Raw genomic sequence first — 138,833 nt, 5'->3', positions numbered from 1 at the left:
ACAGCAATAACACTCCTATCATGCCCAGGCAGCCAGTGCATGCTAGAGCCTGGCTAGCTGCCCCCCTTGTGTATTGATGCTGCCAGCAGTATGGGGTCTGCACATCACCTGCAGCCTCCCTGTGCCATACCCCCCCACACACGTACACATCCATGTTATCACACACAGACACTCATTCATACACTCATTCATTCCCAGATTCATTCCCTCAATCAAGCATACTTGTTCATAACCCCCCCCCTTTCCTGAACTGCAGATATCTCGCTTGCAGACTTCGGCTGCTGCTTCCCTCTCTCGCTCTCTGTGTGAACAACTTCTCTCGTCCCCCCAGGGGAAGCAGGAACGGAGCAGAGTCATGTGACATAAGATAAATTCATGCGACTCTGCTGGGTTCCTGCTTCCCCTGGCCGGTACAAGAGACGCTGCTCGCACAGGTTTGCCGGGCGGTTATTTTTGGGTGGGATACGCTCTCCGCTCCACAAGCATTGTTACTTTGCAGACACCGTAAAACAAACCTTTCCGTCCGAGCCGCCGGCGTGGGATTAACGTGAAGACAAACCGGTCGGAACCTCAAAGGCATCTTGAATGTCACCGTCGTGGATGGATGGGGTTTTTTTGTTACAGACCTATTTTGGTGTTTTTTTGTGTGTTTTGCGCATTTCCTGCCTTTTTTTTTTCTTTTTAACACCCCTCTGAGTTGCAGCAAACGAGCTGAAAGATTTTTATCGAAGCGTCTCCTGAGGCTTTACTGTTTCTTTACGATCTGCCAGTAAGATAAGGATCGTTATCACGCGTTATTTCCTGAAAAAGACCGCAGATGTGCGTTACACGGAGACCCGAGCAATGCCAACAACTCACAATAGAAATTTAGATGTGATTATGGATGTTTTACCTTGCTGAGAGGGTGGTAAATAAGTGGAACAGCCTCACAGCAGAAGTGGTAGGAGGTAATACAGTGATGGATTTAAACATGCATGGTATAGACATACGGCTATAGACATTTCCCGGAGAAATGGGAGACTAGACGGGCCGAAAGGGGCCGATCTGCCTTGAGATTATTCACTAAAGTGGGTGACGAGGAAATATTTGTGACGATGTGTATGAATGACTGGTGGATAAGCGTGATGCCCCGAGTCCTCATCCTGATCCCCACTTTACTTTCGCCCGCAGGCTACACTTGGAGCCCAACGTCCTTCATCATCGATGACGGCTCATCCTCCGACGGCCTAAACCTGGGGGCAGTGGTGGTGGACGATGAAACAAGAAACATCTTCCTGGTGTACACCCTCTGCGCCCACTACCACTACTGCTCCGTCTCCAGCCTCATGATCACCAACAGCTCCGACGACGGTCTAACCTGGAGCGCCCCGAGAAACCTGTCCCGGGAGGTGGGGACCAGAGTGTTCGCTCCGGGGCCGGGATACGGGATTCAGGTGAGAGAGAGAGAGACGGTAAAAGAATAAAAATGGAGGACCTGCTACATTGTATTTATTTGTATTATTTTTGAGAGCGGGTTCTCTTTAAAGGGCTTTTTCCTCCCCGTTCCTGTTGTTGACGGAATGGGAGAGGCCGCCATGACCTGAACTATTCAGGGTTTCAGTTGAGTGAATGAAGAGCAAACAGAATAAAACAAATAGCCGCACAAAGCAAACGTTACTTAAAGAATACTTAGAATCCTCCTAAACGTGCTATTGTCTGCAAAAAAACCAAACTAAAATAATAATAATAAAATAAAAATGTAAATTAAATAATTAAAAATAAAAATGCCCCTGCGAGGGAAAGGGTTAAATTAACAGACGAAGACCTCAGCAGGCCCACTGTCAGTGTCGTTGCCCCTCGGGGGTCTCGTCGGCTCCAAGCGTTGATCGCAGGGTCTTTGTTTTCTCAGAAGCGGTTCCCCCCCAGGAAGGGGCGTCTGATCGTGTGCGGACACGGGTCTCTGGACGAAGACGGGATCTTCTGCCTGCTGAGCGACGACCACGGAATCAGCTGGAAAAAGGGGGGCAGCTTACAGGGGCTTCCGTTTAATCAGCCCAAAAGGAGCGGGGACTTCAGTCCGGACGAGTGTCAGGTGAGACGGAGCGGGGCGCGTTCACTCGAGTGTGGGAGGCGCTGGGAGTGGTGGACGCAGCGAGTGAGTGCGGCGTTCTTTGACCCCCCTGCTCTCCGCGGTATTACGCGATAACGCGGGGAAGGACCCCTCTTTCATCCTTTCCTTTCTTTCATCCTTTCCATCCCCCCAGCCGTACGAGCTCCCGGACGGCACCGTGATCATCAACGCCCGGAACCAGTATTTCTATCACTGCCGCTGCCGCATTGTGGTGAATTCCACCGACGGCTGCGACTCTCTCCCGCTGGAAAACGTCCGCTTCGACGAGGAGCTTCCGGATCCAGCCGTGGCAGCCGGGGCTTTATACAAGCAAGGAGTGGTGTATTTCACTAACCCGGCGAACAAGATGAACCGTGAGTGTGCACTCCGCTCCGACCTCTCTCCCCGCATCACTTCTCCACCCCGTCCTACCCTTTCCAGTCTCATCTGCGTCTCGTTCTCCATCTCTTAACCTCGCTTTGTCCACTTTTGTCACCAACATTCCAGGCGTCAACCTCACCCTGCGCTGGAGCTTTACCTCCGGAGATTCGTGGGAACAGCAATACACCCAGATCTGGCCGGGTCCCAGCGGCTACTCCTCCATGACCTCGCTCTCCGGTCACGTGGAAGACCACGAAAACATCTATGTCGTCTACGAGAAAGGCAGGAACCAAATTACAGAGTCCATCGCCTTGGTGAAGATAAACGTTTACGGGCGCCTGTGACCGACCCGAGCCTCTGCGACGCGTCTGAGCCCCCGCAGAACTGGAAATGGCCCGATGCCCAAAGCGCCCCCCGCTAGGAGACCTGGCTATACTTTACTCATACTCTCTCTCTTCATAAGAGATTACACTGAGCTGTTACAGCTTACACGCACGCGCACTCACACTCACGCGCACATACCCGCACGCGCATACATACACCCTGTTGTAATTGTCTTTCTGCCGGAGTCCAACCTCTCCCTGATTGATGAACTGATTAAAGGTCTTGGAGGAATAATCTGATTCTGGATATTGTTGCCTAATACGGACCTCGGGTTCTTTCCCACTTTGTTTTCTTTTTTCGTTACCTGTTTAGAGCCCCCCCCATGCACATAAAACTTTACTGAGAGGGTAGTAGATAGGTGGAACAGCCTGCCAGCAGATGTGGTAGGGGCTGATGCAGCAAGGGTATTAAACATGCACGGGATAGACATACGGCTCCTGAATCTAAGACGAGACCAACGACTGATTAAGGTTTGAGACTTTACAGCAGGAGAAACGGGCAGACCAGATGGGGGCCGATCTGCTGGCAGATTCTAGGTTTCTGTTAACACCAGCATACTTTTTTGTTTTTTTTTTTGAAGAAAGTTGTGTTTCTGGGTATTATAAATTTAAATTCAATCGCCTTCTCCCAAACGCCTGCATTTTTTTAGTTCAGTACTCCTTTAAAAAGTTCGTCGACCGGAGCCAGCATCGCTGCTACCAAAGCTGAAGAGGGTTAAAAAAGAAAGGGTTAAAAAAAAGAAAGCACCTCGATGGCGTATTTTTCAAAAAAAGTAAAAGTCTGGCGGTCCCGGCGAGCAATTATTTGCAAATATTATTTGTGCTGAGGGGAACGTTTTATAAATTCGTTCTATCACGTACTTTGTTAAATGGTTTCAAATGAACAGCCTTGATCATGAAGGGGTTAAATACATGTGGATATGGATTTGCACAATTATTCCTCCCCGTTATGCTATTACGTCCTCCCACTAAAATTCGTGATTAGTAACAGATTAAAAGTGACTTTTCAAAAATATCGCTCGCTTTTCTTTTTACAATATTTTATACATTTTATATATTTTATACATTTTATACATTTTATATATTTTATACATTTTATACATTTTATATATTTTATATATATTCAGGCAGCTACGTATCAGCCGTGATCCCCAATCTACTAAACAACCCCCCGGCCTCTTATCATACTGCCTGTGGGGAAAAATAGAATGGCTCCGTCTTAATCATCCGGCTGGACTCTCTGAGTAATTAAGGTCTACAGAGGAGCGGACTTCGTTAGCATTGGCTCTGATGCTGCTGTACAGAGGGTGGCCGGGAAACGACGAGGCTCAGTGACCGAGGGACTACATGATGAGGACGGAGGTGGTGAGGATGGAGGGAGGAGAGAGCTAGCTATCGGTACCCAGTGGAGGAGGTGGTGAGGATAGAGGGAGGAGAGAGCTAGCTATCGGTACCCAGTGGAGGAGGGAGGAGGTGGTGAGGACAGAAGGAGGAGAGAGCTAGCTATCGGTACCCAGTGGAGGAGGTGGTGAGGACAGAAGGAGGAGAGAGCTAGCTATCGGTACCCAGTGGAGGAGGTGGTGAGGATAGAGGGAGGAGAGAGCTAGCTATCGGTACCCAGTGGAGGAGGTGGTGAGGACAGAAGGAGGAGAGAGCTAGCTATCGGTACCCAGTGGAGGAGGTGGTGAGGATAGAGGGAGGAGAGAGCTAGCTATCGGTACCCAGTGGAGGAGGGAGGAGGTGGTGAGGATAGAGGGAGGAGATGGTATTGGTACCCAGATGATGCTGAGGATGCAGGAGGCGTGTGGATAGAGGAGGGTCATACGTGTCTCACTGCAGAAAACGGAGGGACGCAGGCAGCCAGAACAGGACCGGGATAATCGGAGAATCCCCATAACGAGCGCGTTAGTTTCCGCACTGGAATAGCGTCCTGCAGCAGAGCGGAAGGGTTGGAATAAAAGGTTTATTGCGCAGCAGAGGGTTGGTATAGCAGAGAAGGAACACACAAAGGAGCCTATCCACAATAATAAAAAAATGACCAGCCAGTCTCAGGGGATCCAGCAGCTGCTGCAGGCGGAGAAGAGGGCGGCCGAGAGGGTGTCAGAGGCCCGAAAACGTAAGGACGTTTTGTAGCGTGTGTTAGTGTGTACATGGATGTCTGTATGGTACGTGATGTTGTATGATATAGATGTGATCAGATATAGATATGATGTGATATATATGTGTGAAATAGATGTAATGATATGATATAGATGTGATACATATGTGTGAAATAAATGTGATGATGTTAGGGATATTAATGAGACAAAATAGGTAAAACCAATATTTTATCACACACGCAAAATAACGACGCTACCAAAGATTGTAGAACCACATCCACAATATTAATTTAAGGAGATACCCTATATTTTATCTCCGATCCTAAATCCTTTCAGATCGCCGAAAATTATAATTCAAATTAGATAGATATCACAATAATCAATCACTCAAAAATATTATTTATTGTAAACACAATTTATAAAATATATATATATGAGTCATACAGTGCATGATATAAAACAGAAAATTCTTAAAACATGTCAAATTGAATCAGTTCCAATTACAATATATTATCGATATTATCAATATGAATTACTACTTTATGAGTCTAACACACAATTAATTTCCATCTCACTCAGCAACCAGATGATAATCAGGGCGGTAATAAAAAGATCACTGACTCTATTATATTAGTTCAACTAATATGACAGATTAAAATAATGTAATAATGTCTACGAGTATTAGTGAAATTCCTAATAGATGCAAATAATGTCAAACTTCATCTATAGGTAAAAATACCTTTTCATTATTGTTATTATCACGGGTTATAAGCTGCAGTCTCACAAGCCGCCATATACAATAATGCAATATATTATTTATTTCCCAGAAACAGGGAATTCTATACGAAGAAGACAAAATTTATCTCTATTCAGCATAATAAAACAATTATATTTACCACCACTTGTTGCTGTTGTCCTACTGGTCCTTGTAGAAGTTAATCCAGGTTCAGTGGCAAGAAATTAAGTGGAAAGAAATATACTTTCTAAAAGTTATATAGGTTGGGACTCAAAGTAATTCTAAGAGTAAGATTATGGTGCCAGGATCTTGAGATTCCAATTCTCTGGGGTAAATTTAAATGAGTCCGTCAGGGTCTGTCTGTTTCAGGTCCGTTTCTTTTTTTAAGGTCCGACCCTTTAATTATTAAAAACCTAAGCTTTTAAAGACAGGGCTCATTATCATAGCCTCCACCTCCTGATTGGAATTCTCCAATCATAATGGTGGGTTTTACCCATTATAATTAGGACTTCTACTCATATTTACATCGTTGTAATTTCTTAATTTACCTGCGAGAGACGCTCTGGTCTAAGAAATAACTTAAGACCATTACATATGTGTTAGGAATTTATCCTTGGTCACCTTATCTTTAGATGTTACCTCCTAGATAGTAAATCAGGTCTTTGTAGTCACTCATATCTCCAGACGTTGCCTCCTAGGTAGTTTTGGTGGTCTTACGACGTATCCCCCATTCCAATTTACATTCCTAAGGATATGTAGTGTCTACTCCTTAACTTTCTCATGGAAGATAACGTTAATTGTATCATATATACTGAAACATCTATATACATGAATACTTCTTTGTTCTCAATTATAGAGGGAACAAAGATAGAAAGAAATAATCATTATATGATTATGTAAAATAAAATGGCTCTGACTCCATTTTGTGTTCATGTAAAATACAGAATATATAGAATACATGTTTTCTATCATAAAATATCTGACAATGATATGATATAGATGTGATATGATATAGATGTGATGATATGATATAGATGTGATGATATGATATAGATGTGATATGATATAGATGTGATATGATATAGATGTGATGATATGAAATAGATGTAATGGTATGATATAGATGTGATATGATATAGATGTGAAGGTATGATATAGATGTGATGGTATGATATAGATGTGATGGTATGAATGTGATGGTATACTATAGATGTGATTATAGATGTGATGATGTAATATAGATGTGATGATATAGATGTGATATGTAATAGATATAGATGTGATATGTAATAGATATAGATGTGATATGTAATAGATGTGTAACGCTCTCCCTACAGGTAAAGCCCGCAGACTGAAACAAGCCAAGGAGGAGGCGCAGGTTGAGATTGAGCAGTACCGCGTGGAGAGAGAGCGGGAGAGTACCAGAAATCAGCAACGCACGGTATGTATCAACATGTCTGTATAATGTATATCTATATATTATATATCTACCTCTATTTATGATGGGGGTTGTGTGAGACCCCCTAGGACTGCGGTGGCTAGAGCCGGTAGGTGGTGAGGCTCCTATGCATGCGCAAATTGGGAGGGGGGGGTTAATGCATAGAGGGGATTCTGAATTCCTTTGGAACTTGGAATTGGGGTCCCTTTACCAGTGGCGTCGGCAGGGGGGGGCCAGAGGGGGCCATGGCCCCCCCTACATCATGCTGTGCCCCCCGGTGTGCCCCCCCAATTGAAACGCCGGCTTTTTTTTTTTTTTTAATAGACCCGGAGGAGAGAGTGAGAGGCGCCGAGCGGTTGCTGAGGAATAAGTTCTCAGCAACCGTTCGGCGCCTCTCACTCTTCTCCGCGACCGCGAGGCCTCTGCCTGGTTCGCAGTGCCGGCATTTCAAGCCGAGCGCCGGTATATGATGTCATATCCGGCGCCCAGCAGTGAAGCCGGCAGAACCAGGGATACAGAGACCTCGCGATCTCACCGCTGGACAAGCCCAAGGTAAGTGAACTTCAAAGGGGGGGGTTAGAAAGTTAGGAGGGGGTTAGAGAGTCAGAAGAGGTAGGAAGTGAGAAGGGGTAGATAAGGATAGATTGGGAGGGAGAGGGGGTAGATTGGGAGGGAGATGGGGGTGGATGGGATACATTGGGAGGGAGAGGGGATAGTTAGGATTGATTGGGAGGGAGAGGGGATAGATTGGGAGGGAGAGGGGGGTACATAGGATAGATTGGGAGGGAGAGGGGGGTACATAGGATAGATTGGGAGGCAGATGTGGTAGATAGAGAGGCAGATGTGGTAGATAGGGAGGGATATGTGGTAGATAGGATAGATTGGGAGGGAGAGGGGGTAGATAGGATAGATTGGGAGGGAGAGGGGGTAGATAGGATAGATTGGGAGGGAGAGGGGGTAGATAGGATAGATTGGGAGGGAGAGGTCTTTATGGGACAAAAACGGCGTACGTTCAGCTGTTTGGGGACAAAGTTGACATAATGTGTAACTTAGGTGCTGGTCAGGTTCTATGTGGGCAGTGTGGACACCAGGGTTGGCTTTGGGGTGTGTGACCAGTGATCTATGCCTGTAATTTAGGGGGTTTTATCTATACCTTTAATGCAGAGTTTATATGTAATTTCCAATTGATTTATATCTGCAAAGCTGGGTTTTGTGTCATTCTGTTCATCTGTATCGGCTATATTTCCATACATTATTAATGTTTACCTGCAAATATAGGATTTGCATGTCTTATTCAGTTGATCAATACCTGGAGTGCTGTTTCCATGTGTTGATTATTTGATCTAAACCTTCAGTGCTGAGTGTACATGTGATTTCCAGTTGATCTATACCTGCAATGCTGGGTTTGTGTGTTCTGTTGGTTTATACCTGCAATGCTATGTTTCCATACATTATTTATGTATACCTGCAAATACAAGTTTTTTTTTAATCTCATTCAGTTGCATGTGCTGTTTCCATGTGTTGTTTATTTGATCTATACCTGAACTACAGGGTGTAAGTAAAAGAGCGCTATGGTTTAGTGAATGAGGGGACAAAGGGACTCTGGGGATGATTACAGGGGAGAGGACCTCTCAATGTCACGGTGCAGTCAGAAGGATGGAACACTGCACTGACTCTCACTGTCTTCCCCTGATCTGCAGTCAGTGTGGCAAATATATTGGCTGCAGGGGCTAATATTAATATATATCGGAAGCTGGGACTAATGTTTATATATATCGGCAACAGGGGCTAATATTAATATATATTGGCTGCAGGGCCTATTATCAATAAATATTGGCTGCAGGGGCTAATATTTATATATATTGGCTGCAGGGACTAATACTATATATCGGCAGTAGGGGCTAATATTAATATATGTTGGCAGCAGGGTATAATTTCTATGTATATCGGCAGCAGGGTATAATATAAGTATGTATCCGCAGCAGGGGCTAATATTAATATATATCCGCAGCAGGGGTTAATATTAATATATATCGGAAGCAGGATGTAATATTTCTATATATCTGCAGCAGGGTCTAATATTTATATATATTGTCAGCAGGGGCTAATATTAAATAATGAAAAATAACTGTCACTTTAGCTGTTATTTTGAAATCATATTTTAATCACGGTCTTTACTTCAAAGAGATAAGTGCATATTATGTAGTTAAAAATGCACGTCTAACGTGTGTGTGTGTATATATATATATATATATAGTGTATATGTACCGTTTTATAATTGGCCCCCCTACTTTGGTCCCTGGCCCCCCATGTGCCCCCCCTAAATATGAAACCTGGAGACGCCACTGCCCTTTACACATCTGAAGCTGGAAGGCGTTTCCAGTTCCCGCCCCGAAGCTAAGCATGTGTAGGACACGTATGTCGCAATTTGTTACAGGTAACTGGAGACACCTGCTTTTCGAGTATTGAGGGTGAGGGTGACGCGTGAGGGTCCGGTCACCACAGGTAACAGGTGTGGGGAGGAAGAATTACCCCATTATCTGTTTTTATGTGTAGCGGGTATCTCCACTCCTCCCTGCCTGGGAAGGGCCGCTGTTGCAGCAGCAAAGTACAGGCTGCCACTTGTTAGCCCTAATTACGCGCTTTGGCAGAGACATGAAAGCGTGACACAGGGGGAGCCGGCGGTTAACCCTTTCTACCTACCTCCCAGCTTCTACCCCGGCCCCGGCGAGGAGGGGCAGCTTGGGAGCTACAGCGTCACTCAAACTGGCAGAGCTACTGTGCCTAGTCATCATTAAGATGGGTCATTTCTGTGCTCCCTCTACGTACTTTCTAATACAGTCCTATTAGCGAATGCAGGGTCCTGACGTATGATAGGTGGGCCGGTATTTACACTGTCCTCTGTTACAGGCGCTGGGCACTCAGGGGGATCTGTCCTCCGAAATCGAGGCCAGAACCCGCCAGACGTTACACACGGTGCAGAGCTGTCACGGCAAAAACAAGGAGGCCGTTTTGAGGAGACTGCTGAGCCTGGTGTGCGACGTGAAGGCCGAACTTCACCCCAACTATCGCTTCGCTGGCTAACCTTCTCTCTGCCGGAGGGTAAAGCCCCGGCAAGTGTATTTAAAGTGAGAGTGCTCGTTATCTGCTATACAGTGTCTGGAGGGGGGGGGGGTTATTAACGAATTCCGGGCGTCCCGTGTGCATTTTAAGCTGCTTTAACCAATAATCACCATCTGCTTCCCGACACCCGCATGCACGAAATCGCAGCCCTGAAACCTGAATATCCACCATCACGTTAACCAAGGATGTCGGTTAAGATAAAACCTGGCCTTACGCCTCGCGGAGAACTCCAACGGAACGGAAATAAGATAGATGTTACCGTCTTACCCATAATGCTCTCTGTTGTAATGTATAAATAAAATATTTAGGAGAAAAAAAGTACAATTTCTGTCTTTTTTTGTCTATTTTTGTCCCTCTGTTTCCGTGGCAATGGTTTATTTTCTCCTTGTTTGTAGCATCCAGAAGCTCATAGCTCATTCCGGTTTGTGTCCCCACACGCAGCGAAATCAGGTCTTTACAAGCACGTAACACATGTGACGGGGTTAATATGTTACCCGATGAAGGCACTTATAGTCTTCTAGGTCCAGACCGGCAGTGGAAATAGAACTTTATGGCCGGTAAATCGCAGGTAGCCGTCACATGTTATGCTTCTGCCGCCAACGCGTGTTGGACGACCTGGCAGGTTGGGACGTGGCGTTGGGCGCTGCCACCCCGATGCATTTGCCCGCTGTCCTCAACAGCCAGTCCAGGCCCTTCTAACCATCCCAGGTTGGAGAAGACGCCCGGTAGCGATCTCATTGCCTTCTCGTCTTCTCGTAATCCTTCTCTGCCCAATGCAGTTTATGGTATTTCAACCACAGTCGCCCATCCCAGCAGTACTCCGGCGACAGAATCTTTGATGGCAAGCGTTCCAAGGCCAGGTACCTGTTGAGGTGGCTTTCATCGTGCCACAAGGCCTCCAGGTGCCTGTCACGGTCCTCCAAGATGCCCCTCAAGCAGGACGACGTGAGGTTCACCAGATGGGGGACGGTCCCCGCCGTACACGGCAGCGTGGTAGTAATAATGGCTCTTCTCGTGGGGCAGGAAAGCTGCAGATCTAGGGTCTTGCTCGAAGGGGTACCTGTCTCTTCCGTCCAGGTAATAGCCGGAGTGGAGCTGAGCTACAAGGTCTCCCAGGGTCTCAGGACCGTAACGCGCCGTAAAGATCTGCCGAGAAACGTAGGAGGAAAAACAATAAAGAAGGTTCACGGAGGTGAGAGATCTGGGGGGGCGAGAATATATCCAGGGGTCTTGGCTACAGGGACGAGACTGACAAATAAATGGAAGAGATGGATCTGCTGTCTCCATCTCCTATTTCTCTGTAACTCATTGTAATTCCTCCCCATATCCCATCTCTTCCCTGTACTCTTTACCACCCTCACCTGATCCACGTCCATGCAGAACATGTAGTCCACCTGATCTTTAGCGAGCGGGAAAACCAGGTCCTGCAGGTCCTTCATGCGCATCATGGAGATGTCCTGCCAACGCGTTCTGGAGGGGGCTCTCAGGACGGTGAGGGTCATTCCGGGGCGCAGCCGGAGAGCGGGCACGGCGGACGGGCGATCGGTTAAAACGTACACCACGCAGGGTAGTCCGGGCATGAAGTGTCGGTCGGCGGAGAGCAGGAAGGGAAGGAGATACCATGGCAGATAGCTGCAAAGAAACAGAAGCAGGTCAGAATGTCAGGGGAACTTTTACCATCACAGGACAGGGGGCTTCTTCATGCGCAGGGACACCTGGAGGAATAATCTCTCCCGGGAATTCGAGTTTTAGTGAATACGCTTCCCGCGAGGACGAGAGAGACGCAGACACGGAGAATGGGTACATACTCACTTTCCAGTAGCGAACACAGAAAGTCCCACCACCGTCCCTCTCTCATGGTGTAGGCGGTAGTCCTCTTCGGGGTTAAATGCCCCCTCCCACACGATGGGTGCCCCCCAGGAGGTCACGGAGGGCTCCGCGGGGAAGCAGCTACGGTAAAAAAAAGCAAAAACAAGGACGTTTCATGAGGTTACATTATCTTCTCGGCAGAAGGTGTATGGCAATATCCACACATTCCACACATTCCACACATTCCACACATTCCACACATTCCAGCAGTCCCCAGTTTTCAGGCCCCACTGGCCCAAAAATGGATCATCCTCTGATCTCCCCCAATCAGCCAAGGGCTCCAGCCCCACCCACTTTCTGTGATGACCCCACCCCTCTCTGCCTCTTGTCACCTCCCCCCATTACAGGCGTGGCTATTTCGACACCTGTAATGCTGACGGTGTGGCATTTTAGGGGAGCTCCATTATAACAAACATGCTTGAGACTTGCGTGGGTTTCTCCCTTCCATCCTCAGGTGTTGGCCCCACAGTTTAACCCCTTCCTTACCCTATGGATGCACAGGTACATCCTGAAAACGTGTGCCAACATAACCTTTATGTCGTAACTGTACGTCTCACTTTTTTTTTTTTTTTTTTTTGCAGCAGGGACATCTCCTCCATCTACCGCCAGCCGGGACTCCCTCCGTCACCATCACCGGCTTCCTGATGCCAGAGGCGGCCCCTGCTGGCCACCAATAGACTCACTCGCACGGCCCCTTAACTCCTGACGACGCAATTTGGCCTGGAGAGACCATGGCCTCCCCGCTCCAAGAGTTGAAGGTCCGTACAAGCGACTTTATTCAGCTTTATTAAGCGTGTAGAGCGGCGTGACGTACATTTTGTGTTGTTAAAAGCGGGTGCAGCTGTCGTGGTTAGCAGGTACTCACATTAATGACTTCCAGTAGATAAAACCAAAGACATTCACGAGAAAGAGACCGAGGAGGATTCTGCGAGAAAAAAACTGAACAGAAAACGAAAACAAATATGTTTATTCTGTGGGACTCCATTGATCGCATTTCTTAAGTGTTGGGGGTCCGGCAGCTGAGAAGCTCAACATTGAAGGGACCCCCGTTGCTATAACAACGGCGGACTGAGAATAATAAACATTTACTAAAAACAGAAAATATTAATAATCATTTTATTACCTTAAATTATTATCTGTTTATGAGACAGGTGAGGTCGCTTACCTGGGAAAGGATTTTCACCAGTTTTAGCTGATAATTTTGTGTAGGATGCTACGAGAGAGTTTAAAAAATATATATAAAATAATCTCAGGGTAATTAACTTAAAAATAATAATAACAAAAAAAACATTAGAAAACCAGAGAAGGATATGGAGTGAAATGAAAGGGTTAATTGATATAAGGGAGACTGGCGAAGGAAAGAAAATCCGGGAAGAAAGAATGGGCCGCCCTGGACCAATAAGGAAGGGGGATGTAACCGCGCAGGAATGCTTTGTGCCGCTCTCATTCATTGGTCATGTTTATATCTTGGTATCCAGCAGGTATATAAACAGAGGTGGCACTTTTCTTACTCCCTTTTCAACCAGGATCAGGGAGGGAGGAGATCTGGAACTTTCCGTCCCTCCCGCCCGGAATGGATCGCTAAAAAGACCGTGTTGATGCTGTCGGCCTCAACGGTCATGGCAGAAAATAAATTGGTGGTGAATGAGAGGAGAAAAGAAAGATATTGATAGGAAGTTTTATAAAAGAGAGCGCTCACCATGGTGTTATTGGCTCAGTCCTTTCGGCGCGGCTCACCTGTCCAGGTGCGATGCGATCTAAAGCGACCAGAAGTATTCAGCATTCCGGCACTTGGCATTCATTCTTCCGCTCCCCATTCATCCACTCAGAAACAAATGTGAGCATTCAAAAAAACGCCCGGGCTAGTAAAGATTTCTACGGATAAAATAGATCGGGCTTTATGTCCTCTAATAAGATATATGTGCCGCTAAAAAAATAAAATTACAGTGCAGAAAATTACCACAATAACACCGAATTCTACCCGAAATTACCATGACACGGCTGCGTGGTCCAGCTGGCCAGTCGTGTTACTGTTTGAGCCCCTTTTATACGATGTTTTACAAGTGTGCGTATGTGTGTGTTTATATATGTGTGTATGTATGTGTGTGTGTGTGTTTATATATGTGTGTATGTATGTGTGTGTGTGTGTTTATATATGTGTGTATGTATGTGTGTGTGTGTGTTTATATATGTGTGTATGTATGTGTGTTTACATATGTGTATCTGTGTGTATGTATGTGTGTGTGTGTTTATATATGTGTGTATGTATGTGTGTGTGTGTGTGTTTACATATGTGTATCTGTGTGTATGTGTATGTACGTGTATGTGTGTATATATATGTGTATATATGTGTATATGTACGTGTGTGTATGTATGTATGTGTGTGTGTGTGTGTGTGTGTGTTTATATATGTGTATATGTGTGGCACGGTCACAACAAACAGAAATCTACGAATTGAGAAGAAACAGTAACTTGACGGGTTGTGAAAGTGTAACGCTGCGCATGCATACACACACACACACGTATCTCCAGACCATCAACAAGTAAAGGTTTTATATTTTTTGGGGGGATTCTGTGGTTATTTATTCTCCTGCTTTTTGCCACTGGGCGGGGTAAATCTTTTTCAGAAACAACGTAAGGATCTGGCCGATCCCCTGAGACACGAAGCGTTACAGGGACCCCCATTCCGGCACTAAATGCCCCAAAAATAAAGCTTACTGGGAAATAAAAACTCATTCTGTCGCTTTATCTCTTTATATAACCTGCGGCCGTACCGGTGCCTTCACCTACCTTAGACTTGTTGGACGCTGAGGGTGGGAATCAAATAATTCGCAGGTAATAAATTAATGCAGCAAGAAAGGTGTGTGTGTGGGGGGGCAAACGGCGTGAAATGAAAGGGTTAACCCTAAGGAAAAAGAATAAACGATTGAGAACAGATTATATACAGGGTTCAAGAAATGAACTTTGAAAAAAAAAGAAGGCAGCAGGGATTGGCAAACAGACAAGAGAGGACACGTTCGCCCGACGGATGCTTCGGGGAGAAATAAATGGAGAGATCCGCGAGGAAGAGTGAGATAATGATAGGAGGCCCCAAAGAGACGGCTCACCCTCACCTCAGTCCTGCCGGCACGGCTCACCTGTCCAGGTGTGATACTTTCTGAAGTGGGCAGAAGTACTCAGCATTCCGGGATTCGACATTCACGAGCTCCAGCCCTTAATCTCACTCAGCCACTCCCCATTCATCCACCCACAAGCGTGTGAGAATGAGAACAAAAAAAACGCCCGGGTGGGTAAAGAGTTTAAGAGGAATCCTAAGTATCGAATAAATGACATTTCCTGGAATAAAATGTGTGCCGCTAAATAATAAAATACAATTACAGCTCATGAAATTACCAAAATAACACCAAATTATACCAAAAATTACCATAATACCAAAAAATACCCAAATTTACCCTAATACGGTGGCATGGTGCAACAGGCCAGCCGTGTAACTTTTTGAGCCCCTTTTATATGATATTTTACAAAATATATTATAACTTTACATATAATAATTCATGTTTTCGCCCTGCCGTGTTCCCGTGATCCAGGGGCCATTAATCTTCACGCGATCGTTTCTTAGTAATTTCCTCGCTGCACCCAGTGTGTGTATGTTTATGTGTGTGTGTTTACATGTGTATATGTATGTGTATATGTATGTGTGTGTGTATGTTTATGTGTGTGTGTTTACATGTGTGTATGTATGTGTGTATGTGTGTGTGTATGTATGTGTGTGTGTGTATGTTTATGTGTGTGTATGTTTACGTGTGTATGTGTATGTGTGCATGCAGCGGCGTCACAACAGACAGCAAAGTCTAATCATTTAACAATTATCCAAAAATTCAGAGGAAACTGTAATTCGGCAGCTTCCATGTGATCGTCACCCACTGGGTCCGCGTTAATAACATTAGGTGGCCGTTGGATAGACATGCGTCCCCGGTGGGTTCCCGGTAGAGGTATAGAGGCGCCCGTCCCCGGTGCTGCTCCAGCGGTTCCCGTTAGAGGTATAGAGGCGCCCGTCCCCAGTGCTGCTCCAGCGGCTCCCGTTAGAGGTATAGAGGCGCCCGTCCCCAGTGCTGCTCCAGCGGCTCCCGTTAGCGGTATAGAGGCGCCCGTCCCCGGTGCTGCTCCAGCGGTTCCCGTTAGAGGTATAGAGGCGCCCGTCCCCGGTGCTGCTCCAGCGGTTCCCGGTAGAGGTATAGAGGCGCCCGTCCCCGGTGCTGCTCCAGCGGTTCCCGTTAGAGGTATAGAGGCGCCCGTCCCCGGTGCTGCTCCAGCGGTTCCCGTTAGAGGTATAGAGGCGCCCGTCCCCGGTGCTGCTCCAGCGGTTCCCGGTAGAGGTATAGAGGCGCCCGTCCCCGGTGCTGCTCCAGCGGTTCCCGTTAGAGGTATAGAGGCGCCCGTCCCCGGTGCTGCTCCAGCGGTTCCCGGTAGAGGTATAGAGGCGCCCGTCCCCGGTGCTGCTCCAGCGGTTCCCGGTAGAGGTATAGAGGCGCCCGTCCCCGGTGCTGCTCCAGCGGTTCCCGTTAGAGGTATAGAGGCGCCCGTCCCCGGTGCTGCTCCAGCGGTTCCCGTTAGAGGTATAGAGGCGCCCGTCCCTGGTGCTGCTCCAGCGGTTCCCGGTAGAGGTATAGAGGCGCCCGTCCCCGGTGCTGCTCCAGCGGTTCCCGGTAGAGGTATAGAGGCGCCCGTCCCCGGTGCTGCTCCAGCGGCTCCCGGTAGAGGTATAGAGGCGCCCGTCCCCGGTGCTGCTCCAGCGGTTCCCGGTAGAGGTATAGAGGCGCCCGTCCCCGGTGCTGCTCCAGCGGTTCCCGGTAGAGGTATAGAGGCGCCCGTCCCCGGTGCTGCTCCAGCGGTTCCCGGTAGAGGTATAGAGGCGCCCGTCCCCGGTGCTGCTCCAGCGGCTCCCGGTAGAGGTATAGAGGCGCCCGTCCCCGGTGCTGCTCCAGCGGTTCCCGGTAGAGGTATAGAGGCGCCCGTCCCCAGTGCTGCTCCAGCGGTTCCCGTTAGCGGTATAGAGGCGCCTGTCCCCGGTGCTGCTCCAGCGGTTCCCGTTAGCGGTATAGAGGCGCCCGTCCCCAGTGCTGCTCCAGCGGTTCCCGTTAGCGGTATAGAGGCGCCTGTCCCCGGTGCTGCTCCAGCGGTTCCCGGTAGAGATATAGAGGCGCCCGTCCCCGGTGCTGCTCCAGCGGTTCCCGGTAGAGTTATAGAGATCTATAGAGACCATCTAGGTCTCATCAGACACGTTCTTCGTATTAAATGCCTGAAGGAGAGACCCAGATAGCCTTGAAAGCTTGCAATCCATTATACATCAGTTAGCCAATCATTCATCATCTTTACCAAGTTTGGTGTCCAGCCCGGTTGCGCAGGCACACATCTATCTCTGAACAATCAACTTGTAGTGGGAGCGAACATCATTAAGGCATTTCGCCCCAGGTTCTCCTACCGGGCGGTGGAACGATTAGGAAGACCCAGATTGTGGTTCTAGGGGAATTAGCGTAATTGCAGTCTAGTCTCACCCACCCTATTAGGCTGCATAATAGGGCGACCTCTAAACAGCATGGAAGTTACAAGAGCAACAATTGACTTAAGTGGGCAGTATTGGGGAGGTAACGTGACATTCCCTTCTCCCCCGGTTGGCCTCAGACATCATATGCATGTTACATCATAACCCACCTTTCTCACTAAAAACTTTATTCACCACCAGATTGTTGAAAGTGAAATTGTATTTTATTTTAGTGCATTGTTACTTTATAAAACCACACGTGCAGTTACACACAATGACCAGGAGATGTCACTAGAGGACCCGTGTTTTACCTTTTAGAAACGCATTACTCTATGGGGACATCAAGTGGACACATTTGGTAACTGCACCTTAATTACTATGTTTTTTTTTCACTTGTTGCATAATATTACATCTTAATTAACTATCATTGTTAGGAAAAGTGTGAAAGAGTTATTATTTATAATGAAAAGGTGGAAGGGGACAATTATCACTACCTGTTTACCTGCAGCAATATTAAAACAATGGACACAGAAGAACATATTTTTACAAGGGATGAAGGTAAAACAAAGACACTATTATACCCTGGAGTAGCAGGAGTATCTATCTATCTATCTATCTATCTATCTATCTATCTGAGTAAGCTTGGACTAACAAGGTCAAGGTACATGGGCATCTGGAGGGGGCATTAGGGGGGCAACTGCCCCACCCTGGAAATTCAAAGAGGCACATTGGAGCAGCAGCACGGAAGGGAGAAACAGTAGGTTGTTTAAAATAGGTTAACTAGACACAAAGAATAGAAAAAAACACCAAATGAGGCAATCAGTCAGAGGAGTTTTATTCTCTACACTGCCAGAGTGGTTTGGTCTGCTTTCTTCTTCCCCCTTTACTCTTGCAGCAGCTTCTTCACAGAGGCACAGAGTCCTTACCTGGGCAGAGACGCAGTTTGCATGCTGCAGACACAAGATGGTTTATTATGAACGTGTATTCAGGGTTACTTAACATTGCAGCTGTTGAGACTATATTTCCCATGACTCTCAGCCAGTCTTGTATGTCATCACAAGGTGCTAATGGTTGTCTTGTGTCTGATGTTAGGTGCAGGTATACAGAAGGTAGACACTGCCTTAGGGTTTTGCCATACCTTATTCTGTAGGGGCTATGTGTGCATAGGAGTGCTGCTAGCTTCAAAAGGCCTTTAATGGGAGGACAGCTGGATAGAAAGCAGGGGAAGTGCGTTGGGGAGGCAGAATGTGGGTGTAGGGGTAGGAATGGCCACAGAATGGCTTCCCTGCCCAGAGAAAAAAGAAACCAACCCAGACAACCCGGAAAGCAGGACTTCACTCTTACCAACAGAATAACAGGTAATACATGACATGTGACCACCAGAACCGGCAAATTTCAAATCAAACGTCACCTCATTATCCCACGGGGTGGACACCTGGAGGGTAGGTACCCCTTCATGCACACCTGAGTTAGTGTCTGGGGCAGGACCCGAGGCCCCAGCCCGGATCCCATACCGGCTCAGAAAAGGAGGTAAATAGGGCGCTTCTAGGGGGTGGTTCTAGTATTGAAAATAACACAACATCAGATGCCTGAAGAAAGAAATGATGAGCCAAATAAAAGTACCAAACGCAGAAGGAATTAATTCAATTTATTGATGTTTGCTGTTTCCAATAAATTGCACTAAAATGATTTAAAAAGCTCACATTTGATCTCTTAGTGCTGTGGAGATGCGGTGAGTTACCTTGTAGCAATGAAAATGTCACCCGGTAGCCGGTGTAGAAGTCCTCGTCATCCAGCCTCACAAGGAGATCCAGGAGAGGGACTGTCTGCGAGAACCTTTATACGATGAATGGAATCCGGCCGCCGGTGACGAGGGCTTCATCGTAGAGAAATACCGTGTGGGGGATGGGAGATCTTTCTGTGTTACCCCTCAGTCTGTAGGACTGGGACGTCCGAGTCGTCCCCGTTGCCCCCAAGCAGTTTGGCGATCCGGGAGGTTCAGTCGGGAAGGTAGACGAGTTCGTCTTTGGCTATCTCCTTTATCCAGGGCAACGCGTAGAAAAGACTGACGTGAAAGTCCCGAGAGTTCTCTGGAACCGGCGTTCTCAGCCTCGTAGATTTATCACAGTGGTTCACTGTGCCCCAGCTAATAATTCCCACCTAACGAGAGAGACGAGACGACGGTAATTCCCCGACCGGCGCGTTTCACACCATGACAGACCCCGCCGCCGGCGCATCCAACGCTGTGGGTTTTCGAAAGGGACATAAAAAAAAAAGGAAATATACGTACCTGAATATATCGATTCTTATATTCAATCATCAGGGGTCCTCCAGAGTCTCCTGTACAAAACCAAACCCAAGGAACGTGTTAAAAAAAACTGCAAAGGGCAAAATAATCAGCGAAAAGCGTGTGATATTGGGCTAGTCCCATGAAAAATGTATAGAAACATAGAATCTGCCGCCACATCAGACCCGTTAAGCCCATTAGGTTCCAGATCGTGCCTTAGATTCAGGAGCCATGTGTCGATCCCAAGCCTCTACCGCTTCTGCTGGGAGGCTGTTCCATTTATCTACTACCATCTCAGTAAAGTAAAACCTATATTACATTTCTGCCTCCGACCCTGTAGTTTTAGTTCTCACATTTCTCTTCCTTTGCTCTAATGCCTCCCACAAGGAAGAGAGATACAATACTGGTTACAATAATGCGTATTAAACTACTTTATGAGCACTTTAATATCAATTCTTCCAAAAGGTAGAAATAAAGCACTTTCCGGACACAGACGAGGCTGCTCTGCGGCAGCAGCGGCTCTTCTCCTCCGCGACTGATTGGCTGCTTGGATCAGTTAATCGGGGATAGGAAAGTGTTCTCATTGAAATCAGCCCTTTCCACGCATGTGCACAGGGGTCTGAACAGGGCAGTTAGCAGTTAGGTGTGGAAAGGGGCAAATGGATATGGGGGATCCTGCAGAGAACTCCAAAATTTAAAGGGGGGGGCCATGCAGCTAGCATATGCAATAACGTTCAGCAATACTACTAATAAATTATGTATAGGAGCCCCATAGATGCTGATTTACCTTTACAGGTTGGGGGATCCACAACCGGCTCCGTTCCCCCTGTGCAGAGGAATTGGTCGGTGACGGCATCGCGGATATCCGCCACATTCTCAAATTCCTTAATTTTCGCAGACGCTGCAAGACAATCCTCCCTCTGTGGGGAAAATAAAAAAGAGAAGAGGAAAAGGTCACAAAAGCTGAGAAGGCGAGGGTGAACAGGGCCAAGTGGGCCAGCCAAGTTCTTCCAACCATGTCTTTGTGGCCCCTGCTTGTGTCATCTGATATAGAAAAGGGTCTTCCCCACAAAGTTGGAAGCAGAGCATTGTCCAGAAAGCAAGCCCCATAAAGACATGGTTGGAGGAGTTTGGGGAGGAAGAACTTGACCGGCCCGCACAGAGCCCTGACCTTTAACCCCATCCAACACCTTTGGGATGAACTGGAATGGAGATTGTGAGCCGGGCGTCTCGTCCGACATCAGCGCCTGACCTCACAAACGCTCTACTGGAGGAACGGGCAAAAAAATCCCACATAAACTCCCCAAAATCTTGTGGAAATCCTTCCCAGAAGGGGGGGCCGACTTCATAGTAATGTCTGTGTATTGAGAATGTGATGTCATCAAAGTCCCTGCTGGTGTAATGGTCAGGTGTCCCAATACTTTTGGTCATATAGTGTGTGTGTGGATAGGAGCGTGCGTTCCACACATTAGTACCTTTTTCCCCATCTTTATTCTCACGTCCTTCTGCTCCATGTCTTTCTTGTCTTCCTGTGCAATGAACAGAGCTTTGACCAGTTCTTCAGAAAACAGTAATTTCTCTGAGAAGGAAAGATATTATTAGTTATGCCGTATATTATCCTTCATCCTCCCATATTCACTCTGTCTGCTGTCAGGAGACATCCTTCACACAGACACCAAGATCTCCTCTCCACACCGGTTTAAAACCCATTCTCTCTTCCCTCCACGCTGCATCTCACCGCCCTCTCCCCCAACTCACCATGGTCTACGCACTTTGTCTCCGGATCTTTCTTCCTTAAGGCCCACGCTGAGCTTTTGGTGCAGGGAATACAGATGGGTCTGCAACGACAAACATTCCTTTAAGCCTCGTTCACAGACACAAAGCTGCTCTTTTTTTCCAGATTATAAGGCAGCTGCCCTTCATTGGTTAATGCCAGAGGAGCTCCCTGCCGGCGACCAATAGAGTCGCTCTTATGGACCTTTAACTCCTGATCCGAAGCCATTGGTTTCCCCAGGCCAAGTTGCTCAAATGGTCGGTTTTCATGTTCTTTTAAATATGAATTGACAGTCGCCCGTTCAGGTGCACACATATTCCTTTGTGCTTTTGCTGAGTATAAAGGCGATCTTACCTAACCCGGCTGGAATAGCTGATTTTATTTTTGAGTTCAAGAAGAGCCACGTCATAGTCAAATGATTTTGGGACGTTTTTGTCTTTCTTCCCTTCTGGCTTATAAAGGGGGTGCCGGTAAAAGTCTTTTACTTTCAGCAGTCTTGTACCTGCAATGTATAGGAGATCAGTAATAAAAGGGGAGGTAGACATAGAGAGCAAGGAGGAAAGGAGGGTTAAGGAACGAAGACAGAGGGCAAGGAAGAAAGGGGAGTTAAGGAACGAAGACAGAGGGCAAGGAAGAAAGGAGGGTTAAGGAACGAAGACAGAGGGCAAGGAAGAAAGGAGGGTTAAGGAACGAAGACAGAAGCCAGAGTGAGTAGAAGTTTGGGTACCAAATTAAAGGGTGAAGAAAAGAGGAGCAAATCTATATGGAAACAATATACATTCTGTACTCTACCAACGCCACGCACATTCTGCAATCGGCAGCAGACAGTGAAATATAAGTAATATGATATAAATCTGTATTATTTTTTGTGTTATGTGAGTGATTTCTTTAGATTAGGAAGTGCCGGGGGGCATTCATGTTACCGTGTGCTGCGGTATCTGGAGTGAGGAGGAGGCAATGGTTATAAGAGAGAAAGGAAACGCTCACTTCCACCGATTTCCACTTGAATATTTTCTACGTCTTCGTCGAAGTGAAAGCAGTGAGCCGCCGTCAGGATGAAGTATTCGGACAGAATGGATCCTTTGCAAACCTCTCGTGAATCAGGGCGCTGGATGGGAGATAAAGGGTAAAAACGATATTTAGCTGTCAGAGGTTACTCAGTAACGCCGATCAACAACTGAACAATAGGAGAGAGATAACTTCATGGGGGGGAATAATGATGGAGAACAGGAGTTAAGGTGGATCATGGCTGTCTGTGAGTGAGTGCCGGGTGCTCTGGGCTCTCTCTCTGTAATGAGTGACAGTAATAACTCTCGGCAGTACTCACAACAATTATGATTTTAGCGATCCATGGAAACTTCTCATTTTCATCATCCGATTCGGCTTTGTTGAGTCCACACATGTCCATAGCGTCTGTTTCATCTTAGAGCGTGGGAAACAAGACGAGTGTGAGTGGATATACATAGACTTCCATTCTTTGCAATGTGTGTAAGCTCGGTATATTTACCAGGCAGGGGGTAAGGAGGAAGGGTCAGAGCGTGTATGGGGAGATACAAGCACTGGCTGGCCTGGCGGGCAGGGGGGGCACCATGCCAGTCCAAAAGTCTTCTTCACAAAGAATTTTGGACCAGCCCTGAGAGGCAGGAAAGCAGCAGTCGCACCTAACATGAGGTTATGAAAGCTGCAGGTTAGGTGAACGGATGAGGGACTGAGTATGTTACAGTGACAGTGTATGTATAAGTGTGTTCGTGTAAGCATGGATGTGTAAGTGTGTGAGAAGGAGTGTGTGTGAGCATGAATGTGCATGTGTAAGTGCTTCTGTGTGTGAGCATAAAAGTGCGTGTGAGAATGAATGTGTATGTTTGTGTGTGAACATGAATTAGTATGTGTAATTGTGTGCGAGTATGAGTTTGTATGTTTGCGTGTTAGGGTGTATGTGTAAGTGGGTGTGAGCACTGACCATTAATTTGTTTGTATGTTAGCATGAGTGTGTAAGCGTGTTTTAGAATGTAAAGTGTGAGTATGTGTTAGTGTAAGTATGTGTGTGTGTAAGTGTATATGTGTGCTAACATGAGTGTGTAAATAGGTGTGCAGGTGAGTATGTCAGTAACCGAGGGGGGATGTTGGATGGGGTCACTTACTTGCCCCTGAGCCAGAAGGGGGGGGGTAACTAGCACTAATAGGGCTCACACAAGGAGAGCGGTGTACATACCAACTGGGAGAACATGTTGGATGGAGAGAAAGAGAGAACAGATTGAGAAAAGAATGAAAACAGAAGAAAGGAATGATGAAGTCCCTTGAAGGAGATGAAGGTTGGATGGTCACAGCGCCATAAGCCACTTCTACCTATCATTTTTTCGAAGGCTTGCTTCATGCTGACTATGTCCTGCAGGAGGAACGTGTGCTCCTCGTTGGGTTTTTTTGATGCAATATCATTCATCTCGTTCAGGCTGACATCATCGCCCAGTCCAAAGACATAAACATCTGCAAATGAGTACAGCGTATAGTAACCGGTGTGACTGATTCACTGTGTTACAAAAACATTGGTTAGAGCTGAACGGTGCAATGCCGCTTATCATAAGGCATTGGTTAGTATTATACGGTACGTTGCCGTTCAGTAGCCGGTACATTCTATATAATACACAGTGTTGGCATTGGTTAGTATTATACGGTACGTTGCCGGTACATTCGATATAATACACAGCGTTGGCATTGGTTAGTAACGCATGCATGGAGCATTGCCGGTCTGTAGCCAGGATGGTTTCCGTACCCAAATAGTCTTCTCTTGGGTTCTCTCTTTTTCCGATGTCCAGTAGCTCTCGGATCTTCTTCATCTCCACACGGGGATCGCCACCCATATTGTATTTTCCTACAAAGAAAGAACTGGTTGATGGAACCTGGAGTCTGTAAAAACATAGGCATGCGCTGCTTTCAATAATAGCTCTCTAAAATAAAAACTAAAACAAGTAAATAGGCATTATCAAACTGTGGCTACATGTGGAACGGCTGTAGAGTTTAGGACCAATCTTTCTAAGGCGCATGGGGTAAAGTCCCGAAAGAGGCAAGGAACCACTCAGTACAGTAAACAGGAGTCTGCTTTAGATAGTAGAGACTCAGACTTTCTGGAATAAGATTAGCCACACATACACATCATGCTAAAATCATACATTCACCTATGCACACACACACTCTCTCCCTCTCCCTGGGACCACTAACCCTAGTCTCACCCCTGACACCATACACTGACACACACACTCACACTTAAGACCATTCACTAACACAGATGCTCACACACACTAACACCATGCACTCACACACACTTACTCCAACACCATACTCTTATACATACACACATTAACTCTGCATACTAACACACAGCCTCTCCTTCTCTCTGACTGACTCCTTTAAATAGTAAGTAGAAAAGTATAATTTCAGGGCCATCAAAATATAGGATAACCATGTGATCGGTTGTATAGAAAGCCGACACTGGGATAAATATCGGGTGTTTAGACGCTGGAAGCTTTTTATTACCGTCCGTCATAAGCACGATGACATTTCGAATCTTCAGAAAATTCTGGTTGTCTTTTAGCTCCTGAGCAACCAGCATCTCATTGACCAGAGCCAGAGCCGCCCGCGTGTTCGTTCCTCGCTTATCTTCGTGGCCTGAAATAAATCACACGTAATAAACCTCACACGCCTGACGATGCATTTCCACTATCCTCACGCTAGTAATGAGTTAGGCGGCTCCACGACCGGCGATGTGACACGGACTGGAAACCTTAGCGCTGAGTTGGAAGTTGGTCTTCTTCACAAACAGCTTGACAAATTCCAAAAGCGAGGAGCCACCGGCTCATGAAATGCTTCATCTGGATGCTTTTTTAAATTAAAAATCCCGTTGAACGCCTTGGATACATCACTTCCAGCTTCTAAATCCTACAAATATTTGCATCCCTAGAAAGTATTTGCCCTGGATGTGGGTAGAACGACCGATTCCAGTTCATCTCTGCCCACCGTCCCATCCGGTTCCATTAACGTCCAAGCCGGTAACCACACCGTCTTTAAGGTTGCCACTCCCACAGCACAGATAGCCCCACCTCCTCAAATGTGGGCTCCTCCCCCTACATAACGCCTTTACTGTGATGAATAGGGAGCCTATGGGCAGGTGCCCTTGAGAAGTTGCGTCTCTCCTTGGTCAACGCTGGACCACTTGCCCCAGGGTGTATATATATATATATATATATATATATGTGTGTGTGTGTAAAGAATATTAACCCCCTCTAGTGCTCGGGGCAAATGGAGGAGGTTACAGGTAACTACGCTGTGTTTTAGGAATTATCCCAACGTAAGCCACACAGCTCTTACTCGAATAACGGAATTCTTCCAGCCTTTCTGCCACCGCGTCAGGATCCAGGCATTCCTCTTCCGAGAGACGCACAATCGAGATGCCCTCCGAGGCGTAGGAGATGACAGCGTACCGAGGTTCTATGTCATAGCTGGAAATCTTCAGGAAGGAAGTATAGATTTATAGACATACGCAAGACAAGTCAAAAAACAGCAAACACAAGCAATCAGGGTTATTATTTATTACAATTCTACCTTTTGAATTTATTTTATTTTATTTTATGTCTTCCGGATAAACAGACATCTATACATGGAATGATTCAACCCAAATAACCATAGAAAGAATATATATATATATATATATATATATATATGAAAAAGACCCTTAAAAGAAAATAATAAAATGGCAAATATGTTAAGGTTTATTTTCTTAACATAGTAAATATTGCAATTGAAGGCTGAGTGGAACAGCATCTTTAATTACTGTTAATAAGCCTCTCTCAATGTCTTATAGTAGATGCTATCATACCTTTTCTATAAATGTTATACTACTTTCTTTAGCAGTATTAAAGTTTTTTGGTCCAACGCTCTTTGAGGCATCCAGGATGATAAATATGTTCATTGGGTCTCCGTGTTTTATGCGCACTTTGCGATCGACGTCACCTAGAGGGATAACCAGAAACATTTACAGGAGAGGATACATAAAACAAACAAAGTAACAAAGTTAAGGACGATAAAGAGAAACATAAAAAGGGGATGGGATTTAGAATGAGGTTTGTGGAGAAGGAGCTACCTTGATCAAGAGAGAATTGCATCACTTTTATTTATATAGCGCCAGCAGATTCCGTAGCGCTGCCGTAGAACGTTCCCGTACCTGTCGTTATCTTATCCGGGTCGGCGACTTCGATGCTCGCCGACAGAGTGGAGGAGAACATTTCAGCCACTTCCTCCGGGGTGTCGAACACGTACCAGTCTGCGGGAGAGAGAATACCCCATGTGAGATCGCCAAGATGCCTCCTTTAACTTAAAACCTGCTCTGCCTCCGTGGGGCTACTTAGTCGAAGATGCCCCTTCAATCAAAGAAGGGCGCGGAGTTTCGTCTTCGGTAATATATGTAATATGCATGTTACATACTCTCGCCTATCTGATAGATGCTGCCCTCCTTAATACCCCGATGACCTCCAGCGATGTCATCACCAAGTCCAGACTAAAGCTATATCCTCGCATAGTAAATCTGGAAAAGTGACTAAAGAACCCAAGAGTTGGCCACAAACCCAACAGATAAGGCGCCGCCATTTGGGGGGATTTTCTATATAGAATAACATGATGGAGCTATAGTATAAATCAATAGATAATGATAATAGTGGAACGTATGAGCCGACAGATGCTTTAATACAGATCTATGTAATCACTACATCTGTCTAGTGACCTTAGGGTTGGTGATTTAAGACAAACTGTTTTTGTGTAAACAAGGAGTAAAAAACATCACGGGTTCCCAAATCAAAGGGTCTCCTTCCCCATTGCGTTGACCTGGAAGCCCGTAGTCCGTTCCTACTTTCCTACAGGTGAGCGATAGAGACGTTTCTCGCACCTCTGCATGAAGGTTCGGCGCCCGACCATCGTTTGTTCTCCTGGCATTCCCTCACTTTCGATCCGAACATCTCGAGCCCGTTCTTGCACTCGTAAATGACTTTGTCTTCAACTCCGTAAGAACTTCCAACTTTAGTTGTGCCGATAGGGATTCCGGGGTTGGGGCAGTGACCTCCTGTGCCGAGAGACGCCATACAAACAAATAAAACATCATAACAAAAGACTCCTTGCTCATTGAGTGCGAGTGAGAGTGCAATTCTAGCTCGCATGTATAGAGAGATGTTTTGAGGGACACACGACCGGCATGTTCCTTGCTTTTGCGAGGATGGCTTCTTCTTTCTTCTTCGGAATTATATTTTGGGTTTTGCTTCTCTTTCTAGTGATTTGCGGGGGATATGGACATGGTCCTGGTCTTTTAGGTGTGCGCCACAACGTGAATCACCTTCCCCTTCTATAAAGCCTCTGATGTAACCTCACCAAAGTCTTCGCACACCGTCGTCTTCCCGCTCCACTTTCCATTCTCTTGGCACGTCCGGTTCTCCGGTCCCTTCATTTCGAATCCTCCCCAGCATTCAAAGGACAGAACGTCGCCGATGTGGTACGCAGCTTTCCTCGGGTAATATTCTCCATTCTCGAACATCATAGGACTGGGGCACCGAATGTCTAAAGGGGAAAAGAAGCAGGCGACTCGTTGGATGGGTGCCAACCTCTGATTACAGTAGGAGACGCGGCTGATGGTGAGAGAAAGTTACCTCGGCAGACAGCCTTTGAAGTTGCCATTGTCCATTGCCCATTGTGTAGGCACTCGCGTCTGGATACCGGGTAGGGGTACTTTCCCTCCGCACAGGTGTAGCGCACCTGGTCTGTTTTTTCATCCACAGTGTAGTTTCCACCAGAAATGTCCACTTTGCCGAGGTCACATTTTGAGACAGGGGCAGCAATAGAAACTAGGAGAGGAACGGAACACAGTAAGCGAGAGAGAGACAGAGACAGAGAGAGAGAGAAAGGTCCCTTTTTGCATTGGGGTAACTACAGGTGTCGCATGAGGGCCTGCAACGGTTCAAATTTTTTGGGAAAGGGCCCTTCTGACCTGGACTGATGTAGGTGTTTGTGCATGAGTGTGTGAGTGGGGTGAGATGGAGTGTGTGTTAGAATGAATGTGTATGTGTTAGCGATGAGTTAGTGTGTGCCAGAGTGTATGTTGGAAGGGGGGAAAAGGGGCAAAGAAGGTACAGACAAGTTATTTGGGGGCGATGCTGGCACAGACCAGCTGTTGACGTTGGGGGCCCCGGGGCAATTTTCATAACAGGGTGGTTTCTAGTTACGCCTCTGCTCGTTAAAAGACTCCAGCGGTCCTTCTTTTTGGATAGAGACCAATAAGATCCAGTCTTTCTCCAGGTCTTGGGGCCAGGGAGGGAAGGAATGGGGCTTAAAAAAAATAAATTGGGCTATATGTACAAAGAGCAATGCTGGAATGAACACTGATAACATTATATCCATTTCCATGGCGATTGTGACATATTTAAGATTTTGTCTATTATAATATTCTGTTACTCACCTGCTAACTGGCTGAGAAGGACCAAACAGAGCATTCTGGATCACGGATCGTCCCTCGAATATCTAACGAGAAATCGGAGTCCCCCCCGAGAATCTTCTCCAGGAATTGCTGAAAATGAAGTCCTCTGGAGTGCCGCTTTTCTTTTTTTAAAGTCCTATCGAGGTCCACGTTCTCTGGCGCCGCTGCCAAATCGCTGTTAAGCAGGAGGGTAGGAACTGAGGAGTAAACTTTGGGAAGTTAGAATAAGGTGAACGCTCGTTAATATTAAATGAAATCTCAGTTTCACAACAGGTATTTAAGCAGCGGAGGAGGGGTGCGTTACGCAAACCAGAAGCAAACACACAGGAGGGGGAAATTCAGGTAAACGTACCAAAAAAGAGTTGAGAAATAATATAACAGGGTAAGCCAATGAAACCCATGGTAACCGATAATTACAATAAACCGGATTGGGTTAAATTGGGTCGATTTGTTACCAAATATTTATGTATTGGAAACCCAACTCCATGTGTGTATAACGGGACCAATTGGGCCTGGCACTTTAAGGCCAACGGCCACCAAATGATGTCCGTGCAGCTGCCGGCTGAATGTTTTCATGCTTCAGCCACATGTATTCAGCTGGTGGCCATGCGCTCCAGGAGCCGACGGGCCGCCAGTACACAAGATGGCCGGTCCTGACACGATGGGATCGTCTTTACTTCCTTTTCTCAGGATCTGGATGATTATTCTTACAGTTTAATGTATACGTTGTAACACAGTAATTGTCAGGTTGAAAAAAAAGACGCAAGACCACCAAGTTCAACCTCGTTGTTGATGCAGAAGAAGACAAAAAAAACCACATTGAAGCAAATTTCCAGTTGTACCAAAACTGCCCAAAACGGCATCTGATTTCTCACTGTATAAACTCATGCTGCTTTAAGTAAAATGTATTTTCTTGAACTTTGTTATATTAATGAACAGCTCATCAGAGATCGGCTGGTATTGTCCCCGTATATTTATATGTATAATTATTAATTATATCCCATTCCCCCTCAGATGCCTTTCTTCTAATGTAACCGAATTCTATTTCTCTTCTTTCTTCATAAATAAGGTGTTATATCTCTATTATTATACTTTGCAGTTGCCTCTGTAATTTTTGAAGCTCCATAAAGTCCTTTTTCCCGCGCCTTTTTATATTTCACAATATCTGAGCGGCCCTTGAAGCTGCTGCCCGGCATCGATCTCTGCTGCCAAGTTTGTTGTCTACAATTATTCTCAAGTCATTTTTAACGATTGTCCCACAATCTCAAAGTATAATTTAGACATTTATTTATTTTTCCAAAATGCATAACTTTGCATTCGTCAACGTTAAATCTCATCTGCCACTTTGCCGCCCTGTTCTTGGATTAGACCAAATCTCCTTGCAGGGAAGTAACGTCGAGTTCAGACTGCATTAGTACAACTGTATCAGAAATGAAATACCCTGCTCTTTATTTTTTTGCAATTAAATTAGACTGACACCATCTGCCCCCCCCCCATAAAACCATGTTTACTCTTACTAATAATGCTAGTGGATAAGATGTACTCCAGAATATTATCCCTTAAGACGCTTTCAAATTGATTGCCCCGTCACGGCTGTCGGGCTCACTGGTCTGTAATGACCTGGCTGAGATTTTGATACCCCATCTGATATAGCCCCCCCCCCCCGAAACACATTGGAACTTGTGCCAGACCGGTCTTTAAATACCATCGAGGACATGGTGGGATTCCACATCTCACACATCTGTGCTGCTAAACAAAATATTCTTCTTTCGTCTTTTAACATTGATTTGTTGGGGGGTTTTTTTTGGGGGGTGGGGTGGAAAAAAACCCCTTGTGTATTTCTTTCAATCACATACACATTTATCTCTTTATTTTCCTTCTCGACCTCACCTTTAAAGGATCCTTGTGTCTCTTTTACAGTTTTGAACCAACAATTTATTTTGTCTGCAGGCTCCCGTTTTAAATTACGTACATTTCATACAATCAAGGAGCAATTATTCAACATATATTTATATTTTTTCTCATTGATAAATGATTCTTTCAGTATCCCTGAGACATGTTTAACCTCTTAGTTTTTTCAGCCTAGATATTTCCGACTATATATATATTTCTATATATATATTTCTATATAAATATATATATTATATATATATATATATATTTATATTTATATATATATATTTATATATATATATATTTATTTATTTATTTTTATATATATATATATATATATTTATATATATATATATATATATATATATATATATATATATATATATATGATATTATTCAGGGTATCCATAACATCTCAGTGTGCAGGAAAGCCCACATGAGCTAAAAAAACAAACTCTAAGCCCTGCCACAAGTCCCCAAAATTTTTTGTACATCAAGAACAATTCAATTTAAAGTGCAAAGGAATCAGAGTCATGGGCAAATTTGTAAATGGAGATTTCGCCAGACAACTCTCCCACCTGGCGCAACAAAGCGACTGAGCTTCTGAAGTCAACAGGCGAGGGTGCCGAGCTGAACAACGGGTGAATCCACATCTTCCAAAACTGCATAAAAATGAAAACGGGGAGACAGCAACAGTAAGACTTAACAATTAAAATCATGTGCATATAAAATGTACGTATTCATCATTCAAGCAGGGAAAAAACAATCCCCTACGCAGCATCAGCGGCACGCACAGCAGCAGCGCCATAGCCAGCCACACACACAGAAAATGTGTTACTTACTGTCGGCCGGGTTGTAATCAGGTTTTTTTCCTGAAATAAAGCAAAAAAAAAAGTACAAACTTCACACTGTTCAGTGGATATTGTATCTGCACTGTGATCGCTGTTTAAGAATAAGGACATTCTGATCCTTACCTGTGACACAACCAAGCCGACGGCAGGCAGAATGGCTGCAGCTATTACTATTATTTATTGTTTTATATAGCGCCATCATATTCCGCAGCGCTAAAGCAAGGTTGTCTATAAACCATGCACTGGCTGGGCTTCTAGGGATGGGGCTGGAGAATGCTGGTTTATCAGAGCATCCCCTAGGCTGTCTCTTACCTGAATTCTTCTTCCATATTACAAATCCAACAGCAGAAATGGTGATTGCGGCAATAACGCCAATGATAATGTACACGGTGCTGCTGCCGCGGGCCTTCCGGGGAGCTGAGTGACACGGAAACACAAAATAATGAGAGATGGTGAGACCACAAGTGATGGCGCCCATCAGAAATCCAGTAAAATGACGCAATGTAGGACTACAGCAGAGAGAGATCCAGGACAAGTTAGCCTTTTTCACATCCTACCCTAATTTTAACTCCTCTCCTCAATTACCAGTTATGATTCTTAACACCATTTCACAATCTCCGAACCAACGCTGTACTGGTTTTTCTCCATGGTTGTTGTTGCTTTTATGTACTATGTAAATGTAGGGTTGACTGTTGGCGTTGTGCCAAAGCAGTATATTCACCGACTTCCCCAAGGGTTTTGGGCTCATAGCCCCTGTGTTCCCTTAGTGCTTGTTGGACTCCCTTTCTTCGCTGCCCGGTGCCTGACCGGGACCTAACTGCAAATCCATGGAACTGTGTGGCGGCTAGGAACCATACGGACGTCCGCTGCCCTACCGTGTCGCTCTTTTGGGGTTATACTGTGCTTGTCGTGGGTCACAATCAGAGGTGGTTGGTGAGAGGGAAACCTGGTTTTATCGCCCATCCTTAGAACTGAGGTTTAATGGAGCTCTGGCCTGGCTACTGTCGCTCAGGGTGTTATAATTTGATACCTGTATCCCATCCACGTATCCGACTTCGGTGTTCTCCGGCAGCCCGTGTCCCGGAGCCGAGAGTGCAGTGAGATAGTACCGGAGAGAGTGACCTGAGACAGACAGACATGTGTCAAGAGACAGACTAACCTGAGACAGGCAGATACACATCAGTGACATGTCAGGGACAGAGCCCGCCACAGAGCTTACACTCTATACACATTCTATATGTTAGGGATCACCTCCTCCCCATTATACTCACCAGAATACACCCCGGACACCCCTAAAATGAGCAGCAGGGGCAGAGGCCACATCTTTACCCCCCTGTATGGGAACAGATTGGGGACATTGAGGAGGAATCCACAGAGCAGTCAGTCAGCAACACCCTGTGAGTCAGGAGCTCTGCAGTGATTGGATGCAGCTGGATCCTCTGACCAATGGGAAAATTAGTACAGGGTGCATTCGCAGTCACCAGGGAGAAGGCTGTGACAGAAAGTGAAATGTTTGGCCGATATCCTGTCGGGCTTTTAGTTAATATTTTTTAATTATCATTTACTGATCTTCTGGGCTCCGGCTATCCGGAGCCGACCCTTGCAGGATTCAAGCCCATTAAAGGGGGGAAAGCAGGGCCTGTCAAGACCCCGCTCCCATGACCCGGAAGATTCTGGTGTTGACCCCGAGAACCGTTAAGAGTTCTCCGGGTCAAACCTGGAGAGTTCCTAGGTATGTCCATAGTCACGAATTAGGCCGCAGGTTGCCAGCTGCGGAGGGGGAGAAAAGCTTGGTCCCATAATTACCTTGGTACGTCATCCAGTCTGATGTGGGCCTAAATCAAGCCGGAGGAAAAGTAGATACCTTCAGCGCTATAAAACCCCCACAGCCTTCTTCTTCCACGTTGACCCAGTGTTCCCGAGCTTTGGTCCCTGCGTACAGGACGAGGCGGGTACCCAGGGTGCACGTTGCCCACCAGCGGGCACCGACCGCTCGGCCCTATCTCGGCGCGGCCCTGACTGCACTGATGGGAGAACGAGGCTTCTGGCCCCCTGCTCGGTCGCGGCGCCGGCTCTTGATGCTCAGAACCGATGGGCGCCAATAGGCCAGCCTGGGAAATCAGTCTGTGAACATTACCAACAAAACGCACTGGGGTACGGATGACAAACGAGCAGGAGAGCAGTCACAAGCGGCAGGAAACGAGGCTCTGGAATTTAGAGTCGTGAAACCCACGATTCAAGTAATATACGAGACTCGCTATGTGTCCTAATGACGGTTGGTCTCGTCCAGCTTGGCTGGTTTTTCTTCGATAGTCTATCCTCAGGAGGGTGTAGCAGTCGGATTTATTGCCCGTTACTTCAATAAAAGTGAGTTGTGCCTGATCTGGCCCCTGGTTCTACTCTGCAAGTATATTACATAGGCGACGAGGATAAAGCAGAGCAAACATTAGTAGCCTCCAATGGCACTCGTACAACGCGTGAAGTAAATTAACAGCAGGCTTTCCTTACGGTTATTGGACCTCTGTTTCGGTTTCGTTTGTTTGATTAAGAACCCCTCCTTGATTTTGGTCATTCATACAAATTGACAAATTTAACAAAATTCGTTAAAACTTGTACGAATCGAAAAAAGTCTAATATGAAGAGTGGTTCCGTTGCCATGGTGAGTTTCACAATGTCGCTACAGCTCATTGGATGCAAAATGTTCCAAGTGTACCAAACATGGCCATATTAAGAAGATCCGTCATCCCGATGCAAAAAAAGGTCATTTAATGTAAGTCATCGCGTAAGAAAAGGGTTTTTGTTCCAAATAAAGTACCAAACGCAGAATTAAAAGACATGACAGGCTTTATGGTCATTTATTTTATACATGTACTCTACTTTCCAATAAATTGCTTTAAAAAACATTAAGAAAATACTTTATATATAAAAAAATATTTGATTCAATGTCTCAGCGCTGTTGAGCTGCGGCAGAACAGAGTTACCTTGCCGCAATGAAACTGCCACTTGTTAGCTGCCGAGGGAACCTTTGTCATGAAGGGAGAGACTCTCTGGCCATTTCTGTATGTGCGTCTATGGTCTAGATGTACTAAGGTGAGAGAAACATCTCCATTGATGTTATAGAGAATTTTCCATGTCGTTCTTTCCTCCTACTTCTCCATACTGCAGACGTGTGTGTATGTTGGGGTGGTTGAGGGGGTTAGAGCCAGAGGCATGGGCAGCGGGGCAAGTTGCAGAGAGGTGTGAGTAGATACAAGCAGGCGGGACAATATATTTCAGATATCCAGGAGAGGGACTGTCTGCGAGAAAAGAAGCATTTAAATGTTGAATGGAATCCGTCCGCCGGTGACGAGGGCTTCATCGTAGAGAAAAACCGTGTGGGGGATGGGAGATCTTTCTGTGTTACCCCTCAGTCTGTAGGACTGGGACGTCCGAGTCGTCCCCGTTGCCCCCAAGCAGTTTGGCGATCCGGGAGGTTCAGTCGGGAAGGTAGACGAGTTCGTCTTTGGCTATCTCCTTTATCCAGGGCAACGCGTAGAAAAGACTGACGTGAAAGTCCCGAGAGTTCTCTGGAACCGGCGTTCTCAGCCTCGTAGATTTATCACAGTGGTTCACTGTGCCCCAGCTAATAATTCCCACCTAACGAGAGAGACGAGACGACGGTAATTACAGACGCGGCCTCTTCATTTACACTGAGAACTTTATCTCAAGACAGAAAAACCCAACGTCAGCTACAACCTCCATGATTCCCAGTCAACCGTTGGCAGTTGAAGAGATACTTTAGTAGTTTTCCCATCAGGCACATATACGTAGGGTGAGGGTATAACGTCTGACACCACCCGAGGGTCGTAATTAAAACATCCATCTGACCTGGTTTATAGGACACTGCCGATCAGCGATGTGTTACTCCGAGAACCGGAATGGCTACCAACCTATAGCCGGCTCAGACAACGGCCAGGGACCCTCCGGTCTACGCGTTGCTCTTTTACTGCACTTTTCCCCCAAAATGTCTACCCACTGTTTTGTTTAAAGGTCAAACCCCTTTAAATGATACAAAAACAGAATCCTATCTCTATTACTTGTGTAGAAATAGGAAGAACTACGTTATGTTCTTTTTCCCCTCTTACAACGCTGAGAGGGAGAGAAAAAGGACGCTACCAATCGTGCTTACATACCTGAATGTACCGATTCTTATAGTTAATGATCAGGGGGCCTCCAGAGTCTCCTGTACAAAATGAAACCCAAGGACCATGTTAAAACTGCGAAGGACAAGATAATCAGAGGGATGCGGGTGACATTGGGATAGTGACGAAAAAAGAAATAATGCGAAAATTGGATACGTTAATCAATTTTATCACAAGGAAAGGAGATAAGACAGAAAAGGAATGTAAGCTACAAAGTATCGATGTAACGTAAATGCTGAGTAAGAGATGATGATTTACCTTTACAGGTTGGGGGATCCACAAACGGCTTCGTTCCCCCCGTGCAGAGGAATTGGTCGGTTACGGCATCACGGATATCCGCCACATCCTTAAATTCCTTAATTTTCGTAGACGCTGAGAGGCAGCCCTCCCTCTGTTGGGGGGAAAATGCAAAAGAGAAGAGGAAAAGGTCACAAAGGATGAGAAGCACACCTGGGAATTCTCCGGGTTTGACCTGGAGATTGCCGGGTGAAGCACCCCTTCTCCGGGTCGAGGGGTCTTGACACGCCCCGCTCCTCGTCCAGTTTCCCTTTAAATTGTGGTGTTTCCCGCTGCCGGACCTTCCACCGACGTCAGTGTGCAGTGCTGGCCGGAACCCAGAAGTTCCCAGGTATGATGAGAAGGCGATGGTGCACAGGGCTGGGAGCTTAGCTAAGGCACATTACATTACAAGTACACTATATGACCAAAAGTGGACGCCCCTCCTAATTATTGAGTTTAGGGGTCTCAGCTGCACCCATTGGTAACCGGTGTATAAAATCAAACACATATGCACACATTGGCAGTTGAATGGGTTGTACTGAAGAGCTCAGTGACGATAAACATGGCAGTCACTGATGCCACCTTTGCCAACAGTCTGCCCTGCATGATCTGCCCCGGAGTTTGGTGCGGAGGACCTCGAGTGACCGCACAGAGCCCTGACCTATGAGATGGGAATTGTAACGATGGTTGCGAGACAGACCTTCTCGCTCAGCACCAGTGCGTGTCCTCACTAATGCTCTTTTGGCTGAAAGGGCACAAATTCCCACAGAGGCTCCAAAACCTTGTAGAAAGGAGTTTCCAGAAGAGTGCAGACTATTATAGCCACAAAGGGGACGATTAACTGCATATTAATGCCAATGGTTTAGGAATGGAATGTCCAACAAGGTCATGTAGGTGTGATGGTCATGTAGGTGTGATGGGATGGTCATGTAGGTGTGATGGGATAGTGCAGTCTCCCAATACTTTTGGTCATATAGTGTGTGTGTGGATAGGAGCGTGCGTTCCACACATTAGTACCTTTTTCCCCATCTTTATTCTCACGTCCTTCTGCTCCATGTCTTTCTTGTCTTCCTGTGCAATGAACAGAGCTTTGACCAGTTCTTCAGAAAACAGTAATTTCTCTAAGAAGGAAAGATATTATTAGTTATGCCGTATATTATCCTTCATCCTCCCATATTCACTCTGTCTGCTGTCAGGAGACATCCTTCACACAGACACCAAGATCTCCTCTCCACACCGGTTTAAAACCCATTCTCTCTTCCCTCCACGCTGCATCTCACTGCCCTCTCCCCAAACTCACCATGGTCTACGCACTTTGTCTCCGGATCTTTCTTCCTTAAGGCCCACGCTGAGCTTTTGGTGCAGGGAATACAGATGGGTCTGCAACGACACACAAAGTCCATTACAGCTTTCTGAGCATCATAACGCATATGATGTAAGTTCCCAGCTTTCAGCATAACGAAGTCCACTAATTAACTTGTGAGCTGGGATCGTTGGCAGCCTGTGGCAGAGCCAGCATTATCTACTCAATTTCATGTCCTGAAATCCTCCAACATTTTACCCAACTGCAAAATGTAGGATTTGGACTCAAAGATGGTGCCGTACTTTATTGCTGTCCTTTTCTATTTTAAAGGTCTACGTTTTAACATATTACCGAACTCTGAATATTCTTATATATCCTCGGTTTCATACAAAACAGGCTTTTGGGTAATACAGGGCCCGGTGTATCTTGTATTCAGATTCCTAAGGTCCTGAACGACCAGGGGCAACTATTGGGACGTGTGAATAACAGGGACGAGCGTGTGTAATAACAGACCATGAAAGACCCGGAGATATTAGCAAGCCAAATGTTTCAATCCAACAAAATGAATTTGTTAATATACCCCCTTTCTACACACATACTTTATCATCTTTACTTGTATGTCTATAAAGTATGTATATAAAGTTTGTAAAGACACCGTGGGAGCAGCCATATTACGCCGTGTTCTCAGGATTATTATTCCTCCTCATTATCTCTCTCCTGCTCCTATGTTGCTGATTGTTGATGATTGCTTTTGGGCAGCAGAAGGGAGATAGAAAGTGATGGAATAACGTTGGCTCTGCTGCTCCGAGACACCATGTGGGTCGCATGAATTTAGTTATTCTATAAGGTGTGACAGTCGCCCGTTCAGGTGCACACATATTCCTTTGTGCTTTTGCCGAGTATCAAGGCGATCTTACCTAACCCGGCTGGAATAGCTGATTTTCCTTTTGAGTTTAAGAAGAGCCACGTCATAGTCAAAGGATTTTGGGACGTTTTTGTCTTTCTTCCCTTCTGGCTTATAAAGGGGGTGCCGGTAAAACTCCTGCACACTCAGCAGTCTTGTACCTGCAATGTATAGGAAATCAGTAATGAAAAGGGGAGGTAGACATAGAGAGCAAGGAGGAAAGAAGGGTCAAGGAACGGAGACAGAGAGCAAGGAGAAAAAGGAGGGTTCAGGAACAGAGACAGAGGGCAAGGAACGAAGACAGAGAGCAAGGAGGAAAGGAGGATTAAAGAACGGAGACAGAGAGCAAGGAGGAAAGGAGGATTAAAGAACGGAGACAGACAGCAAGGAAGAAAGGAGGGTTAAGGAATGGAGACTGAGAGCACGGAGGAAAGGAGGGTTCAGGAACAGAGACAGAGGGCAAGGAGGGTTAAGGAACGAAGACAGAGAGCAAGGAGGAAAGGAGGATTAAAGAACGGAGACTGAGAGCAAGGAGGAAAAGAGGGTTAAAGAACAGAAGCAGGGAGCAAGGAGGAAAGGAGAGTTAAGGGGACAGAGAGGAAGGAGGAAAGGAGAGGTAAGGAAAATGAGCAAAGATTTGGGTACTGAATTAAAGGGACAGTACCGGATTTGTTTAAAGCATCATCTATTCCTTCTCTCTAAAACTTACAGAAACCCAAAGCAGAAGTTTGACGAGTGGACTTCTCCATTCTATACAATATTATATAGAAACCTGGGCATGCATGCTTCTTTTTGTTACAATTTCACACTTCATTTTTCCAAAGAATTAAATATAATTATATGAAAGATATACTTTTTATCCTACCAAAGCAGCCCATGTAGGGCAAGAGAACGGTGTCGTCTCTTACTGTGCATGAGGGGGACGGACAGTGAATTTAAGACTTGACATCCGACATTAATCTGGAATATTTTTGCTTGTTGTGCCGGGGTGTATTCACGTTACCATGTACTACGGCAATGGAGTAATCAATGGTTGGAGAAAGAGGGAGTAAATGGAGAAAGAAATGAGAAAGCCCAGGAAGCACTCACTGTCACCGATTTCCACTTTAATATTTTCTACGTCTTCGTCGAAGTGAAAGCAGTGAGCCGCCGTCAGAATGAAGTATTCGGACAGAATGGATCCTTTGCAAACCTCTTGTGTACCAGCGCGCTGGATGGGTGATAAAGGGTAAAAACGATATTTAGCTGTCAGCAATGCCGATCTATCGATATTCGCGTAATCATCATTCTTGTCTGCATGCTTTGTGGCTCGTAGGGGCTCCTGGTGAGATACCGGCCGGGTCGCTGAATGACTTATCTCCTGAGACATATTTGTTGAATTAGATAAATGATGTACTTTAACTTTACTGTGAACCAAGGAACGGCCACCTTCGCAGCCTTTAGGACACGCCGATTATTTTATTATACTACCATTAGCTTGTCCTTTTTAGGGGTGTTCTCTCCCTTCACCTCCGACGATCCTTACAAAGGCTGCCTAACCCAATCCTGCAACAATCAGCAGATTAACAATAGGGGAGAGATAACTTAATGGAGAGGGGGGAGGGGTCTTCTTTTGGATCAATGGCAGGAAGGATCGATGTAGGGACTTACATATTTTTTTCAACCTAAACTAAGTTACTATCTAACCTAATAAGTTAATAAGTTAACAGATTCCCCTAAACTGAACGCCAAGGTCACTGTCGGGGAGTGCTTAGCGCTCATGTCTTTCTTTCAGTGAGGCTGAGTGCTCATGGCTATCTGGCAGAGAGCGCTGGGTGTTCATGGCTGTCGGTGAGTGCTTATGACTATCGGTGAGGTTGAGGGCTTAGTGTTCATGGCTGTCGGTGAGTGCTTATGACTATCTATAGGTGAGGCTGAGTGCTTAGTGTTCATGGCTGTCGGTGAGTGCTTATGACTATCTATCGGTGAGGTTGAGTGCTTAGTGTTCACGGCTGTCGGTGAGTGCTTAAGACTATCTGTCGGTGAGGTTGAGTGCTTAGTGTTCATGGCTATATTGTCAGGGAATGCTGGCAATACTCACAACAATCGTGATTTTAGCGATCCAAGGAAACTTCTCATTTTCATCAGCCGAGTCAGCTTTGTTGAGTCCGCACATGTCCATAGCGTCTGTTTCATCTTAGAGCGTGAAAAACCAAAGACAGACAGGGAAATGATGATGGAGGAAATAATGAAAGAAGGAAAGGAATGAAAAAAAGAATGAGAAAGCCTGAATGAACAGAACAGAAGAAAGGAATGATTAGATGATCCTTGAAGGCGGTGGAAGGTAGGATGATCGCCAAGCAAGTAGCCGTTCTACCTATCATTTTCTCGAAGGCTTGCTTCATGGTGTCTGCGTTCTCCATTACGAACGTGTGCTCCTCGTTGGTTTTTTTTGATGCAAGCTCATTCAGCTCGCTCAGAACGAGATCGCTACCCAGGCCAAAGACATACACATCTGTAAATAAGTACAGCGTATAGTAACTGGTACGACTGATATCATACAAAGTGTAGCCAAAACATTGTTTAGTACAACGCCGTTTCATAGTTTATTTGATAGCGCATAGCCGGTTTAATTAACTTCATTAACAAACAGTGTGGCATTGATTAGGCAATGGGTAGTACTTTACGGTACGTTGCCGGTACATTCGATATAATACACAGTGTTGGCATTGGTTAGTATTATACGGTACGTTGCCGGTCAGTAGCCGGTACATTCTATATAATACACAGTGTTGGCATTGGTTAGTATTATACGGTACGTTGCCGGTCAGTAGCCAGTACATTCGATATAATACACAGCGTTGGCATTGGTTAGTAACGCATGCATGGAGCATTGCCGGTCTGTAGCCAGGATGGTTTCCGTACCCAAATAGTCTTCTCTTGGGTTCTCTCTTTTTCCGATGTCCAGTAGCTCTCGGATCTTCTTCATCTCCACACGGGGATCGCCACCCATATTGTATTTTCCTACAAAGAAAGAACTGGTTGATGGAACCTGGAGTCTGTAAAAACATAGGCATGCGCTGCTTTCAATAACAGCGCTCTAAAATTTGGTCCTGGGTGCACCAAAATACTATGTGATAGCATGTCAGAGATTTACATGTATGAAATGCCGGCACAGATATTAAATATCGGGTGTTTAGACGCTGGAAGCTTTTTATTACCGTCCGTCATAAGCAGGATGACATTTCGAGTCTTCAGAAAATTCTGGTTGTCTTTTAGCTCCTGAGCAACCAGCATCTCATTGACCAGAGCCAGAGCCGCCCGCGTGTTCGTTCCTTGCTTTTCTTCGTGGCCTGAAAATAAATAAATCACACGTAATAAACCTCACACGCCTGACGATGCATTTCCACTATCCTCACGCTAGTAATGAGTTAGGCGGCTCCACGACCGGCGATGTGACACGGACTGGAAACCTTAGCGCTGAGTTGGAAGTTGGTCTTCTTCACAAACAGCTTGACAAATTCCAAAAGCGAGGAGCCACCGGCTCATGAAATGCTTCATCTGGATGCTTTTTTTTTTAAATTAAAAATCCTGTTGAATGTCTTGTGGTATCTCAATACCAGTGGAACCAGTGGTATCTTAATTTTCGGCGGTGCTCTAAGCGTATACCAGGGCAGCCGCCTCTTCCGCACTACCTTCTTCTTGAGAGCTAATTAGAAATCTTAGACATTATCAGATCAATGTATTTATGAGCGACCCTGAGATTTTACCCCTTCAAACTGAGATTGGAGCAAAAACCCTGAGTTCCCGGGAATGGTGGTCCTACAGGGACCCCAAGAGGGTGAGCTGCAGTCAGCCTGGGCCAGAATACACCACCGTGTCAACACTGGACCACTGAGACCTGCCGTGTGACCCAGTGTGCATGTATGTCTGAAGTACATTAACTGCCTTTTACTACCAGGATCAGGGGGAGAAGGAAAATAAAGGGGAAAACCCTTTGCTGTAAATAAACAAAACGGTCACACAGCTCTTACTCGAATACTTGAATTCTTCCAGCCGTTCGGAGACGTCGTTGGCATACAGGCTTTCCTTTTCCGAGAGACGCACAATTGGGATGGCATGTGAAGCATATGAGATGACGGCGTATCGAGGCTCTATGTCATAGCTGGAAATCTTAAGGAAAAAAAATAGGTATTAGAACATTGTATGCATGCATTTAAGGCAAAAAAAAAACCGTTAACTAAAAAAGGAGAACCCAAGCATTCAGGGTTATTACACTTCCTGTTTTAGGATCGACATGATTATTCCTCCTCACTAAGTAATCTCTCTCCTATCGTTACATCACTGCTTCCATTCTTTGCAGAAATAAATAATCATTCGCGTAAAATTGGGTCTCATTCATTTTTGTGCGTGTCGGGAACACTTAATAGTCATGTGATACAAAAGCATACACCGCTAGGTTGTTGCCATAGAAACTAGAAAGCACAAAATGACGGATCTTACCAATTAATCACCATTAATTAGTGTTAATTAGAGTGTTGCACAGAAAGGCTACGCACACTCGCATGCAGCCTCTCAATGCCTTCCCGCACATACCTTGTCTATAAATATTATACTGCTGTCTTTTGCGACGGTAAAGTTTTTTTGTCCAATGCTCTTCGAGGCATCCAGGATGATAAATATGTTCATCGGGTCTCCGCGTTTTATGATCACTTTCCGATCGACGTCACCTAGAGGGATAAACACGGGGATTTAGAGAAAGGGGTTATTATTATTATTTATTGTTTTATATAGCGCCATCATATTCCGTAGTGCTCTTACAGAACAGGTCATATATGATACATAGCAAAGGGAAGAAAGGACAGAAGGGTACGTGTTAGGATGAGGTTTATATGGACACATAGGGGAGGAAAAATACATATAAAGCAGTTCTTGCTTTATTACATTTATCTTGAGTAAGAGAATATTTTTGTACTTTGCTTTATCTTATCCGGGTCGGCGACTTCAATGCTCGCCGACAGAGTGGAGGAGAACATTTCAGCCACTTCCTCCGGGGTGTCGAACACGTACCAGTCTGCGGGAGAGAGAATACCCCATGTGAGATCGCCAAGATGCCTCCTGTAACTTAAAACCTGCTCTGCCTCCGTGGGGCTACTTAGTCGAAGATGCCCCTTCAATCAAAGAAGGGCGCAGAGGTTAGTCTTCGGTATTATATGTAATATGCATGTTACATACTCTCGCCTATCTGATAGATGCTGCCCTCCTTAATACCCCGATGACCTCCCGCGATGTCATCACCAAGTCCAGACTAAAGCTATATCCTCGCATAGTAAATCTGGATATGGTTCCTGAAAACTAATTAAAGAGCCCGAGGGTTTCTGGTGCATGACTAGTAGGAAGTCTCTTTTTTGAGACGTTTCTCGCACCTCTGCATGAAGGTTCGGCGCCCGACCATCGTTTGTTCTCCTGGCATTCCCTCACTTTGGATCCAAACATCTCGAGCCCGTTCTTGCACTCGTAAATGACTTTGTCTTCAATTCCGTAAGAACTTCCAACTTTAGTTGTGCCGATAGGGATTCCGGGGTTGGGGCAGTGACCTCCTGTGCCGAGAGACGCCATACAAACAAATAAAACATCATAACAAAAGACTCCTTGCTCATTGAGTGCGAGTGAGAGTGCAATTCTAGCTCGCGTTTAAAAAAAAAAAAAAAAAAAGTAAAACGATCTTTTAAGGGAGACGATTGCTTATTCTGGGTTTGTTTTCTGTGAAAGGTGAATAAATATGGAATTTTATTTTGGTTTTGGGTTGTGCTTCTAATCTTATGATTTGCAATGAAGCTGCTAGGATGGTAAGGGGGGATATGGAGAGGATGAAGGAGTGAGAGAAAGGGTAAGGAAGTGAAGGAAGGAGGCAGAGAGTGAGGGAGAGTGTGACAGATGACAAGGGCTTGGCATGAGTGATCATGTGTAAGTGAGTGTTAGCGTGAGTGGGTATGTATAAGAGTGTGTATTAGCATGAGTGTGCATGTATAAGTGTGTTGCCATGAGTGTATATATGTAAATGTGCATGTTAGCATGTGTATATGTGTGTGTATTAGCATGCGTGTGTATGTGTAAGAGTGTGCATTAGCATGACTGTGTATGTGTGCGTGTATTCGCATGAGTGTTTATGTGTAAATGTGTGTTAGCATGTGTGTGCAAATGTGTTTGTTACAGCACATATTGTAGCATGAGTGCGTGTGTTCAAGTGTGTGAATGTGTGCCACAGTACTATTTAGCTCTTTACAGTTTGCAGTACAATAAGTGCCGCCAGATACCGGTAATAAGTAACATATGGTATTATGGGAGCAAATGGGGAGGAAAAAAAACAGTATTCTCACCAAAGTTTTCGCACACCGTCGTCTTCCCGCTCCACTTTCCATTCTCTTGGCATGTCCGGTTCTCCGGTCCCTTCATTTCGAATCCTCCCCAGCATTCAAAGGACAGAACGTCGCCGATGTGGTACGCAGCTTTCCTCGGGTAATATTCTCCATTGTCGAACATCATAGGACTGGGGCACCGAATATCTAAAGGGGAAAAGAAGCAGACGGCTCGTTGGGTGGGTGATCGTGAAACAGCGCCGCTAATAGACCGGGGGTTTCCAAGAAGCCCTGATATTAGAGTAGAAGACGCGGCACTTATCACGAAAGGTTACCTTGGCAGACAGCCTTTATCTTCTCTTTCGTCCATTGCCCGTTGCGCTGACAGTCCCGCTTGGGCGATGGGTAGGGGTACTTTCCTTTCGGACATACGTAGTGCACGTTGCCTGCTATTTCATCCACGGTGTAGTTGCCTCCAGAAATGCCCACCTTGCTGAGGTTACATTTTGAGGCAGGGGCAGCAGTAGAAACTAGGAGAGGAAACATAGAAACATATAAATTGCCGGCAGATCAGATCCATCCAGCCCCCCGTTTTTCCTGCTCAAACCTTAATCAGTTATTTTGCCTCAGGAGCCATATGTCTATCCTACACATGTTTAAATTCCCTCTGCTGGGAGGCTGTTCCACTTGTCTACCACCCTCTCAGTGAAGTAAAACTTCCTTACATTACATCTAAGCCTCTGACCCTCTAGTTTTAGATTCTGGCCGCTTTCTCCCTCCTGTGCTTTGTTAAATACATAACTATTATTTAAATATTCTATTTCGCGGACATACCCAGTACCTCCTACCTCCCAAGCTCCGCCCCCAGTGTCCCTATTCGCTGGGGGGTAAAAGTTGGGACGTATGTCATCTGCAAACATACATACATTACCTTATAGATCCTTTCTAATATCGCTAATAAAAAATTAACAATTAATTCAATTATTTTAACGTCCAAACCCAAACACGGCAACTTATTTCTAAATCTTCAGTCAGTGTTAAATCCAGATGGACGATCTCTACTGCACCCCCACCGGGGCTATTATTTTAATAACCCCGTGAAATAAATAAACTTAGTATAGATAAGATCTCCCTGCAGTGTAGAGAATGAGGGATGGAGGGGCAAGGTAGTGAAAGGGTTAATGAGGGCTATCGGTTACATATTGGGGTTTCTAAAGACCTGTTTTTCTGCAAAAGTGGTCTGGTCGTCATAGCAGCCAAAGAAACAGTCCTGCTGATCGGACCCTTCTATTGGTTGCTATGATGATAAGAAAATGCAATTTTGCGCCAGAATCGCTCTTTATAAACAAACTCCCCATTTATATGAGAAAGTAGGGAACAAGGAATAAAACTGAAATAGAAATCCACAAAAAAAAAAAAAGTATTTAAAAACAAATGGAAGGATACACAAAATACTAACAAAAAAATTAAATATGGATTTTCTTATATATATATATTTTATAGTGTTTTGTGTATCTTTACTGTAAATAATAGTATATAATAATAATAATACAAAAAATCCACAAAATAATAATAAAAAAATGTATAAATACAAATGGAATAAAGATTCATGAAATACGAAAAACGAAACATGTACTAATATGGAGTTTATTTTTATATACCCATACATATATATATATATATATATATTTTTTTTTTATTATTATTTTTTATTTATTTATTTTTTTGTTTTATTATTATTATTTTTTGGCTAGTGTTTTGCGTATCTTTACTTTAAATAATAAAATCGGTATATATCTTTTTGATAATTTATTTTTTTTGGTATTTTGTGTATCTTTATCTTTTTAATTTTGTGGCTTTCTATTTCTAATTAAATACTAAAGCAGTATTTTTTAATAAATTCACCTGTCGATGTTACTATAATACGGTGCAGCTATATTGATGGATCGTTAATAGGCAAATATTCAAGATTGTAAGCTTGCGAGCCGAGCCTCTCCACCTAATGGATCGGTTTGTCTTAGTCTGTCAATTCTCGTCTAATAATAATAATAATAAATGGAAACAGTAGTATCACCTTAAAGAATGTAAGTATACGCAGTTGGAGCAAAGTACATTGATCTATTGATGTCCTTTACGGCTTATCGCTTTGTTACTTACCTGCTAACACGCTGAGAAGGATTAAACAGAGCATTCTGGATAACGGATCGTCTCTTGAATGTCTTGGGGGAGAATAAGCTGAAATTCTCCCTATTTCCTTCCCCAAAAATTGGTGGCGATGAAGTCCGGTGGGGGGTCCCCCAGAAATGACGCTCTGCTTAGGTCTTATTTTAGCCGTATTAAGGTCCGCTCTCTTGCTCACCGTTCCCTGCCGTCTGCCCCTGTGCTACGGACCGGGAGGGCGAGTGAAGTTTTACCTAGGAAAGGGGGGCAGGGTCTGAAAAGTGAACTTTGGGAAGTCAAAACGAGGTGAATTCCCGTTAATGTTAAAATAAACTTGAGTTTCACAACAGGTACTTAAGCAGGGGAGGAGGGGTGCGTTACGCAATCAGAAACAAACACACAGGAGGGGGAGAAGTTCCCGTAAACTTACCATAGAAAAGGGGTTGTTAATAAATAATATAACATATATAACATATTATATATATATATATATATATACACACACACACACACTCGATTATAAGACGACCCCCAAAAATTTGAACATAATTTAGGAAAAAGCCTGAATATGACCCTATAAAAAAAAGTTTTACTAGTAAATATTAATTCACATGTAAACTATTTTTTCATATTTAATAAAAACTATGATTGAGAAAAATGCATTTTTTGTTTCCTTTTATTTGCCAACCTGCCCCCCCAGTTATGCCGCTCTGCCCCCCAGATATGCCGTATACCCCCTTATATGCCGCTCTCCCCCACATACACCAACACACACGCTAACACCATTTACTAACACACGCACAAATGTCCTGCGCAGAAACTATGGGGCAAATCCATATGGGGAGTTCTGCAGATCCCCCCCCCCCCACGCATTTGCACACGTAAAGGGAAACACACGACTGTTCCTTTAACGAGAGAGATGGGGGAACGGACTTACATAGGGGGGGCTTACATGGGGGGGTTCCCCAGATAGAGGGAAGGTTGGTTTGGTGCAACTTCAAAGAAAAAAAGGAACCTCGGGTCAGTTTGTGGCCAGAATCTGCTGCCCTTCCTCTTATTATCTGTAAACAGAAGAGCTGACTATTGCTCCATTTTCTGCATAAGTTTGGTAATAGAACTGGTTTCGTTTTTGTTCCCCAGCCGCATTTCTGCAACAATTCCTCGTGTAAATGTTTTTATTTAGTAAATATATATAATATCATACCCAAAAAACAAAAATGACAGTTCCCCCCAAAAACACATACAGTACATAGTGTTATGAAAACCAGCAGAAAAAGCATAGATCTCCCTCCATAGACTTTCATTAGTCAGTGTGTGTGTCTGCCTGGGTGATTAAGACTGAGCCATTTCATCGTGAAATGTGGTTCGCACAAGGCTTAGATTAGGTGGGACATAATATGATGCCACGCATCTGACAACCCCACCAAAGAAGTACTTTAATATGCATTCTTCCATAATGAATAACACACTTAACTGAAGTAGAAGCTGCAGCCCTGCAGCTGCCCTCCACCTCTGTCACTGATTGGCTGCTATGTATCCTATGCAAGTGCAGTATTGCACGTACAAGTGTATCGAGATAAGCAGGCTCGTCATAATAAAGCTTATTCTTGCCCCCAAGGCTGGCACTCAATGGGAAATGAATAGAAGAAATCAGCAGAAATCATTCATTACGACTAAAATATCTTACATTAGAATTTTCAGCATCCTACATCCACCAGCAAAGATCCGGAATATCCAAAGAGCCCTGCAATAAAACCAAGAAAGAGAAAACATCCAAAATATCAAACAAATTCAAAATAGATACCCTGCTGCGCTTTAACCTGGCATCATGTCTTATTTATTCATTCATTCATGTATTCATTCATTCGTCTGAAAAATGTTTGACAGAAGAAAACAAAGCACCCTTTTTGTATAAGCGCTCCAGGGACCCGACCTCCTTAATCTGGCTTTGGGAAGAACGCCGATTAAAGTCCTCACCCTGTATATGTCGAGATGCCGGTGACATTAAACTGTCCTTTTTATAAGACGTTCACATTTTCAAGCGACACCATTTAAACGCGGCTCGGGAAGTTTAATTATCACAACGCTGAGACTGGGTGAGGTTTGTGTGTTTTAATTTTCTGATTACATAAATTCTAAATTTCTTCCTGGTTTCTGTCATAATAACGCTTGTAAATCGACAAAAGACGTGGAAGGAACAGGGCGGCAACAACGTATTTGGTTTCTAAGGAATATAATAAACGGATAATATTTAGTTTGGCAGAGACCGCGATCTCTCCCGTATTCTCCAGAACGGAGTTCAAGATATTATCAGATTAGGCATCGTTTACTTTCGTTACATTTTATTAATCCGAAGCCACAAAACCAGATAAACCCAAGAATTTTGTGATAGAGGAAATAAAAGCAGTTTAGGACACATTTTTTCAAAACAAATTTAAAGTTCTGACACGGAAGATGCAGCCCGGCCGTAGCAGCTGCCCTCAGCCTCCAATGCCCAGTAAATGATGGCTGGAGGATCGATTAGCACAGGTTTAATGTGATTAAATGAATACATTTTGGGATAATTTTCTTCAGCTGTTTTTTTTTTTTTATTATGTATTCAATTTATTATATGCAAAATGATGAAATTTAGCTTTCTCACATTTCTTCCATTTTCACATTTTATACACATTAAATATATTTAAACATTATATCAAAAGACAGCCCTACTTGCCTGTCATATTTGGAGTATTTAATAGCCTCATTAGCCTGGCAATGAAAGGGTGCCTGTGTTTTGGCGCAATCCATGTTCTGGATAATATCTGCCCCTCTCTGGAAATTCTCCTCGCTGATTTAGAAATTACTGAAATCCACAAGTGCAGAAATTTGGGAAATTTGTGTGTTTTTGTTTGTTAAGCCAGGCGTAGTCTGTAACCCCCTCCTCCACATTCCCACCTGTCCCTGTTTTATATCTTTTCCCCCTTATCTGGGCAGATAAATGGATGTTGCAAAAAAGCTTAACAGATAAGAGATAAGGCGGGAACATAACAACCCCACATCTGCCTTCCCTCTCTCCCTTGATTACTGCCATCCAGCTGCCGTAGTTGCCAGTCACTGACGTCACACCAGCGACGAGAACTGTCTATCCAGTTCTAATTACTAGAGAAACGCCCCGATGCGTCTGCCACGAATGTCGTCTCCAACAAAGTGGTGTGTCCAAAGCCGCATGCCTCGTGTGTTTAGACCTCTAATGACGCCACTCTCCGGCGCCCAAGCCAACCAGGCAAACTGCGTGCTACAATACGGAAAGTTGTTTCCGCCACACCGTGACGTCACGTCGCTGTCAGGCCCCCATGTTTGTTTCCCCCACAGAACTGACACACAAGCAGGACCTGCATCTTTTCTGAGAGGGTAAATAAACCGCCCAGTAGCATTAATTCGGAATTGCTATTATTTTGCAGTTACAGTCATATTTGTCATACATTGTGCTGCTTTATGTTGGTATCTGTAGGAAAATAACATATAGACTATGGCTGTCTCTTCATGTGCATGTCAAGAGTTCTCTACTCCTTATAACTCATACATGAAGACGTGTTAAGTGTATGTAGTCATGGAAACTATATTATTATATATGATATAACGCGCAGAATGTGGTATCCTTGACTGCTGACAGCTGAGTTACAGCTCGTTGCTTTACTGTAATACGGGCTCAATATGGATGTCAAACAACTCGCTGCTCACATCTTTGGCACTCAGATCGTTAAGGATATAGTGGTCTTATTACCGTAGCAACAGTCTGATCACCAGGTGCATCCCATCGGTTGTTACGGCAATAAGACTCATTGTCCGTGTCATGAAAGCTCAGCTCAGCTTGGCGCAAGCCTGCGAAAAGTTCTAGAAAAATAGATTCTGCCGGCAGATCGGCCCCATCCGGCCCCCGTCTAGTCGCTCGTTTCTCCTGCTGTAGAAATTCAAACCTTAATCAGTCGTTGATCTCGTCTTAGATTCAGGAGCCGTATGTCTATCCCATGCATGTTTAATACCCTCTACCACCTCTGCTGGGAGGCTGTTCCACTTATCCACCACCCTCTTGGTAACGTAGTGTTAGATGCTGGTCTCTGGTTGTAACTTTTCTCCTCCTTTTATGTATTTTAATGTCCCTCTTCTCTCCCAGCCCCTTAAAAATCAGCAGTTTCCAGCTACAATAGTCATTAACCCCGTCTGTGCTGGATCTCTGAGCCTTTTCATGTTATTTTAATGCCCCCAAATCTGCTTTTCTTTCTAAAACAAGGAAATGTCTAAGTGACCCCAAACTTCTGATTAATTATAATAATATAAAGTGCCCATATATTATGTAGCTCTGTACTGGGGCGATTTATAGCGATTTATATCAGTGAAGTTGTGTTGTTATTTTTTTCAGGCGCGTTTTTCTCGTATGAGAGCCGCACATCTACACGATGAGTAAACCAGGTAAGTCGGACGCTACGAGCATCGTTCTCCGCTCCTGTCGCAGCGATGTGGGGGTTTTTTTCATTGCGCTTCCCAAACTTTTACGCAGATCTGTCCCCCGGGGATCCGCTGGATCTCCCGCTCTCCATCCTCGATGTCGGTCTTGCCGGGAGAGTGGAGCTAATTACGGAGCGCCCCGAGCCAAGCGGGTCTTCCTTTCCTCTGTCCACGGTAGGTTCCGTACGACTTCTACGTTCTTCTCTTGACATGATGCTGGGAAGTTCTAAGGCGTGACGGTTCCTGTAGTCTCTCGGGTTCTAGATTTGCGTGATGCCCTTTTTTTATGCCTGATAAGCCTTCCGTGGTTTCAGATCCCTCATGGGTTAGCACCATATGACGTGGACCTGTCTTTCGAAGTTGTGCAGAAGTATCTCACCGACCCGGACTGGCTTTCCATTCATGATTTCGACAGGAGCCCGAGGTAATCTCACTGGTAATGTGCGGGGAGTTCAGCCTCAAGAAGCTTCTTCTCACCAGCAATGAAAGACGTCATTCCTATTTTTTTGTTGGCCTTCACTCCACTCCCTCAGCTGCCTCCGCTCCTAAATTGTGGATACCCATCCCCGTGTTGCACTTCAATGCTGTCTTGGGTCGGGATACAAAGTTGCAGATAGATAAAGATTCCTTATATACTCTTGAGACATAGGTGGAAGCTCAGCTTCAAGACCCCTTTGTTCCAAACAGCCCCTTCTGTAGAGAAAATCCGGTCGCCATAGGACGCGTCTGCAGTGCAGCCATCTTGAATAGGCGAGATGTCCTTCAGTACTTTATCCTTATTGCCTCCCAAGGTCCTGGCCACGGATGAAGGACGTTCACTCTCTCTTTCACATGGATGTTACTGCCCCGCATATGGACCTCACGGTGGAACGTAACGCCGCCACGGGAGAACTGTGTGGGATCAACGAGGTGAGAACCTGCCAGAGAGGAGCTTACGGTGGGGCAAACGCCGCTCTTTTGTTATGTGTGTCTCATGCTGTCTGGGATAACAGTTTGCAGCATTGCTACTCGGCGTCTTCCTTTGTTTTAATCACAAACTCTGACTTTTACCCCCATGCCAGGTCTTGGTGGGCCACGCTGGGATCTCAGCTCAGAATTCTCTCTCTCTTCGGCGCCCTCCTGGCCCTCCTTCTCAGTCTGTCAAAGGAAGCACCTCCAATTTCCCCTTCTGGCCTGGTAGGTGGGATAGACGTAGCCATAGAACTGCATGCTATACGTTAGGATAAGGGGTTCCGAGGGCAGATGACTAATCGTTGAGCCGCTTTCCTTCACCCTCTCGCATGTCGCAGGAGGCATGGATGAGCCCACTCTGGAACAGATGAAGGCTGTAAGCGATGAAGATGAAGCCTTAGACTTTGAAAAAGGTATTGGCAACCAATTATGGTAATTTATAATAGAAGCTGTCACAGATGAGGTTATGTTTTATCTCCTTCCTGGCCCAAATTTCTTGACCTCTTGAATGAAGCCCAAGTCAGGAAACCTTTATGACCCATCGTCACTTTTCTTTTCATAGATCTTTTAACCATTCCACCTGGATGGAAACAAGGAATGAACTTTAAACAGACAGGTAATCCTAATATGTTTTTGTCTGCTGTGTATATATATATATTATATTATATTATTATATATGTGTGTTGTTAATACACGTTTGTGTATCGTGCTGGTATGGTATGGATTCTCCGTGGCTTTCTGAGAACGTAGAGCTGGCCCAGCGAGACTTATGTAGAGTATAGAGTTAGACAATGGGCAGGAATGACAGATGGGTGTCCAATATATCTGAATTGCTTCATTTCCCTCTTCTCTTGTAGATATTGGGCGAGCCGCAGGGGCCCTTCCTCTTACCAGCCTTCTGGGGGCCCTGGATGATTTCACTTTGGGTGACTCTAGCGAGGATGAGGAAGGAGGTGAAGGACGGGACTTGGCTGGCAAAGGAGCAACAAAGGAGGCGCTGCAGAGGACAGACAGCCTGGAGGAGCTGGGAGTGACGGTAAACTACAAGGGGTGCTGTTGGAACAAAATTCTAGAAGCCCTGTACAATGAATGAGTAAAATGTGCTATGTAAACCCATGCCTGGATGCAGTAATACATATACACTTCTTCTCCTCGCTGTCTCTTGCTTGGCTTCCCATGGCAGAGCGTCTCTCCTCCAGTGCCGCCTCCTCCAACGTCCCCTCCACCAGATGTCGCTAGTGAGCAGTGGGCCGTCGCTCTTAACAGCAACGATCCAGTGGCGGATTTCTATAAACGCATCCCTGATTTGGCCTATAAGGTGGGACTGTTAAATGTCACATGATTTCTGCATTCTGAATTAATTAATCGCCATCGCAGACGCTCTTTGGTTTTCTGTTCTGGGGTATGGCTTGCTTGTAGGTTACGGTCCTCGATTCATGGCCGTGTTTGTGTTTCTCGTATTATCCTGACCCCTTAGTCTTTCTTTAGCCCCCATGTAGACCACCCTTGCACCTGGTTATTGCCCTAACTGGCATTGCATACAGCAGAAAATACCCCAATGCCGCCCCAATATATACTGTTCCTGCTCCAAACTAACGCCAGACGTGGTCTACCTGTGTCCCGTACCTGCAGCACCCGTTCGAGCTGGACCCCTTTCAGAAGAAGGCCGTTCTGTGTTTGGAAGCCGGCTCCTCCGTGTTCATCGCTGCTCATACATCAGCTGGCAAGACCGTGGTGGCAGAATATGCTATAGCGTTATCTCTAAAACACATGACCAGGTGAGGAGCTGCTAAACGTGCCAGGCTTTGTCTGAAGTGCACCGTCTGATCCTGAAGATGCCTGGATGGGGTATATGGGGTATTTCCATGCCAATGATAAATGTGGCAGGTTGTGTGTTTCTATTACCCCGTATCAGCACTAGAAGACTCAGGTCCTGAATATATTTCCGATGCCAAACTGCTTATGATATCTCTCGTGCCTACTATAGGGGCCACCCTCCGTCTGCTCAGTCCCCACTATCCAATGCTTCACGTCGTGCTCTCCCTTTTGTCTTTGAATCAGGACTATTTACACGTCGCCCATCAAAGCTTTGTCCAACCAGAAGTTTCGGGATTTCAAAATAACTTTCAAGGATGTTGGACTGATCACGGGGGACGTGCAGCTGTATACAGGGGCATCGTGTCTCATCATGACCACCGAGATTCTCCGGTAAGTAAACCCCTCCTCTGCCCTGCTGTATGCTGGTGTACTCTGCACTGTACACTGGTCTGATCTTCTTCACGGCATTGTAGAGGGCTGCGGAATAGTCCATGACTACTAATGATCTAATTCCTTATCGCTCTTCATCCTTTATGGACTTTCTGTCTCTGACCCCTCTTTATCTCCGATCTCTTAGTTCCATGCTGTATAACGGCTCTGATGTCATTCGGGATCTGGAGTGGGTTATCTTTGACGAGGTTCATTACATTAATGATGTGGAGGTAAGAGTCCCTCTTTTACCCCATACGATCCAAATTCTCCTTGTGTCCATGCGCAGCCTACTTACCCTTTTATCTTTTTTCCACCCAGAGAGGAGTTGTGTGGGAAGAGGTCCTGATAATGTTACCCGATCACGTAAACATCATTCTGCTGAGTGCCACCGTCCCCAACACCCAGGAGTTCGCAGACTGGATAGGGTAAGTGGCCTTTTCTACGTAGATCTTAGAATCACATAAACATAGAATTTGACGGCAGATAAGAACCATTTCGGCCCCCGTCTAGTCGCCCTTTTCTCCTGTAAAGATTTAAACCTTAATCAGTCGTTGGTCTCGTCTTAGATTCACGAGCCGTATGTCTATCCCATGCATGTTTAATACCCTCACTGTATTACCCTCTACCGCTTCTGCTGGGAGCCTCTTTCACCTATCTACCACCCTCCCAGTAAAGTAAAAACGTCCTTCCGTTCCATCTCAGCCTCCGACCCTCTAGTGTTAGATTCTGACTTTTTTTTTTTCTAACTTTTCCCCGCTTTTCAAATAAGCTTTTTTTTTTTTTTACGTTGCAACGGAATCAATTACAGGAGGATTAAGAAGAAGAAAATTTACGTCATCAGTACGACCAGGAGGCCTGTCCCGCTGGAGCATTATCTGTACACCGGGAACAGCCAGAAGACACAGAATCAGTTCTTCCTGTTGCAAGATGCTTCTGGAACGTTTCAGACCAAAGGGTAGGTCCGTGAGCTTTATAAATTCATATACGGCGGGCATCAACGTACTCAGAGGAGCCCGGAGATGGCAAGGACCCTCTGCACCGGGGAATCCTTGCATCCCACATCAGATCAGGGCATTATAAAGTAAGTGATGCCCTGAGCGATATTATAAATCAATATGATCTGTGATGCCTTCTTTACGTTAATTAACAAAGCACAGGGTCCATGATGTTGATTTTTCTCCCGTTTTCTCCACTCAGATACTACGCAGCAGTTGAAGCAAAGAAAGAGCGATCGTCTAAATACTCCCAGACCTTCGGGGCAAAGCACCCGCATGGCGGAGGGGCCGGGCATGTGAGTAAATCGCAGTGGCCGGGTCCAGAGGCTGACACTCTAAGTAGGGGCGATCACTGCCAAAACAGCTGTATGGAGGAGGAGACTACCAGGGTTCCTTTCACAACATGGCGGCACCTAAAATATTCTAACATAAATACTGCATATATATACAAATATTTAGGGTTAGACGGTAGGGATATAGGAGCAGGTGGTGAATGTCGGTAAACATTTTTGATTTGCTTGAGAGATCCTCTGAGCTCACGTTGTTCGTCTGCAGATCGCCATCGCTTGTAATTCATACTGATCCTCACGTATACTAACAGGCTTTCTCCGCAGGACAAAGGCACGTGGCTGTCTCTGGTGCAGTCTCTCCGGCAGCGGGATGCTCTTCCGGTCGTGGTGTTCACCTTCTCGCGCTCTCGGTGCGAGCAGAATGCCTCGGCCCTCTCCACCGTGGACATGTGCACGTCAGCCGAGCGTAGTGAGGTCCAAACCTATTACACCAAGTGCCTGAGCCGACTCCACGGGGGGGACCGCAAACTGCCCCAGGTGTGCACAGATTTAACCCATCCATACGTGTGCATTTAAAACAGCGGATTATTGTATAAGGGGCTGGGTCCTTTACCATACGTACCTTGCTACGTCGACACATTGATACTCCGTAAATATTGTATATGTCAAAGTTTATACAAAACGTATTCCCTTCCTATCTGTGAGATATACACAGCCCCTAAAATGTGGGCCACCCACTTTTTGCCCTCCATCTTTCTCCTTGGCCGTGTCCATGTATACATACGCACATGCTTAGCCATGTGTGTAAAATATATATATATATATATACATTGTATTCACAGGTACTACACATGTTGGATCTGCTGAAGAGAGGAATCGGGATCCATCACAGCGGGATCCTCCCCATCCTGAAGGAGGTGGTTGAGATGCTCTTCAGCCGAGGACTTGTAAAGGTGAGCGTTTCCACCCTTAGGCATCCTGTATTAATATTCACCTGCTGTTTTATATAGCGAACCACGTGGTAAAGGTAGTTCCAACTGCGTCTTGATGAAGTCATCAACATAAAACAGCTTTAAAGTCAGTAAAAACTAAGTTGGTTGATGGGTTTAAGGGCAGGGGTATGATGCTTGTACCTGTCGGATCGGTTTGGGATCAGGCTCTCAGTAGATCCCCCACACCTGCTTACTAAACGTAAAGGGCAGTAACATTCCTTTTGCTTACTGATCCTGAGAGATCCTTATGCCTGCGTGACAAGGGGTTGTCGGTATTCTCAGTGCTGAATGCGCAAGATGTAAGGATATTTCCTGACAAACAAGATGCCTGTTCCTGATATATAATACGTGACTGGGTCAGCCTTGATATTATCTTCTCTCCGAGCCCTGTAAATATTTGGATAAACGTGGTCATAGTCTAAAGTTTGGCTGGCATTATCTACACCAAACTGACTCTGCCAACAGGGCTTTATCCAGAAACGACTCTACCGCTGCAGATAAATCTCCTCACAGCAGATAAAACGCACGTCTTTTATTTCCCCAGCCGCCTTATGGGGTTGTAAGATGACTTTTGTCCGGTCTCATGTCCAAAAATGCAGTTGCCTGTGCTTGGCCTCCTCACTCAGTCCTGCTTCATCCAGGCTAATGTCTAGTTTGTCTATATGACCAGTGATAGCTGCTGTGGGCCCTAAGTAATACTTGGCCCAGGGTAGTTGCCCATTATGCCTTCTGTTAAAGATGGCCCTAGTGATGGGTGGTTTAGGACCAATTCATACTGGATGAGGGCTTCAAGGTTCAGGGAAAGGGCAAACGAGGAGAACATGGGTGCTGAGAAGACCCTGTTATTGTTGCCACCACACACATACCACTGTGATGAACACCATGCTTCTTTCTTCTATATTATAACACACGTGTGTTGTGTCTCCCAGATTCTGTTTGCCACAGAGACCTTTGCGATGGGGGTAAACATGCCGGCTCGCACTGTGGTGTTTGATTCCATCCGAAAACACGACGGCTCCAACTTCAGGGATCTGACGCCAGGTAGATCACCGATACACTGATTGAACTTTGAGAACATGTGTTCGGATGCAATCATTACAGCCGATAGCGGGTCATGTGACTACATGTATGATGTAAGCAAGCTCTGATCACGCCCACCCCTCTCTGACATAACCAATCACAAAGCACCATTGTGATTAAAAAGAAAATAACTTTTAATAATAATAGTAACTAATAATACCCATCGATAGCGATGCAGAATATCTCAGCGCTATATGAATAAATGTATAGTATATATTTATATTAGGCATGTACTTCTTGCTGTCCTTTTGCGTTTTGATGACTCGTATCCAATCTCCCCTGTGTTGTATCTTTCAGGAGAGTATATACAAATGGCTGGCCGCGCGGGCCGCAGAGGTCTGGATAATACCGGGATGGTGATAATACTGTGCAAATCAAGCGTGCCAGAAATGAGTGATCTGCACAAAATGATGATGGTGAGAAGAAGGGGGACCGAGAATTTGGGGTTAAGAGGCATGATGCCAAGTATATCAAGGGGAGACAGGGTCTGACCTCTCCGGTTTCTGCCACCTTATCCCCTTTCACATTTTCCGCCATGACTCTCGCTCTTCTTTTCTTACCTTACCCTCACAATCCCCTTATCCCCCCTTTTCGCACCCAGGGGAAGCCCACCCAGCTGCACTCCCAGTTCCGCTTGACGTACTCCATGATCCTCAATCTTCTTCGAGTGGAAGCTCTGCGGGTTGAAGACATGATGAAGAGGAGTTTTGCTGAATCCAGAACCCAGCGGGACAGTAAGGTGACAACACCTGGGGAAAGCGTGTCCACGATCCGTGTAGAACTACGATCCAAGGGGAGAGGGCAGAAAGTGGCATTAAGTAATCCATGCTTTAGTGCCTGATAACGCCATCCTCTTCTTCTGAGCTGCAGGAACGTGGTGTGAGGCTCCTGCCGCTGCTGCTCTGTGGGGTAACTCAGTAACATGCTTTGTTTGACAGGCGCATGAGCAGCAGATAAAGGTTCTTACCAAGACACTGGCAGGCATGGGTGAGATTGAGTGTACAGGAGATCTTGGAGACCTCCAGGACTACTTTGTGACTGTCCAGGAACTGACATATACCAGAGAAATCCTGCAGGTAAGGGTTTGGTACCTCTAGGACTATTACTAAGCCATTGGTAACAGAGCTGCCATGGAACCTGGCACCCCAATCAACTATATTCTGGATGACTTCCTACAAAAAGCTCCATGACAAGTGGTGACAGTGTTGACTTGCACCCTGAGTGGATATCGGGGGGGGGGGGTCTTACACGGTGAATAGGAGGGTTTAATATAGCTCGGAAAGCTTGCAATCTATTATATTTCAGTTGGCCAATAAAAGTATTATCTTTCTCAAATTATCATTCTACAGTAAATGTCTATAGTTCCGAGAAGTGAAGGTAATTCTTGAGCACAGCAGCTTTTGTGTAGGGCCCCTCTGATTGGTCTTACTAAGCAATAGATATGGGGCCAGAACTGGTGGCCCTCCAGTCAGGTTCCTCTGCATCCCTCCATTCACCCGGTGCTCTTTACTGGTAATATTTTAGTAACATCGCTCTGCTTTATAAAGTTAGATAAGTTTAGTATTCTCTGTCCAGTTCGGATTTTGTTTCTGCTTTTCTAGAAAAGGGTTGCGGAGTCCATCAATGGAATGAAATGCCTGAGCGTGGGTCGCATCATCATCATTAGTACCGACTACCACCCTTGGGTGCCCGGAGTGATCCTTCAGGTGGGATTGGACCTGATCTGATTTTTTTTATTAAAGCCCTAAGCTCCAGGTGCTGCAATGTGAAAAGAAGTGCCAAAAAATGTCATGTTTAAGGGCTATGGTGGTATCAGATCCCCTTTCTTTCCTTCGTTAGCCGACCACTTCCTTCCGTTCCCGTCCAGAGGGCCTGCGAAGGGCCTGGATCTTATTTTTCCTACCCAAAAGATCGATGGAGGGAGGGGGTCACCCATAAGGGCTACCCAAGTCCTCCTTCACCAAAAAAAGTGGGACCCGGTTCCACCACGGCACTGATATGGGATCGGGCATTGTGTAACCATTGTGTGTCATCCTGTAGGTGTCCTCAGATGCCTCAAACAGAATCTACACTACGTTGGTGCTGTGTGAGAAGAAGCGAGGCGAGGGAGTAAATACACAGGAAAGAGGGAAAGGAGAGAAGAAAGCACCGACCCCCGATGACCTACTAATGGGCAAAGTGTTCCGGCCCGAGGGTGAGATATTGTATGGCCTGGTATGTGGGCACCTGCATGTAGTATGGTGTAGTGGTGGGATGAGTAGGGTTAATAGGAAGAATATTTGTTGCTGGACTCTGAGTGATAATAAAGTTCTTGGAAGATAAAGAATAAAGAAGGAAGTTAAATGGTGCATGGAGGTAAGATGTAAACAACTCTGTCAATGATACAAAGGTTTTGAGTGTCTGACCGTTCTTGCCCCGGGGCAGTGTGATATGGATTGTCTGATCTCCTCCAAATAGGCCCCTGTGACCACATGCTCCTCAAACTCCATGCCTCTGACATCATATATGTGACTGGGAAAACATTGCGAGTCCATGCTGACAAAGTACTTGATGATGTCATCAGGGGTCAGACTCCTCGCTACAGGTTGGTCGTTTCACGTCTTATTGCTCTTGCTGCTCTTTCTTTACATCTTCTGCTTGTGCGTCTCCCAATTCTGTGAGTTTTACCCCGGAATCATCTAATCTTCATCCGTTCTTCACCTCTTCAGGAATGATCCTCCAGGCCCTGCGGTCTCTGGAGTGACTCAGGAGCTCTCACGACTCACGGATCTGCCTTCGGGATCGTTGTCTACCCTCTGTCCGATCAATGACCTTCAGTTGAAAGACCTGGAAGTGGTGGAGGCAGTTAGCAGGGCAAGAAGACTCGAAGGCGCTTTAAGGGGGTTCAGCTGTGCCAACAGTCCCAGATTTAATAAACAGGTAGTGTCACCTCTCATCTCCATGTTCCCTGCCATCTTCAACGTGCATGAATAGGGCTTCACGAGCCACCATGTCTTTCAGTATCTCCTTCTGGAGCAGCGAGCAAATCTAATGAACGAACTGGACAGACTCCGATTCCTGACCTCCGACCAGTCGCTGAGCCTCTTGCCAGAGTACCAGCAGAGAGTCAACGTGAGTTAACGTAAAAGGATTCAACAGTTAGGAGGAACCTGAAAATATGGTGAAAAGGAACCAATAAAAAAAGTCAAAGAAGGGAAAAAGGGGCAGAATGCGGATATCAGAAAATCGCGAGCTAATAGAAGGGGTTTGGATAGCAGCTTAGTAGATGTGAAAGGTGAACTGATAGCTAATGGTTTGTCTCTGTCCTTCTCTTGGTGGGTTTCCTAGGTCCTGCGCACCCTCCAGTACATAGATGATGGAGGCGCAGTGCAGCTGAAAGGCAGGGTGGCCTGCGAAGTCAGCAGCCATGAACTTCTGGTAACCGAGCTGGTCCTGGATGGAGCTCTGTCTCCCCTGGCGCCCGAGGAGATCGCGGCCCTTCTATCGTGCCTCGTCTTCCAGCACAAGACGCAATGCGAGCCGCGGCTTACAGAGATCCTTAAGGAGGTGAGACCCTGGCCAAGCCAACAGCGAGAATCTACCATAAAATCCCGTCTGACGTTCCGCAGACGTGCGAGATCGTAGTCGATCTGTGCAGAAATGTCATATCCTTCTGTTTTAAGTTAAATCGTGAAATGTAACAGAACCCCCCTCATTTTACTTCTGCAGAATCATCAAATCCTTCCCACAAACTGCTTTCAAACCAGAATTCATCATTTTATGCCTGGAACACTTTATGGTCGCGTGACATAAAAGCAGGCACTTATAGGTTGCTACCATAGAAGCCGAAAAGGCTTCCTAAAAGTGTTGCAGTTCTGCTAAGATTTATTCGATTTATATGGATTTATAAGATTTATGGCTCTCCTTTTTTTTTCTCTACCTTCCTTCGCTCTGGTCAGGGAGTGGAGAAAGTGCGTTCGTTGGCCGAGCGGCTGGCCGTGGTGCAGAGGGAGTGCGGTCTCAGGGAGTCTGTAGAAGACTTTGTGGCTCAGTACAAGTTCGGTCTCACGGAGGTTGTGTACGAATGGGCGCGCGGCATGGTGAGTACCCCAACTGTCCTGCTTTGCGTGAGACAGTCCTGATTTAGCCACTTTATCCCGCTGTCCCATTTTTCAGGACAGAGGTAGCTCTCGGTGGGACAGCGGGATTCAGAGTCAGTACCTTCGACTCCGTGAATGCATACTAAGCATGTGCAGAACTGTGCCAGTTTGAGTGACACTCCATGGGTATGGGTGGGTGTAGAACTGGCATTAAATGTTGGTGGGTATTCTTATACATGCTTGAGATCCGCTGCCGCCATTAACCACATCATCTCGCGCAGCCCTTCTCGGAGATCATGACGCTGACGGACATCCAGGAAGGCCTGATCGTGCGTTGCATTCAGCGGCTGGACGAAGCCTGCCGAGACGTCCGCTCTGCTGCGCGTCTGGTGGGAGACGCCACCCTCTGCGCCAAGATGGACGCAGCCTCGCAGCTCATCAAGAGAGACATCATATTTGCTGCCAGCCTGTACACGCAGTGACCTGCGCAGAGGTTATTCCATTTCTTATTAAATACCCATTGAATTCCCCCAGAGATTTTTCGTATTGGTCACAGACTCTCATATGGGACTCTTTGTGCTAAAGGTTCCCAAAATCCCTGTTTTTTGCATCTTAAATCTTACGTGTTTCCGTTCCTCTGTCTATAATCGCTGATAAGATCGCTGGGTGGTCTAAATGACGAATCTGCCTTCCTTTGCTTCCAAAGAATTCAGTTAGAGCTCCAGAACCTGCGGATGGGACACACGACGACAGCCAAGAAGAGCCCAGCTGCCGTTACGTCAACCAACATACTGCAGCCGACTCATAGAAGGTGGTTTCCGACACGCCAGACCTCGCGTGGCAGCCTCTTAAATTCAGGGATATCCGGGTTTAACCTCCATGAGGTTTTCCTAATGCCCCGGGTGGGCATCAGTGGATTTATTATGCTGCGTGTGGAATTAGCATTCACAGGCACCATTGCTGACATTAAACAATTTCACTGTTCCAGTGGACACCTTGCCTCGTGTTTTGCCTCGTGTTTTGCCTCGTGTCCTTGAAGGGGTGCTGCAGTGGGGTAGTTTTTGGGTGGCATGTCTCTGTAGTCAGTAGGGGTACCTAGTTTGTATTAGGTGGTGGAAGAATGTCATGACGTTCTCCATGGTTCTCCTTGCTTCGTGGTTCCCTCCACGGGCACAGGCTGCCATTTCTTCACTCTTCGCTGTGCTCCGGCGTTCCTTCTCTCACCCGAATCGTCGGCCTCCAGCGATGTCAGACGCCAGTTACTTGCAGCCGCATATTAACGATAATAGGACGGCAGTCTGTATTAGTTTCGACGGCTTCATCATCGGCCGCCTTTTGAATCCCTCGCGTGAAGCCCCCAACATACGTCCAACGTAGATGCCACGGAGGATCATGGGTAGCAGGGTATTCCTGTTAAAAGCTTTAAAATAAATGAATTACTTAAAGGGACACACACTACCTTTCTACAAGCACTACAAGCAAATGCATAGGGGGTTGTGCCCATAGGCGTTTGCCCCTTTGCCCGCCCCCAGCTCTTTTTCTTTGCTAGATATGTGTTTGGTGGAACACTTCTGCCGGTACATGACGCACTTACTGCCGGTCTGTTCCAGTGCTGATTGGTGGTGCTTTAATATCGCATATATGATTGATATCCCAGCTTGAATTCAGGTGACTCAAGTGTTCCATGATATGTGGGGGGGGGGTAAAAATACCCCACCCCCTAACATTTAATGCCGGTTTTACACCCATACCTCCCAACCTCTACCTTAATTTACCACCAAATTATAGGAACATTTTCATGTAGATGTCACGCGTGGATTCACTACCCACCTCTTTTCTAGGGAAATATTATTGTTACAGTATCAGCTAAGATAGAGTTAATATTCTCGCTAAGTTATTTTATCCTAACCTATTAGACAAACTCACAAAGCCCTGGTAAACGATAGAATGACCCAGTCTCAATCACCCAGCCAGACGACTTCATTAGCATTGCCATAAAGCATCAGCTCAGTGTGGCGACAAGAAAAATCACCCAAAATATCACATGACTGACTCCCGGCGGCTAAAGGGGGTTTATTGGAACAAAATAAAGCCCGTCTTCAGTGCTACAAACTACATTACTGGCCACAGTGCTGGATTCTGAGCTCAGAGATATAAGTTTATACATAGCTTCAGAGATATGATATAATGCTTGTGGAGGTCTACACAAAGGAGACAAAAACTGCTCGTCCCACAGACTGGGGACACTATTATCGAGAATTGTGTCTCTAGGGGTTTAGAACTCTTTGACATAAGAACTGCTGTTTGGGCTTTCGTTACTGCCATAACTTTGCAAAACGACGTTGCGCTACAAGATGAGGACCATGAGAAACCGTGAGGTGGATTGGCTGCCTACTTTATGACGTAGCTTGTAGGGGACAGCCGCCTCACTGTGGGCTGAAGCATGTTAGGGAAGTGCGTCAGTGGTTGGCAGATGTGGAGACTTCCGTTGAATTCTGGTTGGCGGAGCATTCGTTTTGGTTAGTGACGTAAGGAGAGCGACGAGCAGTGGAGGTAAGGTTGTGTTTATGTGGAAAATCCACTTCTAGAAACATGTTTTTACTACAGATTTATTTGCATTTTGTTTATATTCCTAATATGAGAAATATTTTATATTAATTTATCTGAGAGATTATCGAGGTGATTTCGGGATCTATGACAGATTAGAGCTCAGTGTTTTCACTGTTTACACCTTTGACACGCAGTTTTCGGATGGATTTTTGGCTCTTTGGCCTTCACGTTGTCCGCCACCATGCCATTTACTCTGTTTCTGTTGCCCCTTTTGTCCTCCGCTGTCGCAGGCATCATGGTCTTGCTGTCTTCCACCCTCACAGAGGAAGAGGAGTCTTTGCAGAGGAAATACGCGAAGCTGAAGAAGAAGGTATCCAAGAGAGTGTCGATTACTGGCGCGATCCATGGGTCTTACGCCCTAAGTCCTGGCCTGTAGCTCTGCCACTTCCCCCACTCTGAACAAAAGGAAAGCTTTCCTGCTCAATAGACACCCAGAAAATACTATTTAAAAGCACCGGAGACATAAATATCGGGGATTCAGTCACACTATACGGCCATATATATCGCTTTGCCCCTCGCTACGTCAAAGTACCCACTTTTGGGGACTCTCATACCATTTAATCAAATATCAAGGTTATTACGCTGTTTTGGGCTTCTTTAGAAATAACTCCTCTGTGTTTCTTTTAATATTTTTTCGAAATAACAGAAAAAGGCTCTTCTTGCTCTGAAGAAGCAAGCGTCCACTAACCAGACAAGTCAGGCTGGGATCAAGAGATGTGAGTGACCTTTATTTCTAATATATATCGGCCCGCACTTCATGTAGCAAAAATGTCCTAGATTCCTAATTTGTACTTTTTTTTATTTATTTATTTTTTTACCCATTATGATTATAAAAGACAACTAATCTGATGCTAAAAGAGGGTAACATCCGGGTTGAAATAGCTCAATGTTATTTTTTGTGCAATTTTCCTCTCTACTGTTTCTTGCTTCTGCCTGTCCTTCCGCCCGTCTGTCTATCCCTTTGTTTTTAGGCATATATTTTGTTTCTTTCAGCCCTCTCCGACCAGCCGACTGTGGACACAGCAACAGCTACAGAACAGGCAAAGATGTTGGTGAAGATGGGTGCAATAAGCGCAATAAAATCAGGGACCAAGAATAGCGGCTTCAAACGTTCCAGAACCCTGGAGGGAAAACTAAAGGTCTTCTCCTACGTTCCTGCCTTGTAACTCACACTGACCATGCTACACCTGTAGGACAGGCAGCCTTTTCTCTTATGGTTGCACATGTGCTGGTATATACCCCGATTACCGATTTATGACTCCTTTCTCATTTCAGGATCCAGATAAGTGCCCCGCACCCAGCTTCCAGCCCTTCCAGCGTAGTGTATCTGTGGATGAGGAGCAGGCAGAGGTAAAATGTTAGGAGAGGAAGGGGTAGCTGGAGCCAGATGAATACTACTGAATACTCCGTTCTCTTTCTGTTTTCTTTTAGGGCTCAAAGCGCTCTCAGAGGAAGTCTCTGTACGAGAGGTGAGACCCGGTGCCGTCCACCATTTGTTGTTTACCCCCCCCCCTCTCAAACTCGCCTTTACTTTTACTTATATGCTCTGTTCCTTAGTTTCTCCAAAAACACTGTTCTTTTCAGCTTCGTCAGCTCCAGTGACCGAATGAGAGACCCCGAGAGAGAGCCCGAGGAGCGAGACAGCGAAAGAGATTCTCGACGGGGAGGAGAGAGGGAGCCTTATGACAGAGAACGCGGGAGAGAGCGGGAGCGCGACAGGGAGAGGGACCGAGAACGAGATCGTGACAGGGAGAGGGACCGAGAGCGAGATCGTAGTGATAGAGACCGGGATCGGGACAGAGAAAGAGACAGAGAGCGAGACAGAGAAGGCCACCAAAGGCGTAATGTTTCACTTTTTTTTTTTTTTTTTTGTCGTCTTAATTTTTTCAAGCAAGTGGCAGAGCCACGGTTGCACTCTGTTCTGTGTCGCCTCGTAGCAAGTTAATCAGATTCACAGTTCGGTGTTCTTTCATTATAGGGTCGGATTCTTTCCCCGAACCCCGGACTCCTAGAAAGGGTAACACGGTCTATGTCCGTGGTGCGGGCTTGACGCAGACAATGCTACAGGACGCCTTCTCCAAATTCGGGAACATTATCGATCTTGCTACGGATGCTCCAAAGAAGTGAGAACCTTTAAATTGCGTAAAATGTGTTTCTGTGGGTGATCTCAGACAGGTGGAAACCGAAACTTCTTGTTTCTTTTACAGTTGTGCGTTTATCACTTTTGAGAAGATGGAGTGTGCAGATCAGGCTGTTCAGGAGGTGAGAGAACATTAAATGTGTTTTTCAATACGGCGGTGCGTCCTCTACTGGAGACCACCTCTGCGCTATGTGTTAGTTTTTGATTCTGTTGCCTTTTCCAGCTCAATAACGGCGTGATAAAGGAGGTCGCTGTGGAAGTCAGCATCGCCAGGAAGCAGCCCATGCTGGATGCAGCCATTGGGAATTCGGTCTGGGGCTCATTGTGTGAGTAACGGAAGAACCTCTTTGCAGAGTCTATACGGTGGCAAGAAAAGCATTAATGTATAAATCTGTTTTAACTAATAACTCACAAATTATTGTATTCTTATCAATACTGAATACATCATTCAAATGTTCACAGTGTGGGTTGGAAAAAGAAAGTGGTCCTCTAGGCTAATCACTTCAACAAAAGCTAATTGGAGTTAGGAGTTAGCAAAACTGGAGTCCAATCAATGAAAGGAACCGGCTGTGTGCGAGACGCCCGTTTCTGCCTGGCGTTGTTAAATGCCAAGCCCTCCCGCAGCACCACCGTGTTTTATAGATCAGTATAACGACTTCCCCATAAAGGGTCCGCAGGAGAGCATCTTTTTGAATGAAGACGTGGATACTGTGCATGCGGCTTGTGTGCGGTTCTGATTCTTATTCCCTTTTATGTTTCCACAGCCATCCAAAACAGCGTGAAGGGGTCTCACAGAGATAAGAGGACCCATGTTAACTATTCGGATGATTACTTCTCCGGATCAGCAGCTGGGGGAGGCAAGAGCACGGGGTGACCCAACCAAGCGATTAAAATGACCGGACGTTTTATAGCATGGAAGAGAACGATGCGTTGTATTGACATTTATCACACAGGAGAGATGGCCGTATCAAACCAGCAATACACTGCGGGGGCAAGGGTGGACTGCATGGGGCTGTTTGGCCAGGACATGGTTAAGTTGTAACTATAGTGAAAAAATATCTCAAAAACTTTGTTTAGATAAAAAAGAACTCTGTATGTTGTGTTAAAATAGATTAAAAGATTTCAGTGGTTAATAGGATATCGATACAGTAAACTCCTTGGACTAAATCCAGCAACTTGATGTAATCTGAGTTGATATTAACTGGTGGAAAGCGAACGGTTTGCGACTCCCGGGTGTGGATTTTAGTGTGAAAAAAAAAAATGATTTCTTCAGTAATTTAGTGGCGCTTAGCGTGTCGGCGCCATTTAAATGGATACATTTTGGCTCATACATTCCAGACCTTTAAATGCTTTGTCTGTAATACCCATGTAGAGAAATAGCTTCAGCTTTCTAAGTTGGGCTCTAACACCCTGCACATGCGCAGACACAGGTAATTTAACCCCTTTAGTGCCAGCATAGGGGCTTTAGCACAAAAAAGCAGCCACTGTGCTAATTTTTATCCCTGTGAGTTATATACAATTTTTTGGCACATGACACTCACAGTCACTTAGTTCTTAAGACATCTCGCAAACCTAACTGCTTTATGTAGGGCCAGCTGAGTGCGTGTTGTAGAAGCTGAGCAGTCGGCTCTGGCATAACGCAGAGTGAATTGCGATGCCCAAGCCCTCTGCACCATCACAGGTTTGCGGAAAGACCCAGATGTTCTTTCTAGACCACAATCTTAGATTGCGCACACCTACCGTCATCATATGACTTTAATACAGAAAGAACAGGCCAAGCTCGTCATAAAACAGACGTTACCGTTATATATAATTATACAGAATCGCATAATAAGAACAGAGAACAAAAGGGGTAGATTTGGGTATTTGAACAGCTTGGAACCACAACCAGTCTCAAAGAAAGGTCATTATAGGTTAAGCTTTTAGCTTCCAGTTTCTATAAAGCCATTAAGAGCTCTTGGTAAAAATTAAAAACAACTGCTTCTCGTATTCATTTAGAGTGTTTGATTTATTTGTTTTGTGTTTAAACAGTGCTTTTTTTGATGAAATTATTTTTATTTGTTTTGCCTTTAGATAAAACTAACAGGGTGTTACATGAATACTTTGTAATAAAAGATATCTGCGTAGTGATGCCAACGAGGAAAAGTGGAAGGGAAATGCATATATATATATTTTTTAAGTAAGACGAATACCAAACATTGCCACATATCTGTTCATACAGACACGTTGGTAGCATCCACACGCCAGACGGGCATGCGCGTTACGTTTATTTTAACTATAAACGCCGGTTTCTTTAATTTATTGTATTGACGTGAGGAAATGCGATGTTTGGAAGGTCAAAGGTCAGTAGCAATGTTATATTAACAGATAACGCATAGAGAAGGTCGTGGCTGCCTTTTGTTAGGTAGGACAACGAATGTCCTCTCGATTTTCAATGTCAGGAAGGAACTCCAGGTCTTCTGCTACATGTTTGCGTATCCAGGGCAAGACCTCCAAGACGCTAACGTGAAAATCCCGAGCTTCGAACCCTCGTGGTGGAAGCTTTCGTTTAGTTGTATTAAAACAGGGGTCAAATAGTCCAAAACTGAGTACTCCAAGCTAAAAAACACAAAACCGAGACGGGTTAGAGGAAAGAACACGGCAAAAGCGGCACGGAAGGAAATAACAGTTCATCTACGGGAATTTCCGAAACTTTGTAAGACAATCGTTTCAAAGTTATTTTGCTTTACATGATCCGCTGTAGAAATGTCCCACCTTCCTACAGACATCGAGAGCTACTCAGCGGTAGGCAGAGCGATTCGGTACCGGCAGACAGCGCCACCTGCCGGAGAAGCCAGTGACGGAGGAATGAGAGAGCTCACCAAAAAGAGTAAACGAAGAGATAACCGTGGGGCTAGTGTGAGACCTTATAGAATACGCCGAGAGTCAACCTTTCAGGATCTTCTTCAGATCGTTGCTGTCCTTACCTGAAAGAATCGCCTTTTCACGTCCGTAAAGAGCGGGCCGCCCGACTCCCCTGTGTGATAAAAGGAGGCATCAGAACCAGGCTGGGATTTGGCGCACGGCTGCATTAACTAAACTCATCGAGACAAGATGCGGCTTCAAAGAATAACCATTTAGGTGCTCAAGGAGTCACGAGTACATTAATGAGATGTAAAGCCCTGCCGTTTACCGCTGAGCGGGGTAAATATAACCTCTTTAAGAAGGAATAATGGTTCCTGGCTTTGGAAGGCTACTGGACTGTTCTGTTCTAACGCGTTATCTGATATATACCAATCTCGGTGAGCCAATGGAAGCCTTACCTTTACATGACATATCTCCTTCCACGCAGAGATGTCGGGGCGACACCAAAAGCAGAGGGTCGACATCTTTAAAAGCCTCCCACGTTCTGACTGCAGCCACACAGGCATCTCTCTGCTCCGGGAACAAACAAGAAAGCTTGTATGAGAACCAACAAGTCCCAGTCCCATGAGTTCTAAGTCCCAGTCCCATGAGTTCAAAGTCCCAGTCCCATGAGTTCTAAGTCCCAGTCCCATGAGTTCTAAGTCCCAGTCCCATGAGTCCCAGTCGGGGTGAGACATTTAATCCGTAAAACTATATGATGGTAAACAAGAGCCCTTCCTGCAGTGACTGCGAGCCCTAGGGGTAGATGTATATAAGGGGGATGGATAATCCCCCTACCCGAGCGCCATTGAATGATCGCCAGCTTGGCGATGATAAGGAGAACCTGGGATAATTGGGGTGACTATGTGACTTACAGCTTGGTTGATCTTTACAAGGACTTCATTCGTCTTCAAGGAGGGATCCTTCATATTCTTCGCCTTGCGTGCCAAATATCCTGCAGCTATTTCGTTGCTTTTCAGCAGCCAATCCCCTAGGAGAAAGTAAGCGAGAGCGCGCGTGTTAAACCCGACCGATGGAAAACCCGCCGGCTACACGTTACTCTACGACACCTCGCAGTCTGGTGTCATTTCGGAAATTGCGGAACGGGGGGGGGATTAACAAGGTAATGAGGTCGCTATTCACAGAATTCTGTCAAACCCCAGTTAGCCACCTGCAGTGCCAACGCCCCATACAGTTATACAAGAACTTGGCAGTGCCATGAGGCAGATTTCAGTTAAATCCCACATAGTCAATGTTTAATATGTGTGAAGCTGAGCATATGGACAGGAGACACATCAAAGAAGATGACATACACCATGGTGGATGGTAGATACAGTAGACCGGAGACATGGATGATAGATCAGATAGAGTAGACAGGATGATTAGACAGGATAAATGGATGGTAGATTTGTGAATGGTGGATAGAGTAGACAGGGTAAATGGATGCTAGATTTGTGAATGGTGGATAGAGTAGACGGGGTAAATGGATGGTAGATTTGTGAATGGTGGATAGAGTAGACGGGGTAAATGGATGGTAGATTTGTGAATGGTGGATAGAGTAGACGGGATAAATGGATGGTAGATTTGTGAAGGGTGGATAGAGTAGACGGGGTAAATGGATGGTAGATTTGTGAATGGTGGATAAAGTAGACTGGATAAATGGATGGTAGATTTGTGAATGGTGGATAGAGTAGACGGGATAAATGGATGATAGATTTGTGAATGGTGGATAAAGTAGACTGGATAAATGGATGGTAGATTTGTGAATGGTGGATAGAGTAGACGGGGTAAATGGATGGTAGATTTGTGAATGGTGGATAGAGTAGACAGGGTAAATGGATGGTAGATTTGTGAATGGTGGATAGAGCAGACGGGATAAATGGATGATAGATTTGTGAATGGACAGGATAAATGCATGACCGCTATATATATATGGTAGATTCAGTAGGATGATTGGTGGACAGATACAAGGATAGTAGATTCGGTAGACATGGCTGATAGATAGAACAGACAAGATGAGTGAATGATGGGGACGTGGATGGTGGATAGAGGAGATATGCTGCAAGGCAGACTGATTATTACTATGGTCTTTGCACGTCGACGTCGGTATCTTTTTCATTGCCCGGTTGGCTGGCTCTGTGCAGGGAATGCAGATGGGCCTGTCAAATAACAGACGCAGGATTAGCAGAGAGAAAACACGTTATTATTCGTGAGAACGGGGCCCTACATCAACTATAAAGCCCTATTCTTTTAACTAAATATTTTATTTACTTTACTAAATTTGGTACTCGGCAAAGTTCTGCTCGATAGGTTTAAGACTAATGTTGTTTGTAGTGCTTGATATCAATGTTTTTTTTTAAATTAAATTACTAGTTAATTATGTCAATGAAGGTTTTTATAGGGCACGGCGGATGATTGAAGTTACCCCATGGGGAGGGTTACCTGGCAGATGGCGAGAACACGACGGGAGTCTTAAGCTGTATGAGGGCCACATCGTAGTCGTAGTCTTCTTTTAACCCAATGGGCAGCTTCCTGCTCAGGTTGTAACAATCATGGATCTTAATATCCTTCACGTCGTAGTTGGCGTCCCCTAATAGAATAGTAACGAGATCAGAGGCAGTTGGGATTCAGCGAGCGAGGCTGTTCCTTGGAGGTTTTAGAGGCTCGTTATCAGGGTGGGATTTGATTTAAGATCTTATATTTAGAATAATAACCCGTCAGCTGTATCAGAGCTGATTTTAGTTTAGTAATAGGTTAATCGCTCCTATTTGGAGCAATATACATATTCTTGTATTTGCTTAAACATTAATTTATTGTGGCTAAACAAAATATAATAAAAAAAAAATAGATATTACTAAGCTCTATTTCATGCTGAATAATAATAACCTTTGAACTATCATGTGTCGTAAATAGAAAACTATATTTATATATTTAAATAGATTTTTCCTCCAGAAGCATTTCATTGAAATAAATGTGATTTAAAAAAAATCTAATTTAAATAAAACAAATCTAATTTAAATAAAAAAAAATCTGATTGAATTTTTTTTTTAAAAAATCCCTTTTTTTTTTAAATCATGGATTTTAATCCATCCTGCTCCATTATTATAAATTTAGCACTTTGAACTAGAACTGCAGGCTTCTGCCTTGGTCCTAAGAGGAAGAACGGTGAGCAGTGACCCAAGGAATTAGGACGCTTAATTAATTTTTTTTTTTAACTCAGCCTCATTAAGTTCAAAGATTTTCTGGTTCCCACTTCCACGTCAACGCGTTTCCTTACCAATTTTAACCAGTTGGGCAAGCTTGTTCCTGAAACAGTGAGCGGCGGTGAGGACCCAGGATTGGGAGATCAGAGACCCCATGCAAGGTACCGAGGTTCCCGTCTGAAAGAAAGAAGTCTCATGATGTGGTCTCTGAGAACCTTCCTCGATAAACCTTGCTAGATTTATATAGTATATTTATATCTGTACCAATTAAAAATAATTTGTTAGTAACATTAGTGATGAGTAACATTCCGGGGGGGTCAAGGTCTGATATCCATGCTCTTCAACGATGTCTTCTTAAACTTCTCCATGACCTTAATGGACTAACTAGGTTCTAGTCCAGGGGCATCCAATCTGCGGCCCTCCAGCTGCTGCAGGACTACATCTCCCATAATGCTCAGCTAAGGGGCTGGCTGAGGGGTATGGGAGATGTAGTCCTGCAGCAGCTGGGGGGGCCGCAGGTTGGACACCCCTGTTCTAGTCTCAGTGTGGGATTCCGTAATCAGAAAAAGGTTTTTTGGGTTCCATCCTGATTTTCCAACACTTACGGTTATTATGGCCGTCCAAGGGAAAGGATAACTCCACTTTTTGGGATCGTCAGGATCGGGAAGGTCTTCGTTAAGGCCGCACATATCCCCGTATTTTTTGATAACTATAGAAATGAAAAACAAAAATAAATGACGCTCCGCATACACCGCAGCAGACAATACAACGGAACGCGGTGCAATCCAACAACACCTTTAATGTATTTTGTAATAAATAAATGTCAGCAAAGCATTGATTCCACCAATTAAAGATGGAGGCTTTGCCCTGCTTGGCTCCCATTGGCAGCCGCCTGCGTTCCGTTTTGGAATGTTGAGTTGCAGCTACAGTTGCAGCTGTTTTGTAATAACCATTTAAACCAACGTATTGTACCAAGTGGCCACCTTCTACATCAACCGGTGAGAAGGAATAAGAAAGGAAGATGGAAGGAGAAGGAGAGGAGAGACGGACAGCGATAGAAGTAACGAGAAATGTCGAATGCAAACCCATGGCTACCCAATATCTCCTTGAACACGTTCTTCATGTCTTCCGCACTTTCTAGGATAAACACGTGTTTCTCGTCATTCTTTTTTGAGGCTATTTCATTCAGCTCAGTCTTGTCGACGTTTTCAGTGCCGACTCCAAATGCATAAACATCTAGGAAGAAGTGAGAGTGAGTGAGCGAGTGAATGTGCACTTGGGGAGTATGCGGGGAGATTAGCTCAAATACAATGGGAGGATAAGTGATGGAACGGAACTCAAAAGGGTCTGACGTCGATGGAGGGGGGCGAATAACATGAGAATAATGAAAAGATGACGCTTTCTCTCACCCAGGAACTCATTCCTGTTCTCATTGATATTCAAGAAATCCATAATCCTCCTCATCGTTTCCTTGGGTTGCCCACCCATGTTGGATTTGCCTGTAGAATCATTGGAAAGTAATAAAACAATGCACTTTACCTTAATAAAAAAAATCAGGGGTCCTCTGGAGGTAGCCCTCCAGCTCCTTGGATTTCTCTGGCTACCACTTGAGTAGTTCTTGGGTCTCCCCGAAACATGCGCTTGGGGTGGAGAAATCCCACACCCACCCTCTGAAAATAGCAAATTCAAGACTAGGCTTCAGTAGCAGTTACATCGGGGACACATCATCTTCTTGCAGGAGATTCTTTGGGTCTGAAGATGAACTAAAAACTCCCTACAGCGCCAGAGATTCCCTGTCCAAATGTTACAATGTAACAAAGCAATGGTACCTTCCTTTCTCAGATTTCCAATACAATGTAGCCATAGTACCCTTACTTCTAAACACTGACCTCCATCAGAGATCTCCCCATATGGCCCGTTGAGCTCCAGCCCCACCAGGAAAGCCCAATTGCCCAACAGGACACAGGGCAGCCAGGGCTTCGGCTGGAACTCATCTCTAGACCTTACCGTCTGTCATCAGAATAATAACATGCTGAATGGAATCCCAAGCATTGCCATCGTGACGATTCTTCTGAAATGCCATCATATCGAGGACGGCTTCCAGAGCACCTTTGGTGTTCGTTCCGGATTTATCTTTGTGATCTGGAACCAAAATGAAACATCATGCAATACTTATGAGTTCCGGCTTGGTGGACGTACATTTTATTTCCCAATCTGATCTGCGATCTGCCATGTCCACCTGCAAGATCAACAAAGATCTCCAGATCACCCTCGCTACAATCAACTCATCCTCACCCAAGCAGTCCTACTGTCTCCCTTCCCCCCCTCAACCACCAAATAGATGGTAAGCTTGCAAGTCCAGGTCCTTGTGTACCGTTATATCTAACATCTGTCAATGACCGTATTATAACAGCGCTACGGTGCCCTATAAAGAAATGTAACGTAACTAAAGATTTCCACTTAAGGTGTCCCTGTGAAGAAAGTCTAAGCGGATCCTAAACATACAAACCATGGAAAAGCCCGGCTGAGCCGTTGGCGGCCTAGAAGAAGTGATTTTGGAGAATTGGACGGGTGCCTCTGAATTTGTTTATAAAAACTGGATTTTTATCTTAAGCCTCCGTAAATCTTCGAGGCGAGAGGAACATTCCAGACTCCACCGGCCGGAAAATCTAGAAACCTCCTAACCTTAATCCAAAAACTAAATCGTTGACGCTTTTGTTACAGGGTCACCGTACCCAAGGCTGGGTCCCCCTGTTTGAGGGCTGAGGAATCACCAGTCAGTCCCTCATACGGATCGCACTCAGCTATCCACGGATCATCCAGACCACCATTCGCAGTAAACCAAGAAGAACTCTCTTTATTACAAACACACAGAATTTATATACAATCTCAATGCAATGTGTACCGAACCCAACCCCCAATCCCATCAGCCACATCCCATCACAAATCCCATCAGTATACAGGGGATGTATCAGGTGAGGGGATTACAGAATACAATGGGTTCCCCCACCTGTGTTATCCCCCCTGTAGTGCGGGGGCCGTCTGGGCAGACAGGGCTGTGTTGGCTGATTAAGAGCCCCAGCCAGATTATAGGATCGTCTCTTTGAAGGCTGGGGCTGAATCCACATCAGTCTCTGGGCCGGTTACACAATAAACACAATATAATATATTACCGGGTCACGGTATACAGAACCGGACACAAAAGTGCTCCGTGACCCGGCTAAACTTCATATGACACATGAGCCAGCTAGCCTGGCCCTGTCACAGCTTTATCATCAGAAAAAGGCTGGTTTAGAACGCCAAGTGGTTCTAGATCACCGCGCTGAGATCCAGAGAGGCTTAAGCGAGAACGTCGTGTTGTAGGACTCACCGCTGTATTGGAGATCTTCTTCAATTAAACCCAAAACCGTGTCGCTATCGTCCGAGTCCATATCGTAGATTTTGACTACTTCTTTAGGCTCGGTGGCAAAGGAGAGAACTCCGAACTCTATCTTCATATCGAAGCGACCCAGCTGGAGAGAGAAAGAGAACAAGAGCTAAGAGGACGGAACCACCGGGAACGAAACGGTCTGAATTCAACCTAAAAAAAAAAAGCAAGGCCCTCCGAATAACTTTTAATAAGAAAGATACTCTGTTCCAACCCGAAATTGGCCTGGATTTAAATGTTTTTTAGGTTTTTAGAGGAAGTGGCGGAGCTTGGAGCTCAGGACGGATACAGACCCCATCCACGATATGTTTTGCGCACTCTTTGTAGATTTCGAAGCTTTCTTCGCCGACGCTGCGGGAAGCGTCCAGGAGGATGTATACGTTCATCACCCCGTCCTTCTTTATATTCACAGTTCTCCCCGCAGACTTGGAGACAGCTGCAAACAGCGATGTCGGTGATTAGCCATCATAAGAAAAATGGACGTAGCTACAAGATGTAAACTTGCTTTTGGGACCTCAGAGGTCTCTTCTTCGGATGGAAAAGAGACAGAGGCACAGGAGATTATATAACAGATAGCTATGTGTCTCAGATAACCATACCTGGGGGGCTGTCAGGGGTTTTACCCCAAACGCCTTCATATTTTACTCTAATTGTATCTGAACGTTCTAACGGGTGCTTTTCTCGCTGCTTTATAACAGATGAAATCCCTGCTTGAATACAGGTGACTACAGTCAGAATACATTAACCTCCTGACAGGTCATGGTTTTCATGACACATTAAAGAGTTAATATTTGGAGCGTCTCGGGGTCACAGGAAATAGAAAGTGGCCAGGTATAGAGCCGGACATTTATTACCAGATGACTGCTTGGTGTTGAGGACGCCGGAGATCGAGCCAATGAATCGCTGCCCAACATCCTCAGGGAGATCGAAGGAGTACGGGTCTGAAAGAGAGAGGGGGGGTATATAGACCAATGAGAGTGAGTGAGGGAGAGAATAAACCAATGAGAACACGTGAGGGAGTATATAGATAGATGAGAATGAGTGAGGGAGAGAATCGACCAATGAGAATCCGTGAGGGGGTGTATACAGTAGTGAAACTGAGCGAGGGTGAGTACAGACCAATGACCAATGCCCCAGTGAGAATGAATGAGGTATAGTGGTCAGTAATGAATGAGGGAGCATGTAGACCAATTAGAATGAGAGAGGGATATCGTATATGCCAATGAGAATGAGTGAGGGAGAGTATAGGCCAGCATGAATGAAGGAGCATACAGACCAGTGAAAATGAGTTTGAGTATAGACTAATGAGAGTGAGGCTGGTTTTGGATGATTGCGGTACGGCAGGGGAGTGAGACCTCGAGAAGAATAAAAAAAAGAGGAAAAACCAAAAGAAAATAGGTAAATCCCATTAAAAGGGGTAACCCGGCCCGGTTTACAGAAAAGTTCCTGTCCCAGAACTCACACTGACAGCTGGCCTCGGTTCCGCTCCACCTTCTGTTCTCCAGACACATCCTGCTCTTCGACCCCATGAGTGTGAGTCCCCGCGAGCACTCGTACGAGACCCTTTCATCCACGTCGTACCGGTCACCGGTCTTCACAGCTCCAGGTGGAACCCCGGGGTCAGGGCAGTGACCAGCTGAGGAGAAGGAGCCCATCAATGCCACCTTCTGAAAAGCCACACGTTCTGCTCTCTTAATAATGAGTTCTGTGATAGAAGCCTCTAGAATCCCTGACAGACATCGTTCATATAGGTGCCAATGGAATACTGAACAGACGCGGGTTTCCTTAAAACCCCTTTGATCTTGCTGCCCTACCCCTTGGCCTTGGATGCCAAATGGCAGGGGATGGGCAGTGCGGACTTCCTCCCGGAAGAGCCCTTACTCATACTCAGTGTCAGGAATAGACGTCACCCGGTGAAGGCGCAGACCACCGTAAAACTGACCTTCACCCCCACCAACTACAGGTTATCCAAAGGGAGGTAATGGGCGCAAAGGTCTCCTAGGGGTTGAACAATGCCTATGGCTCCTAGACCACTGTCTTCTCCTCCTCCTCAACCTCTCAATGTTCTCACAGCCCCCTCCCTGACCCACTTTATCCCCGTTCACCTCCGTTGTCGCACACGGCCATCTCTCCGCTCCATCTCGCATTTCTCTGACACGTCCTCTCCTCAGAACCACGCATATGATAACCGTCATTACACCGGAAGGTGATATTTGCCCCAACCACATAAGGTCCCCTGGGGTAAAACTCTCCATTGTCAAAGGATATCGGCTCGGGGCATCTCATGCCTGCAGAAAGACAGACGTTTCTGTGTAACCGAACTCGAATATTTACAAGAAGCTCATGAGGCTTCATCCATTTTTCCTGTGACTAGAGAACGGCTTGAGGACCCTGGAAGAAAAGGGCCCATTTTCTCATAAGACAGACTAGGGCAAGGGTGTCCAACCTGCGGCCCTCCAGCTGCTGCAGGACTACATCTCCCATAATCAGCTAAGGTGCTGGCAGAGCATTATGGGAGATGTAGTCCTGCAGCAGCTGGAGGGCCACAGGTTGGACGCCCCTGGCCTAGGGTGTGATTGAAAGGCCAGATCCACCATTACATCTTCATCGTTCATTTTATGGGTACGGATACCCACGTAGCATCTGTGCCTAGTGGTTACTGGGGTCTAAAGCCCCTCTGCCCAAAGACTAATCTATAGGGTATGGGGTTCTGATGCACACATATGTTTGTCGGTGAAGACTCCAGTGCTTTTGCCCCCAACATCAATGGTCTTTTTTCTCCCCGGATAAAGAGGAAAACTCCTAAGCTCACACCATTGCTGGCCTCGGTACAGATAAGCCTCTCTTATACCTAAAACTCTAAGGGGCTGAAGCTGTCCACTCCAACACCTACCAACGAGCCTCTACTCACTCTTGCAGACGACTGCGTTGTACTTCCTACCGGTGCCGGACCTGATCGCGCTCCATTGGCCGTTGGGTTGGCAGGTTCGGCTGCTGATAGGCCAAGGGTATTGCCCCGTGGGGCACAGGAACTGGGCTTTACTGCCCTCCCTCAGTCCATCACTGAGCGACACCAACTGCCCTGCAAACCCTGTGATGGGGGGGCATTCCACCGACGGGTCAGCCTCTGAAAACAAGGATAACATTGATAACAATCCAGGAGGGGCAGCGACTCACATGTAGCGCGTTTAGGGGTTAATGCAACCCCACCAGCCATCAAATAAATAGCTACATATGCTGAGATATACACGTAGAACGCACTCACATAAAAACATACATTGCACACTCACATAAAAACGTACAGCGCACACGCACACTCACATAAAAACGTACAGCGCACACTCACATAAAAACATACAGTGCACACTCACATAAAAACGTACAGCGCACACGCACACTCACATAAAAACGTACAGCGCACACTCACATAAAAACATACAGTGCACATTCACATAAAAACGTACAGCGCACACTCACATAAAAACATACAGTGCACATTCAAATAAAAGCATACAGTGCACACACACGCTCACCTATCCATACCGTATATAATATACATACATATCTGGGAACTCTCAGAGTTTGCCCCCGAATCTCAGTGGTTTTTGCCCCAATCTCAGGGGGAAGGGGCAGATTCTCGGGGTCGCACAGTCTGCCGCCGACCCCTTCCTATTCTCCCCCTGCTGTGATCGTATACAAGAAGCCCGGTTGCTGCTTTTGCTACCAGTGTGTTATGGCTGATGTCCCTGCTTGAATGCAGGTGGCTCAATGAAGTGTGTCTTAAAATAATAACACATCCAGGTTTCCATGAGGGCCGGTATTAGTGCCATTCTGGAACACATTTGGGGAGTCACTATATAGAACCTTCACAACGGGCTATTAAAGGGTTAATATTGTCAGGGTCCGCTCATTTAGAATGTTCCCGGGCGTGTATATATATACGGTATATACAGTATATATATATATATATAATATATCATTTAGAATGTTCCCGGGCGTGTCTATATATACGGTATATATATATATATATTATATATCATTTAGAATGTTCCCAGGCGTGTATATATATACGGTATATACAGTATATATATATATATAATATATCATTTAGAATGTTCCCGGGCGTGTCTATATATACGGTATATACAGTATATATATATATAATATATCATTTAGAATGTTCCCGGGCGTGTCTATATATACGGTATATACAGTATATATATATATATAATATATCATTTAGAATGTTCCCGGGCGTGTCTATATATACGGTATATACAGTATATATATATATTATATATCATTTAGAATGTTCCCGGGCGTGTCTATATATACGGTATATATATATATATATATATATATATATATACACACAGCGGCGTCCCCCTCACATACATGTCTATAGATACACTGGACTATATAAACATCACCCGCATACGCGCATACAGTCACCTTTACACACCTGTTGTGAATAGCGCAGTCAGCAGGCAGACACCCAGCGTGAGAGCGCGTTGTGTGCCCATTCCTCGCCCCGTCTCACCCTATGGCACTAGCACAGAGCTCTGTGCGCATGGACACCGTGTACTGACGGGTACAGCAGGGGGCAGGGTACACTCGGGGGGGGGAGGAGGAGGAGAGAGAGACTGGGGGGTGAGAATCGGGAGGAGAGGAAACTCGGCACACACTGCTACGATTTTGGTTTAGAGATAAAAGTCCGAGCGTTGCCGAGAAATCTCGCTATGAGTCCTATTCAGGTGGATTTTAACCCCTTAAGGACAATGGGTGGTCCCTAAAGCCATTGAAAACAATGCATTTTGAGCCTGTACATGTACGGGCTTTGTCATTAAGGGGTTAAACCGGGTCGCGCATGGCAGCCGTCTTTAGCAAACCAACCCAACGAGCCTTCGCTGATCTGCCATTTTTACTCTGAAGATTCAATCATAGAAACTTTTAAGCGTTTTTTACTTTCTATGGCAACAACCTATCAGTCCCTTTCTTTGCGTCACATGACAAACGTTCCCGACAAAACTTATGAATGAAGCAAAATTTGATTTATGTAAAGAATATTAATTTGGGAAAAGAATTCAGATATTCGATAGTACGGTGGGGGGGGGGGTTGATGTTTCCAATGCTGCATTTATTTATAAAAAAGATGGCACAGCACCTTAAATTAAAAGTAAAAAGAAAAAAATATATAATTTTTTTTTTTAAAGTGTATAAAAAAGAATAAAAAAATATTTAAAAAATAATTGAAAAAAATATTAAAAAAAGAATTTAAATACAAAAAATACGACATGAGAATTAAATGTATCTTTTTTTCCTGGATTCCAAGTATTTGAGCCTCAAAATTCCAATCCTATTCCTCCCCTCCGACTCCCCTGTTTATAAATTCTTGGTGTATTTGCACTAAATCCGTGTTTTGCAATCGTTTTTTGTAACTTTCACTTTTGATTACGTTCTTTTCATTGCATTCCATGAATCTCGCAGCCCCCCCCCTCCTTTGTTGTCCTTTCTTAGTAAATACCGGCTGTTGACATTAAGTGGATTTACTGGAAGTGTTTGGTTGAGTTGGGAGGCTGGAGGCCAAAAGGGTAGCCACGTTTCATTGATTTTGGACACTGCCCTGCTGGGTGTCGGATTCTAAATGGCGGTAACCGTAGGGTCTCCAGTGTAATGAGCCCCCCCCCCGGATTTAATTAGGGGGTGCTTTACAATTTATTTATAGAGCCCCAGCGGATTCCGTAGGGGGCAGAATGTAAAGTTGGCAAAAACATTAAAACTGATGATGTAACACGTGATGATGATGATGATATACGTGCTCATTTACATAATATTACCCCTAAAAGTTCCCCGTTTCAGGCGATGGATATTTCTAGATCGTAAGAAGCGGAACCAGAACCTTCACGCCACTGAACGGACCTCTGGGGGCAGCTCTGGAGACCCCATCTCAGCGGAGGAGAAGCGTTACAAGAGGCCGGAATCTAGAGAGTCACAGGCTGAGATGGAATGGAAAGAAGTTTTACTTTACTGAGAGGGTGGTGGATAAGTGGAACAGCCTCCCAGCGTAAATGGTAGAGGGTAATACGGCGAGGGGGATTTAAACATGCGTGGCATAGGCGTACGGCTCCTGAATCTAAGAGGATGAGCTGCTGAAGAACCTCCTGGTACGGCTGGGATTCCCGCTCCTGTTGGCTCTCGGCTCGTTGTCCTCGGTAAACCTCCGCAGCTGCCGGTGGTTTTGTTTAATCATTAAGCGTTACTCCCAGTATCTCCGACCCCCACAAAGCCTCTGCCCAGGGCGCTGCACTCAGCGAGTGAGACCCCCGACTCGTATGATCTGCTTTGCAGTACTTTCTGCCGTGGATTTGCTTATTTAATCACCAACCCCCCCCCTCGTTAAGGAACGATCATGGAACCGGAAAGTGACTTTTTATGGAACCTCGGGGCACTTGGTGACTCTGGAGACTGTTCCACGCATGAGAGGCGGACTGTAGGCAGCAATTATTTCATATAACAGAACCGTCCCATTAATCATTACAAACATTGGAACTGCCTGCAGATCGGCCCCATTCGGCCCCCGTCTAGTCGCCCGTTTCTCCCACTGTAAAGACGCAAACCTTAATCAGTCGTTGGTCTCGTCTTAGATTCAGGAGCCGTATGTCTATCCCATACATGTTTAATACCCTCACTGTATTACCCTCTACCACTTCTGCTGGGAGGCTGTTCCACTTATCTACCACCCTCTCAGTAGAGTAAAACTTCCTTCCATTTCATCTAAGCCTCCGGCCCTCTAGTGTTTATCGTACTTTGTTAAATCCGTTTATGTATATAAATGTTTCCGCGGGGCTGGAGCACCCAAGCAGCCGATGGCCTCGCTGACATAGGTTGCCCGTACCGGTTGCCCCGCGATCAGCGCACATCGAGGATATAGGAAAAGATGGATTCTTCTCACTGGGTTTGTGGACCTGGCAGGGAATCCACCCCGCGGGGCGAGGGATCGTCAGGATTATTAGACTTTTTTTCTTATTAATAAAACTTTTTTAAATTTAAAATATTTATTCAAGAAAAATAACACGAGACAACATCGCCCTCTAGCGGTTGATTTAAAAAAGCGTTACTACAACCAAACCACTCTACTGCATACCCCGTGTATCTCGGGTCAGGGGCAGAATTATTAACGTATCTTAGCCATGCATCCAGACACCACGCGATGTATTGAGCTCTAAAACCGGCAGCTGGTCCCGGTAGAATCTCTCATCGCTTTCCCAGCCCTGGAACCGGCAGCCGGTCCCGGTAGAATCTCTCATCGCTTTCCCAGCCCTGGAACCGGCAGCCGGTCCCGGTAGAATCTCTCATCGCTTTCCCAGCCCTGGAACCGGCAGCCGGTCCCGGTAGAATCTCTCATCGCTTTCCCAGCCCTGGAACCGGCAGCCGGTCCCGGTAGAATATCTCTATCGTTTTCCCAGCCCTGGAACAGGCAGAATATCTCATCGCTTTCCAAGCCCTGGAACCAGCAGCTGGTCCCGGTAGAATATCTCTATCGTTTTCCCAGCCCTGGAACAAGGCCTGTGCCTGTGCCTGTGCCTGTGCCTGTGCCTGTGCCTGTGCCTGTGCCTGTGCCTGTGCCTGTGCCTGTGCCTGTGCCTGTGCCTGTGCCTGTGCCTGTGCCTGTGCCTGTGCCTCCAGCCCTCCCCGCAGGCAGCCAGTCCCTCCGGCAGTGCCCCTTTAAATCCTATAGCGAGGGGGAGGAGGGAAAGGAAGGAGAGGAACAGGAAGAGGAGGAGCTAGAGAGGACAGCCCTGTGTGTGGAGGTAATGTGTGTCTATACCTTTAAATTAAAGGGGGGGAAACAGAAAGGGATGGGGAGAGAGTGGGCAGAAAGTAGGCAGTTGGGGCCCAAATACCCCCTGTGGTCGTAACGGCTGCTCTTTTTGCCCTGGACACAGCTTCACCCTGTTAACCCCTGCCCTGCCTTGAAGCCCCCTCTCGCAGGGGTCATCCCTTTAACTTTTCTTAAAGGACCTGCCAGAACAGGGCTTCATAACTCCCATCACCCCCCGTCTGCAAGTAACCCGAGGATGATGGGAGTTACCGATCACCAGCCACAGGCTGCACGGTTCTGTCTTGAATCATTATTCTCCAGCATAACACCATCATCCCAGACCACCTGGGTGGCGATGATGGGAGTTGTAGTCCTTCTCACGCAGCAGACTTTTACTCTATTTCACTGAAAGGGTGCAAGACCTTGGGCCATTAACCCCTTTGCTGCCAGGGCCCATAAAGTAACACTTAGCGTCACTGATCCCACTGGAGCAGCGCATTCACTGGGACTGTCACTGAAAGCAAATTGCCCTTTAGTTCTGCCCTTGCAGGGGCAGCTCATTGCAATCAGCCCTGCAAGACACGTCCTTACATTGTTTCAACAAAATGTATCTTCTAAACTCTAGGTTTAGTGAATAAACAAAACACTTTTCCTTCCAGGTTGTTTTAAAGTTAAAATGTGAGCTTTACTAATGTTTTAGAGGGTGGTAAATAAGTGGAACAGCCTCCCAGCAGAAGCGGTAGAGGTTAAAACAGTGAGGGAATTCATACGTGCATGGGATAGACATACGGCTCCTGAATCTAAGACCAGACCGAGCGTTATCAGGGATCATCCCGTTTTGTCTTTAAGAGGGGCTTCGCCCTAAGCCTGAGGAAGGCTTACGTTGCAGAACCCCGTCACGTTATGCCAAATTCGGTAGCTCGGTGCAGGGGGGATGCTACGGGGGATGTGGAGACCTCCGTACTGTAAACGTCCATCACTGGGCACCCGTTGATCTGTGGTGGTCCGTGGAGCCTCATGACCCAGTAGGATGAGCTGCCCGTGGTGAAGAAGGACAGACCTGGTTGGGTTGGCCTGGGCCAGAATTTGCCGCAGTCTATCACAAACTCCTGGCCAGGAATTCCATATCGCACAAACTGTGCTAATAATTGTACAGCGCTGCGGAATATGGTGGCGCTATATAAAACAATAATAATAATAATAATGCTATTAAGCAGGGATCAGTCAGTTACCTGCGGCATTCATCAGAATCGGCTTTATGTTATTGGACCGTTTCATCGGTTTCTATGGTGATAAGTCCGCTTTTTGTCTATTCACTCGATTGTCTTTTCTGTGTAGGATAAGCGGATTCTGTGAGGATCCTCGCGAAGCGTCCCCTCACACGCGGCTCTGGTGAGATGTCCTGGAAGACAGAAGCTCCTCTTTGGTTTTATCGATGTGGCCTTCAGCTTTGGCAGCTGGGTTCGGGCTCTTGAAAGGTCTGAGCTAAAATTCCGTGTTTTCTTCCCAAAAAACACAACAGAGAACCATCTTTTCGTATAAGAAGCAGAATCCCCGAAGGCCACCGGTCACCTGGAAACGGCTACGGGATTTCACCACCTGCTTTATTTCACTTGGAGTACATGGTCACACACCTTCTAGCAGTCCACCTGCTCCTCCATACTCCGTTATTCTAACGTAACCCTCTTTCTTTCTTCCACAACAAAGATGGCCTCTTCTCCTGACATTCTACGCTTCCAACTTCCTGGCCACGAGGAAGCCGCGCTGCGAAGTATGAACCAGCTGCGTTCGGAGGAACGTTTTTGTGACGTGACCGTTCTATCTGACGGACTGAAGTTCAGGGGCCACCGCGTGGTGTTGGCCGCGTGTTCTCCTTTCCTCAGAGATCAGTTTTTATTAAACCCCGGCTCCGAGTTACAGGTATCCATGATGCATGGACCCAGGGTGGTCTCGGACCTTCTCCTTTCCTGTTACACAGGTCTCCTAGAGTTCTCTGTGAGGGACATCGTGAATTATTTGACGGCCGCCAGCTACCTCCAGATGGAGCACGTGGTGGAGAAATGCCGTCAGGCTCTCACGCAGTTCATTGAGCCAAAAATTGGGTTGAGGGGTCCTAATAAAGTCATGTCCTCTCGCGCACCAACGACGACGATGCGTCCGATGCATCCCTTCGAGAAAAGTAGGCCTCGCAAGGCTGAGGCCAGACCGGCAATGGAGAGTGAAGAAGAGATGTTGTTGATGCCTGAAGAGGACGAATGTGAAGACGAAGAGGAAGAAGAAGGGTCGTCTTCGGACATCTGTATCGTGAAAGTGGAAGCCGGCATGGGAGGAGGGAAGGGAGCTCGATCTTGGGGAAAGGCAGCAGAGGAGCAGAGTTCTTTGGCACAACAGGAAGAGGCTTTAGTTAATTCCACCGTGGAAGGAGGAGAACCTGGTGATGGGAATGGCCAACAGAGTGGAGTTTTGAAGGCCATATACAGCGATGAGGTGGAAGGAGGAGAGGGAGTGCTGATTATCCCCAGCAGCTATCACGAGGAAGAAGAAGAGGTCCTAGATGGAGGAACTGGTGGCTGCCAAAGCAGCGTCCTGGTAGATGGAGGCTCAAGGAGCGCCCTCGGTGGATTAGGAGGCACGTCATGTTCGGTGATCATTGGGGACGCCAGGTTTGGCAACAGACAATCGGTTAGGTGCTGTAAGTGCGATGAGGTTTTCCAAGGGGTGGAGAAGCTGGTTTTCCACATGCGGGCGCAGCACTTCGTCTTCATGTGTCCGCGCTGCGGCAAACAGTTCAACCACAGCAGCAACCTCAACCGCCACATGAACGTGCATCGGGGAGTGAAGTCCCACACGTGCCACTTGTGCGGGAAATGTTTCACGCAGAAGTCGACGCTCCACGACCATCTCAACCTGCACAGCGGCGAAAGGCCGTATCGTTGCTCCTACTGCGACGTGAGGTTCGCCCACAAGCCGGCCATACGCCGCCACCTGAAAGAGCAGCACGGGAAGACCACGGCGCAGAACGTCTTAGAGGCCGGCATGGCCGAGATCAATGTGGTGGTGGGGTGATGGCTAGATCGAATAGTACGGACTCTGCGGACCTTTATAAAGACTTTAGCGGGCGATGAGCTCGCCCGTCGTCCTGATCTCATTTCACAGGTTCTTAAACGTACCTCTTCCGCAGGTACGCCGCCCTTAGACCGACCCCCTACTTAAAATTACCGTTTTCGCCTTTAAGCCAATAGACTTTAGAGCATTTTTTTGAATTTCCACTAATATTTTAACGTTACAGCCTCCATGCGATCCGACTGTGTTATTCTTTCATAATTGTACTATGAATTATAGTTTTATTACATTTTGCTGACAGTGTTTTATTTTTGGGATGCCGTTTGCGTGTCATGTATGTATGCGGCATATACGTTATCGGCAAAGCATTTGTCTACGCTTCCCGACCTGTTTCGGTGGAACATGTATAATGTAAAACATACTCGGGGCAGAAGGAGGAGTGGGCTCTGCTCTTGTGAGCTTACACTCCATGGGGAGTTTGAGTGGGAAGGAGATAAAAGGTGACTGGCTGGGTGATGATTTAAGACACAGTATGCCGGGTTATGACATCATATCCCGTTACGTCATTCCTTAAAGGCACCGCACGCCTTTTAGGTTTTTTTTTACATTTCTTCTGATTATTATATGTTTTGGATATCACAGAAATAAAGACCTGCCGTATATAGTGTCACAAGCGGCACAACACACCTTTTCAGCTGCCTGAGGGTGCTGCCCTTGGTCAGTCCTGTCCCATAGAGCTTACAGTCTAAGTAGTAGAGAGCAGCTACGGTACACATATAACCAAAGGGAGGTTAAAATGTATCAAGTAGGGCAGCCATGATTGTAACGCCCTAAGGGTATAGGTTTTCCTAGGGCAGCCGTGGCTAAAGGGTTAAAACCCTATTGTAATCTGACTCATTACAAATAGCTACTGTATTATTATAGCTCATTCTTTAAGGTAAACGGGCAGATTTTTTTTTGTAGTTAAGAGGTTTTCCTAGAAAATGGATAATACAGGACTTTAATAAAATCACATTTATTTTCTGGTTAAAGTCACCTGGTCAAACAACATAAACATCTAGATTTGCAATGTATAGTTTATATATAAATATATATATATTTATAAAACCAAAAAAAATCTAAAATTACTGATGTGAAACGATTTTCTCGGACTATTTGGTGTAAACAACTAATAGAGGGAAAAAAATGGGGAAAAATCCCTTTTTTAAGATTGATTAATCATAATAACGAGGCTTGGAATACTGTTAGCCTACCAGGACACTAATAAAGTTCCTGTGGAACGCATATTTTGAGAACGAGGCTTGAGTTTTTATTAACCAATTAGCTAGCGAGGCGATGGAACGCAAGGAAGAATGTCTTCTCTATGGTAACCAATCGGCCAATCAGAGAGCGCGAAGGAGCATTGCGGCCGATCTGCTTTCTAGAGGCTGCGCCGGCCAATCACAGTAGGCAATACCCGGATGTGAGGTCAGGGGCTGGACGGGAAGCTGTGTGAAGGAGCTATGGAGACGGCGGGAGAAAGAGAGAGGGTGAGAAGAGGAAAATTTGAATTAAATAGAGGGAAATGTAAAGAGATGCGGGAGGGAGGGCGATAAAGACACGGGCGAGGAAATGAACGAGGCCGAGCTAGAAATGAGGAGGATAATACTAGCCGGGGAACTGATGAGAAGGGTGATGTAGAGGAGTTGGTGGATGTTGGGGGCAATATTATAGCCGGGGGCTGATGTGGGCGGGGGCTGATGTGGCCCTCTAATTATGGGTGACGTGAAATAAATGAAGTGCTATGGACTTGAGGTGGGATATCATGGGGCTGATGTCAGAGAAGTGTTATGCTGAAGGATGGAGGGCAGGGGAATTATATGATGAGGGCCGGCAGTGAGGGGAGGAAAATAACTTATGGAGCCCAGAGGTTATAGATGCAGGGCTTTGGGTACAAGGAGTTTAGGAGCAGAGACGTAGGCATGCAGAAAGGAAGAGAAAGCTTGCCATGAACTGCAATGCCCATCATCAGGTTGGCATAACAGGGTAGGATCTGAAGACTAGGTTAGTGGGGAGAGCGACAGGTACCTGGGAGCAGGAGAAGGGTAGAAGCTATTATATGCAGAGAATGGAGATGGTAGGCAAAAAGCACAATATAGGGGGCATTTTTGAGGTAAAGTAACATGGTTTTTTTTGTACTCCGCGAATGTCAAAGTGTAAAACGGATCATGTAATATAACACCAACATCAGTGCAAATTCTTGTTTTCTTCTCATTTTCAGGTTCAGCCGGTAAGGGAGCCGGAGACAGACGCTTCTCATGAGAGGGACGGCTTGGGGGTGTCTGCCAGTACCAAGCAGGGTATATTTACTTGTATGTAGATGTGAATTTCATATGTAAATGAGCAGGTCATAGAATTGGACAGGGTTGGTCACGTGACTGTCTGAAGGAACCTGACTGTGTCTCATTAACCTGTGAGTATGTTACGTATAAAGCCCGTAGTAGACGGCTGATACGTGACATGTTGCTGCACAGTTCCTGGAGCCATTCCATTCAGTATTTGCCCCATTGGTGAGGAGGCTGAAGCACCAGAAACCAAACTAACCCCAGGATAATCCTGTAATCATGTACAATGTCTCATCATTCATAATTCGTGCCAGGAACATTTGTCTTGTGACACACAAGCGAGTACTGATTGGTTGTTGCCATAGAAACTTGCTATTTTATGCAGTTGTTGGATTATAATGGTGCCGACCCAGCATTGTAAAGATAATATCGTGTGCTTTTTGAGCAGCAACAGGATATAAATTTTCTAGTTTTACCTCCTTTAGCCCAACCGTTTGGTGTCCCTCAGATAATAGTCTCTTACTTTCAAACCAATTTCATGAATTCAGAACAAACGAGTTACAGGTAGTTTTAATAGGTTTCATAGTAGCTGTCTTTATTGCGTTATGTGTGTATATGCGTGTGTGTGTATATCTATATATATATATATATCTTTTTGCGTTACAGATGATTCTGAAGCAGAAGCCGCTGGGGATAATAAAAATGCAACACAAATGAATGTGACCCTCAATGAGGATGACAAGGTAGAGACTGAGAAGGAGAGTGTCGCGTTTTCCCCTGTGGCGAGGAGCTTGTCAGGTGAGAGGGAACAGTGACGTTTTGTACATGTTTTGTAGTTGTGTGGCATATGAAATATGGGGAAAACATACATGTCATAATGTTTATTTACTCATTTTCTCTGTTACCCAGGCCATGCCTCCAAGTCCCTCCCCACGCCTCCTTCCTCCTCTTCCTCCCCGGTCACCAGCAGAGCCAAGATGTCCCTTACTGGGACGGGGAAGCTCCCTCACGCTGCGCAGAGCTTGGCCATGAGGCTACTGAGTATAACCAGGGAAGGAGGAGACAAAGTGCATCGCGCCAGGAAGACCATTCCCCGGGCAGGCAATGTGCGTATGTAGACGGGTGGAGAGAGTGTGAGCGAGTGAATGAGGACGAGCAGCAACGGATTTTATTTCTGAATGGAAAAAGCCGTCTGAATTTGTCCGAATGGAAAGGGCAGGAGACAAAATGCATTGTCTGAACATGAATGGACCAAAAAACTAAACTAAAACTGAATCTGAAACTTTTTTGGTCTGTGGGCGCATGTTTAGTAATGATGTCTATTTCTCTCATATAATAGGTGGCGGGTGAAGGTGCCTTCACTGCAGATGGAGAGAAACAGAGCGTGAGACGAGAGGCTGAGACAGAGAAGCGAGACAGTCCAGGTAGAGAGATGAATGTGTGTATGTTGATGAGTTTCAGAAAGCTTATTAAAGGAGGGCTATCACTCCCCACCCACCACCAATACATTTCTATTTTTCTCCTTGTCTTTCTGTAGACTCCACTCAGAAGAGGTCCAGTTCCTCCGAAGGGAAAGAAGCTTTGGCTAATATGGCTAATAGATCGATTGAGGTGAGAAGAAAATGCAGTAAAGTGTAATGAAAATTCCATAGGTTCTATTCGCCAAGCCCTGGGGGTTTGTACCCGGAGCTAAAAACTGTTATAGTGCTGTTACAAATCCTCTGTTCAGTAGGCTTTTTTCGGTCCACGTGCCATTTGAAGCCTTAAGCTTAAAGATACCGGTTTTTAGCAGAAAAGTTGGTCAAACTCCCCAAATGATGATAATCTGGTGCATTTGGTAACACATTGGTAGCTGAGTATTATACAGCTCTGTCATATATAACACCTACTGTTTGTTAAACACAGGGCACTTCACAACCCCTTTCTCCTGCTCCTGGTTCCTCGCGTGGCCAAGGTGGGGCTGAAACCGAAGACTGGGAGCCCGAAGTCGGGACAGAATTCAGCCTCTTCTATGATAGCCTGTCCCTTGAGGAGCAAGGTGACAGTGACAGCAAGGTGAGGAGGGCACCAGAACTGGAGAGTGGTGGGAACATGAGAAATGAAACCACCAACAGCAAGAATGTTAATGGTGTTCTGATGGTTGCAGGAGGAGGAAGAGGAGGAAGAAGAGGAAGGATCTGGCAATCAGTCTGAAAGGGTGAGTGTAATTTCTTTTGGCGGTTAAAAAAAACAGTGGCCAGGTTCAGTGAAGCTAATTGGCGCCATCGCTACAAGATGGGTAGAGCAATAAAGTCAATCAGAAAAAATAGGATTGTGCAGTATTCTGTTCCAGCCTCCAAAGCAGCAGGGGTTGCTGAATAAGGTCACGCATTGATATGGGGGGGCCAGTGAAGCTATCCTACAGCAGTCAGCCTGATCATCGTTGCGTTTCTTTGCACCCAGAGCTCAAGCAGTTTGAAGAAAAAGAATAAGAAAAAATGGAAGATGGATAAGGCCTGGCTGAAGCCAACTAGGAAGCGGAAAAGGCGAGAGAGAGAGAAGCCAGGCACAGGTGAGGCAGGGAATTAAATGCCTTGGGCTAGAAAGGAAAACGTCTTACTGCTTGGTAGAGTTCAGCGGGGTGACTGTTTTACATCCTTTGCCAGACCCTGGTACAGCTCTTCAAGCTGATGCGCAAGTCCCCCAACTCATATATAGGTCCTCATTGGTGTGTGAGAAGACCCAAAGACGGGGGGGGGGGCATATGTTTACATAGCTTGCCCTACGTTCCTTTTGACCAATCGTGCTAGGCTCACACTAAACCCGCCCCAACGCTGCTGGCAGGAGTTGACAAGCATGAGTTGTGATGGAATGAGATAGGAAATGGCTGTTTTGTGATAATTCCAGATCAAGTACTCAATTTGTCATCATGTTCTTGTAGCTGTCAGCTCTGCTGGGGGATCACACAGTGAATACACAGAAGTACCTCTTGGAGCTCTGGATCTACCCAATGAAGGGACGCTTTCCCCCAATCACACAGGTAAGTGCTGCTTTTTACCTGTTTGTCTTTAGTACTAGACCTTTCACAGCACTCTCCTAGCATCCCCAGCTCAATTACATTAAATGCTTCCTTTTCTATCACCCGGATCAAGGATATACACAAAATCCTGGCTTATGTGTGGCCCTCTAGGCCTGAAGTCTGACCCTGGTCTAAGTGGTCCACCTTCTAAATTCGTCTTTTAGGTGTCTGTAATGAGTCCAGCTCCATGGATACTGAACGGTTTGAGGAGCTACCTCTTTGCAGCTGCCGCATGGAGGCTCCAAGCGTTGACAGAGTCTGCGAGCAGGCCAATAACGTTTGTATGGCCACGGAGAGTGTGGATGGAGAGGTGAGTGACGGTCTATAAACACATGAACAATACGCATGCTGCATCATTTGTTGCGATAGGCTGCAAAAAAATGACTTGTAAAGCTTGCATTGCTATAGAAGGGTTAAGTTAAACAATGTTTATCACAACATAACCTCCTGGCAAAGAGGGTCTCTGGGTCAGACCATGAGCTGCGGGTAGAGACGGAATTTGATGCCTCTTGTATCTCAAACACGCTTTTCTTTCTCATCTTTAGCTGAGTGGATGCAGCGTTGTCATAACCAAGCGGGAGACAATGCGGCCATCGAGTCGAGTTCCCCTCATGGTGCTTTGTGAGAATCACCGTGCCAGTATGGTAAAACATCACTGCTGCCCGGGCTGCGGTCATTTCTGTACCAGCGTAAGTAAAAACGCTCCGTTAGTCATGTTAGCACACCCGACTTGTATGTTATTTCTTTGTAAAGCTCCCGTCTGTTTACAGTGTCAGTCCTAATAACAGCAGAAGCCCTGCAGGACCCTGCTCTCATTATGTGACTGCTTTCAGTAACCCAATGCTTTGCGTGTTCATAATGTGACATCTTTAGTGCCTCCATTCAATAAAATGTCGCTGATGTGCATTACATTTTTTGTTGTGTGACCCCTTCTAGGGGCTTCTCAGTTGCCTGTTGCATTTATAACCCCTTTCTGTAATGCTTATTTGATCTGTAGCCAGTGTGTCACTTATTTGTAGGGAACGTTTCTGGAATGCCATCCTGATTTCCGGATTAACCACCGCTTCCACAAGGCTTGTGTCTCCCCCCTGAATGGGATTATTTTCTGCCCTCACTGTGGAGAGGATGCATCAGAAGCTGAGCAAATCACAATAGCAAAGGCAGATATCCCTGTTCCAGTCCCTGCCCCGTCCAACCACGATGGCGGTGGTCTGGGTAGGGCAGACACAACCCAGCCTAGGTGAGCTTTAGATCTTCATGTGTCAACGAGCAAAATTCTGGTGAAAATGTAACCATTTGTTTCTCACCTGCCGTCTCATTCTCACTTCTTTCTCAGCGCCCGGATGCGTGGAGTGGGGGACGGAAAACGCACAGTCTCAGAAGACTCCACGGTGAATGGGAGCGAACAAGGTCCTTGCATCATTCTGCCATCAGGGGCATCTCTCAGTACCATAGGGTTACCGCCGGGACCTGCCCGAGACGCCCTGCAAAAAGCTTTAACGTCCCAGGAAACAGACAGGTAGCAGAGACATAACCATCCAGTCCCTCCTCCCCAAGCTTCACCATCTCTCCTTTCATCCTGCTTTACTTCATTTAATGCCTTTTCGTCGGAGTAAATCACTGTCCTTTCCTTGTTCCATAGCTTATCTCAACAGAAGAGAGACCGCAGGAAGAAGATTCGGTATAACTCTCGTCAGCTGTACCTGTCTGTGAAGCAAGGAGAGCTACAGAAAGTCTTACTCATGCTCAGTGAGTACCCCATTTCGTTCCTATAAAATGCTTCATGTTTCCCTTGCAGTTCAAGTTAAATACGTAACTCCAAAAATATGCAAGTTAGAATCTAACTTCTGTTTGATTTAATGCCTCCATGCGAACTGCACACCGGTAGTTAAATATTAAAAAAATATATATATATATACGTATATACAATTTTGGGTTTGACTGGTTTCACGGTGCATCTTTAAAAAAAGCTGCTGCAAAGGTTGCAAAGCAAAAGCTTTTAGTAAGATTTGCTTAATGCTTTATTTTTTTCTGACCATAAAATAAACTTTTCTCAGTGGAATATGAAACCTACCAATATACATTGTGATACATTTATGAGCCAATGCGCAGTATTTTTTTTATAAAAAACATGATGCGTCCCACCGTGCAGTTCACTTACCCCTCCTTACTGGCTGTTTTTTTTATACTTTTTATTTAATGCATACATAACTTTTAACTTGTGCATAAATCAAATCATTTTATCGCAAATATCTCAACTTATATCCCGGCAGCAGACCCTTTTTAACGGCGTCTGTCACGGGTGGTCTCCTGTACTCTCTTGTAGACTAGTTTTCTCGTACTTTAACTGAATATATTTATACTTGATTGAAGTCACATTTATATTATATATATATATATATATATATATATATATGTATGTATGTGTAATAGTTATATTGCTCCGCAGTTTTATTTTAATTCTTTCAATTATTGTTGGTATCGCCGTGCTGATGTTTCTTGCTCTGTGTTCTTTTTAGTGGATAATCAGGATGCCAACTTCCTGAACGATCAGCAGTTAAAGAGAAGTTCTCTCCACGCTGCTGCTCAAAAGGGTAGCTTAGAGATGGTCCACATTTTAGTCCAGGTAACCCCTGCCTCTGCCTTGCAGACATCTCTCTCCGTTTTCTTCTACTCATATTTCGCCTCCCCAAATTCTCACAACGCCCTCTTTTCTTCCCTAGGCCGGGGCCAACTTTAATGCCACCGACAAAGTTCTTCGAACCCCACTCCTAGAAGCCATTGTGAATAACCATCTGGTTGTTGCGAAATACCTAGTTCAGTGTGGAGCATGCGTATACCACCAGGTAACCTGGAAACTGATTAATATGGCTTCTCGATCACGGCTGTCATTTCTGTTTTTATCTTTTTAGCTCTTGGTGGCTCACAGCTGTAGCTATGGTTTGAGATCCCCTCCAATAAATGCTCTTCGGGCGCAGACAGCAAGTGACTGGTGGAAGTTTCTGGAAAGCATAGGCTGGAAATGCACGCGTTCTGACCACTTATGGTTTACTCTGTATAAAACTTTGTCCTTTCCTTTTCGTCACGCAGACACGTCTTGAAAACATTTCTGGAGAGTCAAAAGGAGTCAGATGCTTGTCTGTCAGTCTAATGCGACAGAGTGAACCATAAGTTAACGTGAAAGGAATTTGCTTGTATTCTGATGCAGATTCTGATTGTTGAGTTTCTCTTTTAGGGAAATAGTGACCTTAGAACTTACTATTACAACCTATAAAACAGGCCCTAGATGACAGAGGACATAATAGTACATCCTAGAGTTTTCGCGTCAGCGAAGAAACTTTGATGCTGTTACATAGGTGATCAGGGTGTCTTTCGACTGATCCCACGTATCAGCGTGCGCACCGTTTACAACGGAGTAACGGAGGAGCCTGAAGAACATAGATAATTAGGTTACAAGAGAGTCTGTCTGGACCCTCCTGAAACTTCTGATGAGGCCCTGATGGCTGATCACCTGTACTGCGATCAGCAATGCAAAGCAATAGAGTCCAGCTTATTGATCACTCTGTGATCAGCAGAAGTAGGGATCAAAGTTAAAACATTAAACCGTTTTCCTCCCTCTTCTAAAAAAAAAAAGATAAAAAAAATTATAACAAATTACTAAGAAACGGACTATGGTGATGTCACCACGACATCAAAAAGGGTACCATCCTTCGCAGCAACCCAAATAATAATGTAGTATGTAAGAGCATTTTGCTCCCTTGTAAAATGAAAAGCCTTTTGAATGTGGGGGGTTCTACTCGGGGGATGTTGCTGGACATTGGGGGTATTTGTTATCGGTGGACCCTATTTTGTGGAAGAAATCAAGTAAAATTGCGGAAAAAAATTGCTTGTTTTTAACATATTCACACTAAATAAAAGACTTTTTAAAAAAGTGGTAAACTCGTGAGGAGGAATAACTTTGCTTTATAAATAACTGTTGCATTAATAACATAAGATCCCTATCAAAGAGTTTTATAATACTAGAATAAATTCGGTGCCAGGGTTGAAGTTTTATTTTTGCTCTTTAGCTGTTATACTATATATCAGGTGACGATAATATAAGACATTTTTCAGGTTCGCCTCGATGCTCTATTGCCTGATTTTTGGGGCTAGTTTTTTTTCATATCATTGAAACTGAAATCCAGAACAGATGCGCAAAAAATGAGACCGATTTGCCTGGTTTATGCAGAATTGCGACCTGATATTTAAAAAAATAAATAAAAAAATAACTACTACTTTTTTGTTCCAGTTGAAAGTTGCCAAACCCCATAACAGTCAATTAAGTGTGGAATCTGCTGAAAACAGAACGATCGAGGTGTTTACCTTGTTTTATCTTATTTTCGGTTTAGAGGAAGATTTTTGGTGTTTATAAAAATTTGGTGAATGTTTTTTTTTTTTTGTAAAACGCTTCTAAAAGTTTTCATAGAAGAATGTTTTAAACAAATTTCACTAATAAGTATTTGCACTGGGGATATAAATAATTTATAGTTTTAGGCTGAAGAAGAAAAGAAGATCTTGCCTTAGGTGACCCGTTCCACAATAATTGGCATGCTTCTAGCGATAGTAACAATAGGCAAGTCGTAATGGATTTGGCGGACGTTATTTGACCTCTGACCTTGTCGATCCCACCGTACAGGAAGAGGATGGATCCACCTGCCTGCATCACGCGGCCAAGAGCGGCAACCTGGAGATGCTGAACTACTTGCTGTCTACGGGGCAAGTGAATGTGAATGCCCAGGTGAGGTGGCAGTTACCATCAGTCCCCCCCCCCCCCCCCCAAGTTTTGTTTTAAATGCCTCTGTGGGTGACGCTTATTATTTTGCTCCGCTGTTGCAGGATAACGGTGGCTGGACCCCCATCATCTGGGCAGCAGAGCACCGACATATCGAAGTGATCCGCATGCTGCTAAACCGCGGAGCCGATGTTACCCTGCAGGACAACGTCAGTAAATGTTACCGTTTTCTTGTTCCTCCTGCGTTGTAAGGGCCGATTCCCTCTTCCAGTGACCGACGCAGATGGTTGCGTGTGTCGGGTCACTCATTACCCCCCCGCACCCCCGTTTCTCTTACGATGCCGTTGATGGTGACCGTTGGCTATTCTTTTAGGAGAAGAACATTTGCCTGCACTGGGCGTCCTTCACGGGCAGCGCCGACATCGCTGAGGTTTTGCTCAATGCCCAGTGCGACATCCACGCCGTCAACTTCCACGGAGACACTCCGCTGCACATCGCGTCGCGAGAAGGCTTCATCCAATGTGTCAAGTGAGAGCCTGCACGTCCTGGGGTTATGGGAGAAAGGAAGCCCGGGAGATTAGATAAGAGCGGTTGGAAATGATGGGTTTTTATCAGCCGCAGTGGCAGTTTGTTAGGAGAGTGGCCCCCCTGGGCCGTGAATGTAAACCTTTACTTGAGTGAGTTATTCCTGATGTGATGCGGCAGGGTAGGCTGGGGAACCCTTTAAAAGCAGGTAAGGGTGGCTGATAAAAAAGAGAATAAAATGCTTATTTATATGAAGGGGTCCATAAACCCCAAAAACATGACAATCTTCTTCTAAATATTGTATTTTTTTTCTCATTCTTTTGCAGTCTGTTCCTGTCTCGGGGGGCTGACACAGAAATTCGGAACAACGAGGGCGACACGCCGTGTGACCTGACCCTCGAGCAGACCGATGTCTGGTACGCCTTGCAGCTGAACCGAAAGATCCGCCAAGGGATCAGCAACCGAGCCGTGCGCACAGAGAGGATAATCAGCAGGTGAGTCTGCAGGGGGCGGTCATCTGCGGGAGCTCGGAGAGAGGGGCAACGGGTCGGAGCTGAGATTTAACAACTGCTGGGGGTCTGTGGCAGGTAGTGAGTAGTCTGTGTGTCTGGATCTGTGCACTCACCCAAACTTTGCGTCCTTTCAGGGACATCGCGCATGGCTACGAACCGGTCCCCATCCCCTGTGTTAATGGAGTGGACGAGGAGTTAACGCCAGACGACTATAAGTATGTGTCAGAGAACTGTGAAACGTCGGCTATGAGCATCGATCGCAACATAACCCACCTGCAGGTACCTTATAATCATCTCCTCCCGCATGTCTCTTCCCTCCTGCCTCTCCTCTCCACTGCCCTCCAACCCTCACCCTCCATCGTGTCCTCTCCGCAGAACTGCAGCTGTCTGGATGATTGCTCCTCTAGCAATTGCCTGTGCGGGCAGCTCAGCATCCGCTGCTGGTATGACAAGGTGAGTGCACGCTGGGTATATCAATGAGTGCCGTCGCTCTGCCTGATTTTGGAGTGACCCCCCCCCTGTTTAATTCTCCCGTCAGGATGGACGCCTTCTTCAAGAATTCAATAAGATCGAGCCGCCGCTCATCTTTGAGTGCAATCAGGCTTGTGCCTGCTGGCAGACCTGCAAAAACCGAGTGGTACAGCGTGGCATTAAGTAAGTGTGAGGGAGGGAACACAATAACTTGTTCGTTTGTAAGTGTGAGTATTCCTATTCCTATTCCAACGCCGTACATCTCCCCCCCCCCCCCTCCAGGGTCCGGCTCCAGTTGTATCGCACGGCTAAGATGGGTTGGGGCGTCAGAGCCCTTCAGGCCATTCCGCAAGGAACCTTCATCTGCGAGTGAGTTTCTCCTCATTCTCTCCTTTTTATTCTCCCGGGGCCCATCAGACCGCCTGGCGCTGGCTCCCGGCCCCCGGATCACGTTGGCTTCCTTCCTATCGGCTTCTTCGCTCTCCCTTGCTCTCCGTCGTATTTGTCTCTTTCTCCTGCGTTCACCGCGTTCTCCCCTCTGTCCAGGTACGTGGGGGAGCTGATTTCGGATGCAGAAGCTGATGTGAGAGAAGATGATTCTTATTTATTTGATCTAGACAACAAGGTGAGGCCCGAACATCTAATGAATGGAACTGAGCTGTATTCGGTTGCCGGGGGCGATCTTGCATTTTCCTATACTTTGCAGCATTGCGTAAAAACACGGTGACGGCGTCAACATCAAGCAGTTATTTACTATGGGTTGTTGTTTTGTACTCTGAGTCTGAGCTGTGTGTTACAATAAGACGACTCTTCACACCCTGCCCTCCGAGGGCCACCGCTCTCATGGATGCCCGACGCCGGTCTGCGGGAATCTCGGCCCGGATGTTTTCACCGGAATATAATAATTTTCTATGAATTCACTCTGATTTCTCGTTCAGGATGGGGAAGTGTACTGCATCGATGCGCGTTACTACGGCAACGTCAGCCGTTTCATTAACCATCTCTGCGAGCCCAACCTGATCCCCGTGCGAGTCTTCATGTCCCATCAGGACCTGCGCTTCCCTCGCATCGCCTTCTTCAGCGGAAGGGATATCCGAGCCGGGGAGGAGCTGGGGTAAGGGGGCGATAGGGCGATAATTAGAGCATTGGAGAGGGGGCCGTGTAGACAGCAGAGCACGTATTCTAGGGTAAGAGGGCATTGGGGCGTAATCTAGGGATCTCCGTTACCCCGCTCTGCCCTTCTCTCCTCACTCTCTCTCTCTCTTCTCCCTGTAGATTTGATTACGGCGACCGCTTCTGGGATATTAAGAGTAAATACTTCACGTGCCAGTGCGGGTCGGAGAGGTGCAAACATTCGGCTGAAGCCATCGCCCTGGAGCAGAGCCGCCTCGCCCGCCTCGAGGTCCCTGACTCTGTCCCTGCGCCGGCACCGGCCCCTCAGCCAGTGTGAGGCTCGCCCGGCCGCCTGCCTCTCGCCGTTAACTTGTTAACCCGTCACCCGCCGGGCTCCCTGTGGCTCCGTTAGTCCCTCTTGCCAGATGCGGCTCCGTTCTGTTAACCCTTTCTTTGTCGGAGACACAGCCAATCCGTCGCTTTTCGTCTTTTTCCTGAGCCTGTGGAGCATCGGTTTGTTTTACCTTCTCCCTTCCTGATCGTCATCTTGTAAAGCACCCTGTCCTACAACTGAAAATAAAGTCCTTCAATCTTTTTATTATTTATTATTATTATTATTTATTATTATTAATTGCCAGCCTAAAAGGTTGGAGAGTGGGAGAGGGTCCGGTCACTATGGGGAGGACCTTGGCTCAACGTCTCGATGTATAGAGATCTTCGGTGTATCCCTTACTGGGATTTGGCAGCATCTCACACTCGGCCCATAGGCTGTGTTTACATTTAGGGTTTGCTGGACCGACCAAGTATACATTATTTTATAGGCGTCATTATTATGCATCATACGTTTATATTTATTGCGCATCCCGGGCAGCCGTCTCTCGCGCGTTGTCACAGGATATTATGACATGGTGTTAGCTCTGATTCGCTTCAGCTGCTACATTAAATATTGTTACACGAAAGGCAAATATTTGGGATATGCTTATCCGTCAGCGGGGATCACGCCGAATCCGTACGGAATTTCATGTATAATCGGTTTCTGAGGTCCGGTAATCATTTCATCCACATTTTCTTTAAAGGCTCCATTAATCATGTACAGCCTTGGCGGATCATGGCATTTGCTTCCTTCCGCTGGTGCTTTATCACATAAAGATCTATGGCAACAGCCAATGATGTGTTTACACTGCCTCTTCTCTGCTCCCTGGGATATGTACGATGGACGTCTGCTGAGATCCCCGCTGTCCCAGGCCGCACCGGGGTGGCTAGATGGCCCTGGCGCTCTAAGCAGCTCTCAAACGGCGTGCATGTAACTGCCGACGGGATACGCGCGGCTGCACGTTACATCTTTATACTCAAACTGTGCGGCTGTGGGACCTGATCTGCAGCAGGGGTATTAGTAAGTATGTGGCCCTACGGGCCCCCCAGCCCAGCGGACATCTACTCTGTGTCCTCGAGGGCCGGTCGGACCCGCTGCTGTAAATGGGCCGTTTTAATCGCCCAATGAGCCTATCCGTGCCTGGTTCTGTGTCACGTGACTATTAAATACTCCCAGCAAAAATGGTAAATGTCACAGGATTACAGACTAGCTGGTGGGAAAGGTTTGGGTTTCCGGCGATAACGGGAACGATGTTTCTAATGCTTAATGGGTCGGTGGAACGGCATCTTTAACGGGTCGCGTGTCTCCCGTGGGATGACGGCTGCGCATGAAGCACTTGTGGCCCCGGTTCATGAAAACCAAACTGCTGATGGTGCTATATAAATAAAAAAAAATACATAGGTAAAGCCCTGCGTGAGATTGAGTAAAGCCCCCCAGCCTTCATCTGAAGCGCATGGGATACCCTTCAGCCACCTGTCCAGAGGGGCCAGCACTCTCCCCATTTTAGTTGGATTATTCTAATGCAACTAAGAAAAAACGAAAATAATAAAGAGGATAATCCTTAAAATTAATAATAATTATTAATTAAACAGAAAGTCCAAGCCTAATTTCTGCCGCAAATTGCTCAGGCGCTACCGGGGCTGGCCAGCAGGGGCGCTCTTTCATTACGCGGTCGCGGAATAGTCGTATCCAGGTGTGGGCAGGTGACTCTGAGTCTACTCCGTCTGTTGCCGAGGCAGCGGTGGGAGTTTCTTGTCGCTATGGCAGCCGGGGAGTGGGTGTGGCCCGTAAAATCTTTGCAGAGTGTGCGCGCGGTAAGGGAAAGTTACCTTCTGTGTGGGGCGTCGATAGCAGGATTACAGGTGAAAGTAGGCGTGGCTATGCGGAGCAGTGGGAGGGTCCCGCAGACACCTCGGGCTGAGCTGTGGAATGAGTTTGTCCCAACCGCCCGGACACTCAGTTAGCGAGAGGCAGCAGAGCGAGCGGCTGGGGCAGCATGGCTGCCGATGAGTATGGTGAGTGCCGGGGAACGGAGGGGCCCTTTATCTGTCCTCCTATTGCCCCACTTACACCAGTTTGCTTTATGCACCTACAACCTGTCATATACCAGTATCCCCCATCACTGACACCTGTTACCCTCCCACTTAATACCAGTGTCCCCATATCTGACACCAGTTACCCCCCACTTAATACCAGTGTCCCCATCAATGACACCTGTTACCCCCCCACTTAATACCAGTGTCCCCATATCCGACACCTGTTACCCCCCACTTAATACCAGTGTCTCCCATTAATGACACCAGTTACCCCCCACTTAATACCAGTGTCCCCCATCAATGACACCTGTTACCCCCCACACTTATTACCAGTGTCCCCCATCACTGACACCTGTTACCCCCCACTTAATACCAGTGTCCCCCATCACTGACACCTGTTACCCCCCCGTGTCACCCCATTTACTGCCCAGTATAACCCAGTAATGGGGTTACACCCCATTCACAGCAGTCGCCCTGTTTCTAAAATCTGTTGCTGTATACAGAGAGTCTGTTCATCCCATTTCACACCAGCGCCACCCCGTTTAAAACCAGTATCAATGACGCAAATTCAATGACGCCCCAGTGCCCCACTGTATCCCACCAGTCCCCCCCCGTCCATTCTGTGAGCGAGCGTGTTTACCTGCCGTCCCTTTATACCCCCCGGTGAGTAAATGCCTCTCCAGCCCTTTCACTCGCACCTGTGACACCTGTCTGATTCCCCCCTCCTTTCTCTCTGCGGCCGTCCCCTCCATCTTTATTACCCTCCACGCGTTTTATATGTTTATTATTAGATAATGTTGTTTCCTCTTTTTCTTATTTTTATTGTTTTCTCCCCAAATGATGCCCCGTGTAACCAGTTTAGCCAGTTAATCCTCCACCCGCTTCCTGTGTGTCCCCTTTCATTGTCTCAATAAACACAGAACCTGCCTGCAGATCGGCCCCATTCGGCCCCCCGTCTAGTCGCCCACTTCTCCTCCTGTAAAGACTCGGATCTTAATCAGTCGTTGGTCTCGTCTTAGATTCAGGAGCCGTATGTCTATCCCATGCATGTTTAATACCCTCACTGTATGACCCTCTACCGCTTCTGCTGGGAGGCTGCTCCCTTTATCTACTACCCTCTCGGTAGAGTAAAACTTCCTTACATTCCATCTCAGCCTCTGACCCAAAGAACAATGTCATCCTGGAATTTCAGTCGCCCCCATTGTTGTGTCCGCTTTAAATATTCCCCCACCATAGAAGACGTGGCAATTCACACGCGTTTCTTGGCTTCGCTCTCAGCCGTAATCCTGAAAAATTTTTTTTTGTAATTTTCATTATTTATTTTATATTTTTTTTTTGTGTCTTTCCTCGCAGTAACAGGGCAGCGCGGCGTTATTCTATAGAATGTCTTTATTGCCGTAATTCGCTGTGGGGGTGCGTGATCCCTCGCAATGTATTTATTACACTGGGGTCAGAATTCTGAGTGATTAGTAACGTTTTAACTTTTAAGGCAAAAAATTCAGGAAACATATACTGCATGTTTATCAATTCAACAGCACTATATTTAACAATAAATAAATAAAATATAAAATAAATAAAAAAAATATATAATAAATAAAATATAAAATAAATAAAAAAAATATATATATAATAAATACATTTAAAAAAAATATATATATAATAAAAAAAAAATAATATAATAAAATATATATAATATATAATATATATATAATGTTTATAGAAATATATATATTTCGTCAATATTATTTCTGTTACTGTATTGTTTTTTATAATATTTATTGTATTTTTTATTATATATTGTTTTTTTTTAAATACAATAGATTTAAGAAAATCTATATTTTAAATTCAGCAGACACCGTGGGGTAGCGCCGTTTTATATCTGAAAGAGTTAAAGTCTTGTTATTATTCGAGCTCTGAGCCCATTTCCTGATATATATATATATATTTTTTAAATAGATTTCTCGGAGATTTATTTTTTAGATGAAATAGTCAAAAGTGTGTTTTTGCGTTATTTTAATTGATGGTGACGTAAAAAAAAAACTTTCAATGTGAATGATGGGATTAAAAAAGTGTTATTTCGGGGGATACGTCGCCCCCCGTCTATCCAGAATTGAGGATTCTCGAGAAGCCGAGCTCTGGGACAGGAGCGACTAAATGCAGCTACTTCCGGGGTAGAAACCCAGCGATTCAATGTTATTTCCCCCAAAATAGAGGTGTTTTTTTCCCCATCAACTTCCTCCATCTCTGGGTATGGAAAGCGTATTCAAATCAGAGCTGCGTTCTTCTGCGCCTTTAACCCTCCAGGCGCCCACATTTTTGTAGCACTGTTGCTCCTCTGCTCTGGGGATCACTGGGGAGGAATAAGGGGTTAGTTCGGCAGCACGTCAGCACAGGGTTAATGCGTCATCTATTTTTATGGAGTCGTCCTGTGCTACAGAGGCTGCTCCGGTTTAATATCTAATGGAGCCCAGAGACATTTTTCAAGAGACCCAACTTCCTTGTAAAGGCGGCAAAATTGTGCGCTGCGTCCGCCATGATGTCCCCCGCCCCCCATTCCTCTCTGAATCCCCCAAGGAGACTCGGCCCCTCATTATCTAGATAACAATCGGTGGTAAAAACCTGACTTTCAGTCCAAGCAGGGCCAGTGCCTGAAAAAATTCCCCCACAAAGGGCAGTTACTTCACCAAATACCCCCATATGGCTCTCGGGTGCATCTCTCACGCATCGTTGAGGCTTCCTTAATGCCCCAGTCAGGGACCAGACCCTGGTGGGCAGGTGGCCATGCCTCAGACCCTGGCCACCTCTGGCCCCCCGACTCACCCACCTCTCACAATTTGGCCACCTAAAATGTTGGGGGGGGGCACAGAGCAGATCTCAAGCGGATTCTAGCTTGGGGTGGGGGGCAATTCCCCATTTTGAAGCCCAGGCAACTAAAGCTTTGTGATGGGTCAACCAGCAGGAACGGGACGTCGGTTTCCAGGGCGACTGCTCCGCTACGTTTCTTCTAGCCCTGTTTCCATGGCGTCTTAAAGATGACAAAGAGGGCTTAAATCTGATCTCGGGATCTGGGGATCGCGCCGGCGTCCCCCCCTGGTGATTAGGAGGATTTACACGCGGAGGCCAGGCCGTGAGGGCCTCTTTTGCTATAGGGATGATCAAGAGTTCTGTATATGATCTGTGTGACCCTGAGAATCTGCCCCTTCACCCCGAGACTCTGAGATTGGGGTGAAAACCCTGAGACTCGGGGGTCAAACCAAGAGAGCTCCCAGGTATGGCCGAGAATTGGGATCTGCTGCTTCGAGTAATCGTTACTCGCTGTATTTAATCATTAAATTCTGTAACCTCCTGCTTCTCTACTCTGTCAATGTTTGAGGAGAGAGGATTCGGGGCCACGGCAGCCGGGTGTTTTCTTAAACTTTAATTTACAGTGAGGGCAGTAAAGGTACGGAATCCGCTGCCCAGAGAGGGGGATCCATCAGATACAACCGATGCCCCCATAAAATAATTTTCCTCCTAAGTGGCAAAATCTGAAAAATAGCTTAATTGGGTTTTTTTGGCTTCTTTTGGATCAAAAGCATGAAGGATCAGTAAAAGGGGGGCTGTATAACCCTGTGATGCCCTCGTACCCAGTATGCATTCTGACCCCTTAAAAAAAAAAAAAAAAAGAGGTTCATGGGGGAGCGGCAGTGGGCTATAGGGCCAACAGAAGGACTGTCTCTATTAAAGAGGGATACTTGGGAGATATGTTACCATGTAAGATCTCCCACGCGTGGAATCCTGGACCCATCATTATTTAAGGATATGCTTAATTGAGTCACCAGCATTCAAGCAGGGATGTCAACCAGAACATACTGGGAGCAAAAGCACCAACTGGGAGTCGAATATGATCACAGCGGGGGGGGGGGGGGGTAGCTCCAGACTGTGTGGCCCTGAGAATCTACCCCTTCACCCCGAGATTGGGGGCTGAGACTCGGGGTCACCTGCTGAGAGGTATGGCCGTCACACATGTCCTGCCGGGTATGATATGGTGAATATATAGTATGTGTATATGAGGTGTGCTGGGTGAGGACGGCTGAGGCTGCTGTGAGTGTAGGAGATGGGTGATATATAGTATGTGTGCTGGGTGAGGACGGCTGAGGCTGCTGTGAGTGTAGGAGATGGGTGATATATAGTATGTGTGCTGGGTGAGGACGGCTGAGGCTGCTGTGAGTGTAGGAGATGGGTGATATATAGTATGTGTGCTGGGTGAGGACGGCTGAGGCTGCTGTGAAGTGCCCCACTCAGGGGAGCATCTCCATGGAGCTCTTTGTTGCCTCTAATTACTGCTTCGCTTCCAGGAATGGTGACGCAATAAGTTCGTGTCGGTTCGGGGTCTGCTGTCACCCGGCGGCCCGCGAGCTGCCGGCTTCACACGGCAACCCGAATAATAATAATAATAATAATCATTAATAATAATAACTCATAATAATAATAGTGCCATCCCGCGAATACAGAGCGCCCCACGAGCTGCCGACTACACGGAGTAATAATAAATAATAATAATTTATAATAGCGCGCGTCTCTTTCTTCCCCCTCTGTCGCTTCTCTCTTGCTCACTCCTTCTCTCTCCTATTCTTTTTCTTTATCCCTCTTCTCTTTGTTTTCCCTGCTCTCTCACTCTTCATCCTCCCTCTCTCCCTCTTTTCTTCCCCTTTCTCTTCTCTCTCCATCCCTTCCTCCTTTTCCTTTCCCTCTCTCTCTCTCTCTCTTCACCTCTCCACCTCTCCTTTAATAAACCCCCCTCGCTCGTTGAAGTAAATAGGGCAGTGTTTGTTCGGTAGTCGTTTGGTGTTTCTTTCACACGGACTCTTTTCTTTCTCCTCCCTTTTGGCGGGGGGGGGGGGGTTACCGCGATGTGCTTTATATTATATGAAATAGAGTGCTAGCTCCTGGGTCGCTCGGTTTGCTCACCAGCTCGGTGCATAATACAGATCTCTATTGCCCTTGATCCGGTTTGGGGCTGTGATCGTAGACATCACCGCCGAGTATAATCATTAACCCTTTACTGGCGCTGCTATAAATACCTCTTTCTTCGCAGGTAATGCGAGGCTTTTGTGTTTTGAGCCAAAACTTCCTTGTGACGTAAATGAGAGCGAGCAGGTGGGGGCTAAAGAGGGAGCAATTACCACTGCCGGGGCAGTTACAATTAATGTACGAAAGGGGGGGGGGGGGTCGTTGGTATGGCCACTGCTGCCAGGGGGGCATTTGGTGAAGTAATTGCCACACAGTGTACATTAAGTCTCGAGCCTCCTAGGGAACGGCGTCTTGTAGCGGCCCCTTCTCCTGCATACATTTTTCGGGGGTCGCCTATATGGATGAGGGTGATGAGAGTGGAGGCTTTCATGAAAAATAGCAATGGAATGGGATAAGGATGATGGGAGTTAGAGCGGTATGGCGGGCCCCGGAGTGTAGATGTTCCGGGTATAGGGTTCTCCTGCGTTTGTTCTGGAATATAATGGACGCGCGGCCCCTCCCTGTGTATACACTGATACCGCGAGCCGTGCGCGCATGAAGAAATGCCCGACGTGTCAATAGAACTATTGTTGCCCCGAGTCCTGGGACCGCAGGGCAGGTGGGGTTGGGACGGGATCGGGTGTCGTGCACCCACTCGCTGTGACCGCGACTCCCATGACTCTCAGGCAGCCTCCTGGCTGGCTGAGCATTGTGAGATTTGACCGTTAATAGCAGATACAGTGGTTGCTTTGGGGGTTGAGTATAAAAGGGGCAGAGGAAAGGGCGCTGAGGGGTTTTGCTGTAAATATCATCAAGAATAATGGGTTTTATTTACCCCGTTTAATTTATAAAGCCGTTTCCGGCTGTTTCTATACACATTATCGGGGCTTTTAGGGCTGTAGAACCCTGCGATCCCCTCATACCCAGCAAACATTCTGACCTCCTAGAAAAGAGGGGCATCGGGGGAATTAATAGAGACTGTCCTTGCTGAACCGGGACACTTGGGACATGCTGTTTATAAACACGGTCTTCTCGCTGGGTGTGGATCAGGGTTATTATCAGCGTCCAAGGTTACGTGTATCGCGTATCTGCGAGTAATTTCCTGATACGAGGCCGATATACGCGGTAATTATCCCCATAAAAGCCCAGATAACCTCATTAAAGAGGGCGGGGGAGGGGAAGCACCGGATCGTCATAGTGAATACAGGGGACAGGAGAGGAATGGAGGGGGGTGCGGGGGGTAATACAGTGAGGGTATTAAACATGCATGGGATAGACATACGGCTCCTGAATCTAAGGCGAGACCAACGGCTGATTAAGGCTCGAGTCATCAGCAGGAGAAATGAGTTGATTTCATGCATGCGCGGGGAGGTGTTCCAAGCTGTATAGACTGCCGGCACCAGGACCCCCTGTTACAGGGTCACCGTACCCAAGGCTGGGTACCCCTGTTTGAGGGCTGAGGAATCACCAGTCAGTCCCTCATACGGATCGCACTCAGCTATCCACGGATCATCCAGACCACCATTCGTAGTAAACCAAGAAGAACTCTCTTTATTACAAACACACAGAACTTTATACAATCTCAATGCAATGACTACCGAACCCAACCCCCAATCCCATCAGCCACATCCCATCACAAATCCCATCAGTATACAGGGGATGTATCAGGTGAGGGGATTACAGAATACAATGGGTTCCCCCACCTGTGTTATCCCCCCTGTAGTGCGGGTGCCGTCTGGGCAGACAGGGCTGTGTTGGCTGATTAAGAGCCCCAGCCAGATTATAGGATCGTCTCTTTGAAGGCTGGAGCTGAAGCCACATCAGTCTCTGGGCCGGTTACACAATAATACACAATATAATATATTACCGGGTCACGGGATACAGAACCGGACACAAAAGTGCTCCGTGACCCGGCTACACTTCATATGACGCATGAGCCAGCTAGCCTGGCCCTGTCACACCCCCAAATTCTGTATTCCCGTCCCCTGCCCTCGCCCCGTCATATTCCGCGTCTCTCACTCGTTTCTTCCTTTTCTAGGGGAACCTGCTAAATATGACCCGACTTTCAAGGGGCCGATCAAGTCCCGGTGAGTGACCCCCCTTTCTCGTCTCGTTTTTTACGTTTCTGTCTTGTTTCGGCTCCTGTAACCCGAGATCTCGCCCTCCAGGAGCTGCACCGATATCATCTGCTGCGCCCTCTTCATGGTTTTTATACTGGGGTACATCGCCGTTGGAATATTGGGTAAGAAATGTCAGAAACGGTGAATTACAGAGTTCCGGGGGTTATATTACTGTATACAGCGCTGGGGGTTATATTACTGTATACAGCGCTGGGGGTTATATTACTGTATGCAGCGCTGGGGGGTTATATTACTGTATACAGCGCTGGGGGTTATATTACTGTATACAGCGCTGGGGGTTATATTACTGTATACAGCGCTGGGGGTTATATTACTGTATACAGCGCTGGGGGTTATATTACTGTATACAGCGCTGGGGGTTATATTACTGTATACAGCGCTGGGGGTATAATTCTGTATACAGCGCTGGGGGTTATATTACTGTGTACAGCGCTGGGGGTTATATTACTGTATACAGCGCTGGGGGTATATTACTGTATACAGCGCTGGGGGTATATTTCTGTATACAGCGCTGGGGGTTATATTACTGTATACAGCGCTGGGGGTTATATTACTGTATACAGCGCTGGGGGTTATATTACTGTATACAGCGCTGGGGGTATATTTCTGTATACAGCGCTGGGGGTATATTTCTGTATACAGCGCTGGGGGTTATATTACTGTATACAGCGCTGGGGGTTATATTACTGTATACAGCGCTGGGGGTTATATTACTGTATACAGCGCTGGGGGTTATATTACTGTATACAGCGCTGGGGGTTATTACTGTATACAGCGCTGGGGGTTATTACTGTATACAGCGCTGGGGGTTATATTACTGTATACAGCGCTGGGGGTTATATTACTGTATACAGTGCTGGGGGTATATTTCTGTATACAGCGCTGGGGGTTATATTACTGTATACAGCGCTGGGGGTTATATTACTGTATACAGCGCTGGGGGTTATATTACTGTATACAGCGCTGGGGGTTATATTACTGTATACAGCGCTGGGGGTTATATTACTGTATACAGCGCTGGGGGTTATATTACTGTATACAGCGCTGGGGGTTATATTACTGTATACAGCGCTGGGGGGGTTATATTACTGTATACAGCGCTGGTTGTTATATTACTGTATACAGCGCTGGGGGGTTATATTACTGTATACAGTTCTGGGGGGTTATATTACTGTATACAGCGCTGGGGGTTATATTACTGTATACAGCGCTGGGGGTTATATTACTGTATACAGCGCTGGGGGTTATATTGCTGTATACAGCGCTGGGGGTTATATTACTGTATACAGCGCTGGGGGTTATATTACTGTATACAGCGCCGGGGGGTTATATTACTGTATACAGCGCTGGGGGGTTATTACTGTATACAGCGCTGGGGGGTTGTATTACTGTATACAGCGCTGGGGGGTTGTATTACTGTATACAGCGCCGGGGGTTATATTACTGTATACAGCGCCGGGGGTTGTATTACTGTATACAGCGCTGGGGGTTGTATTATTGTATACAGCGCTGGGGGTTATATTACTGTATACAGCGCTGGGGGTTATATTACTGTATACAGCGCTGGGGGTTGTATTACTGTATACAGCGCTGGGGGTTGTATTACTGTATACAGCGCTGGGGGTTGTATTACTGTATACAGCGCTGGGGGTTGTATTACTGTATACAGCGCTGGGGGTTGTATTACTGTATACAGCGCTGGGGGTTGTATTACTGTATACAGCGCTGGGGGTTGTATTACTGTATACAGTGCTGGGGGTTGTATTACTGTATACAGCGCTGGGGGTTGTATTACTGTATACAGCGCTGGGGGTTATATTACTGTATACAGTGCTGAGGGTTGTATTACTGTATACAGCGCTGGGGGTTGTATTATTGTATACAGCAGTCCCTGTGATCTCCGGATCCGTGTGCGCGTCACAGTAGTCTCTTTCTGCTATCTTATTGTGAAGGATATCTCGCAGACCTGCTGAGGGTTTGTGGCCGAAGGACTTTCCCGGCCCTTCTGTTATCACGGCAGATAAGGCGGTTAGAGAGTGACGGGCGATCTCGCTGCAGAGTGAGCGTCGCCCCAGCCGAGGGTAACCTAACCCTCCGTAATACACCATGCAAATCTCTCGCTCGGGGCATCGGGGCAAACCGGAACCCTCTGTCCCTGCCTATGACAGGCGATGTATCGGCACACGCGGAAGCCGTGTAACCCGTGTTTACGTGTCACGCATTGTCACAAAAGCAGAGCAAATATTTCACTGTGTGATTATACGCGGCACAGGAGTCTTCAGACAGCGTGCCAGCCGCCCAGCTTTGACCGCCAGGGGCAACAAGCGCATGCAATCAGTTTGCCCCAAGCCTAGAGGCAGCTCCGGGGCGGGGGGGCTCCATGTTACCCGAGCTGGGGGTACTCGGGGGGGGGGGGGGGCTGGATTATCACCAGGACTGTGTGACTTCTGCACTCCTCCGCGGGTCGGTTTATATGGGGGCCGGTGGTTCGTGGGATGTGCCAACCGTGCTGCCACCTTTTGCCACGGGCGCTGCGTACGGGATAGTTTACCGGAACGTTGTTTGTCTCTCCCCAGCTTGGTTACACGGAGATCCGCGGCAGGTTATCTACCCCAGAAACTCCACCGGGATGTACTGCGGAATCGGGGAGAACGTGTAAGTGATCGCCCTCCACCTCTTTCTATCTCCCTCTCCCCCCCGTCTCCTTCTCCCTAACGCGCTCTCCTTGTTTCAGCGAGAAGCCCTTCGTTCTCTATTACAATATTCTCAAGTGTTTCACGAGTACCAATGTCCTGGCGTCTGCGATGAATGGATTCCAGTGTCCCACCACCCAGGTAACCCCCCCCCAAATCACCACTTATTTACCCCGCGTATCCAATGAGAAATACCTTTCCAGAAATATTGCCCCGATCTACTAACCAAACCCCCGACTCCTTATCATACAGTCTGTGGGGAACAATAGAACAGCTCAGTCTCATTCACCCAATCGGACTCTCTGACTAATGAAAGTCTATGGAGGAATGGACTTCATTAGCATCGCCATAAAGCATCAGCTCAGTGTGGTGTGTTAGCTGGAAAGTCACCGACCGACAGACAAACTGTATACAGCGCTGGGGTTTGTTACTGTGTAGAGCGCTTGGGGGTTATATTACTGTATAAAGCGTCGGGGGGGGGGGGTTATATTACTCTATACAGTGCCCGGGGGGGGGGGGGGGTATTACTGTCCGTCTCTGTATGTGACTGCTTTTTCTGTGGATCCTCCAGGTCTGCGTCGCGGAATGTCCTTCGAGTTTGAAGTTTCCTAAACCCGGTGAAGCCCCCGGCCGGGCGTTTGCGCAGGAATATTGCCAGCCGCAGATTAATCTGTCAGACACCAGAGAGGTGAGGCCAGCGGGGACCCCCGACCAGGAGAGAGAGACGCGCTGTCACTCCCATCAATCTCCACCGTACGTGACCCCCCCAACAGAGACGTCTTCTATGTCACACAGCCTGCCTGTATACCCCAGTAATATGCGTGAAACAAGAGGCCGTCATCTAAAACTAGACGGTCAGAGGTTTACATGTAATGTAAGGGTGCTAGATAAGTGGAACAGCCTCCTAGCAGAAGTGGTAGAGGTTAATACAGTGAGAGAATTTGATCACACATGGGATAGGCATACGGCTCCTGAATCTTTATTTCTGTGTTAAGATACATTGTAGTGTAATTGTTTCATTTTTTTTCTTTTTCTTCTGACAGACCGTCATTTCGATTATTGAGAAGGAGTTGTGTCCCCCGTTTGTTCTCCCCTCCAAGCCCTGTGAGTATTGTGATGTCAGCGTGTGAGGATGAGCGCGCGTGTGAGGATGAGCGCGCGTGTGAGGATGAGCGCGCATGTTGGGTGTGTGCACCGCTGTTCACGCAGCCAATCAGATGAACTGAGTTTTTTTCACAGTCTAAAGGGAGAGCTTGCTGGAGAACGGTTCATTCATCCGCCTCGCTCCACCATCCGTTATAGAGGCCGGAGGAGGCCGGTTTCTCCAGTGGGAGGGGAGAGCGCAAATCTCCCTGATTTAACTATACGTTGTACAGGGCCAGCCACGATCTCTGGGGATGGCCCTTCGTAAAGTACAGCGAAGGAGCTGAAACAGAACTCTTCCTTTAGTGAATAGACCCGACGCTTTCATTTTATAATCTATACAGAAACCCGATAACCCGGCTAATCCCTCGCCCAAATGGTTTATTTTTGCCTTCATTTCCTCTTCCCCTCTCGCCCTCCGGTGCTCGGCGCTGCCCAGACATGCCTATTAAACGGGGGAGGGGCAGGGAACGCGCCGGTGATTGCACCCGAAACACGCAGGCAGGGGACTGTTTGCCGGACTGCGGTCACAAGGATATCTGACTACTCTAGAGAAATTCTCCCAATCTGTTTGGATTGGAGTGAGCGTCAGACACGGAACGTGGATGTGACGGAAGCCTCCATCACTGGGGCCACTGGAGAAGCCTGACTGCCAGCCTCCTCCCTATTGACTATGGGCCCTGGGTTTGTAGAGACTTCTGTGGCTACCCCCAGCAGTATCATCTCATCACTGGCTGAGGGGATTATCTCCGGCAGACAGCCAGGATCTGCCACCAGGGAGTGACCACCATTCTTTGATGTTTAATGTTATATAAATCAGTCTTCGTTTGGTTTTACCCTACACTGAGTCTCGGCGAGTGACTGGGGAACCGGGGAAAGTGTGTTGTCCCAGGCTAAGGGAGCACAAGACAGCGGAGGCAGTCGGTCGGACTAGCCAGCTCCGTGACAGTGGAGATCTAGAACTGTTCTGTCTGTGGTAGCCGAGGGGGTTGGAGAGGCGAACCCCCCTTCCCTCTACTCTCTACAGTAACTAAGAGCGAAGAAGCACTAAAGAGTTAAACGGTTGGGTTCTCAGGAGTTCATCGGGTTCCGCGTTCCGAGTCGCTTCCTGTTGAGTTCCCGTTGAAGGCGCCGGTGATCTAGAACCCCCCCCCCCCCCCGAGTTCCCTTGTTGTTAAACACTCCTTCGCTTATAGACTTGGGTTTTATGGGGGCAGAGTGGGCTGGGTTATTGTTAGCTCCTCCCATTTGTAGATGCACAGCCTACGCCCCTTGGTACCATAGCTCATTGGTGACCTTTAATTCCATCTTGGGATGGGGTAGCACGGAACCCCTGCCCTCCCAGACCTCGTGCCGCGGTGACCCGCTTTGTGTCAGGAAGTGGGCGGGTTCTGGGTCTTTTGATTGGTTCTGGAAACCTCTATCTGGGGCTAGTGATAGGATGTTGTGGTTGCCACTTTTTGCCACAGACCTCAAACCCCTAAATATGAGAATATTGTTAATAAATCGTATATCACAATACATGGCCGCCGTTCTACTTATTGGGCGGCCGCTGGTCTTAAAGTGGCGGAGCCCCTTTTACTGTCCCAGGGCCCGCTGTCTGTAGCGTATCTTAGGTCACGCGTGTGAAGTGCGATATGATAACGGAATAACACAACATGATAGATATTCAAGAAACCATTTGTGTTCTAAACAAATCGACAAACAGACGGAATCAATATAGAGCAGATAAGATAAGAATCCTCGCGGGGTTAATGCATGAGACAGAGAGAAGAGCATGCGCGAGTATATAGCGCCGCCGAGCACCTCTCAGAACAACCTCCTACACTCAGCTTTCCCTTCTAAACATTATCTGTCATGTATAGCTGCCGAGTGTCCCGATTTTTAGTAATCAATACTGGAAATCCCGTGAGTTTCTTATTAATGGCCCCATTTACTAATGAATAAGAATTCAGGATATCCTGAGGCCCGGATGGCCCTGTCCGCGCGCGACCGGTCTGCTGGCATCTCACCTGCTGTTACCAACCATGATGTGTGTGTGTGTGGGTGTGTGGGTGTGGATCGTAACATTTATTTACATTACTGAGAGTGGTTAAGAGGAGCAGCCTCCCAGAAGAAGTGGTAGAGGTTAACACCGTGGGGTGGCGTACGCCTCGGGTAAAGTCATGGCTTCTGTCGGTAGATGAGGTTTAGCCGCATTCCATTCTAGATTCTCTACTTTTCTGGTTTATTCCCAGAGCCAGACCATTAAAGGGTTAAACCGATTACAGCGGCAAACAATAGCCCTGGTAACCCGAGCCGATCTTTATGTCCGGTTTGAATCCGTGTGCTGGCACAGCCTTGGGGCATCGCGGATGTCGGTTCCCACGGCTCCAGAGACTACCGACGTGGAGTCTGACTGCAGGTGTTACGGGGTTAATTCCCATAAACCGGCCTCCAGGTGTTAGGGGGTTAATGAAACCGGCCTCGCTGGAGAATCGTCATTGAGTGTGCGTGTCACTCTGTATGTTGGGGGTGGTTGGCGTGTGCGTGTCACTCTGTATGTTGGGGTGGTTGGCGTGTGCGTGTCGCTCTGTATGTTGGGGGTGGTTGGCGTGTGCGTGTCACTCTGTATGTTGGGGTGGTTGGCGTGTGCGTGTCGCTCTGTATGTTGGGGGTGGTTGGCGTGTGCGTGTCGCTCTGCATGTTGGGGGTGGTTGGCGTGTGCGTGTCGCTCTGCATGTTGGGGGTGGTTGGCGTGTGCGTGTCGCTCTGTATGTTGGGGGTGGTTGGCGTGTGTGTGTCGCTCTGTATGTTGGGGTGGTTGGCGTGTGCGTGTCGCTCTGTATGTTGGGGGTGGTTGGCGTGTGCGTGTCACTCTGTATGTTGGGGGTGGTTGGCGTGTGCGTGTCGCTCTGCATGTTGGGGGTGGTTGGCGTGTGCGTGTCGCTCTGCATGTTGGGGGTGGTTGGCGTGTGCGTGTCGCTCTGTATGTTGGGGGTGGTTGGCGTGTGCGTGTCACTCTGTATGTTGGTGGTGGTTGGCGTGTGCGTGTCGCTCTGGAGCTGGTATATATGGAATCTCCTCTTAGTTTTTAACAGGTGTTTCCCGAATATCAGCGAACCGCTGCCCAGCGATTTCAAGTTCGGTTCCCTCACCTCGGAGCAGATAGAAGCCGGGATCGGCAACGGAACCAAGTGAGAGACGCTGCGCTTTTCTGTCCCCCCCCCCCCGTGCCTGCGCCTCTCTGCCCCCCGTGCCTGCGCCTCTCTGCCCCCCGTGCATGCACCTTTCTGTCCCCCCCGTGCATGCGCCTCTCTGCCCCCCGTGCATGCGCCTTTCTGTCCCCCCCCGTGCATGCGCCTCTCTGCCCCCCGTGCATGCGCCTTTCTGTCCCCCCCCGTGCCTGCGCCTCTCTGCCCCCCGTGCCTGCGCCTTTCTGTCCCCCCCCCCCGCCTGCGCCTCTCTGCCCCCCGTGCCTGCGCCTTTCTGCCCTCTGTTTTTGTCTCCCGCGCTCTCTTCTCACCCCTCTCTCTCTCCCCGTTGCTCTCCCCCCTCTCGCTCTGTTTCAGGCAGGTTCTGGAATCCTTCAATCTTCAGAATTTGGGGAAAAAGATCTTTGAAGATTTTGCCAAATCCTGGTCCTGGATCCTCATGTGAGTCTCATAGGTGACAACACACCCGGCCCTCTGCACCGGTCACCCCGGGTAGTAACCCTTGTAGTGACAGCTCATTGCCCCCGTCTCCATGCTGCACCCCCGTGGGGGGGGGGGCGGTTCCCCAGTAATACCCCCGGGTGGGCCTGACTCTCCCTTTCTCCCCAGAGCTCTGGCGATTGCCATGGTGGTCAGCCTCCTGTTCCTCCTCCTGCTCCGGTTCACGGCCGGGATCCTCGTCTGGGTTCTCATCGTCGGAGTCCTCGGGGTCATCGGATACGGTAGGGGCCCCAATCATCGCCCCCGGCCCCCACGGACTCTCTTCCTCCGTGTATTCATCCTTCTCCATGGCCGGTCTCCTCGCCGAGCGCACTCTCTCCCACCTACCTTCATATAATTATTGGAGACCCCCTCACCCCTTCTTCTCTCTACCCAGTTTCTGTCTGCACTCTAAACTTCACTCTACTCCTGGCTAACTCTTCGCTCTAAAGCGCGGACGCTCTGTCCTCTCTCACTCTAAAGCGCGGACACTCTCTCCTCTCTCACTCTAAAGCGCGGACGCTCTGTCCTCTCTCGCTCTAAAGCGCGGACGCTCTGTCCTCTCTCGCTCTAAAGCGCGGACGCTCTGTCCTCTCTCACTCTAAAGCGCGGACACTCTCTCCTCTCTCACTCTAAAGCGCGGACACTCTCTCCTCTCTCACTCTAAAGCGCGGACACTCTCTCCTCTCTCACTCTAAAGCGCGGACACTCTCTCCTCTCTCACTCTAAAGCGCGGACGCTCTGTCCTCTCTCGCTCTAAAGCGCGGGCGCTCTGTCCTCTCTCGCTCTAAAGCGCGGGCGCTCTGTCCTCTCTCGCTCTAAAGCGCGGACGCTCTGTCCTCTCTCGCTCTAAAGCGCGGACGCTCTGTCCTCTCTCGCTCTAAAGCGCGGACACTCTCTCCTCTCTCACTCTAAAGCGCGGACGCTCTGTCCTCTCTCGCTCTAAAGCGCGGACACTCTCTCCTCTCTCACTCTAAAGCGCGGACGCTCTGTCCTCTCTCGCTGTAAAGCGCGGACGCTCTCTCCTCTCTCGCTCCTGCCCCCTCCTCCGTGGTTGTCTCTGATTGCCGTACCCCGGGGGTATTTGTCTCGTAGGAATCTATCACTGTTACATGGAGTACAGCACCCTGAGCAAGAGCGGCCAGTCGGTGGCCGACGTGGGCTTCACTTTTAACTTCGGAGTTTACTTCAGAGTGAAGGAGACGTGGCTGGCTATCTGTGAGTAACACTGCCCCCCCCGCTAATACCCAGTGCCCCCCTAATACTCACTAAGCGTAGCCCCCCCCAGTGCCCTCTGCTAACCCAATCCAGTTATCCATAATCGATGCCTTTTGTTACCCTCTTGCCCTGCGTCGCGTCGGCTGCGGAGTTATTGCCCCTTCCCGTTATTATTCACTAACGTTGCCCTCCCCCCCGTTTTTCCGGCAGTAATAATACTCGCGGTGGTGGAAGTCGTCCTCCTGTTACTCCTACTCTTCCTCCGGAAACGCATCCTCATCGCGATCGCTCTCATTAAAGAAGCCAGCAAGTGAGTGAGGAGGGGAGGAAAGGACGGTGCCGGCGGGGGAGGGGCAGTTTGTACTCACGTGTTTGCCCTTCTTTTTGCCCCCTCTCCGCAGAGCCATCGGCCATATCATGTCCTCTCTGTTCTATCCCATTGTGACGTTCGTGCTGCTCCTCGTCTGCATAGCGTACTGGGGGATGACCGCCCTGTATCCTTCCATCGCTTTTTGGGGTTACTCTTTTTCCGCGGGGAGGAATAAGGTCGGGGTTTATGGATGGGGGGGTAATCCCTATCAGATTTTATTCTGTTTTATGTACAATCCCTTAACCCCTCCACGACCAGATACCTGGCGACGTCGGGTGCCCCGCTATACCGAGTCTCCACGCCGAACACCAGCCTCCCGGGATGTGAAGGCATCACCGGCAACGAGACCTGCGAGCCAACGGTGAGGGCACGCGAGGTGGGGCCGCCGGAACATAGATAAACCCGGGGAGGAAAAACTAGCATCAAAGCGAGTATGACATCATAGAAAAGCCACACGCCGAGCATTTTAACCGCCACGTCCGAAGCGACGCCTGCAGGCGGCCAATCGGGCTTTATTCATGTAATTTTGGGGCAAAGATATTTCTGAATGTTTTATGGCATGTATCAGCCACCGTACCTCGCAACTGCCCTGATTCACACAGACCAGTCCCGAGTTTTTTGGGGGGGGGGCACGGACCTCAATTGACGATCTCGTTCTCTCCATCAGAGCTTCAACGCCTCGAGCACGTCCTGCCCGTGGGCTCGCTGCATCTTCTATAAGTACAACAACGAGGGTCTCTACCAGACCAACCTCTTCAACCTCCAGATCTACAACGTCATCGGCTTCCTGTGGTGCATGAACTTCGTCATCGCGCTCGGGCAGTGCGTCCTGGCCGGCGCCTTCGCCTCCTACTACTGGGCCTTCCACAAACCCAAAGACATCCCGTTCTTCCCCGTCTCGGCGGCCTTCATGAGAACATTGAGGTGAGGCCCGAGGAACGTCATGCAGCCCCCCGATAGTTACCCGCTGCCCCGGGGTAAGGGGTACCCTCCTCTAACGACCTCCGACCCTCTCTCCAGGTATCACACCGGGTCGCTTGCGTTCGGAGCCCTCATCCTCACCATCGTCCAGCTGATCAGAATCATCCTGGAGTATCTGGACCACAAGCTGAAGGGTAAGGCGTTTGGCCCCGGTCGGTATTCCGCGCTGGCCGTGGCGAGGTACGGATAGGCAGTCATGGAGCTGAAGGAATAAGTCTCTCCGCGTTAATAAACGTCCAGAGAAATATGTATAAATACGGCTGCCTCTCCTCTGTAGGGGCCCAGAATCCGTGCACCCGCTTCCTCCTCTGCTGTCTGAAATGCTGCTTCTGGTGTCTGGAGAAGTTCATCAAGTTCCTAAATCGAAACGCATATATTATGGTAGTACTGCGGCCCCTCGTGGCCCCCGCCCCGCGTCTGTCGCCTCCGCCCCCGCTTTGTGTCTGTCGCCTCCGCCCCCGCTTTGTGTCTGTCGCCTCCGCCCCCGCTTTGTGTCTGTCGCCTCCGCCCCCGCTTTGTGTCTGTCGCCTCCGCCCCCGCTTTGTGTCTGTCGCCTCCGCCCCCGCTTTGTGTCTGTCGCCTCCGCCCCCGCTTTGTGTCTGTCGCCTCCGCCCCCGCTTTGTGTCTGTCGCCTCCGCCCCCGCTTTGTGTCTGTCGCCCTCCTAAACTCATATACATATATATGTATGAAATAATACAGCCGCTGTGTAATAATGACGTGTGCGTGTGTATGTATGTATGTATGTATGTTCACACGCGTGTTCCAACCATTTCTTCCTCTCCTACAGATTGCAGTCTATGGGAAGAATTTTTGTGTTTCTGCTAAAAACGCCTTCAAGCTCCTGATGAGGAACATTGTGAGGTGAACATCCACGTGGTTTTTGTGAATCATTCTGAACATACGTGTAACCATGGTAACTGTATTTACCTAATGAGCATACCTGGGAACTCTCCCTTTAAATGGGGGTGTTTCCCGCCGACGTCGGTGGGCAGTCCTGGCCGCATCTCGCAAAGGAAGGCGCCGGGTAGCCGGAGCCAAGAAGTTCCCAGGGACTACTGCTACTGAGAGAGTGGTAGATAAGTGGAACAGCCTCCCAGCGGAAGTGGTAGAGGTTAATACAGTGAGGGAATTTAAACATACATGGCATAGGCATAAAAGACGAGACCGAGGACTGAGTAAAGTTTTAGAAAAATAGTAACAGCCGTATCGGCCCAAGAGAAATTAAGGTCTGTCATTGAAGTTGCCTCCTCTCATTGGGGCAACATAGAAAAAGATTATAGAAGCTTTCAGGGCCTCTGAGGTCTCTTCTTCAGATGTAATGCATCTCGGTGTCCTCACGGCCCACGCAAGCGCATGCAGTCATTCTGTAACGTGTCACTCCGTTCTTTGCCGTGTTTGGTTCCTCGGCGGGGTAGTTTGAGGCGGTGTTGCCCCCGTGTCCTCACCTTCTGGGTGTCTCTGCAGGGTGGTGGTCCTGGATAAAGTCACCGATTTGCTCATATTCTTTGGGAAGCTGATCGTGGTTGGAGGAGTAGGTGAGAGGACCGCGCCGTGTATCTACCTTTTTCTTCTCTGCCCCCCCCCCCACCGTCTCTCTCATATCTTTATTCTCATTCACAAAGCTCCGTTTACCCTTTTCCCACTTTTTCCTCCCCATCGTCTCTTCTCCTCCTGTAGCTCCTCACCCTTTCCTCGCTGTTTTCAGGAGTCCTGGCGTTTTTCTTCTTTTCTGGTCGCCTCCCGATTCCCAACGATGCCTTCAAGTCCCCGAGTCTGAATTATTACTGGATCCCCATTCTGGTGAGTGACGCCGCCGGACCTCTCGCTCATCGGGGTGAAAAAACGAGTTTATATAAAATGTTGTGTGATAACATTCTCTTTTTCTTCAATTTTCCCCACCAGACGGTGGTTTTTGGGTCATACATGATCGCACAGGGCTTCTTCAGCGTGTATAACATGTGCGTGGACACGCTGTTCCTCTGCTTTTGTGAGTATTATGTCATAGAGCCAGACCACAATATCACATGGTCCCTGCGCACGGGGGTCTCACTAGACTAGGAGAGAGACGCTCGAGCGTTGCTAATTATCCATATAGAATGCGGTGGTATTATAGTATTCCTGATACGTGGGCCCTCCTTGGGACTTGCTGTGAGACTCGGGGCTGTACGCGGCGCTGACTCTCTTGTTTGCCTGCGCAGTGGAGGACTTGGAGCGGAACGACGGGTCCGCGGAGAAGCCGTACTATATGCCCAAGTCGCTGATGTCCATCCTGAACAAGAAGAACCGACCGCCCCAGTCCGAAGAGAAGAAGAAGAGGAAGAAGAAATAGCGTCGTCCTATGACCTCATTTCCTGTTTGTCACCGTCATGCCAAGTCTGTGCTGACATGACTTCCTGTGCGATCAGACGTCATTTCGCTGCTGATTTTTACTAACGTCCGGATCATCCCCCGCCTCTCTCTCTCTATATATATATAATTAATCTATACGGTATATATAAATATATATAAATATATATATATATATACGGCAGAAGACGTGCTTCGCGCGTCAATCATTTCATATCGTAGCGTGACTGAGCGAGAGGAATCGGGAACGCTGACAGAAGTCTGTGACCTCACCGCCTCTTAGAATTCATTTCTCTCTGACCTCATCTGCCTTTTCTTCTCCCTTTGCCTTAATTTTTGCACTTTTTTTTTGCCTGTAATTTGTTTCTGTTGTACGAAGTGACATCACGTTACGGGACATGACGTCATTCTTCTCCCGGGTGTAGAAATGATCCCCCCCTTCGCCGTGGGGGGGGGGGGGATTTTTAACCTCGCAAATAATCAGAGAACTTGGCCAAAGACGAGAAATCGGAAGGGGGCGGAGCTTGATTGAAGCGCACTTTACTGTGTACATAAAATGTGAATTTCTTACGGAACGCTGATTTAATGATAATAAATAATAGTCTGTTTTTAAACCCATTAACCCCGTATACAAATCACTGTATACGCGCCGAGTTTACGCCTGTATATACGTCTATTCTGTAAATGTGTGCATAGTGATACAGCATGAATGATATTTTCTACCATAGATTAATAAATCGATTCGTTAAGGAAATCGTCTCGTTTCCTGCCTCGCTCTTACTAATAAAAGTAATTTAGCTGCAGCTGAAGTTGATTTTTGGGGGGGGGCCATCGTAGGAAGAGTTAAGGTTACAAGACCTCAGGGGTCTCTTCTTCAGGCGAGGACCTGAAAGCTTATTTAACTGTACATCTTTACTTATGATGTCCTAGGTGAGTTACCATGGTTACCAATGAGGTCATAAACTGCTAAACGAGTGTTTTAAACGATGAAAGTGGAGCGTCTTTTGATTCAATTCGATTCTATTAAGAAGCTTCACAGAATTCTCTATTTATACCAAAAAAAAGGGTGCAGATTTTAGGAACTTGTGCTTAATACAATAAATGAAACGCAAGTACAGAAGATAAATTCTACGTATAGATTCCTCGGCTGCGGGCGGCGGGGCGGCCGTCCGAATAATAAATTAATTTCTAAAAACTAATATTTGTGGTTAAGCGCAATACTCGAATAATTCGTAAAACACTTTCCTCGTATCCAGTAAACTTTCTGAGCTGATGCTTTATGGCGATGCTAATGAAGTCTGTTCCACCATAGACTTTCATTAGTCAGAGAGACTGGCTGGGTGATTTAGACAGAGTCATTCTATTGTTCCCCACAGGCAGTTTGTTTAGTAGATTTCAGTCCGACGCGAGGAATAACACGGAGGGAGGTCCCTTTAAACTTCCAACATTCCGAGAGCTTCCGCACGGCCCTCTTTATTCACTAAGATCCGCCAGCAAAATAAGTCACACAACGTGGAAACGACGAGAGAGCGAGATTTAAAGAATCGGTCGTTTATTCGCACAATAAATTTATTTATACCATATATTTAATAGAGAATCTTATACCGCACCATGGATCCCAGTAACAGAGTATCAACGGCAGTAAGGCTCGGATAGGAGAAAGGACCCCGCTGCTGCTCTGGTTATGGCACTACGAGGGTACTGATATCCCCCCATTATGGCAGTAAATGGTACGATCCCCCTCTGATAATACCCCAGCAGGACCGATACTCAGTATTAATTAGAATCACACCTCCCCCGTTACCCTAATATTGCCCCCCCAAGTATGAGTGACCTCAATTAACCCCGTATTAGCGGTAATTACCTCTTATTACCCTCGCGCGTGGCACTCCCTTACTCCTCGCCCGCAGGCAGCGATACTCTCGGCTTTTATGAATTACTGACAAGGCCGTCACCGGACATCGAAAACAAAAGACAATCATCAAAAAAAGGCAGAAAAAATTCCTATAAAAAGTGCTGGCTGTCCTCTTTATGACATCATTGCTACGCTTTGCATACCAGGCGGCGCAGCCGGGTCACAAACCGCTCACAATGCTGGGGATAGAAAAACAGACGCTCCTTCCTGAAACTCCGTGCCGACGACCGCGTCATATAATAAAATATATTAACTCTACATTCTCCCTCGGGAACAAAATATATTAATCGTCGTATATAGTATACGGCAGCCACACGGCTAGTACAGCACCGTGACGTGGCTAGTCGTCTTGGGACAACTCCCCCTACCGACCCAACACGCAATATCTCGTACCCCAATGCATTTATTGTACCCAGCTGACCCGACACATAACACCCCCCCTCCCCCCACGGCAATACCCCTGCATAGGCTCAGAAATGGATTACTAAGTAAATTTGCATAGAAAGAGACGCAGTGATCCCGCCGGTCTCATGATCCCCGACCCCAACATGTAAACATATCCCAGAGCCCTGTGAATGCCGGCCACTCCCTCACAGTGTGTCTCTCATTCCTCCGCCTTCGCTCAGCCAGTCCCTCACTGCGTGTCTCTCATTCCTCCGCTCAGCTGCTCCCTCACAGCATGTCTCTCATTCCTCCACCTTCGCTCAGCTGGTCCCTCACTGCGTGTCTCTCATTCCTCCGCCTTCGCGCAGCCGCTCCTGCAGTTTGATGAGGGTTTCATCTCGGCATTGAGCTTCTTGGAGCAACTTCTACGAGCGGAAGATAGGACAGGGGGCCGTTAGATTGTAAACCTGCTAGCGCAGGGCCTTCCTAACACTTCGGGGTCAGGGATTAGATTGCTACCCCGATCTTCATGAAAAGGAAAGGGTTAATGGAGCATGTGGAATGAAGACACTGAATGGGTTAATGGATCACATTATTATAGTCAGCGTGGCCTCTGATATGTGCAGTTAACCAGGAGCTTAGGCATGGTAAGGGTTAATGGATCACTGGTCTGGGAAAGGTTAAAGGGATGACATGGGTTACCTGCGTGGTCTGGTCTCTTTCCCTGGCGACTCCATGCAGTTGGAGCAGTTCCGTGTGTGCTTCATGCATGTCGCTAGCGCGTTTCTGCTTCTCGGCTCTCAGCTCAGCCTCCCGATCCCGCAGAGCGTCGCGCAGCTTCTTCTGCTCCCCTTCCCCGGCCTGGAGACGCTGCTTGCAATGCTGGAGCTGTGCCTTTAAGAGAACGATACAACACGGCGTTATACACGCGTGCCACTGACGTGTTCCACGCATTAAATCCACCTGTCCAACTATATGAGAAATGTTCACTTTAAACAGGGATCTGTATATATATATATAAAATAATATCTGATATCTATCATGCTATATGGCATTTAAAAGGTGTACGCGCATGTTTCTCTCCTATCCCGCCTAGTATCTGGTTTTTCAAAGTTTTATACCAGGGGTATCCAACCTGCGGCACTCCAGCTGCGCCAGAACTACATCTCGCATACTCCTCAGCCAGCACCTTAGCTGAAATAGCATTATGGGAGATGTAGTCCTGCAGCAGCTGGAGGGCCGCAGGTTGGACGCCCCTGTTTTATACCATTTTTTTTTATAACGAGTGGAAAACATGGAAGGGAGGGGAGTGCAGACGGGTGCCCACTGTGCCCAAATCTTTACAGACGCCGTGAAATCAACACGACCCTCGGGCAGCTGCTCGGTGGACTAACCTCAAGTTTATTTTATAGGCTGGAGACACCTTAAGGATGCGCTTAGAGCGAGTCCGCTGCACCCCGCTGTATATAACAATAATAAATAGCGTAGCAGACGTATACGGCGACTCCTATCCTTTACTGACATCTAGAGGACAGAGTCGGTACTGCATTAACTTTAATATTTAAACCACCCAGCGGTCACGATTCAGGGAATAGGTTTCCAATCCCGCTATGAGTCGGGGCGGAAATTCCGCTCTCACCTGCAGCAGGGACTGGCTCTCGTTGAGGGCATTCAGCAGATCGCGGATGTCCTCCTGATGCTGGACGCTCTGTCTCTGATTGTTTGCCTGGGCCTGGGACAGGAGGCGACTCTTCTCCTGCAGCTGGGTGATGAGGGGTCCAGGCGATGAGACTCCGGGGATGGATCCGCTCAGATCGTCCAAGCCCTGGGAGAGGAGCGAGTCTGCGAGGGCCTAGGGAAAGAATAGGAGGGAGAGGTGGAAGGACACGGAGGAGGCGAGATAGGGGTTGATCGCTTTTGCTGCACGTCCTCGGGACACGTCATGCCTGCGCCGGCCTCACCTCTACATCCTGGTTGCTGCTGCTCAGCACCCCCTGCATGGCGGCGATCAGCGCGTCCTTCTCCCGCAGCGCAGAGAGACGCAGAGCATCCTGAGAAGCCGCAGTCCGCACGGCCGAGTCCAGCGCAACTTCCAGCTGCCGGATGGTGAAGTCCTTCTCCCCCAGGAGGTCGCGCAGAGCCTGTGGACGATAGACGAGGGGGACTAGATCACTACCAGCCTCTCTGCTATTACAGTACAGAAGACCCCCCCCCCCCCAATATCCAGCCCCCTGTCTGCACTTCACCTCCCCATGGAAGCACAAACCGACCCTCTTTTCCCGATTTACCACCAGAAGTCCCTCTCCGCGGCCCATGCGCAGCACTCACCGCGATGGTGTCCTGGTTTTCGCGCAGGACTCGGCTCAGTCGCTCCAGATCTTCTCGGCTCCGGTCCAGTTCCAGCTGCAGACGCTTCGCCTCGGCCTCCCTTTGTCGATCGCTCTCTTCCAGCTCTCTCCACACTCTCTAATAAACGCGAACGAGACTACAGTAACATCATGCGCGATCGGAGACGCTCCAGTGACGTCGCAATCTCATCGTCTTTACCTTCAACTCCTGTTCTTGGTCCCGTATCTTCTCAACAAAGGTCATCACGGACTGGCCAGAGGGGTCAGAGGTCACCGGCAGGGAGAGCAGCAAAGCCAGGCAATTCTAGAAGCGGAACACGAGCGATAAATTAATCAACTGATATATCCTCAAAAATCAGACTTTCCGTGTTTTTGTAAATACAAACCTCTAAAGCCTCCTCCTTGGAAGTCAAGCTTTTGGTCAGAACCCTCACCAGATCCGGCCGCTCCTACAAGACAGAAGAGAGATTATAGCCCAGGCTCTCCGTTTACTGTGAAGCGGGACGCGGGGAACACAATTAGAGCCGTTACTCTACCGAGCGACCTAGAATACGGGGCGACAGACACACGAGATCGAGCCGTCGGGGAGGAATTACCTTTCCTACACGGGCGTCATTGTTTCCTAGGGCCGTCTGGAGTTGAGTTTGTAGCAGATTGAACGCGTCCTTGATCCGGAGGGAGCGAGCGACTTGTGTCTGGAGGACCTGAGAGAAACATTTGTAAGGCCCCGGAGATACTGGAGAGGAACGGGCGGCGGGGAGGAGAATGGGGGGGGAACGGGAGACAGGAGCGGGGAGGAGAACGGGAGACAGGAGCAGGGAGGAGAATGGGGGGGGGGAGAAACAGGAGACAGGAGCGGGGTGGGGTGGGGAAAAAAGGAAAAGAAGGGAGAAGAATTTGTTGAGTGAGAGTTACTAGGTGGCCACGGGGCAATCTGTTGAGTTCGAGAGGAGAAGGTCATTGGGCGAGAGGCATGGTGGCAGAAGAGAAAACATGCGCAGATGACAGAAGACTCACCTCAGACCCGATGCCCAGGTACGTGTCCCAATCGTCTTCTACCTCCAGAGGAGCTTCCAGTGGCCTCTCCGCTGCCTCCTCTCTTCTTTCATCTCCTGCCCCCGCCGGCCGCGGCCCTCTTCTCCTTACGGGGATCTTGCTGAGGGCCGGACTGGTCACAGGGCAGGACTTTATCTCCTTCAGGATCTTCAGCGCCTCCCCGGCCAAGGAAGCGGCAGCGGGCGGAGGAGACGTGGCGGGCGAGGAGGACTCCCAGAACACCCCGGCTTCTTCGTCTTCTTCTCCTGCGGTGGACAGAGCTTCCAGAGAAGACGTGGAGAAGGACAGGAGGGACCCCCGACTGCTGCCGCCAACAAAACTCCCCAGAGATCTGCTCCGGAGCAGGCGCTCGCTGCCGCACTCCCCTCCGTCCCCCCGGCTCCGTCTCTTCTGCCGAGGCACGGTGCAGACGGTCTCGTAATTGGCATCGGGAACTCTCCAGGACGAGCAGGAGACGCACTTATCCCCCTTGGCGCATCGCGGACAGCGCTCGGCCCGCTCTTCCCACCAGCTCTCGTGCTCCCACTGCGACCGGTCCTGATCCAGAAGCTGCTGGTAGGATTTGGAGGGCGTCCCGGAGGAGAGCGACCCGAAGGACCCATGGAAGGAGCCGTGTCGGCCCGGGAAAGGGGAGCCGGGGCTGGAGTTCTGGTAGCCAGGAGACCCGCGTGGCCCCGCCGTACGCAGATCGTGGTAGGAACCGTACCTGGGCGTCCGGCACTCCTGGTAATCCGGAAGCGGGAGGTTCCAGGCCTTGGCGTGGATCCTGCGCAGGGTGAAGGAGAGCTTTTCCTTCTCGGAGAGGAGGCGAGCGGAGCGCTGGTCGTGCAGCTCGCGCATGCGAGACATCACCAGGTCATAGCGGTGGTAGACGTTGAGAGAGTGGCAGCACTTGCCGCAGAGGAACTCGCAGTCTTCCGGCCTCCACGGGCCCCGGACGGATCTCGGGGAGGACCCCGGCTGGGCTCGCCCCACGGGAGAGCCGAAGACGTGAGAGTACAAGGCGGGAAGGGTTCCAGAGCCGCCGAAAAGCCACTTCCGGCGAGAACCGCGGAGGGGAGCGGAGCAGAGGCGGCACAGGTCGGCCATGGCTGTCGGGAGAGAGAGAAGAGTCAGAGATTAGAGCGCAGCGAGCTGAGGGGCCACAGAAATATCCAAAACACTAGGAATGGCCCCGTTCCGCTCTCTCGCTATTTGTCTCTGGAAGGTTTAAGTTCCTCCAGCGGTTCTGGATTTGGAGAGCATCGCGGTTCCGGTTAGCGACTATTTATTGTACGAGTTGTTGCCGTGACGCCTCTGTTATGTATTTTATAATTACATTTATGGTTCTGGTTGTCTGTTTTTTGTGATCCCTGATCTAGAGCTTCGCATTTCAAAAGCAGCCTGGATCTGATCCAGAATTAGCAGCGCTTTCAGGATCCTGACCTGTAGAAGGCTACGATGCGTTACCAGTTCTGGACTCGACTAAGAACCCACTGATCCCTCGCCTGTCAATGATTCTGGGCCCTGGTTCTGGATTAGAAAGGAATTACGAGTCCGGATTCACAGACCGTTCCCAGACCCTGACCCGGCACGGGTTCCGGATTCACAGACCGTTCCCAGAGCCTGACCCGGCACGGGTTCCGGATTCACAGACCGTTCCCAGACCCTGACCCGGCACGGGTTCCGGATTCACAGACCGTTCCCAGAGCCTGACCCGGCACGGGTTCCGGATTCACAGACCGTTCTGGAGTCTGATTTGAAAATCATTAATAGAGCCAGATCTGTCACGTGATCTTTGAAGCCGTGTTATAAGCAGATTTATATTCTGGATCCTTCAGACTCTGACTGAAGCTCTAAACCCCGTAACTGCCCCCCGGCCCGCGGGTCTGCCGGTTGTTGCCCCCTCGGGGGGGGGGGGGGTTGCACACCGTCCACTCTCTCCTGTCACTTCCCTGATCCTGGCTTCCTGTCCTGCCCCTAACTCTGCCCCCTACATCGCTCCATGTCACTCATCTACCTGCCCCACATCCGCCCCTCCCCCACCTGTTACCCCACAAACTTCTCACTCTACAGTAACCCCTTCCCTGCCAGGGACTCTCCTACCGAGAAGACAGTCCTGCCAGCTCACCGGATCCCTCCCGGGAGATAGTCCTGCCAGCTCACCCGATCCCTCCCGGGAGATAGTCCTGCCAGCTCACCCGATCCCTCCCGGGAGATAGTCCTGCCAGCTCACCCGATCCCCCGGGCAGGCAGTCCCGCCAGCTCACCCGATCCCCCGGGCAGGCAGTCCTACCACCTCACCCGATCCCACGGGCAGGCAGTCCCGCCAGCTCACCCGATCCCCCGGGCAGGCAGTCCTGCCACCTCACCCGATCCCCCGGGCAGGCAGTCCCGCCAGCTCACCCGATCCCCCGGGCAGGCAGTCCTGCCACCTCACCCGATCCCCCGGGCAGGCAGTCCCGCCAGCTCACCCGATCCCCCGGGCAGGCAGTCCTGCCACCTCACCCGATCCCCCGGGCAGGCAGTCCCGCCAGCTCACCCAATCCCCCGGGCAGGCAGTCCTGCCACCTCACCCGATCCCCCGGGCAGGCAGTCCCGCCAGCTCACCTCTCTCCAGGAAGCGGAGCTCTTGCTGATCCCAGAGGGAGGGGCAGAGGTGTGAGCGGCAAATATACCTGAGCGGGGTTAACCCCCTCCTTCCCGCACGGCATCAAGCTGCAGGGGTTCCGCGGAACAGACATACTGGGGAATCCCACGCGTTATACGGAGGGGCTGAGAGTGCAGGAGCTCAGGCATAGAACGGGTTAATCATGTTGTACAGGTAGACGCGGTTGAGGGTTGTGAAGTACTAAAAATTTTAACTATGACGTGCTGCAGGCTCTCAGGGGTTAACTGTGGAGTATTAAAGATTGCTTGTGAACATCATGCGGCCCCGCAGGGTCTCTGGCACGTCATGGGTTAATCGTAGCATTCTGTGCTCTCTCTCAGACCCGGCTCACACGCTTGTGTACCAGGCGAGTCTTGTGTAGACTTGGTATAATCCATTAGTACCCCTCAGGCGTGAGTGGTTTAACCCATACCTGATATATCACCTTCGGATCCCAGCAGCTGCCTCTGCCGGGCGATCAATCAATGTGCACCCCACACCCCTAATAAATACCCCGATACCTCTAGATACCCTAATACTCCCCCTATACCCCTAATAAATACCCCAATACTCCTAGATACCCTAATACCCCCGATACCCCTAGTAAATACCCTGATAGCCCCAATACGCCTAAACTCGCTCCGGTTACTCTCTCCGCACTCCCAACCGTCTGATTCTGAAGGGAACCTTTAAACACAGGCAGGGATTTCACAGAGTACCGGAGAGGAGTTTATTCCAGAGGAGGAGAAACTTTACAACCAGAGACCGGAATCGAACCCCAGACAGTCCGAGGCTGAGAGGGTGGCAGATAAGCAGAACAGCCTCCCGGCAGAGGTGGTAGAGGGTAATACAGCGAGGGGATTATACACGCATGGGATAGACATACGGCTCCTGACTCTAAGACGAGACCAACGACTGATTAAGGTTTGAGTCTTTACGGCAGGAGAAACGGGCGAGTAGACGGGGGCCGATCTGCCGGCAGGTTTTATTTCAATTTAATGCCCTCTGGCCCCCTATGGCCAGCGTTTCCGTGGTTCTGGATTCACAGCACGTGCTGGCCTCTCGCGATGCGTTCTACGGCTCTGTATTTTCAGACGTTCTCTAGTCCCGGAACCCGCGGGACGTTCTAGATCAGCACAGCTCAAGTTCCGGATTCTCACGGGTGTAAAATCAAGAATTAATGCAGAAATGTTTTTATTAAACACAACACCGATAAAAAACATAAATAACAGCGGGCAGTATGACATCACTAACGCAGTATGACATCACAAACGCCATACTTCAGTGTCAGCTCTTGTGCCTTTGAGGAATGACCGTGACGTAGAAATACCCCGCGGTACCGACTCGTTCAGGGCCGTTAAAAAGGGTTCTGTTAAAAACCGCTACGTGCTTGCGGGTGGGAGGGGTAAATTCCTTGCTGGGGGGCAGAGAGGGGATACTTCATACCCCCCGCTAGCAGCCGGGGGCAGAACGATCGGCTTCTCCGTATTAGAACGTTAATGTTGGGGGTAAAACAGCCGCTAGATGCCCCCTAAAATGACAGCGTGGAGATTTACCCCCCGCGCTGCGCTGAAGGGCAGAGGTAGAAGTTCCCAATCCGTTACTATGACATCACATACATGTACCTCGTCCACACGGTAAAAGGGGTGCTTGGCCGGTACCCCGCAAATGTTCCCGAAAGTCTTCTTTAAAATGATTTGAAATGCATTCCAAGCCGGGGTGGAGAACAGAGACGTGGCCCCCTGGCGATGGGGTGGAGAACAGAGACGTGGCCCCCTGGCGATGGGGTGGAGAAGCTTCGCGGGAGGGGGCATCGAGGAGGAGCGCTGGGGCATTGAGGGTATGGGTGCTGTGCGTTAACCCTCGCCTCCCCGGCCCCCGCTTTAAGTTAGCCATTTCTCGATGCACTCCTTGAACACGGTTTGGTTGGAGTGCCACATCGTGTGTAAGACCCCGGGCACCGAGTACACGGCGACGGCCCCTCTGCGATCCAGCGAGCGGAGTCCGAACGTGTCCTGCCGATAAACCTGCGGGGGAGACGGAGACGTTACACGGGGGGGGTACAGGAAGTGGCTTTTACAACTTCCTGTCTGGCAAAAAAGGAGGGCACAGAATGATCGGGGAGGAAGAGGGGAGCTGCCGTTACTCACCATCTGCTGGTTCATCTCCAGAATGGTCTCGTTTTCATCATAGAACCCAAAGTGACTGAAAAAGAGATTTATTAATCAGCGGGTTTTACGGGGAAGCTTTAAAGCGGCGCACGCTGCGCCCATTCCCCACCCACTTTACCCCTTCACTCCACCCACTGTCTGAGACTAGCCCTGCCCCTTCACTAAGCCGCTCCCTGTAAGAGAATTAGCTAGCTTTCCCTGCTTGAGAACAGATAGAACAGTTAAACTCATCAAAATACAGCTCCCCCCCAGTACGTTATAGCGGTGCGCATGTTTTATAAGCCCCCCCCCACCATCACACCTACTTCTTACATACCTGGACTGCCAAGGAGTGATGACCCCATCATCCGGACCCCCGATAAGCACCATTCTGCGCAGGCGCAGGAAATTCTTCTTCCAGTCTGGTGGAGTATAGAGAAAGATGCTCGGTGTGAGGGCAGGGGCCACATTATTACTACTTATTGTGTTATATAGCACCTTCATATTCCGTAGCGCTGTACAATGGGCTTGCATTGCAAGAAGGGCCGCAGCGGACCTCGGTAGGGCATGGGTTAATTGTCGATGTGAATCGTTTTGCTTATACATTATGCAGGGCCAGCTCTGCACTTTTTGCAGGGGGGGGGCGAGGAGCCGGGGGGGGGTTGGGGGAATCGGGGCGGCTGCGTTCTATTACCTGTCGCGTTGGGCTGCGGCCGCTCCGAGTTGAGGGCTGCGAGGAAGTCGCTCACGTTCACGTAAATGTCGTGGTGATGCGGATCTGCGCAGGAAAATTTCACGTTAGAACATTTACACCAAGCCTAAGGAACTTTTAGTTTACTGAGGGGGTAGTGGATACGTGGAACAGCCTCCCAGCAGAAGCGGTAGCGAGTAATACAGCGGGGGAATGTAAACATGCATGGGACAAGGAATTCGGCTCCTGATTCTAAGACGAGGCCAGCGATTGGACGGGCAGGTTCTAGGTGTCTCTTTTAACCCTTTGCACGTCTTACCGTTCCAGAAGTTGCAGATGGAGAAGGTCTGCCCAAACTGCGTGTAACACAGCCGGTAGAGATTGGATTTCACGTACTTCGGGAACAGGTAGCGCAGGTAATCCGTGTCTGAGGGAGAGAGAGGCGGCATGTCATTATCGCCATCGAGCCGTTTATATAGCGCCGTCATATTCCGCGGTGCTGTACAACGAGTAAACAGCACCTACCGAGCAGCGACCACGTCGGCCAAGTCACGCGGGGAAAAACGTCTTAATATTAGCATTTAAAAAAAAGAAAAATCATCAAGGATTCGGAGGCGCCGTCGGTCATGTGATATTTGGGGGACTTTCTCTGCTCTGACACCGCACTGACCTCACGCTTTATGGTGATGCTAATAAAGTCCTGTATACCCAACGCAGTCCTTTCAAGGTCTTTATATGTTGGTTTACTTTATACTCGTCCTGGAGGTCTGAGAGGCATGTCCGATTGTTTGATTTTACTGAGAGGGTAGTAGATGGACGGAACAGCCTCCCAGCAGAAGTGGTAGAGGGTAATACAGTGAGGGGATTGAACACGTATGGGACAGGCATACGGCTCCTGAATCTGAGTCTTTACAGCAGGAGAAACGGACAGACGAGACGGGGGCCGGATGGGGCCGATCCGCCGGCAGTTTTTTGCCCGCTAGTGGATTGATAATTAAGGAAGCGCTCGCATTATCTGCGGACTCAGCGCTCCTGCAGTATACATCGCGGCCCCTCGTTTGTACACACGCTGTGCAGCGCCGCGGAATATGATGGCGCTATATAAAATATTATATATATATATAAAATAATATTATTATTATTATTAATACACCCCGGGTCACCTCGGGATAATTACGGCGGTTATTCACTCTGCGGCCGCGTGATACTGCGGTCGGAGGGGGAGGGGAGGACGGGGCGTCTCATGACGGGAGGAATCAGATTATTATAACGGGTATCATGAGCCGCGCGTTACCAGCTGATCCCGATCAATCACTAATTAAAGGCACGGTAACCGCGTCAAAAAACCTCCGTGCTGGAAAAATACCCTACCAGCCCTGCTGGCTAGCGGATCAGTTACACAGGATACAACGGCAGATCGGCCCCATCAGCCAATCTACCCTGCTGTAAAGACTCAGACCTTAATCAGTCGTTTCTCTGGTCTTAGATTCAGGAGCCGTATGTCTATCCCATGCATGTTTAATACCCTCACTGTATGACCCTCTACCACTTCTGCTGGGAGGCTGTTCCACCTATCCACCACTCAATATAAAGTAAAATATGCTCATGCATCTAGGTATTGTGGCGCAGCGCAGGGTGGGTTACGTGAGTCACTTGCAGTCTCCTTTAAAATCTTTGCTGGACCTGAAAGCGACATTCATTACGCCCCACAAAGTACTATTTTTGTTGGCTGAGCTCTGAAATTTTTACCATTCCATGAGATATTCAAGAAAAAAAAAAAAAGGGGTTTTAACCCCCACGTAAAGCTAGCGGAAACCAATTAAATAAACCGTCGATTCTCTTATTGTAATGCAAAATAGCTGGGGGGGGGGTTGGGAAGATTCAGCCCCCCCAACATCTACAAAAAAGACAGCACGAAAGTTTAAAGGGACCCCCCAGCTGTCGTATGCATTAAAGTGTGATGGCGGCACTGCCCCTTTAACAGCGCCGCGCTTTAGGTAGAATAAAATGAGGGGCAGTTACGGTTATAACGGCCTATCACCCTCAGCCGTGGACTGCCCTAAATCAAACCGGTTATAATTAACACGTCACACTAGAACAAGAGACCGTCATCCAACACTAGAGGGCCGGAGGCTTAGGTGGAATGAAAGGAAGTTTTACTTTACTGAGAGGGTGGTGGATAAGAGGAACAGCCTCCCAGCAGAAGTGGTAGAGGGTAACACAATGAGGGTATTAAACATGCATGGGATAGACATACGGCTCCTGAATCTAAGACGAGACCAACGACTGATTAAGGTCTGAGTGATCAGCTGTCACATTCTATGTTTCTGACACGCGCACGGATATTAGTATATATATATATATATATATATATTAATAACTTGCATTACGGGGCAGACCAGTTTGCTTCTGTCTCCTGATTGGCTGCTCGAAAAATATTTGAAAATATCTAGCATTAAAAATAAAAATAATAAATACATATATATATAAATAAATGTTTCTGAACAGAAATGGGTAATAAAGAGAGAGAGAAAATCATTTATACCGAATTCTAATGTAATAATTATTTATAATAATATAAAAATAAAAGACACACACATACATGATTCAATCTGATATATGCACACAGTCACGGGACAGGTATGTTCCAGGCGTGTATGATCTGCAATCTGAACAACTAACTAGCACAGTCGGCGTTTCTTGCAGTAACTCCCATTACGTGAAGCCAGCATGCCACGTTAATATTCCGTGTGCATGTGCTTTATAACATATAACATATCATTCTCACCGCCATACTGTCCCATCTGAGGAGAGGACAGAGATATAAACGTGTCCACGTTGTGGTTGGGCATTGTCTGCAGGATACCGCGGCATATCAGCCCTCCTACGGGGAGAAAAAACACGAGAGGCCGCGGCGTGAGACATGTAGGAGACACGCGTGACCCCGGAGCGGAACCTAACCGCCTCTCCGGGGGTCGGAGAGAGGAGCGTGCAGGCGGATTACCAAAGGCTCGGGCATTTGATGAGACGTATGGGAGACGAGACACGTGAGGATATTAACGTGCGACGTCACCGTGTAATTACAGGTGCGTGTGGCACAGGCGTGTCACCGTGTGCTGCCGGTGTGCCGAGGCCATGTGACGTGACTCTGGGTTCAGGAATGAGAAGAAGCCAAAGAATTTGGATAACCGGGATGAGACGGCGCAGGAAGTCACGGAGGACGGAGTGGTTTATTCACTAAAGTGGGAGTTGGCAGGGAAGTTGCAGTTTCATCTAACACGCGGGTATAAACGGACGCATTAAGCGGGGTACCCCTAGGGCAGTAATGATGCCCTCCCGCGGGGGTCTGGGCAGGTAGCGGGGGTACCTTGTGAGTAGCAGAGCAGGTGGACCCCATCGCTGCCCGCGTTCTGCATTATCGGATAAATGGCTTCCCGAAAGCCCTCCACCTGCTTCCAGAGGGGCTGCAAGCTCTCCCGGTGATCAAACAGGTCCAAGACGGAGACATTCGTGCCGGGGTGAGACTGGGGAGAGAGAGAAGAGCGCCATAACATCGTCGCACACACTGACGCTGCCGACCGACAGCCGTACCCCCCCCCGGCCCCCTTCATCCAGCCAGAACCCTGTTCTAGATCCTATCTGACCGCTGTTTGAGTTCCCCTTCTGGAGAGGCTTTCTTCCTCTTCCCAGTGTCTGGAGTGCCTGGGTTTCAATTTCCCTCTGACCGCTGCTCTTCACTAAGACTTCTTTCATTTTCTGCCTCCGTCCTCCTCCACCTCTTAACGGCGGCCCCCGTTGGGGGATATCCCCACCCCCCAATTCATCCCATTTCACCACCCGAGGAACGTGTCTTAAGTGCCCTCAGTGTCCCCCAAATCCCAGCCGTAACCCCCTGTACCTAAACGCCCCGACCCATCCATACCCCGAGGGGGTCAGACCCACCACAGCCCAGTATATACCAGTATCTGCCCCCCCCATGCCCAGAAACCACCAGTTGCCCCCCCCCTCCTCACCTGGTTGATAAATTCCAGCAGATGCTTGAAGTTGGCAGAGCTATCGAACAGTCCGTGGACCACAATAACCGGCTTGTAGCTCAGCGTGGGGGCCACCAGCCACGCCAGGTAGGGTATCAGCAGCGTGTGAAGTGCCAGGGGGCAGAATGTCGCCATCCTCACCGCGACCTAAAGAAAGGAATGACAGGCGACGACGAAATAAGTCTCATATATACCTAGGAGCGCACGTGACACGTATCACACGTATGAGACATCTGATTTATATAAACACGCCGGTGACATCCACAAAAACAGAATCTAAACATGACATGTGACTTCATACCCCGGCCCCGCTCCCCCGCCACCCCTTCCCTGTTCCCCTCCACCCCACCTCTTCCCAGCCACTCACTATCCCCCCTCCCCTCTATCCACATCCAGAGCTGCTGTTTCGCCCCGGAGCTCATTCACAAAACCCTTCATTAACCCTTTCAGATGGTGCCCCGTTGATGCTAGTTTGCTTATTAACCCCTTCACTGCCAGATAGTCAAGTAACCTTACCCAGGAGACAGAGGAAAATGCAGAATGAACTGAGAGAGGAGGAGAAAAAAAAAAACGAAGAGAAGGATGGATCAGAGTCAATGAAAACAAAATTAGGAAGAGGAGGAGAGGGAACAGAACAGAGGTGTAAGGGGGGGAAATATTAAGAAATAACGTGAGAGAGGCGGGTGGGAGGTAGGAAGACAGCAGAAGGAGCGGGGACGGAAAAAGTAAGGAGCGATGGAGAAAATGGAGAAGCGAGACGAGGAAATGCAAAGGAAAGGAGACAAGAGAATAAGAGGAGAGCGAAGAAAATGAGGAGAGCGGCGCTCACTTTCTGCTGCCTCATTCTCCTTCAGGGAAGATGAAGATTTATCCTCTTCTTTGGCTGTCTCGGAGTTCCCGCTGTCTCATTTTCTGCTGCCTGGGCAGTGTCCTTTCCCCTGGCTGTCTAATCTATGGCCCCATTACTGTTCCTTATCAGAGCTCCATGATATCTGTCTCTACAGCTTGCCCTAAACTAGATATGTCTCTATGTGTTGAGGCGGTCGTTGTTATGTAAAGTCTCTCTCATTGACTTGTGCTGTCTCTTTCGCCCTTTGCGTGCTATACAGCCGTCTCTTTACCTGATCTCACTCTCTCCAGTGTGTGCACTAACTTTACACAGTATTTCCCTGAGCACTCTCTCTGTGCTCTCTCCTAGGTTTCTCTCTGCACTGTCTCTGTGACCTATCCAGGGTCTCTCTGGTCTCTCTGCTCTCTTCGTGCTCTCTCTCTCTCTCTCTCTCTCTGGTCTGGCTGTCTCTCGGATCCTGTTACCCAGAGCTGAGTCTCACGCTTGCTGCCTCTTGTTTACACTATCACCAGCTGCACAAATACAAAGCCCCGCCCCTTCCCTTAAACGTCACTTCCTGTAGCAACCTGCACATGGCTTCCATAACAACGGGAGCTGGGCCTTGTTTATGTGGTGAGCAGACAGGGG

At 47.4% G+C, this 138,833-nt stretch overlaps 12 protein-coding genes across 12 annotated transcripts in view; 7 read left to right on the top strand and 5 right to left on the bottom strand.

The window, feature by feature from the left end:
• Positions 1–2,814, top strand: part of LOC149280431 (sialidase-1-like) — a 5,580-nt gene extending 2,766 nt beyond the window's left edge. Inside the window, exons 3-6 of the mRNA XM_089500671.1 lie at positions 1,171–1,433; positions 1,889–2,071; positions 2,244–2,463; positions 2,597–2,814. Coding sequence (XP_089356797.1) covers positions 1,171–1,433; positions 1,889–2,071; positions 2,244–2,463; positions 2,597–2,814 — 884 coding nt within the window. The remainder of the gene's footprint in view (positions 1–1,170; positions 1,434–1,888; positions 2,072–2,243; positions 2,464–2,596) is intronic.
• A 2,073-nt stretch (positions 2,815–4,887) lies between these two features.
• Positions 4,888–10,210, top strand: LOC149280430 (V-type proton ATPase subunit G 2-like). The gene is made up of 3 exons (XM_089500688.1): positions 4,888–4,969; positions 7,026–7,129; positions 10,037–10,210. Exons 1-3 carry the CDS (start codon positions 4,888–4,890, stop codon positions 10,208–10,210), a joined length of 360 nt encoding a protein of 119 aa, XP_089356814.1.
• Positions 10,211–11,158: 948 nt separating this feature from the next.
• LOC149280429 (alpha-1,3-galactosyltransferase 2-like) lies at positions 11,159–15,316 on the bottom strand. Its single transcript, XM_089500670.1, has 5 exons — positions 15,256–15,316; positions 13,818–13,875; positions 12,062–12,199; positions 11,611–11,881; positions 11,159–11,395 (listed from the first exon to the last, which is right to left on the bottom strand). The coding sequence occupies exons 1-5, from the start codon at positions 15,314–15,316 to the stop codon at positions 11,159–11,161; spliced, it is 765 nt and encodes a 254-aa protein (XP_089356796.1).
• Positions 15,317–19,658: 4,342 nt separating this feature from the next.
• LOC149280428 (complement factor B-like) lies at positions 19,659–29,244 on the bottom strand. The gene is made up of 18 exons (XM_089500669.1): positions 29,211–29,244; positions 28,405–28,599; positions 28,130–28,315; positions 27,654–27,827; positions 26,937–27,035; positions 26,592–26,725; positions 26,084–26,222; positions 25,253–25,384; positions 24,492–24,590; positions 24,068–24,205; positions 23,049–23,143; positions 22,709–22,829; positions 22,076–22,223; positions 21,706–21,785; positions 21,423–21,526; positions 20,735–20,867; positions 19,951–20,000; positions 19,659–19,820 (listed from the first exon to the last, which is right to left on the bottom strand). The coding sequence occupies exons 1-18, from the start codon at positions 29,242–29,244 to the stop codon at positions 19,659–19,661; spliced, it is 2,223 nt and encodes a 740-aa protein (XP_089356795.1).
• A 2,486-nt stretch (positions 29,245–31,730) lies between these two features.
• On the bottom strand, positions 31,731–47,168 carry LOC149280427 (complement factor B-like). The gene is made up of 20 exons (XM_089500668.1): positions 47,135–47,168; positions 45,313–45,507; positions 44,999–45,184; positions 44,045–44,218; positions 43,594–43,692; positions 43,215–43,348; positions 42,653–42,791; positions 41,840–41,971; positions 41,544–41,642; positions 40,996–41,133; positions 40,720–40,814; positions 39,729–39,849; positions 38,653–38,800; positions 37,733–37,812; positions 37,450–37,553; positions 36,412–36,544; positions 32,975–33,094; positions 32,285–32,389; positions 31,964–31,993; positions 31,731–31,783 (listed from the first exon to the last, which is right to left on the bottom strand). Exons 1-20 carry the CDS (start codon positions 47,166–47,168, stop codon positions 31,731–31,733), a joined length of 2,319 nt encoding a protein of 772 aa, XP_089356794.1.
• Positions 47,169–51,573: 4,405 nt separating this feature from the next.
• LOC149280426 (superkiller complex protein 2-like) lies at positions 51,574–62,741 on the top strand. The gene is made up of 29 exons (XM_089500666.1): positions 51,574–51,586; positions 51,675–51,796; positions 51,937–52,046; positions 52,414–52,531; positions 52,684–52,798; positions 52,912–52,986; positions 53,136–53,189; positions 53,431–53,609; positions 53,757–53,891; positions 54,206–54,351; positions 54,635–54,781; positions 54,969–55,053; positions 55,142–55,248; positions 55,632–55,778; positions 56,021–56,114; positions 56,433–56,645; positions 56,951–57,061; positions 58,030–58,141; positions 58,478–58,596; positions 58,782–58,919; positions 59,119–59,256; positions 59,782–59,886; positions 60,221–60,374; positions 60,638–60,764; positions 60,889–61,099; positions 61,181–61,291; positions 61,508–61,726; positions 62,119–62,259; positions 62,541–62,741. Exons 1-29 carry the CDS (start codon positions 51,574–51,576, stop codon positions 62,739–62,741), a joined length of 3,747 nt encoding a protein of 1,248 aa, XP_089356792.1.
• Positions 62,742–65,104: 2,363 nt separating this feature from the next.
• On the top strand, positions 65,105–67,883 carry LOC149280425 (negative elongation factor E-like). The gene is made up of 10 exons (XM_089500665.1): positions 65,105–65,179; positions 65,516–65,585; positions 65,863–66,008; positions 66,145–66,219; positions 66,301–66,338; positions 66,454–66,710; positions 66,848–66,992; positions 67,077–67,131; positions 67,233–67,335; positions 67,774–67,883. The coding sequence occupies exons 1-10, from the start codon at positions 65,105–65,107 to the stop codon at positions 67,881–67,883; spliced, it is 1,074 nt and encodes a 357-aa protein (XP_089356791.1).
• Positions 67,884–69,409: 1,526 nt separating this feature from the next.
• LOC149280424 (complement C2-like) lies at positions 69,410–85,363 on the bottom strand. Its single transcript, XM_089500664.1, has 18 exons — positions 85,309–85,363; positions 79,434–79,649; positions 78,628–78,810; positions 77,985–78,158; positions 77,377–77,463; positions 76,816–76,958; positions 76,466–76,607; positions 75,103–75,237; positions 74,505–74,594; positions 74,191–74,331; positions 73,695–73,804; positions 73,170–73,272; positions 72,335–72,482; positions 71,975–72,051; positions 70,768–70,883; positions 70,312–70,423; positions 69,976–70,025; positions 69,410–69,607 (listed from the first exon to the last, which is right to left on the bottom strand). Exons 1-18 carry the CDS (start codon positions 85,361–85,363, stop codon positions 69,410–69,412), a joined length of 2,280 nt encoding a protein of 759 aa, XP_089356790.1.
• A 688-nt stretch (positions 85,364–86,051) lies between these two features.
• LOC149280423 (zinc finger and BTB domain-containing protein 12-like) lies at positions 86,052–87,410 on the top strand. The gene has a single exon (XM_089500663.1). The coding sequence runs from the start codon at positions 86,052–86,054 to the stop codon at positions 87,408–87,410; it is 1,359 nt and encodes a 452-aa protein (XP_089356789.1).
• Positions 87,411–87,465: 55 nt separating this feature from the next.
• On the top strand, positions 87,466–100,518 carry LOC149280422 (histone-lysine N-methyltransferase EHMT2-like). The gene is made up of 27 exons (XM_089500662.1): positions 87,466–87,525; positions 89,668–89,746; positions 90,641–90,837; positions 91,071–91,155; positions 91,269–91,342; positions 91,637–91,852; positions 91,884–91,928; positions 92,174–92,282; positions 92,652–92,750; positions 92,954–93,099; positions 93,335–93,478; positions 93,809–94,029; positions 94,126–94,308; positions 94,450–94,538; positions 95,309–95,415; positions 95,513–95,635; positions 97,465–97,566; positions 97,665–97,769; positions 97,934–98,088; positions 98,412–98,579; positions 98,732–98,876; positions 98,973–99,050; positions 99,136–99,251; positions 99,351–99,437; positions 99,615–99,693; positions 100,007–100,182; positions 100,344–100,518. The coding sequence occupies exons 1-27, from the start codon at positions 87,466–87,468 to the stop codon at positions 100,516–100,518; spliced, it is 3,363 nt and encodes a 1,120-aa protein (XP_089356788.1).
• Positions 100,519–102,550: 2,032 nt separating this feature from the next.
• Positions 102,551–122,132, top strand: LOC149280421 (choline transporter-like protein 4). The gene is made up of 22 exons (XM_089500661.1): positions 102,551–102,569; positions 109,621–109,669; positions 109,751–109,824; positions 112,300–112,378; positions 112,458–112,557; positions 112,988–113,104; positions 115,797–115,963; positions 116,658–116,735; positions 117,111–117,194; positions 117,363–117,475; positions 118,329–118,451; positions 118,662–118,761; positions 118,853–118,945; positions 119,080–119,182; positions 119,489–119,745; positions 119,842–119,936; positions 120,080–120,183; positions 120,591–120,664; positions 121,268–121,338; positions 121,509–121,603; positions 121,706–121,790; positions 122,002–122,132. Exons 1-22 carry the CDS (start codon positions 102,551–102,553, stop codon positions 122,130–122,132), a joined length of 2,211 nt encoding a protein of 736 aa, XP_089356787.1.
• Positions 122,133–132,364: 10,232 nt separating this feature from the next.
• On the bottom strand, positions 132,365–137,491 carry LOC149280420 (lysosomal thioesterase PPT2-A). The gene is made up of 8 exons (XM_089500699.1): positions 137,336–137,491; positions 136,690–136,846; positions 136,111–136,206; positions 133,642–133,749; positions 133,326–133,409; positions 132,969–133,053; positions 132,632–132,686; positions 132,365–132,508 (listed from the first exon to the last, which is right to left on the bottom strand). Exons 1-8 carry the CDS (start codon positions 137,489–137,491, stop codon positions 132,365–132,367), a joined length of 885 nt encoding a protein of 294 aa, XP_089356825.1.
• Positions 137,492–138,833: the final 1,342 nt, after the last annotated feature.

The sequence above is a fragment of the Sceloporus occidentalis genome, unplaced genomic scaffold (genome assembly GCF_023333645.1).
Source record: "Sceloporus occidentalis isolate IW3139 unplaced genomic scaffold, rSceOcc1.0.p SCAF_157, whole genome shotgun sequence".
NCBI lineage: Eukaryota > Metazoa > Chordata > Lepidosauria > Squamata > Phrynosomatidae > Sceloporus > Sceloporus occidentalis.
This window is presented reverse-complemented; position numbering and strand designations above follow the sequence as displayed.

Excerpts from the sequence above, each read along its gene's own strand:
- LOC149280430 (XM_089500688.1), top strand. The coding sequence starts at position 4,888 with ATGACCAGCCAGTCTCAGGGGATCCAGCAGCTGCTGCAGGCGGAGAAG. Across the intron at positions 4,970-7,025 it reads GGTGTCAGAGGCCCGAAAAC|GTAAAGCCCGCAGACTGAAA; the intron begins GTAAGGACGTTT and ends CTCTCCCTACAG. Across the intron at positions 7,130-10,036 it reads CCAGAAATCAGCAACGCACG|GCGCTGGGCACTCAGGGGGA; the intron begins GTATGTATCAAC and ends CCTCTGTTACAG.
- LOC149280429 (XM_089500670.1), bottom strand. The coding sequence starts at position 15,316 with ATGTCGAATCCCGGAATGCTGAGTACTTCTGCCCACTTCAGAAAGTAT. Across the intron at positions 11,882-12,061 it reads TCTGTGTTCGCTACTGGAAA|CTATCTGCCATGGTATCTCC; the intron begins GTGAGTATGTAC and ends GTTTCTTTGCAG. Across the intron at positions 11,396-11,610 it reads TCTGCATGGACGTGGATCAG|ATCTTTACGGCGCGTTACGG; the intron begins GTGAGGGTGGTA and ends GTTTCTCGGCAG.
- LOC149280428 (XM_089500669.1), bottom strand. The coding sequence starts at position 29,244 with ATGCTCTGTTTGGTCCTTCTCAGCCAGTTAGCAG. Across the intron at positions 26,726-26,936 it reads CCCGGATAAGATAACGACAG|GTGACGTCGATCGCAAAGTG; the intron begins GTACGGGAACGT and ends TTATCCCTCTAG. Across the intron at positions 24,591-25,252 it reads CATCGTGCTTATGACGGACG|GAAAATACAATATGGGTGGC; the intron begins GTAATAAAAAGC and ends CTTTCTTTGTAG.
- LOC149280427 (XM_089500668.1), bottom strand. The coding sequence starts at position 47,168 with ATGCTCTGTTTAATCCTTCTCAGCGTGTTAGCAG. Across the intron at positions 44,219-44,998 it reads GACGGTGTGCGAAAACTTTG|GAGGTCACTGCCCCAACCCC; the intron begins GTGAGAATACTG and ends CTCTCGGCACAG. Across the intron at positions 39,850-40,719 it reads TCGCTAAAATCACGATTGTT|CGCGCTGGTACACAAGAGGT; the intron begins GTGAGTATTGCC and ends TCACCCATCCAG.
- LOC149280426 (XM_089500666.1), top strand. Across the intron at positions 52,987-53,135 it reads AGCCTTAGACTTTGAAAAAG|ATCTTTTAACCATTCCACCT; the intron begins GTATTGGCAACC and ends TTCTTTTCATAG. Across the intron at positions 53,610-53,756 it reads TGGAGGAGCTGGGAGTGACG|AGCGTCTCTCCTCCAGTGCC; the intron begins GTAAACTACAAG and ends TTCCCATGGCAG.
- LOC149280425 (XM_089500665.1), top strand. The coding sequence starts at position 65,105 with ATGGTCTTGCTGTCTTCCACCCTCACAGAGGAAGAGGAGTCTTTGCAG. Across the intron at positions 65,586-65,862 it reads TCAGGCTGGGATCAAGAGAT|CCCTCTCCGACCAGCCGACT; the intron begins GTGAGTGACCTT and ends TGTTTCTTTCAG. Across the intron at positions 66,711-66,847 it reads CAGAGAAGGCCACCAAAGGC|GGTCGGATTCTTTCCCCGAA; the intron begins GTAATGTTTCAC and ends CTTTCATTATAG.
- LOC149280424 (XM_089500664.1), bottom strand. The coding sequence starts at position 85,363 with ATGAGGCTCCACGGACCACCACAGATCAACGGGTGCCCAGTGATGGAC. Across the intron at positions 72,052-72,334 it reads GTGTTCTCGCCATCTGCCAG|GCCCATCTGCATTCCCTGCA; the intron begins GTAACCCTCCCC and ends GTTATTTGACAG. Across the intron at positions 70,884-71,974 it reads GTCGACGTGCAAAGACCATA|GGGATTGGCTGCTGAAAAGC; the intron begins GTAATAATCAGT and ends ACTTTCTCCTAG.
- LOC149280423 (XM_089500663.1), top strand. The coding sequence starts at position 86,052 with ATGGCCTCTTCTCCTGACATTCTACGCTTCCAACTTCCTGGCCACGAG.
- LOC149280422 (XM_089500662.1), top strand. The coding sequence starts at position 87,466 with ATGAGCTCGCCCGTCGTCCTGATCTCATTTCACAGGTTCTTAAACGTA. Across the intron at positions 95,416-95,512 it reads TGGTCCACATTTTAGTCCAG|GCCGGGGCCAACTTTAATGC; the intron begins GTAACCCCTGCC and ends TTTCTTCCCTAG. Across the intron at positions 100,183-100,343 it reads CGAGCCGGGGAGGAGCTGGG|ATTTGATTACGGCGACCGCT; the intron begins GTAAGGGGGCGA and ends TTCTCCCTGTAG.
- LOC149280421 (XM_089500661.1), top strand. Across the intron at positions 121,604-121,705 it reads ATTACTGGATCCCCATTCTG|ACGGTGGTTTTTGGGTCATA; the intron begins GTGAGTGACGCC and ends TTTCCCCACCAG. Across the intron at positions 121,791-122,001 it reads CACGCTGTTCCTCTGCTTTT|TGGAGGACTTGGAGCGGAAC; the intron begins GTGAGTATTATG and ends TTGCCTGCGCAG.
- LOC149280420 (XM_089500699.1), bottom strand. The coding sequence starts at position 137,491 with ATGGCGACATTCTGCCCCCTGGCACTTCACACGCTGCTGATACCCTAC. Across the intron at positions 136,847-137,335 it reads TGCTGGAATTTATCAACCAG|TCTCACCCCGGCACGAATGT; the intron begins GTGAGGAGGGGG and ends CTCTCTCCCCAG. Across the intron at positions 132,509-132,631 it reads TGGAGATGAACCAGCAGATG|GTTTATCGGCAGGACACGTT; the intron begins GTGAGTAACGGC and ends TCTCCCCCGCAG.